Source organism: Melitaea cinxia, chromosome 11 (assembly GCF_905220565.1).
Source record: "Melitaea cinxia chromosome 11, ilMelCinx1.1, whole genome shotgun sequence".
NCBI classification, from domain to species: domain Eukaryota; kingdom Metazoa; phylum Arthropoda; class Insecta; order Lepidoptera; family Nymphalidae; genus Melitaea; species Melitaea cinxia.
Genome location: NC_059404.1, coordinates 13,572,955 through 13,687,542, shown reverse-complemented (window position 1 = coordinate 13,687,542; position 114,588 = coordinate 13,572,955). Strand labels below are relative to the sequence as shown.

The following is a 114,588-nucleotide window of genomic DNA, read 5'->3' as shown; positions in this document are numbered from 1 at the left end:
CCATCACAGCTTATAAACAGTTTGGTCACAGCTATAGCACTTCATACATATGAGTTAATGTAATATTCATAAATACGATCGTAAAATTTATTATTACGATCACTTTAATTTGATCATTGAACGTGATATTTCATAATTAATTTTGTGGTATAGTAATTATTACTTATCAGGTTTCATATTATAAAATGTGAAATGATTTTCAAATTTAGTCATCATATATATATTATGTATGTCGTCAAGTCTTTTTTATACATATAGGATTCTCTAGAATTGTTATAAGCGTATTCTCAAATACGATTGATTACAAAAATCGTCAGAATTTTACTGAAATTAGTAGAATGTGGTGTGAAAAAAATGTAGTAATTAAACTATAATACGTTTTTCCTTAACACCACAGTATGTATTAACATATCCGTTTTAAATAGAAATAATCATTGAAACATATATACGTGAATACCTAAAATGTCTATTTTTTACCTTGTTTTGACCTTAATATAGTAAAAGCATTTTCTAAGAAAATTTACCACAGTAATGTATATTTTTTACACCATCAGAAAATAGAGATTTCAAGGAACAAAAAGCTTACCAACTTTTTAAAAAAAACTGAGATTTTGACGCGAGAATTTTTTGATTGAAAATGAGGGTACTTTTTCGATATTGTGGTCAAAATAGGGTTAAAAAAATAAATATTTTAAATCAAAAAATTACACTGTGTTTGGGACACAAAAAGGTAAGTTTTCACCAAATTTTGTGAGAGATTTCGTGATCCTAGCACCTACAACTTCTCCATCGAATTTTTATAGAAAAAAAGTTTAGCCGGAAATCGAGATAAACCGTTTTTCACCCTTGACCCTCCCCCACCACTTCCCGACCTAAGATCGCCTGTAATTTATTTTTCCGTTGTATTCTCTTTCTTTTATAATGGGTTTCATCTTACTATATTTTTTTTTTTCACTTTTTACCATTTTCAGAGGTGCTTTCACTGGTCTATGTGGGTACAAGATTTGCATAGGTATTTTATTTTTTATTTTTATCTGCTTTTGGTTCACCTGATGGTAAGCGATTACTAATAATAATAATCTATAATAATAATATATATAAAAGCGAAAGGTCACTCACTCATCACGAAATCTCCGAAACTATAACACCTACAAACTTGAAATTTGGCAGGTAGACTCCTTATAGGACGTAGACATCCGCTAAGAACGGATTTTACGAAACTCGACCTCTAAGGGGGTAAAACGGGGGTGGGAAGTTTGTATGAAAGTCCTATGTTTTTGAAGTAAGAGATCTGAAATTTAAAATGTATGCTCTATAGATGGTAAGAAAGTGTTCAAATAATGTATCTTTAGAAATCAACCCCTTTTTGGGTTTGAAACGGGGGATGGTACGTTGACTCACTGATCACGAAATCTCCGAAACTATAACACCTACAAACTTGAAATTTGACAGGAAGGCTCCTTATAGGGCGTAGAGATCCGATAAGAACGGATTTTACGAAACTCGACCCCTAAGGGTGTAAAACGGGAGGTCGGAAGTTTGTATGAAAGTCCTATGTTTTAGGAGTAAAAGAAATTTAAAATGTATGCTCTATAGATAGCGAGAAGGTGTCCAAATAATGCATCGTAATCTATATATATAAAAGAGAAAGGTCACTGACTCACTCATCACGAGAACTTAATAACCGCTGGATGGTCCATCCATCCAGGATGGACAAAGATGAGGCAGGAAGGTAGATTATAGTTAGTTGACGTCCGCTAAGAACGGATTTTGCGATATTCCACCGCTAAGAGGGTTTAATTAGGGTTGATAGTTTGTATGAAACATATACAGCCTAAAAATAAATCTAAAAATGTGGTGTATAGAGGTTTTATAAAAATAACTATTAAATTATACTAAATTGTGCCTTTTAAAAAGTTACTCAGCTTGATAAGCATTTCAAGTGACTGAAATAAAAAAATAATTTGCGTTAAACATCTTAATAGTAATGCATATCTTCATAACCACACGGACGTAGTCGCAGGCGACAGTTAGTGTATTATAAAATAAAGTCCCCAAAAGTATATGTGAAAGATTCCTTCAAAATCTACTGAACGGATTTTCATGCGATTTCACCAATGGAGAGAGGGCTTGGAGAAAAAGGTTTACGGAACGGCTAAGCCGATTTCGATAATAGTTTCACTGGAAGTTTGCCGGGAAAACTTTGTGACACACTGATTTCTACGCGGGCGAAGCCGCGGGCACAGCTAGTAATAAATATTTATTTATACTACTATAGCTTATAGACGTCTGCAAAAGCATCGCAAGCACGTTGCCAAACCCCATCCCCTACTCTGCCCAGAAGCTCTGGTCACCTTACTCACCAACAGGAAAAGAACACTATTCGAAAACAGTGTTATTTAGCTGTGATCTTCTGTAAGGTCGAGGCACTATCCCAGTCGGGTTGCTCCATATTTTGAGTGGGATTATTCCTGTTGCGCCTTCGGTTAAAATCATAAAATTAAATAAAAAAATCGTACGTAATATATTTATTTCTAATAACTAAGCTAGGAATGAAACAATGAATCACGAGAACTCGAAAAGAAAAAAAAAACAATTCACGATGCAATAAAGTAAAATAGTGTTTAGGTCATCCTACTAATATTATAAACGCGAAAGTTTGTATGTACAAGTATGGATGAATGGATGTTTGTTCCTCTTTCACGCAAAAACTACCAAATGGATTTTAATGAAAGCTAACAATAATATAGCTTATACATTAGAATAACACATAGGCTATAATTTTTAAAGATAGTGTGTGAATTGTCTAAAATATAAATAATATAAAACAAATATAAATTTATAAATACAAATATATGCTGTGTGGTTACTGCAGTAAGAATATAGTCACTCTCTCTCTTCACGTGTGTGTCGTAAGAAGCGACTAAGGGATAACACAGTTCCACTACCACCTTGGAACTTAAAAAGCCGACCGATGGCGGGTTGATCATCCAACGCTGGCGTTGAAATACACAGGCTGAAGACGGGCAGCAGCGTCTTTGGTGCGACAAAGCCAGCTATGCGGGCACCAACCTGTCTGCCCAGCGTGGTGACTATGGGCAACACACAGAGTTCACGCCATTTTTGGCGCGAACTTGTGGAGGCGTAAGTCCAGCTGTGGACTGCGATAGGCTGAAGTGATGATGATAATGGTGATATTACTTACTTTAGTTAATTTGAAAGCTCAACATTTACTATTTTAAAATTGTTAATATTACTCAACCAGTATGAACTTGTGAAATCAAATTTGCCTTCAATTCAAGGACACGTGGACGACCAGAATAGAAAAAACGTGACAAGAGATGACTATACAATAATTGATCTTCTGCGTGACTGGCTCGACGGAGTGGTTGTCGCTCATTTCTTCAACAGTAGTTAGTTACCGAGGTCGAACGACTGAACACCGTTATTTGACTTTTTTAGAGACTATGTTTCACAATGTGTCTACGCGAATAAGTCACGGACGATTAATGACACGAAACCCAAAGTAGTACTATCAACTAAATTAAATTGAAACATCCAGCAAATGTCTAATGCGAGACCAATACCTCAAGTTAAGTTAAGAGGTAACTCATTGTCGGTTCTTAATTACATATAAAAGTAATTGAAAACGGAACTTTGCTGGCCAGTGAAGCCGCAGTAACTTTCTAGACAGACGATTTTTATATTTTGGTCATGTGGTTGCGAAATACAACGTAAATTAGCAAAACGAACCGCGCGCTTATTCAATATAGTAAGCCTGTCATAAATATATTAAAGTATTTTTCTTATTAAATGTTTTAAATGTGATCATATATGTTTGGCCATGATTGTAAAACAATTAAATTACGTCCAACATCCAGTAAATTCAACCAGAAAATTCAATTTTAAAACTAAATTGATAGTAATGTAAATAGTTAAAACACAATCAATTAATGCGCATAATTTATAAAGTTTCGTTTAGCCGATGTTCAACGATCCTCATTATGAATTTATTGAATTGTAAATTATTATGATAATATTTTCATTTTAACGCCATGAGAGTTTAACAGATCAATCTATGTTTTAACATTATAGTTTTATTTTTGATCTTTTCAACTTTTAAGTGTTATTATCGTTATATTGATAAAAATAAATTCTTTAATTAAACAATAAAAGAAAATGTCATCATTTAAAAAAGGTGAATGTTATGTAGCCTATAACCTTCCTATAATATAATCTTAATTATATTTATATAACCATATACCCTTATAGTATATATATAACTTTTCTATAATATAACCTTAATTATATTTATATACAATAATAATTAAACAATAAAAGAAAATGTCATCATTTAAATACAAAATAATTGTGTTTGCAGGCAAACGAAGAAAAACCGACTTCAATTATATCGACAAGTAATACAACGTAGGTAGACAAAAAAAAAGTCAAGTAAATACGCATTATCAAAGATTACTCCAAAAGTTGTAATTGGATCTCGATGAAATTTAAATGTGACCACATGATAAACATCGGCTTTCGATTAAAATAAAATCATAAAAATCGGTACACCAAGTGAAAAGTTTTGCGGATTTTCGAGAGTTTCCCTTGATTTCTCTGAGATCTCATCATCAAATCCTGGTTTCCTTATCATGGTACCAAACTAGGAATATCTCCTTTCCAACAAAAAAAAAAAAAACAATTATCGAAATCGGTCCATAAACGACGGAGTTATCCCTGAACATACATTAAAAAAAAAAACATATACGGTCGAATTGAGTAACCTCCTCCTTTTTTGAAGTCGGTTAAAAAGGTAAACGTGAATGTTATGTAGCCTATAAACTTCCTATAATATAACCTTAATTATTAGAATATAAAATTCCTCGGAAAATTGACTATCTAACATATAAAGAGTTTTACTATTCGAACCAGTAGTTCTTGAGATTTGATTAAAAAAATTGAAGATCCAAACGCTTCAGCTTTATAATATTAGTATAGATCATTATGTTCAAATTGAATAATTTTATATGTAGGTGTTTACCTACATATAAAATGATATATGATAATAATTAATGTCTGATCTTGATATACCTTTTTCGCTGTTAAAATGCATCATACACAAAATAAATTTTTGAACGCACGCATAAATATTTGACAACCAATATATGTATATACATATATTTGTCAATCCTTTTTCATTACTGACATTATTTTAAATTTTTGAAATCTAAAGTACGCCTAGAACTCTATAACAATAGTTTGTTAAACATTAAATACATATTTACAATTCAACACTTAAGAACTAAATATTTACAGATAGTTTTGGTACAAATCATGTCTGCGTGGAATGGTCACAAGAATGCTGGCAGCATTTCCCCGTTGAATCGTTATGCCGATTCTCTGGGCAAAAAATGCACCAGCCCTCTTGTCACCAGTGGAGGCAATAAGCTGCTTCTCCAAGGTCCAGGTGTTTCGAATGTAAACGGCACAAAGATGTAATTTGGAATTAGTGAATATTATGGATATATCTTATCGATTCGGAACCTTTATTTAAATACAGAGATTAAGGGATGAATTTACCGTATCGACGGGATGAACATTAAATTTTTGACGGTTACGAAACCCATGGACATTTTGTATTTTTTTTTTCTTTTATTTTTCTTCTCAATTTTCCAATGTTTTTAACAATTATTTTGCTATTCGAGGCGGAGAAAAATACCACAAATAGAAAACTACGAAAATCGGTCCAAGCATTTTACGACTTATGAACAAAGTCGACTTTGTTTTATATATTAAGATTACAGACGTTGTCTTCTTGATTTTTAAGTAGGTTTTACGGTGTCTGTAACCTGAATCAACAAAGATAAATCACGCAGACAAAAGTCGACATATGATATTATAGTATAAAATAAAGCCTGAAAAAACAGACAAAAAGGGTCATCTTTAGTGAATCAAATAACACAGTCGAAATTATACATAGTAGAATTACGGTAGTTGTTAACAGGTAATAAGACAGGGTGAACGTAGCCTGTCTTAGTTTATTTACATATACATATTTTCTTATTTTATATAGGTACTTTAGCGGTAGGTGTTAAAACTGACCAACTCTCAACGAAATGTAATTAGCATAATTTGATCACATAACTTTTTAATCACCCATCACAAAACAATCATTGAACGTGATGTTTAATAATTAATTAATTTGGTGGTAAATTAATTATTACTTCTCAAGTTTTATATCATAACATGTGAAATATGTTTCAATTTTAATTTTTATTTGTGTAAATCTCAAAGTTTTTTTTTATACAAATAGTATTTACTAAGATTATTGTAAATTATTTTTTACATATAGAATCAATTTCAAGCTTAATCGATTGATCCGAAGCGTCATCTGAACTTTGACAAGTCAAATAAATCGTATGATATAATCGTAATATATCTCCGAAACGGCTTGACCGATTCTCATGAAATTTTGTGTGCATATCGGGTAAGTCTGAGAATCGAACAGCATCTATTTTTCATCCCCCTAAATGTTAAGGGTAGTCCACCCCTAATTTTTTTTAATTTTTAGATAAATTTTTTATTTTTTATTTTATTATGATTTGGTGTTGAAAAATACATACAACCCTAATATTATTACCCCCCTATTTTCACCCTTCTGCCACTAACCCAAGCAAGCAAGCGGCAATACAACTTTTGCCGAGTCAGCTAGTATATATATACGAGTATATGAGTATATACATACATTTTTATGACTTGTCTGTTGTTTATTCATTATATACTTTAATTAATTATTATCAGTATTATATATATACTCCTCGCACTTAACGATCGCCACTTTCTCCTGTGTTAAACATCGGCTAACCATCTTATTAGAGAGATTATTTGCCGAACCACAGTGTAGGAGCATTGTAAATCAAACATCAGCCTACATCAGATGAATTCAGAAGTGGTTTCTAATTAGTGAAACTATGAAAATAAACATGTAAACAATATAAAATCAAAATATAAAATAAGTTTTTTCAAGAAGACTTTAAAAGCACTTTCGAATCACCGTTTTACAAATATATATTATATCTGTTTTTAATAAATTAATCATGGTTAAAGTGAAACTACCGCCGATTCTGAGAGACCCGACCACATTCCACCGACTATATATATATGAGTATATGTGTATATGTGAATGTATGTAAGTGTGTATGCATATGTATGTATATTATATCTATGTATAATTTTATATTCTATTGTAATGTGTTCCTTCCTAACCACTTTTCTATGCGCCGTTCTATACCCAAAGGTTGTCTGGAAGAAATCGCTCTTTTAGCGATAAGACCGCCTTTGTACATCGTCCTCTAATTATACTACTTAAGTTTGTATCTTTTAATGGTGTGCAATAAAGAATATTATGATTATTATTATTATTTTGAATATAGATTCTGCAGAGAATAATCGGAAAGAGACTCCGCAGTAACTCTTTAAAAACAAACTGTGTTTTTTTAAAAATTTTGTAATATCTTTTAGGAAATACAGCGAACTAAGGCCATCCCTCAAATCATCCCTAAACATCTTTACCATCAATGTAATCTTGAACCGAATACTATGTTTTATTTATTAATTTCAACATGTAACGTTACGGTAGGTAAAATACATTTATAAAAATCTAATAATAAAAGTCAAACCGAAAATTTTCTCGACGATGAAGACGAATGAAGCATCCGTAAAGGAAATTAACAATTATCGATCTCTTCAAATTTGATTGCAAAGATTGGAAGTAAACATTTTCATAAGAATAAAAATAGTAATTTATGTAATTTATAATAAATATGTATAATATAAACACATCTTAGGATTTATTAAGCATTGTACATTTATATCGCGGTAAAATTAAGCCCTATGTAGATTAACACTGATGGTTGAGGGAACTAATACTAATGAAGGTAAAGCCACGGAAATTGTGTAGTAAAGTAATCTACTGAACAAAGTATTGTAATTTTGTTACTTATAACTTATTTATATAAGGTTTCATTTAATTAATTGAATGATTCATTCTTTCAGGACTTTGCTATTCCAGTAGGAATTACGGTCAAGTGCTTCAGACGCGACTCCACTCTCCGCTTCTGGCAAATATTTTTATAGACTTATGTTTGTCCCACTCTGCTTGACATTTTATTCCACTTCGAAGTCATTGAGCTGATGAGCGTGATGGATTCGATTACTAATTATTTGTAGAGTCGATAATAAGTACGGTTATTTACAGTCTGTGTCTGTGGTTGATGGTAAGGCACTACTGCTTATTGTAATTAAATTTTGTGAATACTTCTTACAAATATTTGTCAAACAATGAACAATTCTGCAATGTGTACAGAGTGAAATTGTAGTTGCACTAATTTTTTGTAAGTAGGTCACGCCGTAATATGGATTTTTTTTTATGTAAATTTATATATAAATATTAATATATTCAACAATTTTATTGTTCGTATACCTTCGCTGTTTTATTAGCTGAGAATGAAATTTGGGAACTATTCGATTCGATTCGATTCGATTTCGATCGGTACTAGTAAATGTAAAATTCATTTTTATCGATATATAGGTATCCGTATACTAACTCCATAGCAAACGAAAAAAAAAAACTACTTCAATAACATCGACAAGTAATACAATGTAAATAGACGAAAAAATTAACAAATGCACTAGTCGTCACTACGATTTTCGAGAATTCCCCTCGATTTCTCTGGGATCCCATCAGCAGATCCTGATTTCCTTATCATGGTATCTCATAGGATATCTCCTTTCCAAAAAAAAAAAAAGAATTATCGAAATCGGTTCATAAAAGACGAATTTATCCCCTAACATACATAAAAAAATATAATTCGAATTATTCGTCGAATTGAGTAATCTCCTCCTTTTTTGAAGTCGGTTAAAAAATAAAATGACTATAGCCATAAATTTAATTTACTCAAAATATGTGTATATATTTTTTGTTTTATCATGTTCTCTTCCTTTTAATCTACATTTAATAGAATAAGAAAGTAGTTTAAACGCATATATCTGTTTCAAAAGTAACGAGATTTGATACATCTAAAACTGTGCAGCGTCTTTAAAATTAAAAATTGAATTCAAAATGGAACATTTACAATTTTCAATACAATTATAATTATTTTAAACATTTGTTCAACAAATAAGTCAGCGGTAAAATACAATGAGTGAGTGATATATGCTGTTGCGGACTTTTTTGTAGGTCTAATTAAGATAAACATTTCTCTTCTACATTATGTACGTGTAAACTCTACAGTTTTTGCAGCGCACGCCAGAATAGCTTGCAGATGGCAGATTTTTTTCCGACTTACTTGACAATTATCGTTGTATTTTGGACAATTCACACACTATCTTTAAATATTCTATATCTATATTATTGTTAGCTTTCATTAAAATCCATTCGGTAGTTTTTGCGTGAAAGAGGAACAAATATCCATACATCCATACATAAACTTTTGCGTTTATAATATTAATAGGATTCATATCACCCGGTGTTAATTGAATCATATGCCGTCACGCTGCGCTGTCCAATAACACGGCGTGTCACGCTGTCCGTAATAGTCGTTATCTGACGGCGACTGATGATTAATTCTATATCGATATATTAAATTCGAGAGGACGTGTTATATTTAGAAAATATGCGGCAAAAACTTGACTTATATGATATATAAATGGACCTTTGTGGAATGGAACTCATTTATCTCCAATATTCAATAAAAACTTTTTAATTAAAATTAAATTGTTTAATGTAATGTACTACAGTAATATTAACATTTTTGGTTTCAAAACATAAATATAAATTCATAACTAACAATGTGAATATAAATGCATTAAGCTGCGCGTTTTTGATTTCCGTTCATGTCACGTTACTTCGGTTAAATTTTACGTCGTTTGACGTGACAATTTACAAGCTCGTTTTGACAGCGAATGATTACAGTTGTTAACGGAAAAATGTAACGAAATATGAAATTCAATGCAAGTGTATTGGATTTGTTTCTATTAAAATAGTAATTTCCATTATTTTCAGAGACAGCGGTAATGAATTTTTCTTCGTTTTTCTTACAATTATTCTATGGAAATGTCAAGTCGTGGTAATCTTGATATGCGCGAGGGGCGGGAGAGAGTTCAAGTAGTCATAAACACATATTTTAAATATAATTGTGTTTCACTACTATCCACCTCCGCCGTAATATGCCCTTCTTTTCTTTCCAAAGTCTTCAAAAGCCTTCTCCTTACCTTCGGTCCCGTTTCAAATTGCTTCCTATCCCCACATGCTCTAGGCGGTCTTATATAACAACCATGGTCGAAGTTCCTAGGCATAACACTAACTTCCGATAAAATTATTTTTAATGTACGCGCTGCTAACCTTTAGAATAATCACCCTAAATTCATTCAAGAAAGCTCATCGCTGTCCACTCTTAACAACAATAAAAAAAAATTTGCTGGTTTTCAAAATCACTAGAAGAGTAGCAGTACTACATTATTTTTTTTTTTATAATTATATGGACTAGCGCTTGACTGTGATGTCACCTGATGATAAGTGAAGATGCAGCCTGAGATGGTGCGCGCTTGCCTAGAAGATTGATAATCACTCTTGATTTAAAGATACCCAAGTATAGTATAGTAGCATTCCAAATTTTTGCGGTGAGTATTAGGAACGAGTGCGAGATCGTGGGATTTCAACCACGTAGTATATATACGAGTTGAATACTATATTATTTAAATCGTAGTGTAATCAAGTGGATATTTAGATTTTATATAATCAAGATTCCGTTTCCAATATATCACATAGATTTAAGCGTATGACTGTTAGTATATTAGCTATAGTATGTTATTAAACACAATATGTTAAGCTAGTCGAACTCTGCTTTTATCACGAACATCTGATAACAATTGTCAATCGCAAATTTCACGAGAGAGGATTGAGATTGCGAATCAAATAGGAAATGCTATCGTTCCAATCATCATTCAACATGAATATACTCAGAAATATTTATAACGTACTAGCTTTTACCCGCAGCTTCGCTTGCATTGATTTTTTTTAAATAAAAAGTATCCTTCAAATACTTCCAAGAATATCTTTCAAAAAAAAAACATATAATAATTTATTATATTAATACATTTTTTATTCATAATTCTGCGGTGATTAGAAAACAGTAATTGACAATTTCGATTCACCTGTTCAAAGATACCGGCTCTATCACATGAAAAAAAAAACAGTTTATCTATACATACAGATGGTTAAGTTTCCTCAAACGATATCCTCGGGACTATGGAATCCAATCAAATGTAGTCCACCTAATCCAACTTCCGCTGGCTTACTCATTACGGAAGTGATCTGGGTATTTATTTAAGGCTAAAACGAATATCCTTAAATTCTTATTTAGTAAGACTTTATTGAAATGTGGAAAGTATATTCTTATAAAATATATATTTTGTAAAAATGTAATAAAGTAAGTAAGCAAAGTCTGTAGACAAAAAATGTTAACTTGGAGTAAAAACGTGAAAGACAACTTATAGGTTACACGTATTACAATAATTTAACACGTTTAGAGTTCAAAAATTTTGTTTAAAAAAGTTGAACATAAAAATCAAAAATATACGCATTGTTATAATTTATAGCAAGATAATTTAATTATAATAGCTACTACCGACTAGTAGTGCTTTCTGCTCCGCGTGTTGCGGGTTCGATTCCCGCCCGAGTCTGGGTGTAATATTTGTATTTATATATTTATGTATTATTTCTAGGTATATTTAAAAAAATAGTTATAACAGTTGGCTGTTACTTTGTAACAATCATTTATGTGGTTACCATAGGAATAGACGACCGTGTGTGTATGTCATAAGATATTTATATATTTATTTATTTTAATTATAAATTATGTTTACATTATTAAGCCAAGTAAAAGAAATTGTCTGTGTAAAGGAAAATGTATTTAAAAATTTCTCTCATCTTCTAATTATGAAATGTTACTGTAAACAAATCAAGAATAATTTATATTATGTACCTATTTCACGGATGACATCAAATATTTACAACGCAAACAATCCTCAGCGAAACTCTGTAGAAAATGTTTTAGTAACGAAATGTAGAGAAGGCAATCTAAGTAGTAACGTTCAAAGTTGTATAATTGTAACAATTGTGGAAATAAGATTTTATACAAGACTAGGCGTCTTTTGCTATTTCACGCGCGTTTTTTTTTTTGGAATATTTTCCATTAGTCATGTTTAGTGAAAGTTGATTATAAATTATACGAAACAATATACATTTCAGCCTGTAACACTCATGGGTAGGTATAAGGCTATTTCTTCTATCTAGGAGAAGTATCAGAGCTTAATCCACCACGGTGCTCCACTGCGGGTTGGCGTATATATTCCCTACTACGAGTAACGATCAATAATAATAATAATAATATTAGTTTTCTTTATTGTACATCATTAAAAGATACAAACAAAAGTAGTAATAAAGGAAGTATACGATTAGAGGAAGATGTACAAAGGCGGTCTTATCGCTAAAGGAGCGATTTCTTCCAGACCACCTTTGGGTATAGGACAGGGCATAGAAAAGCGGTCAAGATCAGGTGTTCTACGAAACGTAATGATAAGGAGTGACCTGAAAAAAGTTACAACATAAATAAGTCATTTAATTAATTTAAAATTTACTATAATTATCATTTTCGTATTTATTTAGGGTTTTTTAAAAGTCTGTAATGTTTTTAGACATACAGATGTACCATGTTATCTCATCAAAACAACAAGGGCTTGACTATATAAATAAATTTAATGAAGCACGTACACACGTTTTTCCGTTCCTAACGTAAACAACTCAATGGTGAGCAATTTATCAAAATAAAATGTCACCGTGTCAGTTGGCTATAATCCACAAAACAAGCACTAAGTTGCTTATGTTAGAAATAAACGAGTGTCTGTATTAGTTAAAAAAATAAAAATGCTTGCGTTTTAAGTTAGAGACTTTGAATCGTTTACTCTGTATTAATTAAAACGTGCTGTGTGGCTACGGCACCAAAGAATATAGCCACCCCCTCTCTTCCCGTGGGTGTCGTAACAGGCGACTAAGGGATAACAAGGTTCCAATACCACCTTGGAACTTAAGAAGCCGACCGATGGCGGAATAACCATCTAACCGCTGGCTTTAAAACACAGGCCGAAGACGGGCAGCAGCGTCTTCGGTGCGACAAACCAGCACTGCGGTCACCAACCCGCCTGCCCAGTGCGGTGACTATGTGCAACACACCTGAGTTCACGCATTTTTGGCGCGAACTTGTGGATGCCTATGTCCAGCAGTGGACTGCAATAGGCTGAAATGATGAATTAAAACGTAGACGAGGTAGTGTAGGTATGTGCTTGTGTCGTCTTGCCTTACAACGGCATATTAATGTCGCCTGAAACTACGTAGCGAGTTTCATTAAGTCATCGTTGTGTTACTCGATTATACTTGACTGTTAGCGAACGTGTTTACATTTTGATAGCTTTACTTTTACAAAAATAATTATCAATTTAAAATTTTAATTTGTAAAATGACGATTCGAAAGTGCCCTTGGGGCCTATTTGAATAAAGTTATTTTTGATTTTGATGCAGCATCTAAATATAAAATGTATTATTATACATCAGTATTTACTGTATAATAATTCTTATATAGTAAGTAATATATAGTAAATACTGATATAAAAGTAATAATCCTTATACGACATCTACAAATCTAAAACATAAATGTAAAAAGATAAGAGAATTCGTATTTGTCCGCCGCTGTCAGACATCTACGCTTTACATTTTTAGTTGCGAAATAGAAAATGGAAAATTGCAAATATTTCAAACAAATCCTATAGTAAGCTATTATCTATTACTCGTTTTTTACTTAAAACTGAAATAAAATGGAATTAGGATTTCTGTATAAAGCACTAGATAAAATAAAATAGATATCGTTTTTGATTCAACCTGTAATATCCAATTGTTAGGCATAGGCTTCTTTCCCCATGTAGAAGGATCGGAGCTTAGTTCACTAGGCTGCTCTACTGCAGGTTGGCGTATATATTCCTTACTATGTGTAACGATCGCTATGAAGTGTAGGTGATAACAACTGGACCGACAACTTGCCGTGCTCTCCGAGGCACGGTGGGGAGGCTCACAAGGATAGATAACCAGACCGTAAATAAATATTTGTATAAATGCAAATATCCATTCTGAGCGGGTGTCGAACCTGCGACTGCGAGTGTTAGTAGTTATATTTCTTCGAAAAAAAATATATAACGATAGTTGAATATTTCAAAAGAAATTTTGAGATCAGAGTCCGAGTGTATTCCTTGTCGAACCGTCCTGTCTCACTTCAGCCTAATACAGTCCACTGCTGGACATAGGCCTCCACAAGTTCGCGCCAAAAATGGAGTGAACTCGTGTGTTTTGCCCATAGTCACCACGCTAGGCAGGCGGGTTGATGACCGCAGGGCTGGCTTTGTCGCACCGAAGACGCTGTTGCCCGTCTTCGGCCTGTGTATTTCAAAGCCAGAAGTTGGATGGTTATCCCGCCATCTGTCGGCTTTTTAAGCTCCAAGGTGGTAGTGGAACTATGTTATCCCAAGTCGACTCTTACGGCACCCACGGGAAGAGAGGGAGTGGCTATATTCTTAATGCCGTAACCACACACTGTGAACTGTGAACTACTTTAACGCAAAAAGAAATATTTTTACCTACGTATATTTACAACTTATTCTACGACCAACCGGAGTCTGGGTGATTATTGTGGTGAAGTGATTACGAAATTTCCAATTAATTTCCTCCAACAGTCGAGAGATCGGTTTCGGCTTGTAACGTATATTTGGTTGGTACACATACATATTTCTAATCTAGGTGTTAACGTTGTGGGTTTTCTGCTTGTGCCTAGAAGAGTATGTATAGATGGCTCTGGTTGTTGTCACAAACTGCTAGCAACTTTGTAAAATTACCTGCAACGTGTACTAAGGTGTTTTAAATATATTGTGCTCTAGTATAAAGTTATTTTCTCACTTTTATAAATAACGATTGTAGTTAACGAAAATTAGCATATTTTAAATAGGTCTGGTAAGTTACAATAACTAAAGCCACTTTGTTGTGTAATACTGTTTTATAATAACTTTTTGAAGATATTCCTTTCCCAAATAAAGTATATTTCATATACGGATACATTTGTTATAAATAAAAGATAAAATAGCAGCGCAGAAAGTCTGAAATGGAATTCGTCGGAAAAATATTTCCGCCTTCTTCCACCATTCCACGCGGACATCGGGACATGTTGGCGCAGCTGTTACTGTCACAGCCCGTTGTGTACATGTTTTTATGTTTCATTTCCTGGTCTGGACTTTTTTACTTACATTCCAGACACCTGAAACAGGATTTTACCCTATTGGCTTCCGTTAAGTGTGGCTCCCAGTTATTAAAATTAAAAAATAAAAACAAATGTTTACGACTTTAGCTACTGCTATGAACTACTATGAAACTATAAAATATGCTGGTATAGTCCATAAGAACAGTATCAAGGTGACCTTGAACCTTGTACGTCGACGTGGGTGAAACTACGTACATCTTCTAGTCTAGTATCACAAAAGGATTCTTGGAGGAAAGATCGTTCTTGACAATATCAAAGCGAACTTTTATTAAATTTGCTTTTACCGAAAGTTTCGCTAAATGTCAAATGTCAAAAACAGAGCTATGTTTAGTATATCGCGTTCAGGTACGTGTAAGTTCACCGATACAAAATGTAGCGAGAGCTAATATTTTTTTCATATTTTACCCAAGCATGCTCATTACTCAATGATGAAACTAAAATGCTTATAATTTTTACTAAATTGATAGCCAATATAGCAAAAATAATTAACCTTCAAGAATTAAGTATTGCTATATCTAAAGCGACTCAAACTTAACGGTCCCCAGTAGAATTTTCTCTTGTGTCTGGAAACATCCACAATTCTTGTGTATTGTGATTGTGATACACGTGTACATTAGTACAGTAGATACACGTGTACTAATGTACACGTGTATCACAATCACATCACCCCGACAGCGAAAAACATCTGAATAACTGATACAAATAATTGTAGTGAGCGGGGTTCGCACCCATGACGGCCAGGGCATTAGCCAGTGCTGCGAACGCTGCACCAACGCGATGTCTAAAACCGACAACATACTCGTATTTTGAGGCTAAGTATACCACAAAAAATCGTCCAGGATTTCGATACAAATAACCATTAAAATATGTATTGAATTTAAAACAATGTTAGCTAAAAGAACCTTAATCACCTATCCTTTAATTATTAACCAACATAAAGCACTTGAATCCCATGACAGTCTTAAGCTTAAAATATTTATCAATATTAGACGAGACATGTATCTATGCCTATATTAAAATAAAAATATGTAAGTGTTTATCAATCTAGATACGCGTGATTTCTTTAAGTCTATCAATTTAACCATTGGCAACAAATCTATCAGTAACTCTTACGGTTTGAAAGCCATCAAACAAAATGAACGAATCATTGAATGAAGTATTTATGATGTTGAGTTAACTTCCTCTTCATAGCAAACATTAAATGTTATGTTTTCGATCTGGATATTGTTTTGTAAACGTTAAATCTTTCAACTCCGTTTGCTATTACGAATACCTAATAATGAATAATTACGATAACAACGGGAAAATTATTACTAAATAATGTTTTACCTATTTACCAAATGTAGGTCATGCTATGTGAAAACATAAAACGAAAAATAATATTTTGTGGAATATGTTTGAGCAAGATAAACAAATTAGTTAATTATTATTTCACTAGCCTAAGTAGCCCGTTGGTGCAATTTGTAGCCATACTTTCTGTTTCGCGGGTTGTGAGTTCGGTTCTCACCTGAGTCTGGGTGAGCCTGAGTATGTATATTTATCCAAAAAATAGCTATAATAGTCGGCTGTTACAATTAACACAAGCATTAAGTTGCTCAACATAGGAACAGAGGCCGTGTGTGTATGTTATAAGTAAAAAAAAAAGATTTCAGAAAAGCACGTAAGAATCCTCGAAACCACAATAATTATTTAATTCATTTTATATTTTAACACTGTTATTTAATTAGGGATATTAATTTTTGGCAATCATATAAATGTTATATATTTTTATTAAGCTTATTATTATTAAACTAATTTTTAGTTTCCTTGTAGTCGTAGCATGAAGTTAAACTTTAGGAAGCTCTGGAAGTTTATACTACTCCTCGAAGAAGGACTGAAAGAAGTTGAAACCTCATATTTAGATTAAATTACAAAATCTTATATACGGAGTTATAATTTGAACAATGACTGCTTTTGAAATTTTTTCAAGAAATTGGAAGAATTAAACATTGATTGAAGTCATTTTATTAGTAACGACCAAGGCAAGACGCAGTAGTCACAAATGTCACACAGCCATGGATGTTGAGCTAGTAATAGTGAATACTATAGACCCTTAAAACTAATTTTATTGCAAGTTTTACAAATATTTACAGGCGTTCGGGTTCTGGTTCTAGTGTCCAGGATTTCATAGTACGAGTTGAACATTGCTTGTTAGGGCTTTCTTAATTTTTATATGTATTTTAAATTAAATATAATTAAATAAATTAAATATATTTTTATGATTTAAAAAATTTAATCGCAAAACTGATGACTGAGTAGATGTCCTAATTATTTCAATGTTCTCTTATTAAATACGAGAGTAAAGGTAAACTAGAATAAAACTCTTAAATACATTTAAATTTTAATACGAATGTAATCAATTTAATTTGTATTTAAGTAATAATTATATTAATTAAAATTAGACTCAACTAACTATATTATAGTAACTCACCGGGCATTGAAACTTTCATACACAATCACATAACACTACACACATTTATTACGTATCCTGTATAAATATACATATAATTATTTACAACGTCATATTCTTTTTGTTTTTCGTTTCGTTATTTACAAAGTTCGTGAGAGTAGAGACTTACGGAAGCTGGAACGTGCGCTCCCTCTCAGATCTGAATCGAGACTGATGAGTGATGTAAATATACTAGATAAGCATAGTGCTTTTAACTTTTTTCTATTTTTTTATGTCGACGACAAAAGCCTTAATGGTAAGTTCTTTGCGTAGATACTAAGGTATCGTTCCGTTATTATTTGTTTTTCAAAAAAATTGTAATTTCAGGAATTTTTAATACGAGAGACCTAAGGCATTTGCCTGTACTAATATAACAACAAGTTTAGAAAGTTGGTTATTAAAATGCGCTCCTTTAAGGATTGTTGGCTTACTTTTGCTGTTATTACTTTGCCTGGGTAATAAGTGTCAAATCCAAAATATAAGGGAGAAGAAATGACGAGGTTATAACCACAAGTAAAGCTGCACGAATGTTTAGTATAAAACGTCTGATCATTTGAAATAATAAAACTACTATTATATACATATACCTACTATTAGTTCCATTATTACGAGTATAATTGTAGTGAAAAAGTAACGATCACTTATAATTAAACTACACGTATGAAGTAATATTTCAAGTTCTATAATTACGTATGTAACTGGCGTATTTTTTTACGACGAAAATATTTCTAATTAATGAAATTGACGCTCATCAATCGGTTTTTTTCGAGTGAGCTATAAATGAGCGTGGAAAATCTCGTCGTAAAATCTTTAGAGATCTTCACTCCATGAAAGTGCCTATTTGATGTGTCTTTGACGTTGACCTTGACGTACATTACAGACAGAGTACTTATGAAACTATTTAAGTATGTAGTACGTTTTGTACGTTTACACATAAATCACTATGATTCCAACAGTAAGACTGATGATATTAATACTGAAGGTTAGTGTTGATAGTGCTATTTCCATTTACTTTATTAAAAAAGGCATGCTCACTTAGCTGAAACGACGAAGATCGAGCTCCATTTTTTTCCTGATAATATATCGATTTTTTCTTCCATTTTCTTTCACTTCAATCTTGTCTTTAAAAACAAACGATTTGGCGATTGATTTTCGTTTACGTAGATGTGTTGACAACGAGCCCGGTTTAAAAAACAAGTCTGTACATATATGAAATCATTAGAAAAATGATTCATAATAAAATTAATTTAGGGTTTTGATTACACAAGAAACAAAAATATATTATAGCGTTTGTGGAAAATTACAAGGGTCAATTAGGGGATTAGTTTATACTCGTAGTACCAAAATAACGTAAAAATGGCTGTAGTAGACCTCAGGCAAAATGTTTAACAAGGGAGAGTTCTAGGTAATCTGTTCGAAGGCAAGCTTGACTATTTAACAAATTTACACGTGCTATCGAAAAATTGTGCTGTGTGGCTACGGCACTAAAGAATTTAGTTCCACAACCACCTTGGAACTTAAGAAGCCGACCGATGGTGGGATAACCATCCAACTGCTGGGTTTGAAATACACAGGCCGAAGACGGGCAGCAGCGTATTCGGTGCGACAAAGCCAGTACTGCGGTCACCAACCCGCCTGCCCAGCGTGGTGACTATGGGCAAAACACATGAGTTCACGTTATTTTTGGCGTAAACTTGTGGAGGCCTATGTCCAGCAGTGGACTGTATAGGCTGTAATGATTATGATGATGATGACGATGATCGAAAATTTGACATACGTCGTCATTCTGGAGTGGTGGTGCGAGAATTTGCCTTAACGTCAACGATTGCAGGTTTAACGCCTACTAGGGAACAAATAATTGGATTTATTATATTATTATATTATAACTAAAACAACGTTTTCGGATTCTATTGCCGTTTATTAAGTTTTTTAAATGCCCGACGTTTCGGATACTTTACAGCAACCATGATGACGAGAGGACTTCATTATATTATTTGCCGATAAAATCGTTCTTCGGAGAGCATGTTATGAAAAAAAAAAACACAAAACCCACACACACACACACACACACACACAAACACACACACACACACAAACACACACACACACACAAACTCATTCGCACACATACATACACACGCCAACACGATACGTGCCAACACGCCAACACGCCACCTCACCAAATTACTAACACGAATATCTACCGTTAGTCACGGGAAGACTTCATTATATTATTTGCCGATAAAATCGTTCTTCGGAGAGCATGTTACAAAACACACAAAACACACAAACACACACATACATACTCACGTCAACACGCCAACCAGCCAACATGCCAACACGCCAAAACGCCAAGAAGCCAACAAGCCAACTCACCAACGCGCCAACACGCCAACATGCCAACACGCCAACACGCCAATACGCCAACACGCCAACACTCCAATACGCCAACAAGCCAACACACCAACACGCCAACTCACCAACTCACCAACACGCCAACACGCCAACACGCCAACAAGCCAACACACCAACACGCCAACTCACCAACACGCCAACACGCCAACACTCCAACACGCCAACACTCCAACACGCCAACAAGCCAACACACCAACTCACTAACACGCCAACACGCCAACCAGCCAACACGCCAACAAGCCAACTCACCAACGCGTCAACACGCCAACAAGCCAACCAGCCAACACGCCAACACGCCAACACGCCAACACGCTAACACGCTAACACGCCAACACGCCAATACGCCAACACGCCGATACGCCAATACGCCAACACGCCATCACGCCAATACGCCAACCAGCCAACAAGCCAAATCACTAACACGCCAAAACGTCAACCAGCCAACACGCCAACACGCCGACACGCTAACAAGCCAACTCACCAACACGCCAACACGCCAATACGCCAACACGCCAACAAGCCAACTCACCAACACGCCAACACGCCAACACGCCAACAAGCCAACACACCAACACGCCAACACGCCAACACGCCAACACGCCAACACGCCAACACGCCAACACGCCAACACGCCAATACACCAATACGCCAATACGCCAACACGCCATCACGCCAATACGCCAACCAGCCAACAAGCCAACTCACTAACACGCCAACAGGCCAACCAGCCAACACGCTAACACGCCGACACGCTAACAAGCCAACTCACCAACACGCCAATACGCCAATACGCCAACACGCCAATAAGCCAACTCACCAACACGCCAACACGCCAAACAGCCAACACTTCAACACGCCAACACGCCAACCAGCCAACAAGCCAACTCACCAATACGCCTACCAGCCAACACACCAACACGCCAACACGCCAACACGCCAACACGCCAACATGCCAATAAGTCAACTCACCAACCCACCAACACGCCAACAAGCCAACTCACCAACACGCCAACACGCCAACCAGCCAACACGCCAACACGCCAACACGCCAACACGCCAACACGCCAACACGCCAACACGCCAACACGCCAACACGCCAACACGCCAACACGCCAACACGCCACACGCCAACACGCCAACACGCCAACTCACACGAATAACCACCGTTTGATGAACGAACCGATATTTAGAATTCACGCTAAATCTATCTACATCTGTACGTGTAGGTAGGTAACCAAAAGGTTATATTGTTTGTAACTGGTTAGTTTTGATATGGAAATAGCTAAAATATATTAAGCGTGCAGTTGCAACGTCGGTCAGTTGTCGTATTTTTCTAACTACGAATGCTGCGGAGCTGACTCTACCATTCAAGGATGACAAATGGGAAGTCCACTGAAGTTTTGAGTCCAAATGTATCCCTAAGAAAACTGTAGTATCATTGACAATAAGCCTCTCGTTATTTATTATAAAATAATAATTTGGATGCTTAACATTAGGTAACGAAAACACAACGCACTTGGTTTTTTGGCGTTTAAAACCAAGTTGTTTATTTTAAAACAATCTTGAATTCGCGACAAAGAAGTGTTCACATCATTATAATTCTATTTCATGCTCCTCACCACCTATGCCCTGTATATTTTGATGAATTATATTTATGCAACAGGGCTTAGGTTTTGTCTGTTTAGTTTAAATTTGCATTTTTTATATCAATCGAGATATCATTTAAATTAGAATTTGTTTTACAATTATTATAATTAAATAAATGATTTATATTATATGTTAATAAGTCTGCTATTTGCTTTTTACATTTTAATGACAAGTATATTACATTATTTGTTAATTTAAATCTAGGGTTGAATTTATTTATATCAAACATTGTGAGGTTACTATGCCAACGAGCCAGGTTATACAAATATAAATTTAATGTGTATATGTAATTATTCTGTTCATCTGTCAATGCATATGAATATGGTAAAGTACTTACTATGAATTTACATTTTTTTGTTTTGTATCTGTATTATATTTTCCATATCTTTTATTAAGTCAGATTTTTTTATTGCCAAACTGTCACCGTGCAATAAAATAACAACAGAATTTGCATCTAGTTCTATTGATTTTTTTTTTTAAATTTGATATTCATAGCTGGCACCAGGTGAACAGAAATTCAATACATTGTTATATTTATTATATATTTATATTGTTATTAAGCAAGGAGCCAAAACTTTGACCTATCTTATCTGACACCATTACTATTTTATTATAGTTTGTTTCCAAAATATTATTTAGCATCCTTATGCCAGTGTCACACCGAGGTTGCAAGTAATTCTTACTCGTAGGTTGGTTAATTTTTGTATTACTGGACCTTAAAGACCCTTTTCTATTGCTGTTATGACAATTCGTTGGTGAGATCTTATTATTATTATTTGTGATTACTTTCATTGAATCACTTCTGGATGACATACATTCCCGAGTTAGTTGTTTAGAAGACTCATACATATTGTTACGAACACACAAAGAAACTAGCGCCATCTAGCGGCAACCATTGAAACCACACAAAGACAGCGAGAGCACGAAACTACTCAATACTAGATGGCGTTAGAGGAACTACTGTGGAACTGTATAGAAGTATAGTCTCGAAAACCGACTTGGGACATCGTTAGTGCTTGAACCTAGTGCTTTGTGTTGGACCTAGTGCTACTGAATAAAGTCTCCAAAAGAGTCAGCAGGTCTTTCTCTCCAAATCCTTCGAACCCTAACACGTAACAACTGGTGTCGGAAGTGAGATTTGGAGATGCCATTTACTCCGAGAGAAGAATTCAAGGGCACAACGAGCTGCGGAGGCCACACCCACTGGGGACCAAGCTCCGCCCACCGTGGGGCAAGCCCCGCCCACTGACCACACCTATCATGCCCCGCCCACTGACCACGCCCCCAGGTCCCGCCTACTCGAACTCAGGCCCCGTCCACTCGGACGCAGGCCCCGCCCACTCGGGCTCAGTCCTCGCCTACTTAGGCTCAGGCCCCGCCAACTTTGCCTCAAGCCCCGCCCACTGGATCCGCCCACCTTACCACGCCCACCAGCGACACTGTAGCTTCTACAGACTCTCAAGTGGCTCTTCAATTAGGAAGTTTAATTAAATTAATGAAGCTGCAAAGGGCCGAAATTCGTGCTTTGCAAGAATCACAAGAGCAAACAAGTTTCAAATTGCAAGAATCACATGAGCAACAAAAGGCTGAAATTCGTGGTGCTTTGCAAGAATTACAAGAGCAAACAAGTTTCAAATTGCAAGAATCACAAGAGCAACAAAAGGCTGAAATTCGTGGTGCTTTGCAAGAATTACAAGAACAAACAAGTTTCAAATTGCAAGAATTACAAGAGCAACAAAAAGAGCTCCAAGAAAAAACGCTTTGGGCTGTAAAAGATGTTAGTGACGCGGTGACTAAGCTTCGAAAAGATGTCGACGTAGTGGAAGAACGAGTTACCGGGTTAGGATTGGATCTTGAAAATGTTAAAACCGGCCTCACTGAACTACAGAAGAGAGTAGTACGGTTTGAAACCATAGGAATTGCGATGTCTGGTGGAACTACCGGAGTGACGCAAGGACCAAAAGTGAAAGTGCCTCCATACGACGGCACTACTTCGTGGAACGCTTATCGTCGACAATTCCAGACTGTTGCTACTGCCAACGGATGGACGGAAGAATAATGCCTGACCGCTCTCACTGTTGCGCTCAGAGGGCAAGCTTTGTCGGTTCTGGAAGCACTGCCACATACAGGAAATGGGTTCCAAGACTTGACGGAGGTACTTGAATCCCGATACGGGGATCGACATCTGGAGCACGTTTTCCGTGCCAAACTGCGTGACAGAGTTCAACGCCCAGGAGAAGGACAACAACAAGGGGCGTTGGAAATCGAAAAACTCGTCAGGAAGTCATACCCAGGAGCCGCCACCAAGATGGTAAACACGAATATTGTTCAAGCATTTGTCGACGGAATCAAAGACCTGGAGGTCAGAGCTGCAGTGAGGCTTCGTCACCATACTTCGATAAAGGAAGCATTGGCGGATGCTTTAGAGGTCGAGGCTGTTCGCCATGACATACGGCAGACCCATAAGATCCGCGAGGTCTCTGAGGAAGTCAAGGAGGTTAAGGCTCCTACGAAGAAAAGTTCTGGAGTTATGTGCTACAAGTGCGGCGAGAGGGGCCACCTTCAGCTCAACTGTCCGCAGAAGAAGACCCAGATAGCAAGGATGAAAAGGATCGAGGAACAAATAGAGGAGCTCAAGAAGCAAGGGGCTTCGCCCCCTGCCCAGGATCAGGAGTATGACTTCAAAACGAAACACCGCAGCGGAAAGATGCATGGGAATGCCGACGCACTCTCACGAAGGCAGTGTTCGGAAGTCTGCAAACTTGTGTTAAGCAGGAATGTATTGAAGTAACATTAAAGCTAACAAAAACAAGTCCTTTGGGTGTCTGGGAGAATGATGCTATGAGGGAAGCTCAAGAAAGAGATGACGACCTTCGGCACATCATCACATGGAAGAAACCGGGTTGACGTAAAACCAATCTGAAGTGAGGTTGCACCCACTGGCGCTGTCACTAAGACGTACTGGGCTCAATGGGACAGTCTGATACTTCAAAACGGAACACTCTACCGGAAATGGGAGAAGACTAACGGCAGAGAGTTCCATCTTCAGATAATTGTCCCAAGAACGTATTATGTAGCACACAAACATATATATATACGTATATATATACACACATACATACATACAAACAATCAAATTCAGAGATATGCGCTAAAGATACGTGTTAGATGTATTACCTCATTAAGTAAACTACCTGAGTACTTAACTTATTATAGTTTTATAATTATTTAACTCTAAATATAAGCCTTTCACATAAAATATTTGCATATCACTATATCAGAATATCGATTCTAGAGAAAAAAGTGCCAATATTAGGACTCAGTAGTGAAAAACAAGTGTATTTTTTTTTGAAATGTTATTTCAAAGCGTTTGATCAAGGATTTAAAGCTGAATTTGAATGAAAAAAAAAATATGAATTGTATTTGAGCAGACGAATTTATGTCGACAAAATCCTAGATGCTATGCTCGTAGAAAATAAACAGATATTATTCATTCAGAGCTTTGTTTAGTTTTCTGAAAATCGAAGTTTATTTTATTATGTCCGTTTTATGATCGCCCTTTTCATTATGTATAACAACAGTCAATAAATTAAAAAAAAAAAAAAAAAATCAATTTTATGAAACAATTTTTTTATGTTGATTTAGTTCTTTGAGTTAACAAATGAATCTAATATTTACAATATAAATAAAATAGCATTGTATTATTCCCAGAAAATCTGAGTGTGAATGTGAGTTCCATAGTTTTGGATGCAAGTAGACCATCATATTTTGCCGGTTTTAATTTTTTTTTAAACCCAATGACACCGACAAACGTATTAATCACAAATAACAAGATAAACAGCTTTAAATGCCTATTTTTATTGATAATGTAAGAAAAAATAAATAAATTATACATTTATTTACAGTAATTATCATTATATTATTTTACAGTAATTTTCGTAATATGTTTTTATTTTTATGAAAGTATCAAATGCGGTTTATCACACTACAACAACAGGCGTTTGACGCGTGTGAGCGAAGGATACTGCTGCGCAGAATTTGGCGTGGATCTTACCTCTAAGAGCGCTGGCGCTCGAATAATTTACTGGGTTTGATGCGTGGTATTATATACTATCTTTTTATTTGTAATACAAAAGGTATTAAAAATAATTAAATATATTAATTATTGTTTTATGTTCACAAATGATGTAACTTTACTTTGGTATAAATAGTTCCTTAAAATTTCTTTGTTTTCTAAGAAAAATATCGCTTTTAATATTGTAGCTATTTGAAAAATATTTGTAAATATAAAATTTTATTACGGTAAATGGAGATACAAATGGAAAAAAAAAACTGTATTATGTATTAACAAAAGCATATTCCACATATTACCATATTTTTTTATACAGTTTTAAGGTAGAGGTTATAGAAAAATAGGACTTCAAAGTATACATTTCGACCGTTTACCCAGGGAGGCGGCTGATGAAAAGGTTAATAATTTTGTACACAAAATATAAATCATAATTCTGATCCATTATCTAACTACAACAAAGGCTACTATGCAAATTCTATATTTCAAAAATATAAATGACATTATTGCATCCAATACAGAGATTAACGACGTCAAAATATTACAATTTCGTGGATTGTTACCGATTTTTGTGAAATGGCTCTTAAAGGCCTTTAAATTTGAATATTTTATATATTTGAAGGACGCTGTATAAAAGGCTCGCTACGTGATTCTTTTTTATATTAAGATAGTTTAAACTTTCTTTTAACATATTTCATTATTATATTTAATACTAACTTACATATTTTTTCTAAATCTCTTGTGCATTAGTTTGAAAGGCGATCCTTGTCTTGTCAAGAACTTTGTGTTGCATATACAAGCTTATCCCAAGGGAAAAGGTCAAATGACGTAGTGGTTATTCAAGGGTAAGCAGATACGTATAAAAAACAAAATACACCGAAACAACTAGCTGTTCACCGTAATTTTACTCGCATTTCTTTCTATACTTACTGTTGACACCTAATTACTATTAGTCATTGAGCTATAAAAATATATGTTCAATATAAAAATATCTACTGTCTAAACTCAAATTCATAATATAATCAATTCAGATCATTTTTGCTATTATACATATATAATCAAATTCATATGATGATGCGTTGACGCAGCGGTCAATACAAATTTTTGTTGGTTGTACAAATATTTATTTTCGGTCTAGTTGTTAATCCTTGTGGTTCTCCCAATCTAGCCTCAGAGAACACGCTAGGCTGTCAGTCCCGGTTGTTATTACGTACACCTGATAGCGAACTTTACTCATAGTATGTTGACGCGTTAGCGCAGCGGTCAGAGCACTGGCTGTTGCGCTTGCGGTCGCGGGTTCGATTCCCGCTCACGACAGACATTTGTATTGGCCTTATAAATGTTTGTCGTGGTCTGGGCGTTTGTGCTTGTGTATTGTGTGTGTTTCCGGACCCCCGACACAGGAGAAAATCCTACTGGGGGCCGTTGAGTGTAAAGCGTTTATTAATTATTATTTATTATTATTATAATTCGACAGTTCTCGGTTAGGTGAAACTCTTTATACAAGAAACACAACACAAACGAAAACGCCTAAATTACAACATATCTCTGTATGACCTATACAAACATTATCCATTAGCCATATCCCAGGATCGAACACATGACCACTAACGCAACAGCCACAATTTTTTTAAAATAAAGATAGGCTAGTTAACAAATTAACAAATATAAAATAAATTAACTAAAGTTTTATAAAATTATCGTATATTTGACGGTTTTCAATTCCAAAGGAAAGCTTACATGATTATTAATTGATAGCTCGAGGGTACGTTTTCGCTCGGAATGTGATCTTCGTCGAGATCTCATATGGTTATGAAATCTCATAAAATTGGTCTTAAAAGATCTACGAGATTGTACCCGACTCGCTTCCCTCAGACATGGCTATATTGCCTTTTGATTGCTCTGTAAGTACACCATAATAATGTTTCATAAATCGATTAATGGTTTGACCAGAAAAAATGGTACTAAAGCGTTTACTTTAATCATTTTAAAAACAAATTGTCTCTGAGATATCTTTCTGCATGATCTTATGTTTTTCTGTGACTATTTATTTATTTATTTATTATTTCTTTAACAATTTTTTATACGTACAAGATTATACACAATATATTTGTCATGGAGGCTCACGAATAATGGTGTGCTTATTCCTGTAAGAGATTTCTTCCAGCACACCCAAAAAGGAACGGTTACAGACAGAAATTAAAGTAGGTAGACGTACACACACGCACACGCGCGTATACTCATACAAAAAATATATATAGCTGACACAAAATAATATTATATAAATATAAATATATCATACCCACATAGTTAAAATTATGATAAGGAAAGATAATGCTCTATGATATGACTATTAATAGACAATGTTTTCCAGGTATAGCCTTATCGTTATTTTGAAAAAAAAGATTGGGATAGGGTATTAGCGTACATTATACTTACGAGTAGTAGGTACTATTATCATTTTCTAACTGTAACCTAACCGTCAAATAAGTTAATAATTGTAAAGAAAATTTAGCCATGCTAGTCCAGATTTTATTTGACCATAACTTGAATTGAATTTGACTTTTTGTTTAAGATTACATAGTAATGTACCAATAGAAATCACGATTTAATAGTACTTTGAAGCCTACTTAAAAAAGAACATTTCGTATTTAGTTATATCTATTAATCCATCTTGATATGTCTTTAATGATGGACTGAGTTTGTTACTATTCCAGAAATAGAAATGTATTCAGGATAAACTTGTTTCTTTTCTAGTCTATGTGTCATATTTTCCGCAATATATTCTGTTATTTGATAAGAAGTCCTCATAGTGACCCTTTCTTGATGACATCACATCAAAATTCCTAATAACTTTTAAGTAGACAGACGGAAATTCGTTCCTCTTACCAAAAGTGCGGTTAACCAACGTCCAACCCTTATTATCGAGGCGAAAAAATGTATAATACCGTCGTCCTGTATTTATGTAAGCCCTTTTTTTATTACAAGCTTGAAAATGGTTGATTGCTATCTCATTTATATAGAAATGAAATTAAGTCGAGGTAATAATGTAAGGGAAATTTTTCGGATTTTTTAATATCAACCGAAATTACTCGAGCGTTCTTATAACATTTTTTATTTTGTACTAAAATATCTGAACTTCGTACTGCCATAATTTTTTCGTGTATGTATAGATTTTTTATTTTCTGTTATACAAATTTTATCCTAACGAAAACAAAATATATTAATAAAATACCTCAACATTCCAACAAACAAAAATAGGCTTTATAGCTTCATTCATTCCATTAATACTTATAAAAATAAATGTATTATAAAAACTAGCTGTGCCCGCGACTTCGTCCGCGTGGATTCTGGCGTCGGGTAGGGTCGACTGACCTCTCCTTTGCTATTCAATCTGTACATAAATGAACTTACCGGTGAGCTCAACAGCATTCATACCGGTTGTTATATCGACAACGTATGTGTCAATAATATTATAATAGTTACGCGGATGATATGGTGCTGCTGGGACCAACGGTGGGTGTCATTCGCAAGCTGTTGAATATTTGTGCATCATATACGCTGGAGCATGGACTTACATATAACAATAAAAAAAGCAAAATAGTTGTTTTCAAGGGTAAATCTAGCGTATACGTGTCAGTCTGTGTTTCTCCAATTACATTGTATGGTGTAGAGCTGCAGCGTGTGACCAGTTTTAGGTATCTAGGGCACATTATGACGGATAGTTTGTCTGATTATGAGGATCTGGAACGTGAGCGTAGGGCTCTGGCGGTCCGAGGCAATATGATAACCCGTAGATTCGCTTGATGCTCCGTTCCAGTAAAAATAACTTTGTCTAAGACATATTGCCAGTATTTGTACGCGAGCAGTCTATGGGTGAGCTATACTCGTCGGGCCGCCAGAGTCCTACGTGTTCAATATAATATCTTGGATGCTACTGCGGCTGCCTCCACATTGCTCCGCATTGCTTATTTTTGCCTAGGCCCATAAGGATGAATATCAAGCATTAATTCGTAAAAAGGTTGGGTCATTATTAAGACGGTTAAGAGTCAGCAGCAATGGCATCCTCGTGATGATTGCTTCACGCACGGATTGTCCGACCCAATACAAAATGATGTGTCCCATAATAGGTCAACAATAACTTTTGCTATAATATGATTTTAGTGACGTATATTGTACTATTTTATTTATTATGTTATGGTATTATTATTGTGCTGTGTGGCTACGGCACCAAAGTATATAGCCACCCCCTCTCTTCCCGTGGGTGTCGTAAGAGGCGACTAAGGGATAACAGAAGCCGACCGATGGCGGGATAACCATCTAACCGCTGGCTTTGAAACACACAGGCAGAAGACGGGCAGCAGCGTCTTAGGTGCGACAAAGCCAGCCCTGCGGTCACCAACCCGCCTGCCCAGCGTGGTGACTATGGGAAACATACATGAGTTCACGCATTTTTGGCGCGAACTTGTGGACGCCTGTGTCCAGCAGTGGACTGCAATAGGCTGGAATGATAGTATTTTTCTTTTCTTTTCTTTTTCCAATCGTGACATATTGTGACAATGAGATAATGTAATTAAATTGAATAAAAAAAAATTGATTGACAATATACCATTTATTTAATTTAATATTTATTTATTTATTTATTTATTTATTTTATAATTAATTAATTAATTTATTTATTTATTTATGTTTGTTACTTTGTTTTATCGTTAGCTTTTCTCTATATAATTATAAAATGTTGCTCATGGTGTAACTAGTCTGTGATGATAAATGAATGTCCCGACTAGAAAAAAGGTCAAGCTCAACCAGATCATGTATCTGAACCGGATCAGGATAGAATCAGTCTAGCAGAGAGTCCATTTCTGCACAGTGGAGCAGTCGTAAGTAATAGGAAATAGTTAATTAGTAGTTAATTATTAGAAGTTAATAAATACAATTTAATTATTAATAATAATTAGTTACTAAAATAAAAATAAATAACAATAATTAGAAATAATTAATATTTAAAGTAAAAACATAAAAAAATAATACATTGGAAAAAATAAACGGAAATAAATATCATAATAATTATGTTAAGTAACATTTATAATATCAATTCGCTTTTTTTTTTGCTAAACAATTTTTTCAAGAAAATACATTCGTGTTTTTAAAAGAACCAGACCGAACCGGCTGATCAGGATGAGATGAGATTTCCTGATCTGGACCCGATCAGGAAATCTCATCTTATCCTGATCAGGTCCAGACAAATCATCTGCGTTACATGCCTTATCTAGTCCTGATCAGGTATGCCTGGTCCGGTCCTTCTAAGGAAGACGAAAAAATTTCTACTCGGGGTAGGTATACTAGATCGTTCAATAAGTCCCGAGACTAACCTGGAAATGGCGCATATATTAAAAACTCTTTTGATTTTTAAAAAGTACTGGCTATCAATACAAGAATATGTGTCAAATTTTTAAAAATGGAACAATAAAATTATTGATTTTGAAACATTTAAGTGACGCTACGGTTGTAATTTCGGTACAATGGAAAAAAACGAGTTTCGCGTGTTGATAAAACATTGTTTTTTAATGGGAAAAAAATACCGTTGAAGCACAGCAATGGCTTATAAAATGTTATGCCGGATCAGCTCCCTCTAAAGCAACCATTTGTCGGTGGTATGCCGACTTCAAACGCGGTCGCATGGACACCAATGATGGGGAACGCTCAGGTCGTTCAAATGAAGCAGTGACTCAACAAAATATTAACCAAGTCCTCAAAATCGTATTGGAAGATCGGAAGGTAAAAGTGCGAGAGATAGCCGAGATAGTGAAGATTTCAGCTGGTAGTGTTTTCACTATTTTACATAAAAATTTGGCCATGAAAAAGCTTTTTTCTAAGTGGGTGCCGCGTTTGTTTACAACTAATCAAAAGGAACAACGTATCAATGATTCAGAGCGATGTTTGGCGCTGATGAATCATAATAAAAAGGATTTTTTACGTCGGTATGTAACAATGGATTAAACCTGGATATACCATTTCACTCCGGAATCCAATCGGCAGGCAGCGGAGTGGAGAGGGGCTGGTGAAAGCCGCCCGAAGCGTCCAAAGACTCAGAAATCGGCCGGTAAGGTTATGGCGTCTATATTTTGGGATGCGCATGGAATACTTTTCATCGACTACCTTGAAAAGGGGCAAAATATAAATAGTGACTATTACATGTGCTTATTGGAGCGATTGAAGTACGAAATTGCGGATAAACGGCCTCACATGAACAAAAAGAAAGTGGTGTTTCACCAGGACAACGCGCCTTGTCAAAAGTCCGTGAGAACGATGGCCAAAATTAACGAATTGGGCTTCGAATTGCTTCCTCATCCCCCTTATTCGCCAGACTTGGCCCCCAGCGATTACTGGCTGTTTGCAGACCTCAAAAAAATGCTTCAGGGTAAGAAATTTGACTCAAATAGTGAAGTTATCGCAGCAACGGAGGCTTATTTTGAAGCCAAAGACAAATCGTTCTACACACATGGGATAGAAAAGTTAGAAAAGCGTTGGAGGGACTGTATCGCTCTTGGAGGAGACTATGTTGATGAATAAAAATTAATTTTATAAAAAAAACCTTTTTTTAGTACTTAGTCTCGGGACTTATTGAACCACGGTTACTATATGGATGTGGATGAATGTTAGGTATATTTAATGTAATGTAATCTATATAATTCTCTGTTTGTGTTTGATTTATTTTGTTCTATTTTCTTTGTTTTACGTAAACTATTTTGTATGCTTTTCTTTGTATGGACCTTCGTCTGAAATAAACAAAAAAAAATAATAACTAGCTGTGTCCGCGACTTCGTACGCGTGAAATTTAACAAAAAAGTTATTATTCAGTTCGCAGAGTTATAAAATAAATAAATATCTGAAATAAAAGTCGTCTAAGTTATTCCTTATTACATCAGCTATCTGCCAGTGAAAGTCCCGTCAAAATCGGCTGAGTCGTTTCAGAGATTAGCCGGAACAAACAGACAGACAGGCAGACAGACAAAAATTGTAAAAAATATTATTTTGGTATATGTACATTTAGTAAAAAGCGGTTATTTCCTAATTACAAACAGACACTCTAATTTTATTTATTTGTGTAGATTTTGTTGCATTTTTAAAAGTACACGAAATTTCAAAATAAGTTGGATGGAACTCTAAGCTGAATGTTTGGCGGGTAATTTCCCTATCGCGGGATAATATCATCAACTGTATACATATAAGTTCGTATTGGCACAAATATCGTCTCCGAAATGGATTTGAACGCGATGTCGAAAAAATTTTAAAAAGTAACTTCCAAGACATCTTTTATCAAAACAACGAGTAAATATTTATTTATCATTATATGTTAGCTTCCAAATCCCTTACGGCAAGATATTTCTACGGTGAATTCGGCACGCGGCTGGCAATTTGTTTTAAATTGCGATCATCGAGACGCCTTTCATCCTTATAGGTATTTGGTATTCGATGGGTAATCGAAAGTTATTTCGGTTTCGTGTTATAATTTTTTTTTGTTTTTTTATGATTATTTTTATTATGACTTGTTTTCTTGGATTGATTGCAATTAGATAAGATATGTGTTTACAATTATGTGTATATGTATATTTGTTTAATAAACAACATAATTTTATTTATACAAAATATTATACATATTTACAATTCACAACTTAAGAACTAAATATTTACAGATAGTTTTGGTATAAATCATGTCCGTGTGGAATTGTGCCAAGAATGCTAAAATGCTTTGTTTAATTACATTATATTATTTTTTAAATTATTAAATTTATATTTCGATCATCTATACAAATGAATAAAATTGGAGTGTCTGTTTGTAATATTAAAATAACCGCTTTAACTAAATGCATATATATGTATACACGGTACATATACCAAAATAACATTTTTCACAATTTTTGTCTGTCTATCTAATTGTTCCGGCTAATCTTTGAAACGAACAATAACTTTTTTGTTTAATTCAACGCGGACTAAGTACCACAGCTAGTCTAGAAAATTTTTGACGTGTGAAACTAAAATAAGTGAAGTCAAGGTAAATAACTTGTCTCACTTTTATTAGTTAGAAGACATTAAAACTTAGTCACAAAATTAGTGGCTACTTTTACTGTATGTACTCGTACCTATTTTTCTTCTATGCTCTATACTAAAAATAAGTAATATAAAGTACAAATGTCAATTCCTTTTGAACGAAATTGACTAATATTTGCCTCGTTACCGGCACAAGCTGTGCAAACACGGGGCCGACTCGACTTGCATTATAAAGAGACTTATGCAGTTGTAGAATAGATTGCTATTGAAACAAGAAATGGCTCAATATGGCGATACCTGATAATGTAAAAGAATGGAACATGATATGTTCTTTATTTATCACAACTTAAGTGAGTTTTCCAGTCACTCTTTGGAAAATTATAGAATGTACACACAATTTATATTTATGAGACATATTTGAGTAAAATTATAGACATATGCAAACAATTGAATTAAATGTATGTAGTTTTTTTCTTTCTGTAAATTTCTCATTCTTGGTTCCGAACGTCACAAAAAGAACAACACTGTTTTAAATAAATTTGGATCATCAGTTCTGTTTCTGAATCATTAATTTTATATCTAGTGTATTTTGATATTCTTGGAGTCCATACTAATTTATCGTTATATTAAAATCATTAATACTGTAATATTTTCATCGTTATAATTTTGATAATGTCTTCAATTACAAAATCCGTTTTTTCTGCAGAGACATTTTTAATTTTACTGAAATTGCAGGCCTAATTGTACATAAAACCGGCAAAAAAAACAATTTAAGTCTCAATAAAATCTAATGAAAATTTTTATCTTGATACACAAATCGTCTTGGAATAGAATTAATACTATGACAGTTTCATTCTGCACAACCAATTTTCTCAGTATGGGATTGCGGTAAAATTCAGCGTTTTTATAAAATGACTATACATATATAAGCTACAAATACTTAAATAAAAGACAAACATAGAAATAAAATCAAAAGACAACGACTTTGAAAAACGAATTTAGATTCGTTTCAATCGTACTGAGTTCGTTATAAATATTTAAATTGCATTTTAAAATGTCTTACTTATCTTAAAACCAGATTTAAATGAAATGTAATAACGTTGAATCAAAAGAGAATAGTCAGTGTACAAACAATGAAACTTGAATATAATTGTTCGATGTCTCTAAATCGTTGAAAATTTAACAAAGTTATATTTTTATTAATAGACGCCTTCATTCATTGACTGCGTTCTGATTTATTAGCGGGATATTTGAGTTTTATTTCTCTTTTTATAATAATAAAATAAAACAATTGAAAGACAAATATATTAAAATTATACATACAATTAATTATTATAGATATATTTTAATAATTATAGATATAACATCAACTATATATCATTAGTCATGTATACTAATATTCTCGTGTAATACACGTACATACAGAGTGTTTGGTCCTTTGAATTTCTACCTCTATAACGAAAGGTAACCGTATATTATATTTTAAAGATCTCATTTAATAAACATAATAATGACATCATTAAATCAAAATTTACTAACAAGTAAAATACTACAGCCCCATTACTTAAAAGTATTTATTACTCAAATAACGCTTAAATGTAAAGTTACATGAAAATCTAGGCAAGGAAGTAATAAATTATTTTTCGTCAAATACTTATATATTCCCCTGCCTACCCAGCCTTGCAGTCACCAACCCACCTGCCCAGCGTGGTGACTATGGATAACACACATGAGTTCACACTATTTTCGGCGTGAACTTGTGGAGGCCTATGTCCAGCAGTGGGCTGTGATAGACTGAAATGATGATGATGATGATGATGACTTATATATTCATTAATTATTGTAGTAAAAATAACTAAGTACTTTTAGCAAAATTGTTAAATTAAAACATAAAAGTCAAGAAATTTTTCAATTAAGATAAGACATTTAGATCTACTCAAGATTAATGTTGTTTAATGGAAAAGTTTAAGTAGAATCCGGATTTATGAAGAGATTTCAACGTTATAAATCTCAAAAACAGTGATACATTTATCAGCTAATTTACATTAATACAGTAATAAATATAGCTTCTGAAAAATTAACTTCGTCTCATTGCTTTCAATAGTGACCACAGTACTTTCAGATGCATGGTTTGCCCAGAGTATCGGTATAGCTATTCAATGGGGAAATGTCAAATGACTTATACCGCAATTATCTATAAGTAATTGGTTCTCAATTTGTGAATTATAAATAACTAGCCGACCCGTGCCCACTTCGTTGGGCGTTGATTATTATTTTTGTGATGCAAATATATAGTAAAATGCCATCTCGCTCGCATTTCTCCGACTTGATTTACATATGCTATTATTTTACATTTAGCAGTTAAGAGAGCGCATCTAGGTCGACCAACTGGACGTAGACCACTGGGTCGCCCCAGGTACCGCTGGAGGGATATGGTTGAAGCAGACTTGAGTGAAATCCAAGCCGATAATTGGCGGGAAATCGCGCAAGATCGTGCAAAGTGGAGAAATCTTGTTTCGGAGGCCAAGACTCACTTCGGGTCACTGAGCCCGTTGAGTTAGTTAGTTATTATTTTTCATTGAAATTTTTCTTCAGTAACAATAAAATATAGCCTATATATAAAATATATATATAAAGAATTTTTATGATCGGATCAGTATTTGCGAAGATTACCTCCTACAAACATACAAAGTTAGAAACGTTTATCTCTTTATAATATTAGTATAGATGTATGTAACATTTTAAAATTTCGGAATAAATGTATGTTACAAATGTAACAACTTTTTGTTTTACAGTTCCATAGCCATGAAGATTTATAAAAAAATTATGCAACTGTCAATAGCATGACATTCGTAACGTGTGTTATAGACATGTATGTAGATATAGAGAGTTATAAGCGTAATGTTTAAAAGAAAGGACAAAAGAACTCAGAACAAACACCCTTCTTTACCCGTCCCTGGAACATCGAGAGACCCAGGTACCATTGGAACAAGTGAATATGACCCCAACGTACCTAGAGTATCATGGAGAAAACGCTGTTGCAACTATGTATATGACAGAGAAAGAAAATTATTCTGTGGCAGAACTTGTAAAAGCTGGTTGTACATTATTCTCTATTCCATTATGTATCTCGTCTTTTTGAGCACGTACACAATGATATTCCTCTTTGGTTCCTTATCAGTGATTAAAATTCTCGATGACTATCAAACTATTGACAAAGTTGAACTCCTAACTTACTCGACCAATGGTATTGGTCTAACAGCCACTCCGACCGCATTAAATAACTACCCAATTATTTGGTACAGGAACGATCCTAAAGATTACGCAAAATATGTGAATGAACTGGAAAATTTATTTAGTAAACGAAGAAAAAGAGAAACTAAGAATAGTACAAACTTGGGTTCATGTAGTTCATCACCATTTGGTTATGGAACCAGTCCTTGTATTGTCATAAGAATAAATAAACAGCTAAACTGGTCAGCGAAACCGTTAGAAGAAGATAAGGCACATAAAATAAACGCCCCATTAAAGGTAAAGAAATGGATAAAGATGGGTCAAAAGTTATGGTTATACTGTGAAGGGATACATTCCTATGATAAGGAACATTTGGGGATAATCACATACTATCCTGACCCTCCAGGATTTGACCCAAAGTTATTTCCTTTGAACGAGCATGCGGATTCCCCTTTGGTGGCTGTGCAAATTTCTAATTTCACAATAGGCATATCACTTGCCATTAAATGTAGCCTGTGGTACAATGAAGGAGTATCCACAATTGAATACATGTTGTATGTTACACCTAAGAAAATGAGAAATTTACGAGATATGTAGGAAATATATTTTTTTTAAATAAATGTTTATATTTGCTATTATTTTTTATAAACTAAATATTCACTTATGTAAACTTTGTAAATCAGCTTAATGATTACAGGTTGGGGTAAAAAAATTAAGAACAGTCACTTTAAAACCTAGAAATTTACTCGGGATCGGGTACAGCAGTAACCAACACGGGACACAAGACAAGTAACAAGTTATTGTTTACCCGTTGGAAGTAATATTATTTCTAAGTTTATTGTGTTATTAGGGTTCAAATGACAAGTTCCTTACTAACTTTAGCCCATTTTCGGAACTTATGTAGGAGAAATAAAATGATAATATAAAAAATTATAGTAAAATGAAATTAAAAAAAAAAAATATCCATAAGTCTACTTTTGTTAAAATAATGAATAATAAGGCATTTGATACATATTTTCTTTAATATACGTGTAAAACGTTGATCAATTACATTTGTTTGCTTAGGATGATATATTCATAGAAAAGTTAAATAGAAAGGTTTAAAACTAAAAGAAAATGTGCGCCAATATTTAATTTAATCTCGGTTTTAGTTCTCAAAACTTATTACGAGTATTACTTTTTCTAACTTATAAATTAGTTGTGTGTTGTGGGTCAGAGGATTTTGAATGATCTGTGAGGAAGATTTGAAGGACATTTCGTTAGCAAGGATTTTCTCAAACTGTTGTATGAACTCGTGTATTATGTGTATGTTTATGTATAGATATATTGCGTTTTTAAGGCAGTGCTTTAATAATCTATAAAAATAAATAAAATTGGAGTGTCTGTTTGTAATATTAAAATAAACGCTTTTTACTAAATGCATATGGACGTATACACGGTACATATACCAAATTAACATTTTTTAAAATTTTTGTCTCTCTGTCTGTCTGTTTGTTCCGGCTAATCTCTGAAACGGCTGAAAATAGCTGATGTGTATTAAGGCGTAGCTTAGGCTACTTTTATTTTAAAAATTTATTTATTTCATAACTCGACTGCGACACAGTTTTATACTAATGTAGTTATTATCGTTACAAATAGTTTTTGTTATGTACCAAATATTTGAAATAAATAAATATTATTATTATTATTATTATTACATTGCACATGTCAAATATTTATGTTGACCATACATAATTTGCTGTGCGGTTACGGCAGTAAAGAATGTAGCCACCCCCTCTTTTCCCGTGGGTGTCGTAAGAGATTAATAACAATAAGCTTAATAAAAATATATAACGTGTAAATATTTGCTAAAAATTAATATTTCTTATTAAATCACAGTATATACGTATATAACTGTGTGCTTTTAACTATAACTGCATTGTCGCTATTAAACAAGAACGTCGTTGAACTAAGCTTTAAACATAATAGTTTCGAGAGATCAAATGACCCCTATCGATTACATTGACCACAGACATAATCCCACAAGGGATTTCCCGGTAATCGGATTTTGTGAACAGAAGATATTTTAAATATGAATCTCGTGATATATCTGTTCTTTGTATTTTCTTGAATTTACAAAGACATTTTTGTATTTCTTGAGGAGATGAATCAAGAAATGTTTTAAGTGGCATAAAAATGATTATTTCAATTTATCTTTTGTTAATTTTAATAAGTTACTATTATTGTACCTTCACATCTACTATTATTACTAATGACTAAAGCATATAAGTCCGCTTTCAAGTGGTGCTATGTTCCTGTGGTGAGTAAAGAAGACAAATTCCCAGAGAGATCGGAGGATGATCGGAAGTAGAGTCGACAATGCGCTTGCAATGTTCCTCGTGATGCAGGCGTCCATGTAAACGCTTACCATCACGCGAACCGGAATCTTACCATCCTAGTAGATATATCGCTCATTTGCAACAAGGACGACATTTCTTAAAAAACATCATTTTACAGGAGAGCAATTTTATAGTTTCAAGTTAAAATTATACCTTAATTATTGATTTTTTATGTTACTTATTTAGACAAAAATGTAGTGTGGTTAGTATAGTTTTTTGTTAAAATATTTAATCTTACGTAGAAAGCGCACAAAACATACTGTGCTATTTTTTCCGCAGCAGGGTAATACTTATGTCGTTGTTGCTGATAAATATATAAATATTTTTGTAATATTTAGACTTATGACATTACACTCAAAAATAACTTTAAATTTGAGGTAAACTTAAAGTAATATTAACAAAATATGATATTGAAAAAACTTTATTAATATATTAATCAAAAGTGAACTACAACACAGTCATATTAAAATCTTTATAAAAAGAAACAGTGGTTATCATAAAATAAGTATTAACAATTATAATTAGAAATAATTCAAAACAACTATTAAAATACTGTTAGAATCATAATATTGCCCTAAACTCTACAAAGAATTGTAAAACCGGGCATAGAACTGTGGAATTAAGTTTTTATTTAATAAATCTAACAAATCTGCTTTTTTTCTGTCCGATATGCCTGGTTTACAATCATAAGCTTTCTTGACGTTTACGTCAATCCTTTTCTTCTTTCTGATAATTTCTGCTTTTTTAAATTCTTCTTCTCCGTAAGAGTTCTTGTAAAATAATATGCGTGGGTTATCCTTTTCAATCTTCAAAATTTTTATATTTCCAATCTTAACTGAATTTCCTTCTTCGTCCTTCGTCAAATTGACTCCCATTTGGGTGCATGCATCTTTCCAATCAACAAAATCTTCTGTGCACATCTCATTCACATGAAATGGTTCAGGGTTTTTTCTAGTCATTTTTATAGCACCGATAAAGGCTTCTGGTGTGTACATTGGTCCAGCTTTTAGCAGTTTTTTTACTTGTCTTTCTATTAGTGAATGAGCTGCATCACCCTCGTTTTGGGTATGCCCTTTTATAAGATATTTATGTGTAATCGTTTGGAGGTTAGGGAACTTTTGTAATGCGAATAAATATATTGCAATAATTGTCTTGTTTTTTTGCTGGCCTGCGCAATTGTCTGAGTAAAAGACAATGTCAAGACTTTTATCACTATTGAGTAACGAAATCTGTTCTAGATACTTGTATACGCAAGTTCCTAAGTCATTCACACCTCTATTAGCACTGGACTCGTCCCAAACAAAACATTCTACTTTGTTTGTTTTTAAATCGCAAATTGTAAAATTAAATACATTTAACTTACATTTATAATAAAAGACTGATACATCACCTTTGGGGCATTGAAATACAGCCTGAAGATCATAGACCGCTGTTACAATATTTTCATTTAATTTGTCTTTTGCCTTCTCTGCGCGACATAGTTCTTTTTCCTTCAGATGTTTATCATGTTCTTCTTTTAGGTTTTCTTTATTATCAGAGTTTTCAAAGGCAGCACACACATCACACATATCCTTTTTTGGGCTAAAAAAAGATATATTAAATTCTTGAGTAAATATTTTGTAAAAAAGGACATAATTGCCGAAAGGTAAATTTTTTTTTTGTTGAATTGCCACATAGTCTTTGTGAATGTCGGCTATATTTTTACTTCCATCTATGAAAACTCTGCTTGTATTGGATCTTGTATAGTGAGACTCGATTTTTGGTATCGCATCTATGTATTCACGAATGCCATTTTTGATTGCTTCGTCAACCCGCGGATGTTTGTCGTGTTTACCGCGCTTGTCATCAGCCAATAGACAATTTGCCACTTGATCTTCTTTTTCTAAAACGGTGCGAATTGGCCGGTCATTAATACCTAAGGTGTTCTTAAAGAATATTTTACAAACTCTCACTGATTTATCGGGTAACTTAAAATGAAATGCGTGATTCTTATTACGAGGTTTTCTTATTCCTCCTTCACGAATGTAACGATATTTTGGTGTAATGATTGACATACTCTTTGAAATGTATTCCCATTGTTTTTTGTTATCACCTAACGCCCAGTAGTTCTTAAATAATAACATCCTTTCATCTTCAGATAGTTTAGATTTACATTGTAAACGACATTTATCTCCGCACGGTTCTTTAATTTTTCTTTCTTCTTTTATTTTATTGCTAGCACTTTTATAAGCTTTACCAGTATTTCGCAGCATTTTGTTTACATTTCTCTTCCAATTTTCTTCATTCCTTTTGCGTTTTCTTCCTTTTTTTGCCTTCGGACTTGCAGGAGATGAAGCTTTGATACTATTTTCTATTGAAGTTGATGACAATGGGTTTACGCTATCGAAATTAGTTGCAGTGTAATTCTTATTTCTCTGTTCAACTAGCGACTCAGGACTACGCTGGTAAGGGAGAGGAGGGGGTTCAGAAAGAGTTATGAGTCTATCTGCCGTTGAAGTAGATGGTAATGGAGTTGAACACTCAATTGTCTCTATGAACTCAGCACGTTTCTGCTGAAAAAGTTGCTCAGGTGGAATATACATCGGATCTTTGACAGAATCATCACTATCTGCAAAATAAATGTAAACATAATAAGTATTTAATTTTAGATCTTCGTAAGCAAATGCAATTCACTACAGTAACATAACAAAACACTAACCTTCAATAAACGTTTCATCTGATGAGTCTGAATCAGCTGATGAATTTGAATTAGGTGACGAGCTGCAAGAAGAACTACTCTCATTAGGTAAACTTTTCACCTCGTATGATGTTTGGTTAGCTTTTTCATCGCCTGAAAAGTAATAGGTTAGTTTTATAATAGATACGCGAAGAACAAATATAATTACAAAAGAAACCAAAAGCACATACTGGTATCATTAGGCGTAACCTCTTCAATGGGTGAATTATTATGCTTGTCAATCAATGCCAAAATTCTTTTGCCTCTTGAGGTATGTGGAAACACCATTGTCGACTAAAAAATATGCAAGAAAAGTGCTATAAAATTAATACATAAATAAGAAAACGTGTCTCGAATTATCTTCTAAAACGTTTTATTACAAAATGTTGCTAAGTTTTACCATAAATAATGCAAATTATTTTAAATTGTAATGGCATAAGTGTAGATATATTTTTTTGAAATATTAATTAATTTTTTTCTTTGTTAACAAAAACGTCATAACTCGTTATAATACTCCAATGGTTGTTAATTTTCTCAGCGATATCGTCATAACACGAAATATGCGTATACTGAATTATTGAAATATAATCAGCACTAACGACTTATTTATACTAAACACATTATTCTTGTAAATTGTATTAAAATCATTTTCATTAACTTACCGGCAATAACGTTATTACGTAAAAAATGACGTTCTTCAAGAGCACAAGTACAACCTGCCGCTCGCACTGTTACAACACCACTAAAATAATGTCGATGTTGTCCCAAGTCGCCGAAACGAAAGGGACAATACTATAACGGCACAAACGCGAATATCTGCGCTCTCTGTCTTACTGGACAGCTTAGAGAAATGACGTTCTTACAGTAAATTGAGCGCATTTATTCCTACACAACTGTATTGTTAACTAAAAAATCATAAATTTTGAGAAATGTCTATCTTGTCGCAAATGAGCGATATAAAAATATGAAATAATAAATGATTATCCTTAGGTATCGTTTCTGCATAAATCATAAATTTCTCAACTTTTTTTTGTTACATTGTATGTATATTCGGATTTAATAAAGTTAGATGTTCAAGTGTAAATAAAAAACTAATATCGTATATTGCTAATACTATTGAGTGTTTGATGGTTTCAATACAATTCGTAGCCAGCGGGGCATCTCATTCAATTATAGCCTACTGAGAGCTTTGTTCTGTAATGGCAATGAAATGTTCCACAATTGACCTCGTAAGGTTTTTTGTTCTATGAAAAAATAGCGTTATATAGCATCAAATAGTTTTAGCTATCAACGTTAAAGAAAAATGTACTATTTTTAAATTTTAAAATGTGCCAAAAAAAATTTAGAAATTATATAATGAGTTCGCGGACATTAAAATTAATTTGAAGTTAAGAATTTAATATGCCTCTGACAAAGGAAACTTAAAAAGTAAAAAGTTTTGTAACGTTGCATTTTACTATTCTTAGCTTAGTAAAGTTTGTAATAATATGCTATAAAATATGCCGCTATGATTCACGTAATTATAGTAGTACAGATTAACTAGTATTATTAATCAATAAAGTCAGATGAGTGAGTCACGCAGTATCTATAAGATATAATTATACACTAAATTGTCAAACTGTCATTGAGTTGTAAGAGTGTGGAAATAGATTATTTCCTTTATAAAAATGAAAATAAAGTTTATGTTTACCATTAAAATATCGTTAAATACAACCCAATCGTTTTTAAAACCTTAATAAGTATAGACAAGTTTTTTATTTATTATTTAACATATAGTCTTTAAAACGCTTCAATAAGACTCATAAAAGTGACCACTGTACTTGTCCCAAAATGTTCCTTATTATTAACGAAAAACACAGGAGTTCTTCTTCATCGGCCTTGCCCATTATAATGGCATTGTGTTTTATGAGCAGAGGAAAACAACATCAACAAGATCGGTAGCAAAAACACATTTTGCTTATAAAGTTCGTTTGTAAACAAAGTTATTTTAACACATCACTGACACAGAAAAATTTACAAAAAAATGTTGTTTGAAAAAAAAATATTTTTAGTATTTTGCATAATTAAAGATACGGTATTTACGAAATACAACTTAGAAGATTGATTTAAAACATATCAAGCAGTCTGTAACGCACGTTCAACGACAAACGTTTTTATTAATATACCATCAAAAAATAAATAAATTAATAAACCGCGATAAAATCCGAAAAAGTTGTTTCATTATAATTATAAAAGATAATTAAAACACAGTGTACAACACCAAGCGAACATTGTACTACATTTTTAACCAACTTCCAAAAAGGATGAGGATCTCAACTCGATTGTATTTTTTTAATGTATTTTACTTGAGAACTTTTGACTGGGTGGACCGATTTCGATATTTTTTTTAAACGAAAGGCGTTGCGTATTATGTGGTTCCATTTAAATTTAATAGAGATCTGATGAGTACTTTTCAAATTATATCTAACAATGTGTATTATAATGAAACGAACTTTTCTGCATTATATCGCGGTTTATTATGTTTTTTAGGCTGAGTCCTTCCGTGACCATGGATGCTGTAAAGTATTCGAAACGTCGGGCATCTAAAAAACTTAGCAAGCGGCGATAAAATCCGAATAAGTTATTCCATTATAATGAGTAAAATTTGCGTAAACATAAGTGAACAAAATAATAATAAGTATTTACATAACTATTTTTTCATCGACCTACCGACCTACTTAAGTAGTAATCTTTGATAACGCGTAATTGCTTGACTATTTTTTCGTGTCCCTACGGTATACTACTTGTCGGTGTAATTAAAGTCGTTTTATTTTTTCATTTGCGAGCAAACATAATTATTTAGATATACATATATAGGAGTCAATAATTGACACAAAAAAATGTCCAATTTGATGCAGTCGTTTGGAAGTCACGGCGTAAAAGTTTTTGATGTTTTTATATATATACAAATTACTTCAAATTGTCATGATATTTTACATGTAAAGGTTATACTTTAATTGACGCGATATCGTGGCGATAAGTGCTATTAGTTCGGTGGAGAGTTAGCCTAATTCCACATTTTCTTCTAGCACATAATTTTCTACACGCAGAGTATAAAACATAAATGTACATTCCTTTATTAAATTGGACCATCAAGGTTAATTAGAAACAGTTTTACATATTTTGATATATACATTGTATTTTAATTGACGTGACTAACATTATGAAACAGTTCTCTTTACAATAATTAAGGAAATTAACAAAACATTGAAGGTAGATGTATATGTAGGTCGTTTTAATAATTAAAACTTTTATTTTTTTAAACAGCTAGGTTGGCAAACAAGCGTACGGCTTCCTGATGGTAAGCGATTACCGTAGCTTATAGATGCTTGCAACACCAGAAGCATCGCAAGCGCGTTGCTGACCCTACCCCCAAGTTCTTCAGGAGCTCTGGTCACCTTACTCAATACAGGAATACAACACTGCTTGAAAGCAGTATTATTTAGCTGTTTTCTTCTGTAAGATCAAGGTACTTCCCCAGCCGGGCTGCTTTAGATTTTGAGCAAGATATTTCCTGTACCTCAAATAATTTAACGGCTTATGACAATATATGTGTAGGTAAGTAATTTGTTGTTTTATGCGTTATTGCTTTAACTATATTATTTTCTATAATTAATGGATTTAATTTACTAATTTATACATTACCACAGATTATTAAATAGTTATGACATTACTAAAATAAAATAATGAGCAGAGTAGCGTGAAGAATTAAGCTTCAACCTTGGAGCAAAAGCTAGACAAGACTTGCCTAGTTGTGGGATGTTTACAGACTGATTCAGCTTAATTCGATTCAGGTATTTGTTGTAAAGCGCTGCTGTAACAGCTAAGCCTATTAAGCATATCATATCATTTTAAATTTTATTTTTAATTTTTATAGTGTTATTATTTATTTTTATAACAATTCATAAAAACACTTTTCATGATGACAAAACTTCGCAATATTTTTAAGTAAGAATCGAGTTCCGGAGACTGCTATAAAAATGTATGTGAATATCGTCTGAAAGCTGAATCTGTGAAAATTCTGTCACGATTAAATGTTAAACCTATATTTGCATGTTCTGGAATTCCCTCTACAAAGTATTCGGTTGGCTTTTTTATCCTTTTTTCTTCAATTACGGTAATAAAAAGTATATTAGGATTTCTTATTGCGTAAAAGATAATATTTAGATATCAACAAAATTTATGACTTTATTCCTTTGTTATATTTATGCGCGACCTCACATTTTTATATCCGTGGCAAATAATAAAGTATAAAGTTTTATTGTTGAAAAACAAGTTATGAAAGAGTTTTTAGGTAAAATGTTTTTGTGTTATGATTTATTATATCATTGTTTATATGTGATAATAATAGCCTATGTTTACTCATAATGAAACTGTAACAGGATCTAATTTTGTACATTGAAGATATTTTAAAATTAATTTAGAGGACTCCTATATTCAATACTTAAGATGTAACAATACTCTCTGTAAATAAAAGCGAATTGCTGAAATATAGAAGTATAACTCAAATCAAAAACAGCTTTATTCAGATAGAGCACTTTCAAATCGCCATTTTACAAACTTTAAAAATAAATTATTATTTTTGTAAAAGTAAAGCTACCACCGATTCGGAATGTAGATTCTGCAGAGAAGAATCGGCAAGAAACTCTTTTGAAAAATATTATATACAAAATGTGTTTTAGTACAAAATAATTATAATATTAGTTAATATAATTAAATTGGTTAATATATAAAATGTTGAAAAAATTGCATCAAATTTAGTAATTCTTTTTTTGTGTTTTTTGTTTTAGTACAAACTTTGCATAAAAGAAAATTAAACAAAAAAGTTTCCAGGGTAAATATGACAGCACGAAGTTCGCGGGCTCAGCCAGTTTTCTTTAATATTTTTTTTTCTTGTTTGATTGTTTGTGTTAACTAAAAGGATTTTTTTTTAATCGCCTATCTTTAAAATTCTGTTTGAAAAAAAAAATGAAGCGAATAAGTTTATCAAATATGGGTGAGATTAAAGGCAAATAGGGAAAAATAAAACAAATGTTAATATTGACGCTTACTGCGTTTATTCATACGCTAATAATTCAATAATTATTTTATTTCACACTATTTATAAAGTCATTTAAGTAGTGAAGACATTACAATTCTTGCTCTTAACCTTCCTAATACACATTACAATCCTTCCGTTAATATCCATCGATTATCTTCGTTATATACAACATTCACAGGCAATGAACAATTACATAGACATCATTTTTACTTTTTTTGATTGAATTTTTTTTACTCGACTTTTCAAAACAAATGGTATCTCAGAGTTCATACCTCATATACATGTAAATTCTCAACTAAAGTACTAGTAAATAAGAGTTATTAGGTACGAGTTTTCGGTAAAAGTTAATACAAACAATTTTTATTTTATTTTTATTTTTCTATTTGTTTTCGTAAAATGGAAACGATAATATCCAACAACATCGGTCGTAATTACTTGCTCATTTATGCTTAGACGGACAAAATTAATGGGCCTTTACTTTTTCTTTAATAAGGAAAACCGCCATCAATAGTATTCCCAAAACATTTGCCTTTCAGCCGTTTGTCTTTATGGTTTTCAAATGACATAAAATTTAATGATTTCGTAATTTTCGTACTAAGTCCTTAATAATTATAAATGCTCTTCAAAGATCAATTCAATCGAAAAAAGTAAAACCGTACCAGGAGTATTAAGAATAGAATTTAAGAATTAATATTTAATTACAGGATCATTATTAATTTTAATCTATTTATTGGCACTAACTAATTACTATCACATTTGGATGCAGCGGATGAAATAAAAAAAAGAAAAGAAAAATCAAGCAGTGATGTCAAAAATGCGAAATTTGATAAAATTAGAAAAAAATAAAATAAAAATAAACAATGATGTTGATACTTAGTAGATAGTTATACTTTAAAATTAAGACATGGCAGTAATAACGACGTAAATATTACTAAAATAATTAAAAAAGACGAGAAAATATTTGGAAAAATAATAATTTAAATCTGATCGTATTCGGCAATATTTTAAAAGTTAATTAGTTACTATAAGAAATTGCTGAATTTGCGAACAAAATAAATAATTAACAGTACGACTACAGCTATTAATATTTTTAAGATAAAGGTATACAATAAACAATAGAATAATATTAAAAAATTTACACTATTTTTGAACGATAAACTCGAACACAATATTTCTTATATTTATCGGACTGAGAGGCAGAGGAGCAAAAACATGATTTATTCCATTGAACGCTTTAAGGATTTCAACTGTTATCTAGCTGTCTAGATGTGATATGATGTTGATGTCTGTGGGAATGAATATTGAAAACTCTTGCTTTCGCTAAAATACATAGGTCAATCACCAATTGTTGTTCCTTGATGTTACGGTTGTTTAGTGGGTTGTTATATTTAAAGATTTTTTTCCAATTTATAAGTAAAATATACTATATTGGTTACTTACTCTAAAATATTGGAATAAAACATTTAAAGGACCGATAATTTTACGGTTTTTTTAAGTGACATTGGTAAATTAAATGTGCCCTCTGGCAGAACTGAAGGTGATAAAACCCAATAATTAAATTAAACCATTTACTGTTTCTATTATAAGCCCTTGTAATAACAGAAGGTCTTTTGCTACAGTGAATGTTTTCAAAATCTACCCTAGTTATTAATAAAAATGGCAATTCAGCAATCTCGTTTGGAATTGACATGCGATCAGAATCTACGTACTTACAAGCTGCATCTGCTATACTTTAGTAACCATTTTTATATTCTGCTATACAATTCCCGTAAAGATTAGCAATAATCGTCGAAGGCTTATCAAAAATAGAAGGATTAAAGATTAATATATATCACAAAATATATTCATTGTCACAACAAACGATAACATTCCGTTTTCAACACCACAATAATTGGGAATAAGTAAAACAATGTAAGAATATTTTTATCATTTCATGTTTCCACTCTTCATCATCAACAAAGAAAAATTAAGTTTTTTTGTAACGTATTAGTTTTTTCAATGATAATAGCTACAGTTATGTCGTGTAGCTCTTGTCATGTATATTTGTGTTGTTAATCGATAAGTAGTAGTAGTGATATAAAAACATTCACTAAAATCAACGAATTTTTCATTGTGGTGTTAAAAACAAAATTTAACATATAGGCCTGACACGATTCATTATGGACCACTGAAAAAGAGGTATACCATTTATTCACTCATTATATTATAAGTTTAATCAAGCTATTATCTAACATGCATCTGTCTATAGATAGAAATGCAATAAAACGCGACTGTCTAACAAGTGCACTAAAATATTAAAAAATTGAAATTGAATCAAACAACTAACTAATGGATAAAGTAAGTATTAATTTTTTTTATAGTTTCTCAGAAATGGTTACGAATATCGAACGCCACAAATTAAGCATTATAGTATTTTATATTGGAATACTAAAATTCAGTCAATATAATTCTAATTAATGACGTATATACATTACGAAGGTATATAATCTACTTATGTAGTAATATACAGTTATGTAATAAAATACTTTTCGAATTTAAACTATTTAACTTGATAGACTTTGAAATCGAAACAATGAAATTTAGAGGTCGTATATGAGAAAGCGATCTAATCGAAAATTCTCTAATTAAAAATTACTTTAAGATAATAAATTGTATAAGTAAAGTTTTATATAAATATATTACTAATAAGAACATTATAAGTCAAAGAACATTCGAAATAGATGAAATAGATTACGATGAAATTGAACGAAATGAAAAATGAGGTGAAAATGAAATTTACGATATCGACTATCCTAATACACAAACAGATATAAATAATATTTATCTTAATAATGGACGAACACATATCATTCGAGTGAATGCAGTCTCAGATGATATTATTAAAGTCATTGCTTTTGAATGCGTTTTGTATCGCATTAAGTGCACTTCACTCACAATGCTTATACAGATCCGATGTGTCGATTAGTAACAAACTAAAACGTACAACTGTGCCAATTTTGATGAGCCCCTTACCAAAGTAAACTAAAATATCGTTAAGATAGTTTAGGCTATTTAGGCAAATTCTGATGAACCACTGACTAAACTAAACAAAATTATCTATGTTACTTTATTCTTTCTAGAAGCTACTTTTTCTTAAAGACTGTTAGAATACTGTCATGCAAAACTTTATTCTAGTTAAAAAAGATGATGTGTCATAAGTGAACCTTAATTTTAGTTTAGTTAGTGATACCAGAATGTAAATAATATTTAATTTATATCAGAATTAATTTATTATACTTGTTTAAAGAAGTTTTTTTTTCTACAATTATATTTTGCGGCATTGCAAATAAAATCTTTGTTTTCTGAATATATGTTAGTTTCATAAAAAGAAATAAATTATCAAAAGTAACTGAATTTTAGTTTATATTGGTGCGTGACATCAGAACTGGCGACATTATCAAGTAGTTTACTATTTAATCACGCAAAATATATCCGAAGTTGCACTGCTAATACTTAAACACGTAATTCAAACCAAACTCAAACACAATAAATAACATCTTCGAATGGTAACTTTGTAGAAATAATCAATTGAGATCACACATCGCTTCTGATTTATCGATAAATCACATTTATTTTATAGGCTTCACTTGATTTACATTTTAAGCAATCGTAAAACGTCTTATTCCTCTATCCCAATCCACTATGTCTCAGATAATTTCCGAAATCACGGCACTAAAAAGGTTTTGGTATTTTTTATCGGAAACAGTAGGCCACTTTGCAGGTACTTTAAAATAGTTTTGACTAGGGTCGATAACCTTTTCAGGCTATTTCGTGTTGTAGACCATTTCCATAACTTTGTAGAATTCTTCGGATATACCAAGGACCCAAAATAAACCTCAAATGTAAAAGTATGTCAGGATCGTCATTGCTATAATTATGTAGAGATTTGGTGATCTGAGAAATCCCCGGCTCCAGGCACAGTCTAAGTCCTTTGCTATTACCTGTGGAACAGTTATCATTTTATTAAAAAGTCACTACGAAAATTGATTAAAAACTTTTAAGTAAAACGACTTCATTTTTTAGGCAATATCTATCTATAAGCATAAAAACAACGGCAAGAAAAAAGGGTTACGAAATTAATATTTTTATAGATCAAGATAAAATTATAATGAAAATTCAACTTATTCAGTTACGGCGTTGGACTTATTTTCAACATCACTTAAAAGTTAAAAGTGTCTAAATGTGTTATTAAATTTATACATACATCACTGAATGTCCGGTTGTAATGAGAAGGACATTTTGCAAAACGGACATCATCTCTCGTTGCGATACAATTTGACGGATCATCGCAAAGATACTGTCTTCTTTTTCTATCCCAAGCTTGTACCCACCTGAAAAGATATATTTATTTCAAATTTGAAAACAAACGGGATATTATTATTAATTGAGAATCCATCTTGTCTTTGGAACTTAAGTCTAGCCTGATTGTTTGATTGGTAGGTAAAAGTTAAATGTCTATTTTTATCCAGATCATTGTGGCCCAAAATGTAAATATTTTGCGACAGAAAACTTTTGGACAACTTTTCATTAAGTTCAAGTACGTAAAAGTTTTGTGAACACTGATTTCCTGAGAATTTTACAAATACGGTTATGGCTAATATCACTGAAAATTCCTAGATGTAACTAAGTATAACTATTTCTTACCCAATACGACAGTCACAATACAAAGGATTTTCGGCAACATAAATATCGTGTAGGAAAAGAGAGTTGGGGACGCCCGGCCATTCGTGTTTGCCTGGATTTGGTACTCTCGCGATTCTGTTGTTCCTGAGGTCTAGAGTCAGGTTCTTGATCCGTCCTGGTCTCCAGAATACTTCGCTTTCTATTTCTTCGATGCTTGTATTGTAGATTGTTAGTTTGAGTGTTTGTGATGTTACACCCTGAAAAAGATTGGTTCAATAAGTACACTTTTAAAGTCTCACTTATTGTAACTATCGATCTTACTGAAATGCTTACCAAAAGTGGTTACAATTTTATGCTTCTTAGACTATTTTAATGCCTTGTAAACAAGCTACTTTTGGAGACAAAAGTGTTACGAAAATATAATTTAAAATAATGCACAAATTATGGTTAAAAAATTTTAGCGGAACTTATACGATAAATTCTCACCTGTAGAATGTTCTGTGATAGGAATTTTAGTGCCCTTCCCGTTATAGTGATATTATTTAATTTGGAAGGCAAAAGTCCCTGCATTTCCTTGCTCAGATCGACTTGACCACTGTCTACTTGCAAAAAAAGATTTTCAAGAGCATCATTGTGTGTAAGAATTTTTGGAATATTGAAATCCCTAACATTCCCATTTACTGATAATTTGAGTGTTCGTAAACCATACATCTTACTGAAAGCTCCATGCTGTAAGATTTATGAGATTATTATAATTTAAAAAAAAAACACACGCACACGAACTATCAGGTTTATTCAAAACATTAGAACATTACCTCTAATATACTTAATTTTAGATGAGTGACGTCAAGATATTCAAGGCGTGGTGAAACTCCATACATACTAGTGTTCATAAGAGCTGATATAGGATTTCCAGATAAAGATAGCCAACGGAGATCACTTAACGAGTGAGTTGCCTATAAAAATATAATATAATAACAATAAATATTATAGGGTAATATTTGAAATTAGAATGTAAAATGTCATATTAAGAAATCAAAGTATATTTAGCAACTGAAGATAAAACATCGCATGCAGTAAATTGATCTTAAAGTATTATAAGGGCATAAGTCTAGTGTGCGTAAGAAATAATATTTGCTTACTACTGGCACATTAGTTAAATCATTGTAGGAAAGATCTAAAGATCGAAGACGCGTCAAATTTGCTGTTATGTCCGTAGGCACTGATGGAAGATTGTTGTAAGACAAATCCAGACTCTTTAGCTTCGGCATTGGCATTGATGGCACCTGAAATGTTTTTGTCATATATTAATCTGTTCAAGTGAACATATATCTTTTTAAATTTATTAATGATAAACCTCGTGTTTTTACACCTATATAATATCATTATATTCAGATTTAATATCATATAATTCAGAAAAAGAAGAATTCCATATATTTAATAAAATCCATAAATTAATTCTGAAATTCTGATGTTTTGCTCTTAAAATACTGAAAGCGTACCTACTTAAGATTTTGGAATACTTACAGAAGTTAGGCTGACATTTCTTAGCCCCAAATGCGATAATCTCCTTTCTAAGCCTTTAAAGATACTACTATCACGTTCACCGCTGTTGAACGGTGTGTTCATACTCAAATCCAACCAAAGCAACTTTGGCAAGGCCGTGAAAGAACCGCTTTCAACTCTAACCAAATGGTTGTCGGAAAGGTCCAACCAGGCAAGCGACTGAAATTATACAAAACATTACATACAACTCAAAAATATAGAAATATTTATAACAAAGTTAAGATGTGATAAACAAACTAGGATAATTAGTGCAAAGCTATGTAAATTATAATAAGCAATACAATCTACTATTCAAATGAAAAAAGTACCACACAAGAGCTGAGAAAGGAAATACGAAGTTTTTATAGTTTTCTAAGTAAAACTTGAGAGAAAAATATGCATTTTACATAGCATCAATAAATTAATTAAATTATCTACGAGTAAAAATTAATATTTACACATTACCAATGTAATACCTTGAGCTACAGAACTAGTCAGTAGTTATAGCGTTTGTAGTTTAAATAAGTTAAAAAATAAAGATATCAGTTTTTGAAAAAAAAGGCGAAGTAATTTGAACGCTAGATTTTTTGGAAGAAAAAGCTACTAAAAATTCATCTTATGGTAGCGACCACAAACGTAAATTTAATTTAATCTGGCAATTAAATAATAGATCTTAGAAAAGTTATATAGTTATTGACGAATTCGTCGTTAGACAAGTAAAAAGTAAAAAGTGATGTCATAATTTATGTTAATGTAATCATGTCGAAGAATTTAACTTTTTATTTAAAAACATTAAATACCAAACCTATTGATTAGATTTGATAGTTTATATCCATTTGAAAGACCGGCTTAACTTCATTAAATATTGACAAATTTTGCTGATAATAAAAAATAACGTTGTTCAAAGCATTAACGTTACTTGTCTGCAAACCAATTCATCGATAACACTATCTACCCCTGCTGCTGGGTTAGCTCGTAGTCCAAGGTATCACACGAGAGGCGTTACGCCGGGGGCTACCTTAAACAACACATTCTGCGGGTACTGTATCTTGCGGTGCAGCACGCGCGGGTGGTCGCGCCTAGCGGTGTGGTACATGTACTCCTCGCTGTAGTCGGGCTCCTCCAACCAGTACTCGCTCGGTTCGTGCTGGACATTACAACTTAGCGTCTACCACACTGGGGCAAAGGTCTTTAGCCCTAAACTTTGGCTAACAGTAACCATTTAATAAAGTCATTCTAATGTATTGAATAATGAGGGTTTTGTTTGCCAAATTAAAGCGAAATGATTATTAATCCAAGACTGTGTTGTTTTTCAATTTATTTCTGTTTGTTTTACCGATTAGTGTGAGTGATAATTATATTACATTTTATATCGATTCGATTCACAATAAATCAATTTAGAACTAAACTCTGGCTAACGCAAAACCATTTTACATCGTCACTCTTGTAACGTAATAACTAAGAGTTTTTGTCCGCCAAATTACAGTGAATTAGTTTAATGAAAAGACAATTTCGATTTTAAAATATTTCTGTGTAATAAGTTAATTAAATTTTTACAGTTTGAAGTGTTTTAATAATTTATTGCCATCAAATTACGAATTACTCTTAGCTCAAAGCCCTTTACACACTAGCTACGCCACTGACTGGCAACACGTAACTATCTATTGGTTAGTAAAGTTCACAAAGGAGTTAATTTTGATTCATATCCTCCAAGTGTTGAAAACTTATATTTACATAGTGCATAATTCAAATTACAGAAAATATACTATTTGTTAAATAAAATTAAAATTGAACCACTACAACATTTGTTATGTATGCTAAGAATTAACAAACAATGGATGTACGTTTTAATTCAGAAATATTTTGAAATGAATTATCAACATAGCATAAAAAATATAAAAGAAAAGAGGATATGGAACAAAAAATGTGGTTGTTCTAAGGTTAATGGTTCGAAACCATATCAAAAGATAGATCAAATCTCACAACAAGACAATATCACAATTGATACATACATACGTATATACATTACCTCAACTTTTACAATTGATCAAGCAGTTAGTATCAAACTAAGTAATGAGAGTTTTGTCTAAATAAATTTACTAGTACTTACTCTGAATCGTTGAACTAAGTCTGCGATGGCGACCGCGGGTATAGTGTTTCCACTCAGGTCAAGTTCGACGAGATTGATAGCTGCAGCTGGCGATAAACTGTTTGTTGGTATTCTTGATAGATCGTTATCTGATAAATCTAGCCTATAATTAAAAAAAAAATTGACATTAATATTTACTCTTTCGAGATTTAAATTTATGCAATGTAGCATTTTAAAATATATTTTTTAATATTGTTATTTGGAGTTTATCAAGGTAATATTCTATGATTAAAATTCTATTATATTTTTAATTGAGGATAAAAATCCTAAAATTAAAAAAAAGCTAAAATTAATACAACAACCAACATTTAAAATCGAACTACAGAAAAAGTTAGAATATTTCTAAAATCACATTACCCTAATGCCATGAAACAAAAAAAGACTGACAAGACAAACATCAAACCACCCAACCAACAAACGAACCTTTCCAAAGCGGGTGATATGATTAGGTTGTCGGCCAGGTTCTTGAGGTTGTTGTCGGAGAGGTCGACGGCGGTGAGCGCCTGCATATCGTGGAACACCTCCACCGGCAGCTCAACCAGGTGGTTATGGGACAGGTCTATTATCTGCACACACGTAAACATTTGTTATTTTTATTTTTACTTCTATTAATAATAATAATAAAAACTCTTTATTCTACACCAAGAGTGAGCAAAATTACAAAAAATAAAAACAGGAGATAAGCACAATAGGCGGCCTTATTGCTAATGAGTGATCTCTTCCAGGCAACCTTTGGGCAGAGGAAATGGTATATATGTAGATGGTTGGATGTGGTCAAAAAAAAAAACCCTTTATTCTATTACATGTACAGTTCTCGCAATCAAAAAAATAAAGTTTGACAAATAGTAGATGATTTTTATATTATATCATATATATAGTGATGATATTTTATATAGTGATGAACTTTAACTATAGGTGAAACTTAAGGTTCAGTAAGAAAGTTTTGCAAGCAATTATAGGCATATCGATATAAATAAATAAATAAATAAATAAATATCTACACAATACACACACGGTCGTCTGTTCCTAAAGTAAGCAACTTAATGCTTGTGTTATAGGTAACAGCCGACTGGTATATAGCTACATTTTTTTTTTCGATAAATATACTTATAAATAATACATATATAAATATATAAATAAATATTTATATTACACCCAGACTCGGGGTGGGAATCGAACCCACAACCCTCGGAGCAGAAAGCACGGTCACTACAAACTGCGCCAACGGGCTAGTCATATAGTGTATATAATTTATTAATTATACTAAATTTAGGCTCTTACTGTGTCTGTAAATCTATCCAATAAATATACGTCAAAATAATTTAAAGTAGATTTTTAAACGTGCAATGGTTGAGTTTATTTTATAGTACCGGGCAATGGATTAGATCTTGACAAAAACAACGACTCTTAACCCGAGCTCGATAAACTTACAAATCCTCTTTTTTTTTCAGATACAAGCATCTACGCGTGGTCAACAACAAGGTAATAAATAATACTAACAGTATGTGGTGAAATATTGTTATCATTATATAACTTCAAAAAATTATTACTATATTTACTAAATAGTAACCCACCAAATAAGACCCAAGTGGGTCTCTTATCCAGAGAAGAATTACAAAAAAACTTCACTATCATTCATTCATTTTTTTTAATTCTCTTAATTATTTATTTTTGGGTTCTTATATTTGAAATGCCTCTCTAACCTTTCTGTAATGTACCTCTTACCTGTAAGTTTTTCACTTTTTTAAAGCAATCATACTCCATGTGAAATATTTGATTGTGAGACAGATCCAAGTACTGCAGCATCAGCATCGAACCGAAAACTTCTCGCGTTACGTTTCTTATCATATTGTGGGAAAGATATAGCTCTGATATTGTCAAGTCGGCATGTCTGAAAGTGTAGATTTTTTATTATTATTTTTCTTTTAAAATACTATTAGATTCATATCAAAGTAATAACATAAAATTCGTTTTAGTGTTACTTGCAATAGTATCTTCAATTGAAAAAAAATCATAAGTAAATTACCTAAAATAATATGGTGCAATGTAGGAAATATTGTTGTGAGAGAAATCCAAAACTCGTATATTCACTGATACAGATCCAAGACCTAAAAAAAGTAATGTTTTTACATTCACAATTATTTTTAACAAAAATAAGAATAAAACTCATCACAACTAAATACAGCAAAACAGGACAAGAGACAAACAAAACCGAGACAAAATACATAAAAAAATGAATAACACAGAAATTCAAACTGAAAATCACCTCTTTCAATACGGAGAGGACTGGGATCTTCTGATACTAATCCTTTTAGCAAGTAAAGTTAAAAATTCATGCAAAGAAAAACATATTGTAAAAAAATATTGCGAAAAATATAAAAACGAAAAAAAAAGTGATAAGCTAAATATAGCAACATATTCAGAAAATATTAGTTAATAATGTAAAATATATTGATAAAAAATGCACTAAAAGAATTTATTAGAATAATAAAGAAATAAGAATAAAACAATAAGTATTAAGTAAGTAAACATATAATAGTTAATACAATAGATGTAATGTCTTCACTAAAGTAAGTAAATGTAAATAATTAATAAATAAATAGCGTTTAGAATATTTTGAAGTAAGCAGTGTTAAAAACAAAATAAAAAAAAAAAACAAATAAAAAATAAAACTTACTTTGCGCTTTAGGTGGTGGATAGAAGTTTGATGTAAAGAAACTTGGAGCATTCGAATCAGTCAGCGAAATTATTCTGTTGTATGATACATTTACTTTCAAAGCAGTAGCAGATCCCACTTGGTCGAATATTGAAAATTTAAAGGTTTCCATTTGGTTGAAGGATATATCTAACCTGTAAAAATAAAAAGCACGTTATTTTCCATATTTTTACGTCCCTTTAAAAAGTGTCACTCTCAAGAGTTAGTATTGAATCTCTTCAGTAAGGGAGTTTTCCATTTTTCTAAGATGAGTAGACTTTTAAACATGCTACTTCTAAATTTCTTTTTTTACACGTTTAGTTCGGTAATCAAGCCACCAACCCCCTCGATCGATCACCTCCAACTCCCTCGACTCACAGAATCTCTGGGGATTCTGGTAACCTTACTCACCATAGGAATATAACATAGTATTATTTAGCTGTGATCTCCTGTAAGGTCGAGGTACTTCCCCAGTCAGGGTGTCCTATTTTACGAGCAGAACATATCCCACTGTACCGTATCTTAACTTATACTCACTCTTTAAGTGCTGGTAAGTTTTGGAAAGCTTCCTCGCTTATTTCAGTAATAATGTTTCCCCTCAATTTGATTACTTTCAGATTATCTAAGCTTGTGAATGATCTTCTGTACACAGTTTCTATCAAATTGTCTTCGATGAGAATCTCCTGTATCTCTTTCAAATTGACAAATGTGTGTTGATCGATCCTTTGCATTTGATTCAACGACAAACATACGCTTTCTAGTTCTTTGTGGATATCACTCTGCAAATATTTCACTATCTTATAGTAATTTGCCGATAGCATATTTACGTAGGACAACTGACAATATTTTGAGAGTATTACTTTACCTGTAAAGTTCCTTTCGAAAATTGGTCAATCAAGTTGTCTTGTAAATTGAGCGTCTTCAATTTATACATAAAGTGGAATGAGGTGTCTGGTACGTTTTTCAACTTGTTGTTACTTAAATCCAAATGTTGCAACTCAATAAGAGCCTTTAACGGTTCAAATGGCAGTATTTTTACCGAATCTGCTAAACCATTGGCCATTTTTAGGCTTGTTAGGCTATGTAGCTGCAAATTAGTTTAAAATTAATTACGATTCATCGTAAATGGCCATAGAAGATACATTTCAAGAAATAACTTTACCTCAGCGAATGCAAAAGGATCAATGAAATCTATATTATTTTCAGATAGATCCAAAGTTTTTATCGTCCGAACGTGTTGAAACGCGCTTCCTTCGATTCGATTAATCGTGCTACCTATAATTCTCAATTCTTCCAAATCAACGCCGAAATCAAGAAAATCTTCAGCGATTACACTTCGCTTGATCAATTTGCTCACAGCTAAGTAACGAAGAGAACGCATCCTGGAATAGAAAACTATATTGCAGCAAATGCACACAAAGTTTGATTTGTATACAATTTGCCTATGCAAAAGCGTTGTGCAACTAAATCCAATGACCTTTTCATTTTTTATGGTACTCATTTACACAACCTAAAACTTTGCTTGTCTCATTCATGTTGGCGTTTAACGACATTTTTCCATCACCTTTAAATTAGTAAAAATATACTACAGACACAAATGAGAGTGACCGACCTAATGCTTGACAAAATAAAACAAACGACATCAGTGCAAGCATTTCGTGATTAAAGCTATATTCCACAAAGCCGACTACAGAATTACAATGATCAGCTAAAATGACGTTGTAGTAAAAACATGTTCATTTCCATCATATGAGTTCATGATACACCAAAGAAGTCGCAAACAAGTGAAACTAATAAGATATTAAATGCATTGACGAATCTTAATATAATAGTACACATACATGCGCATAAAATATTTGAAATGTAAATAAATAATACAACAAATGATGCACATTTGAACGAGATGAAAGAAGCGAAAAACTTGACGTTATTTAAATAAGGTAGTACAACAGACAAAGCCTCGGTATAAACACAAACATACCGGAACTTACTTGCTATCATAGCGGCAAGATTGTATGTCTGACTCGTTTCTGCAATCAAAATGTAATAGCAAAGACTCGTACGAAGCTAAATATGTAAAGCGTAATATAAAATCTGATACAAAATTGAAAATTACAATTGATAAAAAAACCTAGCCGAGCTAATACTGTATTTAAAAGTGATATCTTAAAAATCGAGGTAAAACGATTTGCATTTAATAGCTATGTCTAACCTACTATGTAACCAGACAGCAGAAAATAACGAAAAATATATCACAATACAGTAATCAAAAGCAATGGGAATTAAAAAAATATAAGTTAGGTAAAAAATAAGCAATTCTGAATTACTTCTCATTTAGTTTGGAAACTTAAAAACTACAATTTATCTTAAAATCTAATCTTAAAACACGAAAACTGAAGACAAAAATTAAAAAGATCGGCAGTAGAAAAGTATAGTGTACATGCAACTACGAAATCTTCGAAAATAATTGCATGCACTGAACTACACGGTATATTACAAAACATATCTAAAATTGCAAACAATAATAAACTGACACAGAAAAGTAGAACCTGAGTAAATTATAAGATGCTTAACAGGCGAGATTATTGATACGCGTAAGCGCGATTGTTAAGATTTTACATAAGTCTAAAAAAACAAATAATTGGATTTATCGTACACTTACAAACAAAAAAATAAACAGACCGATTTTAAAATTAAATTAAGACAAAAAAGTCGCTGATAGAATTGTTAGTATTTATTGAGTGTAACGGAAATATTTAAATATATTATCCAGTTTCTACTTTCATATGCCAGAATACTTACGAGAAAATAACAAACTAGATTAAAAAAAATTAGAACTTTAAAAAATATGTACCTATATGTATAAATAAAGTTATAATTATTGAATTTAACAGACATTGTTTACCATGTTTCAATGTTTTATCTGTGGATTATTAAGATAAATAATTTTAATATTAAAAATGTACTTAAATCGTAAAATAAGTTTTTAGGTTGTGTAAATAAATATATATTGTTAGTTAATTTTATATTAAATCATATTAATAGTAAAATAACTTTTTAATACAGTTGCTCAAAAAGTGGCGTATTGCAGGGACGTATAGCGTTCGGGATGCGGGCTATTACATACTCGTGCTTTTTTTTTACCTTTCCCGAACTCGTGCGTTCTCTTTCCCAACTGTCAAAATAATTTCTATTAAAAAGAAAAACCAACCATGAAGTTTTTACTAAAAAAATTCATAGAAGTTTTTATGATTCATGCAAATACGTATATTTCTAAAAAGAAGCTACTAATTTGTTTCAATATCACATTTAATGATTTGATTGAATGAGTTTGGTTAGGTTTCATTTCATTTCATCTCATTAAATTTCATTTTCATTTCATATCAATAAAAAACTTCTACTGAAGACTTGGCTGTATGGGCATAGTTCCCTTTGCTTACCAGAATGGGTGGCGAAAAAAAACTCTGCTTATATTCTACGGTTGGCGCCATTTTCCAGAAATTTTCTTTTTATAATTTTATTAAATTGCTTCATTTTTTCACAACTGTATTAAAATAATCGTTCAGTACACGTGTGGAACCGTCATTGCAACTTGTTCCGACTGTCAACCAGACCAGAGTCATTTGTCGGAACTCTTTGCAATGACAGCCCTTCCACACTTGTAATGAAATATACTATAAACTAACCTTCTGACATCTTGCAAGCTCATTTCAAGAGACGAAGAACCGCTAATGTCCAAATAGAACAATTTGTATTGGAAGTTGTTACCAGATGGCGTTGAGTATTCTGAAGGATTGTTCGTTGCTAGTAAATTTGTATCGACCTGTAATGAAATATCACATACAATAAAAAAAAAAAAAATTCCGTCTGTAAATAGTTTCAAATCAAAAAACAAAGCTGAGATATTGGAACAATATTATTTTAGAAGGTTGTTTACCGCCTATATGATTAGCACAAACAATGAAAAGAGTTCAAGTAAAAATCATTATATTTATAAATATATGTTTTATATATTCATAAGTTTATTTTTAGATTATTTTCATATTTTTACTGTAAAATTTAAATTCAAATAAAAAAATTAATACTACGTACTTTATTCTCTCTCAGATTCAAGAAACGCAACGAATCTAACTTGTTCAACATGAATTTCGATATCATGGTCAGATTGTTCTCAGACAGATCTAAGCTCTGCAGACAATTTTCAAGTCCAGCGAAGGATGCTGGAGACAGTTCCGTAACACCGCAGTCGCGAAGAGATAAAGTTTTTATCTTAGCGTTTCGGAATGCATCCTCCTGAAATCAGAAAATATGTATTCTTTAAATTTTATTGACGAGCCACATCTAAATAATCGTAAATAAATTTATCTTGGTATTTTTCTAACTTAATCTATACATCTATACAAATAAATAAAATTGGAGTGTCTGTTTATAATATTAAAATAACCGCTTTTTACTAAATGTATATGGATGTATACACGGTACATATACCAAAATAACATTTTTTACGATTTTTGTCTGTCTGTTTGTTTCGGCTAATCTCTAAATAAAAAAAAAAAACCGATTTTGACGGGACTTTCAAGGGCAGATAGGCGATGTAATAGACTACTTTTATTTTAGAAATTTATTTATTTTACAACTCTACGAACCGAACAATAACTTTATTTAATTTCAACGCGAACCAAGTCGCGGGCACAGCTAGATAGAACATACAGTCATACATACAATTCGATGCCGAAGAATGTATAAATTTTTTTAGAAAAATTTTGATGTGTCATTAAAAATAACATGTCATTAAAAATAGACGCCCTTCTGGGTCTTTTTACTGAAATTTTTTATCTATATTTTAACTTAAAACAATTTTTGATTGTTTAGCGAGGAATTAACTAAACATTTCTGATGGACAGAAAAATATTACTGATAACGCTGATATTTTTTAAGCAATATTGTATATAGTGCAAATAAATAGTTAAATATAAATAAAACTATGAATCTGTTACAAATAAAAAACTTGAGGATTAAAATTTACATTTTTATATTTAGTTTTGAAATAAATTATTTATACAAAAGCTACAAAACTATATCAACTCACCCTTATAGTAAAAATTGGGTTTCCATTAAGCGTTGTCGTATTTAGAATGTTAAAGTATTTGAATGAACCGGGCATCAGGATTTTTATGTTATTTTGATCCAATCTGAAAAATTCATTAATAAACTATTAAAAAGCAATAAAGGAAAGTATTAAAAGAATATTTAAAAAGGAATATCTTGAAGGAAATTGAATTACAAAGTTAACAGTTTATAACCAGTCAGATTAAAAAAAAAAAATACGCAAATCGTCATTATTAACAAATTTAAAAAAAAATAACACTAAAACTTACTTAAGATAGTCCAGAGATAGCTTCACGCCAGTCAGGTCATGAGCGGGTGGAACCTGCTTGATGAGATTTTTCGAAAGATCCAAGTATCGAAGCTGACGCAGTGGAGACAGCTCTTCGTAAGGAATCAGTGTGAGCTGATTATCTCCAAGGAGAAGCTAGAAAGTAAATAGATAATGATTTAGTTAGAAAACTTTTGTCTAAGGTAGAGCAGAGCAGGTAATATTTGCTCAAAGGAGCACGTACACGTATGGCTTACTTGATAATAAACGACTATAGATGACCATACCAGTAGTACCAAGTAACGCAAGCGCATCACCGACCCCAACCCTAATTTCCCACAAGAGTTTCGCTCACCTTACTCACCAAAGGAACACAACACTGCTAGAAAGCAGTATTAATTAGCTGTGATCGTCTGTAAGGTCGAGGTACTTCTCCAGTTGAGCTGCTTCAGATTTTAAGCAGGATATGCCCTGCTGTCATGCTGTGCCCTACCCCCGTAATTTTTTTATGTTTAAACGCTCTTTATATTTCCGCTTTCCTGTAATTTGCCCTCCATAGGATAGGATTAGAGATAGATATTTGAAATAAGCCTTGTATTTAGAACCTAATATGCAGTTTACAAGGTAAACACAACATTGTTAGTAATAATGCAGTCCATTAGTCTGTTATTCCGGTTGGTATTAGGCGCAATTTTATGTATAACTGATAGGACTTGAAAGAAGAAGAAGAAGTGTTTAAAGATTGACTTAAAAGTGTAACGTATTCTAAATTGCAAGGAGCATGATTTGTTATAAGCCTGTAAAATTGAGAAGAAGTTGAGAAGCAGGGTCCAAGCTTAATCCACCACGCTGTTCCACTGCGCTTTGGGAAATATACTCTGAATGTTATAATAACAATCGGAAACGGCAGATTTACGTGCACTACTAAGAGCGGTTGAGGTCTCCATAGGAATCAAAATCAGACAGGAAACAATTTTTTGTGGAAATTCAAATATCTAACCTGAGCGAGAATCGAACCCACGACCACTGCTTTATGAACCCTATACGCACCACTACACCAAAACGATTGCCGCGAATTTGTAAAAAGCATTGTTTTCCGAATTTACTAATTTCAAAGGAACTTGCTTTCTTTTGCTGAATATCAGCATGAATAGTCTAATAGTTGCATAAAGTCGACAAAAACAAAATTGTACATTTATTTCAGACCTTAAAACTCACCTTACTTAGTCTGCTCATACCATCTCTGAAGACTCCACTGTCGATTACAGATAAATGGTTTCCATGTAAATCTAATGTTTCAAGAACTAGTAGTCCGGAAAACGCATCAAGAGGAAGAGTGGATATTGAATTGTCAGCTAAGACTAATGTCTGCAATGAATTCTCTAAGCCCAGCCAATTGTCTCCCGTTATATCTGTTATTTCGTTTCCTGAAATAAAAACAACTTTTATTCGTCCACAGCATTGACTTAGATTTAAATATTTGATTAAGTGATCATGAAACCAAAAAGAATGTATTAATTAGAAACCCTGATAATAAAAAACGACATAATTGAAAGTAAATATTATGCTACAAATGCAAATGACTTAATTCCTCGAAACTTTGTCATTTTAATAAAACTCAAAATCTAATTAAGTACAACGCGAAATCGCCTTTATAGCTCTTAAAAGAAAACGAATGACTGGTTATTATATTTGTTAGGTTGTTGCCTGAGTTATTAATGTTGCTTGAATAATAAAAGCTCTCTCCTCGAGGAAAACCCCTAATGAAGCGTTGAAGATATAACTCGAAGTGGTATAAGTACTTTGAATATTTTACAATGAGAATTACGCATTATGTCTTGATGGTATTTAATATATTCAGCAAATTCAATTAATAATAGCATCATCATAATTTTCAGCGACATTAAACAAAAGGGGGCTTATTATATCTCTCTATAGAGCACATCACAATCTATACATAAACATATAAATGAAATTAAAGTGTCTATCTGCCATTTCAAAATAGCTGTGTTTTTTCAAGTTCATATAATTATTTACACAATAGTAACACAGAAACAAACGATTTTAAAATTTTAGTCTGTCTATCAGTCTGTCTGACTTTCACTAAACGATTGAGGAAGTTATGGAACAACAAATAGATTACTTTTTATCCCGGAATTCCCGCGGAATCGGGATTTATGCGGGAAAAACCGCATGTTTACCGCGCTCTAGTAGCGCGCGGATAGATATGAAATAAACAAACGCTTTCTATTAAAAACGACAATTTTTACAAACAAACCTCTATTGTCTAATCTCAAGATATACTAGTTCGAATTTAAAAATTATTTTTGTGTTGGATAGCCCATTTACCGAGTAAGCGTTTTTTCCTCAGATAAATGCGAGTGAAACCGCGTACACAGCTAGTATTCGATATTACTTATCAAAAATAAAAAATAAAATAAAATTATATGATCTTTACTACCTCAACAGATGTATTACGTATACACATACAATTAAAACTAACAATTTCATTTGACAAATATATTTACGCACATACGTGTACGGCGTCGAAATAATTACTTCACAAGTTTAATGGCACTTTCAAATAAAAGCGTCATAATGTAGACGCGAGTTAAACAAGCTATTAACAACATCAACAAAACAAGCAAGTAATTGATGCAAACAGTCCTTAGGGAAAATAAAGGAAACGTAGGAAATTTTAGCCGAAGTAAATCTTGGAACGATTGTTTGGAAAACTTCAATTAAAGATATCTAAATTATCGCTGAATATGAATGATTTATATTAAATATAAATTACATGTGATATTCATTGAATAACACAAAGCCACAAAAAATACAGTTTATAAATATTGACAATTAAGAAAATAATAATAAGAAAATTATAACTGACTTATTATGTGATAACTACAGTATACACAAAACCACGTACATAGTTACGATTGTATTCAAATCTTTTTATAGAATAATTACTACACTTTTTGATGGCGTATCTAGGTAGTATAAAATTGAAACAAGATTTAAAAGGAGACCTTTATAATCAAAAGTATGAAAAATACGGCTAAATTTTATGGAGAAAATTTTACGCGATGCCCGGACATACATACAAACAGGATACAGATGTACAGAATTCTAAGATACTAATTGTTTTAGGTTCAATTGTTCTTTCTGAGACACCTGTAATTCATTTTCCAAAATATCTCTCATATAGGTACATACATTAGCGACTTATGATTTCGTAATATGGAATAATGTAAATTATCTGAACATGTTATTTATAGAAATCATTAGTGTCGCTATTCTCATTGATCTAAATTTATCGAAGAGGCTGTTATAGCAAGATTTAATATTTCCTTATTAAATTCCTTCGAGCCACTGAGAGCCAGTTAACGTCTTAGTCGACTTTAACTACTTATGTATTTCCAGAACTAATATCAAATAACTGAATGGTAAATCTATTTATCGACGAATCTTAATATATATAAATCTCGTGTCACAATGTTTGTCCTCAATGGACTCCTAAACTAATTAACCGATTTTAATCAAATTTGCACACCGTATGCAGTTTGATCTAACTTGAAAGATAGGCTATATTTTATTTCGATATATACTCAAGTAAAAAAAAAATAAGGCGGTACGAAGTTCGCCAGGTCGGCTAGTTTATTATAACACACGATAAATAATAATATTAAATTAAATCAAAAATATGAAAGAAAATTTACCTGTTAAATCAAGGAGTCGCAATTTTTGAAGGTACCTCAGCGCTCGACTCGGCACAGAGGTAAGCCTGTCGTGTTTCAGCTCCAACTCCCAGAGAGTATTGTCTAGTCCATAAAATGCCTCATCTTGGATACTCTCTAGCGGATTCTGGTTTATAGCCAGCCTGTACATACCTGGAATTTATGATATTATACAATATTGTAATACGTTATTCCTTATACAATGTAGAACTTACATCTAATCAATATTTGTATTGTATTCGTATTTTATGTCTTGCGTTTCAGTATTGTAACATAGATTGAATTGTTTGAAAGTTACTTTGATCACTTTTGACTGTGGACTTTGGTTGTTCCGTAATTTTCTGTTTTGTATATAGTATCATTTTCTGTACAGATTAGAAATTTAATAATGATTAATTAATTTTGCTTCAAAATAAAACAGACCTATTTCAAGTATACTGTACTAGCAAACCGCTCCGGCTTCGCACGAGTGTAATGCTGATACTAAATATAAAATGTAACATAAATATTTGCAATGTAAGCGCAAAAAGAAGTGTTTATTTACGGCATCACATTAGAAACCTCTAAAACTATCAGTGTTCCTCTACTGTATTATGCATGTATTATACACATAAACCTTCTTCTGGAATCGAAATCTATTTATTATATTTCGAATTTATTAATATTTCGAATCTATTTACTAAACAAAACCGTGTCAAAATCCGTTGCGTAGTTTTAAAGAGCTAAGCGTACAGATAGAGGGAAGTGACTTTGTTTTAACTTTTGAGTTTTTAAAAATAATTATTTTAAGCTGTGCATTAAATGAGGACGTCAATGTTAAAACGTTACCTTAACGAAACACAAGTATATAACTACAACAATTTTTAGCGTAAATGATTTAATTAATTACGAGTATTGCATTGTTTACTTTAAAATTGTAAATAGGTGTATGCAGTTTATTTAGGACAAAATGTTTAAAGTTTCATGTAAAATGTCCGCACACAGGTCGATTCGATCTCTTAATTAACTGTCCAAACAGTTCAGGTGGCTCGCAAGTGACAATCTCGGTGCTCTAACTAAATTATTGTACTATTTTGAATAACATAACGAGGTATTTTGAGAGATATTCTAGAATCTAGAACTAATAACAGGCAGATATTTTCCACATATCCTTTAAATTTTGCTTAATTTGACATTAATCACTCACAGTTAAATGAAGTGCAATATTCCAATATTTAAAAAATAACAGATAATTTATTAGGTTGCGTATAATAGTTTTTTATTTTTATTTACTTTCAAATAATTTAATTTTGTCAAAATTTATATCAACATTAATACTAAAAAGTTTTGTGTTAACGACTACTCGTTACGTATTTTCGATATTATCATTCAGCAAATGCTTTCAATATTACTGAAATTCATTTCTATTTTATGACATTCGATGCAGAATCAAGTTTAGGCGCATCAGAAATCGGTATCGGAGACCTCGTTAGTGTCTCGTCCACTATTTTATATAGAAAAATATGAAGAGAATTATGGAATTGCTTTTTCCCTTAATATTTTTATCTTTTAAAAGAATATTAAAAACGCAGGAAAAACTTAAAAGAAGGTAAACAATTATAATATAATCGATTTGATTTAAAATTAAAAACCACGTTGTAGAAATTAAAATATCATTAAATAGTAATTAGTGTTTTAAAGAAGTACGGAAGAAAAAAGAAAGAAAAAAATTGAATAACTAAAAAGTAAAAGTAAAAAAAGTACAATTCCAAAATCGCGCATATTTAAGCTAATTTAATTAAATATCAATAAAATATTAAAAGAAAGTCAGTAAAAAAGACATAACAAGTATGTCAAACGTAAATCCGTATAAAATTAGTTTAATTGTGAGAATCCTTTTAAAGATGAAGTTGTACAATCTCCGTAATGGATCACGAAGCCTTTCATTATTCAGAGCGTCCACCGCGGTCCGCTAGTTATTCTCCTTTACTCATTTCCTATATAGACCAGATCCACAGGAGATTTGGTATTGAGAGATTTTTTCTTTCTTACTTACGACTTTATCAGGTTTAGCGTAAAATAAATTGAATTATAGGAAAGTATTATTACTATATATGTTTTTTGAGTCTTATTTTTTGCTTATTTTTTACTTCTTAATGTAGATTTGTTTTTTGTTACCTGCTTTTTTAAATCGATTTTTAAATAGGAGTTGAATTGATTTTATTTATTTTTATTAAAATTGTTTTAATAATCGGTCTTGATCGAATCATTTTATTACATAATTTGGAATATTAAAGAGAATATTTAGGTCAAAATATTTGTTTTTTTTTTTATGTCACTAGGTCGACAAATAAGAGTACGGCTCACCTGATGGTAAGCGATTACCGTAGCTTATAGACGCCTGCAACACCAGAAGCATCGCAAGCGCGTTGCCGACCCAATCCCCAATCCCCCCAGGAGCTCTGGTCACCTGGTCATATTTTCATTTACTTTTTATTTTAATGTATTCTTACCCGTCGCTTGAAAGAAATGTGGTTCAAGATCTCTGATCTTGTTTCCTGTGAGCTGAAGAGTAAACACTTTCGAACTGTTGACTGCGGCAGGTACCCTGAGTATGGGAACATGTTTGCAGGTGACTATCCCGAGGTCACCAGCTGGCTTCGAACAGGTACATAGTGCTTGAAATAGACACGGTGGGTGACCAGTGTCTACGTGTAACTGTAACAAAAACACAAGATATATTGTGTGGTTAAATGCCTTCGAAAAGTGCTTTTAGTGCTCGTTGACAAGTTCCAAAATTGGGCCTGATCAAATTGTTTATTACTAAAATTGGAAAACTTTTTAAACATTGTATATTGAGCCGTTAATGAATTAAACATTTCAATTACTTAAACTTTTCCTATAAAATTCATTGTAAAGAATAATAATTGTTTAGTTGATTGCAACCCTGAGATTGACGCCAGTGACGCAAGTAAATGTTGCCAGCGCCTTGGGCACTTTGTATAGTAATAAAAGTTTTGTATAAAATCGTCTTACAAATCGAAAGAAATCAAGATTTTCTATCTAGGACTCGGTTCCGTTGTTTGTTTGCTCCAATATAGGTTAGCGAGTATCTTAGAATTTATTTTGTAAAATAGAACTTTCTTCACAGTTCTTTTTTTATTCACACCAAAGCTTGTACAAACTCTTGTAAGACTCAAAGAATTCTCTGGGTTTAAAATTTGTTCTTCAATTGGTTCATTTATTTTTATAAAAAAAGTTTATTATTAGCATTACATTCTATATGGAGATAGTTTATTGAATATTATGTAACAGAACTGCTTTCAAATAGTTACTAACGATGGAGGAGTGATTGAAAAGGCAATAGTTTAATTATAATAGGCTTAGTGTGTCAACTGATAGAACCGCAAACGCACCTGACACCTTTCGCAAATTAGTTATCACTGAAATAATTAGTCAAACTTAGAACAAACAAAACACATCTTTCGAATCTATATTTCTGTTAAGTAGCTACGGTATTTTGGACGACTTATTTTGGTTCTAAACGTTTTGGACATTGTTGTGACTGTTGTAAAATTTGAAACGAAACGATATTTGTTTAAATCATCGTTATTGTTATTTTATTTGTATGTTTGTATAATTTTGACTATAAATTATTAATATTATAGATTAAATATTTTAAAATTCAATCGATAATTGTATAAATTAATAGATATTTATTTTAATTATTTATAATTTAATATTAGTAATATTGGTATTTTTTTCCACTTTTTGTCAGAAAATTGTTTTAAATTTATTTTATTTGAATATTTAAGCATTAAATGTAATTAGTAAATAGTATTTGCTTTTAAACGCCTTTGCATAGCGTCAATGTATTAAGGACTGTTAATATATGTATGTTCTCTAAGTAAACTCGCTAGCAAACCTAATAAATAATATGCGACAAGGTGAACTCGTGATTTTTGTTCGCGATTTCACATTCTGATTTTATCTTCTCTCAAGAGGATACTTTTAAAGTACAGAATTGGACATGTAACAGTTTTATTACACGTATAGATAAATAATTTATAAAATAAAGATCTTTAACATTCACACACGGTCGTCTATACCTAAGATAGGCAACTTAATGCCTGTGTTATAGGTAACAATCGATTGATATAGTCCCAAATTTTTGTTTTTGATACATAATACATAACATGTATTACACCTAGACTCGGCGAGGGGAGGGGGATTGTAACCTCTTGAATAATATTGTTAATAATTTAATATTTGCGCGTATAGTTAAATCGCCGTGAAATTAAGTAGGCAATTTGTATTAAATTAATTTTACAAACCAATGGATCTGGATGTACCGAAATAAGGTCGACCTCATTTATTTTCCAATAAAAATTTAATTAAAAATCACATTCATAAATTGAATTATACAATTACGCTTCAGCCTGTAATATTCCACTGCGGGGCATAGGCCTCATTCCCCATGTAAGAGAAGGATCAGAACTTAATCCACCACGCTGCTCCGATGCGGGTTGGCCGATATATTCCCTACTATGAGTAACGATCGCTATCAGATGTACATGATAACAACCGCGACCGACGGCTTAACGTACTCTCCGAGGCACAGTGGGGAGACTCACAAGGACTGCACAAACACCCAGACCAGGGCAAACATCTGGCAAATACAAATGTTTGTCATGTGCGGGAATCGAACCCGCAACCGCCAGCGCCACAGCCAAAAACCATTGCTGTGATCGTTGCGCTTTGTAGACTTTTGTATATTTCGCTAGCATTTCATATTGTATATTTTTGTTGAATATTGATAAGACGATTATTAGAAGTCCCTATACATAAAAGGGATCTTTTTTCCGTATAAGATGTTTTCATTTCATGATTTGAACGCTTTGTACAATGTGTGTTAAAGGAAAAGAAATATATTTATTTTATTAGTAGTCCAATACCTCTTTATAAAAACGTTTATGGTTTTAAATCCAATATACCTAATAATTATTATTGAAAAGTAGCCTCACGTTGGATAGAAAAATAAAAATAAAAATACTATTTTCACTTTAATTATAGAATCTAAGGGTTTGGTTTGAATTTTCAAGTTTAAAAAAATATATACAAAAACATGAAGATTTTTAAGTACATACTAAATCTTTTTTAATATATCTTCATCTTTCTAAGTGCGAGAAGTTTTATAAAGATTTTGTTAAAACTTAATAAAATACTCACTTCTAACGCCCTCGCTAAGGACGCCCATATCATTAACAGAAATGTCACAATGACGATGGTGTACCCAAACTTGACTATCGCCATCAAACTCTGAAACAAAAGATATATTAAGGTATAAAGTCTATGCTCAAACAATCTGCAAGATTCACGAGAAAATTTTTAGACAACTTTTTAAGTCGACGCCTGCTTTCATAGCTTAATATTTTAATTAATATGTATAATATTTAACTAGAGAATTGTTAAGCTACTTTGAGAAATGTATTGTAATTAATTATTTACAAATATGGTTATGATATTCAATCGCAATTACATCAATGAAGATAATTCAAATTATATTTTATTGAAGCTAATTGAAGAACACTTGTAAAGACGTCAATTATTCCTTTTATGCGAAATCGTTTTAAAAAATTGTTAATTTTTCATTTGGGATACAATTGGCAGGCTTAATTATGAAACAAATTTAGCCACGATTTAAGATAGCAGCGAAAAATTGATAAAAAATACTACTGCAATTGCTGGTACAAATCTTATTACTACTGCAATTGCTCCTACAAATTTTATAATTAATTTAGATCACTTTGTAAAAACAAGATATAGTTAGTAAAAATAGTTGCTTTAAATAATACACTTAAAGATTGTTATAGTACTTACATTGTACTTACTGCAAACATGTTAGGAAATTATCTTTTTACTAAAATGTGGAAGTCATCGCGCTTTATGATTAAGCGCTTAACCATAGTACATAGTTTTCAATAGTTTTGAGATTAAGACACATCCTATATATATATATATATATATATATATATATATATATATATATATATATATATATATATATATATATATCTATATAAAATATTTTTACGATGAAAGATATAAAAAAAGATTGAAAGAACACAAATATTTTTAACGTAAACGTTTTAAAAAAATTAAAATATTTTATTTAATTGTGCTTTAGCTCTATTGTCCACAGATGAATGCGAGTCGAAGCGGTAACGTCGCATTCGCAACACGCAATCAAACTTTAATTTATCGTTTCGTAGTGTCGTATACCGGGGACTATTAGCGCTTCGCCAGACTTCATAGTTGAATGAGATAATAACTAATTCCCGTGTGAATCTATGTATTTATATGTGTGAATTATACATCTCTATGTGTTTATTTTTTTTAAACAGTGAGAATTAAATACCTCCACTTGGAAAAAAAATATTTGTATTTTTTATTTTTAATCGCTGTAACGTATGCATTTTGTAAACTGTTTGTACTCACTGCATTGTGCGAATATTAATTTTTAAGCGTCTAAATAGCAACACTTAGAGGACAGCAAGCCTTATTCGTAGTGTTAGACATGTCTGTGAATTTCGTAACAGGAACCACCATACAAAAGTGATATTTAGCATTAAACGTAGTTTACTTTTATTTTTTATTACGTCTCCAAAATCTTTTATGCGCGAACTTGTGGAGGCCTATGTCCAGCAGTGGACTGCGATAGGCTGAAATGATGATGATGATAATGATGAATTCAGTTTTAGCTACTATATTATTTGACACAAAAAAGAAGGCAGTTATAACCTCCTAAAATTTAATGAACAGTATAAAGATTGATTTTGTACAAGAAAAATATATTATTTCAAGTCATTGTTCCAATGTAATAAATGAACGGTATAGCTGTATAAAGAATAAATGAAATATTTGCATATGAAAAGACAGCGTAATAAATTTTCATGTAAAGTGTTTGTTCAGCCCTTTCCTTGGAGTTTCGTTACCCGAAAGGTCGCTACAAATTGTCGAAGTAAAAAGTCAGCTTATGCTTTTCATTCTTATTCATGTTTGTAAAGATTAAAATTAATGCTTATTTTGTAAGAGTTTGACATATTTTATACACAATATTTCATTGGTTTTGAGTTTATATACGGTATAATGATTAGGATTTTATGAGTAACAATTGATTTGGTTAGATGCTTATTGCTTTTTTAACCGACTTCAAAAAGGAGGAGGTTATCAAATCGTTGTTTTTATATCTATGTAGACGTTGAGTTGCGGAAAACAGCCCGTGTTTATCAACATCTATGTACACCTAGATTTCTGATCCGATTTACGTGATCCTTTTTTTGTTCGATGTGGAATACTTGCCACATGGCTTTATAAAAATTTGATTCAGTTTATCACCCAGTAGTTTTCATTTAATGACCATTTTGGTTCACTTAGATAATGTAATTTTTTTCACAATACTTTGTGTACCTACAGCTTTATTAGGGAAATACAAAGAGAACTACTATAGTCTACTTGATTTAATCTAGAAAAATCATACTATAGTTTACAAAATAACTTATATAGATACTAAAAACTTAAAAAATAATATAATAAAGATTTAATGACATGACAAGACATTTTTTAAACATGTCATGTCTTGTGCAAACCTTAATATACTATATTATAATACTATTATTTGTATGCGCTTGTACTGATAGGATTGAAGTCGTTGCCAAGCCAAATGTAAAACTTGCCGTGATTTCGTCTAGAACAAAACAACGCAAGCATATTTAATTAAAATAATTTTTCGCTTATTAATTTAAGCTGTTTATAATATTAGGTTATATTTTGTTCAGGGCGTGATCGACGTCAATTTAACCTATCAGTAGGTACCACATATAAATAATAGTATTCATTGAAGGTAGTAAGTAGGTTTACATAAATAACGACCCGACTTAACCGACTTAACAAATTTTTATTTGTTAAGTCGGTTTTTAAACGTATTTTTTTAAATCAAATGATTTATATTAAAGACATTTTAAGCGACTGAAAAGAGGAGGACATTCTCAATTCGACTGCATTTTGCTTTGTATGTGCGTTACCTCATAACTTTTAACATATTTTCGAATTTAAATTTAGGGAAGATTTTGGAAGTAGTTTTTGATTTATCCTTAATAATGCGTTGTACTTGTTAGTGTAAATTAAAATCGGTTTTTTATTGTTTGGGAATAGACACTATTATTTTTAATCTATTAGGGTGTCAAAGAAAAAAACGGTCCATCTGATGGTAAGTGGTTTCCGTAGCTAATGGAAGCTTGTAACACCCGGAGCATCAAAAGCGCGTTCCCGACGCGATCGTCTTCTTGGACACCTAATAGTGATCGTCACAAAGGGTACGGAAGTGATCCACAAATCACACAGTAGAGCAGCGTGGTGCCTACCTTTTTTTCTGGGACACTTTACAGACTAATTCATTTATTCAATAATTTTTCAATCATAGAATTCTATATTCAGCTGAACGAAGTCACTGGCAATAGTTAGTAATTAAGGAGTTTCGAAGATTACAAAGAATATCGAGAAGATCGAGAATTACGAAGTTTCTTATCGGTTCTTCTCCGTAGGCTTTATATTCTGAATCGGTGGTAGCTTTACATTAAATTTAATTAATTCTGAAGTACGTTTAAAGTGTGCTTAATTAAAGTAATTTTTGATTTTTAAAATTGAACAATTTTTTAAGTTATACTTCTATTAGCGCGTTAGGGAAAAATGATCAGAGAGTAAATTTTTAGGAAACGCGCGCACACCGTCACTAAGAATCCGACACCCTGAAGTAAGCTAGTCAACGAAGGAGAAGTTAGCAACGTGAAGTTAGCTAGCCAATGAAGTATAACTTCTTACGTGCATACATACACACAAATGTTTTTTTTTATATTCTGATATATTTAATCAATTACTTATTTAAATTTTTATTTACACCCCGCAGAGAACAAAGAACATTGCAATCGTTGTTCGAATTTTAACAATCAACTAGTTTACTAGAGCGAATGTGGTATTTTACCAATTTAGGACCCTAAATCAAAGAAAATAAGATTGTTTTTATATTAAATAGGAAAAGCTATGTATTATTCTGTTCACGATCTGCTGACGGAATGCCGATGCTCCATTAGAAAGTAAAGTTTATATATTACCTGTATTATTTCATCTATTAAACATTTAAGAAATGTTTAACCGGTAGTTAATAGAGTCAAGCAGATAAGTTACGGATATAGGTAGTTTATCAGTAGGCAAATTATGTTGCCAAGGTTTTTTCTTTCTTTGTATTATGTAATACGTAGTCTTTTTTAGGATTCCGTACCTCAAAAGGAAAAAACGGAACCCTTATAGGATCGCTTTGTTGTACGTCTGTCTGTCAAGACCCCTTTTCTCGGGAATGCGTGGAGGTATCAAGCTAAAATTTATATCAAATACTTCGATCAACTGTCTCTTAGAGTTGTGAAAAAATCTAAATTCTAAGACAACGCAGTCAAAAGATACAGCCGTTTACTCCGCAAATTTTCGACTCTCGCGAAGGAATCCAAACCTACAGGGTACTTCTTGTGAACTCAGAATCTTGAAATTTGATACGAAGCAACATCTTATCAATGACTTAACACAGATAAAGAAAAATTGCGAAAAGTATATATTTTTAGTTACAATAATAAAAATATTTTTAATAATTATGATTGTACGGAACCCTCGGTGCGCGAGTCCGACTCACACTTGGCCGGTTTTTATTTTAAAAAGTATATTGTATCTTAAAACTTAAGTAACTTTATTTTAAATAAAAACAACATGTTTTATACCAAGATCAAATGCAGTATAAACGGAACTTTGTAACTGTATAACAAATGACAGTTTTTTTTGTACTTGCAGTGTATCTTACCGATTCTACTCCGCTTAATCTACATTTCGAACCGGTAGTAGCGTCACTTTTAGCTATAAATAATTAAATAAAACAACATAATTATAATGTGAAAGATGACATGTAACATAGTTTTCATTCGTAAACTTCAAAAGTGCTTTTGAAGCCACTCGAATAAAAATTATTTTCAATTGAGAGTGAATCTATCAATTTTATTCCCTATTATACAAGTATTTGCACTACCGAAAATTTTTTTGTAACTTTGTTTCCATAAATTAATATATATTCTTTATTGCACTTAAAAAAAAGAAACAGATAATAATCATATATACAAAGAAAGTTGGCAAGAGCGAACTTGTCTCTAGAAGAGATCTCTACCAGTCTACAGTCTAGGTGGTGAGAATTGCTGTTATCGCGGGGCACAGAGTGATTAATAATAATGATTCTAAATCTATAAACTTATTCAGAATTAATAATATAAAATACATGTATACTTGACTACATACAGATTTACACGAACATGTAAATACATACATGAAATACATACATACATAAATAAATACATACATTGAGAGTATATCCATTATGAGAGGTTCCTGAATTCGGAGAAAAATGATTTCTTAGCTCTTTTTTCTGAATTAAAGTAATGTGTGAGGTTAAATACAAAAATAGCCCTTAACTGATGAACAGTGAAAAAGCAATGCGCGTTTTATATCTACACAGAGTTGGTACTAAAATATATATATGTCGCAGACACTCATTAATTTAGAAAGAAAAAGGAAGTTTGGCGTGGCATCCTGAGGTTGGCATCACTGTCGCGCAGTGCGGTCGAGATTACAAGACGTCGACGCTTCGCGCGATTGAGAAGCAATTTGTGAAAATCACGAAGATGGCATTGGCGACGTAGTTTGTTTGCTCAATTATCCCACTGTTCGCCTAAATGTCTGGCGATAGTTAGAATAACGCTTTCTTCTATATATCGAAAATCTGTCTCATAGAAGTAGGTACTTATTTTAGCAACAAGATTTTTTTACATCTGTACTTAAACTACTTTTATTTTTGATATTTTTTTTTTATATAGCCTTGATGTTGCATTCAGTATACGTGGTTTCATTTAATGCTCTTCGCTTGTATCAATTATTATTGTCTTTTGGAACGAAGTTCCTTACGGCAGGCTTGACCTTTGGCTGGGCGACCGAACTGAAAAAAATGTGATACTAAAACCGTAAGAAAAATATATAACGGAAGTGACGTTATATCAGTCACAGTGCTGTACAATATGACGTTTGTAAAACTAAAATATTACTAGTAAACTTTTTTGTATAATTATTTATGTAATTTTATACTGTCGACAATAATAAATAAAGATACATGTTTTTTTTATTCCACTTAATAGTTTGAATTATTATTATTATTTCGTTTGATTTATTTTATTTTTTGGTATTTGTTATTTTCTAAAATACTAAATTTCCGAAATAATTTAATGTACTTAATTAAAAACCCATCAAAAAAATTAAAAAAAAAAAACCAAGAACTAGAAAATATATATAAAATTCAAATTTTTTTTTTCATATTGTGTTACTTCTATACTATTCGAAGGAACTTCGTTCCTACCTGGTGTTCCATGACACCACATAATATTTTAATTATTTTAGATTTTCATCGTTTAGTTACGTATTGTATTCATAGATAATATAAATGTTGTTGAGAGCACTAAGTTTTTAAATGTATTAATTATTAAGGTAGGAAACATACTCAAAACTTTAAGTATCCCGTCTGGGGAAGTACCTCGTTCTTACGGATAATCATAGCTAAATAATATTTACTCTCAACTTATGGCGTGTTCATGTGGTGATTAACGTAGCCAGAGCGCTTGGAAAGGGTCGAGGGTTGGGACAGTAACGCGTTTTAATTGTTGCTGGAGTTACAGGTTCTACTGGCTGCAGTTGGCTAAGTCCGCTTACCATCATAAACTTTTAGTATGTTTTAAACTGATTTTTTTTTATATTTGTCATTTTTTGTTATTACTGCTGATTGTTTATTTTTTTATTATTGTATAAACTTACCTTAACGGCTTTTTTTTTCTACGTCTTAAGGTTGACTGGTAGATAAAGCTGTATTGACTTAGCGTTTTTTGCGCAATGTTTTTTCAAGGTATGTAATAAAATTTTAAAATAAATGTAAAAGAACCTTATTCAGTATTTACTATTATGTATAAAGACTTGCAAGTACTGTGTGGCTACGGTACTAAATAATTTAGCCACCCCCTCTCTTCCCGTGGGTGTCGTAAGAGGCGACTAAGGGATAACACAGTTCCACTACCACATTGGAACCTAAAAAGCCGACCGGTGGCGGGATAACCATCCAACTGCTAGCTTTGAAATACACAGGCCGAAGACGGGCAGCAGCGTCTTCGGTGCGACAAAGCCAGCACTGCGGTCACCAACCCGCCTGCCCAGCGTGGTGACTATGGGCAAAACACATGAGTTCACGCTATTTTTGGCGTAAACTTATGGAGGCCTATGTCCAGCAGTGGACTGTGATAGGCTGTAATGATGATAAAGACTTGCATAAAACCGTTTATTGGTTGTTAAATATATTTATGTGGTTTCTTTTAAATACAGACTTAGGACATCAATAAAATTGTCCACCGCCTATAAATAATTTTTATTTTTGTTTTACGTTAGATCAGACGATCAATGATACATACATTTACAACATGTAATATAAATTATATGCCTCGGTTTAGTACCTATAGGGTTGAAATGGTAATGTAGCTTTAAGTATATTATCGTTTGAAGGTCAATACCGTTTAGCAATCGAATCGTTATTTCAGCGATAAAATCGCTTTTGAACATAATTTATGACAACGAGTTGGCGCAACGGTGACGCATGACAAACATTTGTATTTGCCATACAGGTGTTTGCCCTGGTCTGGGTGTTTGTGCAGTCCTTGTGGGGTCTCCCCACCGTGCCTCGGAGAGCACGTTAAGCCGCGATAGCGATCGTTACTCATAGTAGGAAATGTATCCGCCAACCGACACTGGGACCCACATGTGGAAAGAGGCCTATGCCCAGAAGTGGGATAGTACAGGCTTTAGTGATGCGAGATAATTTATAGCATAATTATGTTTATTTTTTAATGTACCTTTAATCTTTATGTAAATAAGGTAGGTCTAGATAGTACAATAAAAAATGTGCAGCAAATATATTAATTACATTTTTTGTTTCAAAATAAGTAACAATAAAATTAAAAAATATAATTATATTTTATATCAAATAAACTTAGTAAAACTTAATAAGATGTTATATGTAATCGCTCTAACAACATTTGAATTTTATATAACTTCTAGTGATTGCTTATCAATAAATCGATTTCAATTTGTCGGAGTAGCGGCCAATATTCCACTACACTTCCTCTTGAGGCACAAACAGAAATACGAACAAAATTGCTTTTAGAACTTTGAACCGATTTATGAAACGATCTAAACGAAATATTAACGTCGAAGGAATACGACGTTTATATATCACTACGATTTAACAAGAAACAACAAATAAATATTTATGTTTTTTTTTTTTTACAAAGTTAAACATCATCATCACATTCAGCCTATTGCAGTTCACTACTGGACATCCTGGTCTCCACAAGTCATGGTGCCCATAGTCACCACTCTGGGCAGGCGGGTTAGTGACCGCAGAGCTGGCTTTGTCGCACCGAAGACGCTGCTGCCCGTCTTCGTCCAAGGTGGTAAGTGGAACTGTGTTATCCCTTAGTCACCTTTTACGACACCCACTGGAAGAGAGGGGGTGGCTATATTCTTTACTGCCATAACCACAAAGCAAAAAAGTTAAACGTTCGAAGATATTCTCTCTCTCTCTTCTTATCTCTTTCTCTTATTGTAAAGTAGCTATTAATATTAGAAAAAAATATAAAAGGTATGTGATGGATCATCTTCAAGTTAAGTTGATGATATCATTAAAATATAGCTGTCATTAGTTATTAAAAATTGTATTTTTTTAAGTTATTAATTATTTATAATTTTTATATAGAATTTATACATTTGTTTCTTAGTTTTAATTTCAGAACCTAGCAAAAAGTAACAATTATTTTTGTGATTAAAACAACCTTAAATATCATTAAACATATAAAAAAAATGTTACGTTATAATCAAACAGAAATTATTTTACTTAATAGGAATAAACCCAAAGGAACATTTATAGTAATTAGTGTACATTACTCATATAAACGCCGAAAATTATAGTTGTATGTTTTAATGAAATGATAGTTAAGAAAGTACCGCAGGTTTCATTACACATTCCTAAACCGCGGAGTTGTGAATTTTAAACACAAATATCTTTATACCAAAACTTTACCTCGACATTCTAAGTATGTAATTGAATTGTATTTTCATTGTGTGAAGTTGAGGAAATGTGATTGTTATTCAGATTTTAAGTACGTGTACATGTTTATTTGTTTTTATTACAGTTCTCGTCACACGTGTAGTCTAGCTTTTATATCTCTAACTCGTCGTCGTCTGCTCCTAAGGTGTGCAACTTTATGCCTGTTTAATACGGACCTATCCTAGCTGACGGATAGGTATAGCTACATTTTTTGAAGTAAACCTTTGTTTACGCACGTTTGAGTTGCGGAAGAAGCTGGTGAATGCGTGACGAGAGCGTTACGAAAAGTGTGATCGCACGAGGCGAACGGAAGAATGGAGGTAATTTTATACTTAGATGGATCTCAAGAAGTTTTACTTCAGTCGTATGATGTGAATAGTGTGAAAGCATATTCTTTTTTTTATTAATTAATTATTTTACAACAAGACTCAGGGCGGGATTCGAACTTACAACTTGAAACAGAAAGCAAGATCGTATTCGGTAGTACATAGGGCTAGTAGTTATCTCAGTATGTATGAAACAGCTGAAGAATTTATTCGCGTATTATTTAAGCCCGTTAATCCCGGAAGTTACCCTTTTCAATCTGAGTAGGTATTTATCCTTTCGCCCCCTTTTTGTTTATTATATTTAGTATTTGTTTTTAAAACTCAAATAAAAGTTATCCCGATAACCTCTGATTGGGTCGTTATTTATTAAAAGTAATATACATCGCTACACGGCGTTAACAACTGTGGTCCGTGAAATCTAATAACTGAAGCGAAATATAATCTGTATACATATATGGTTATACGTATTCAAAAAATACATACGGCTTACGGTACACAGTAAAGTTCATAAGTATATGTCTATAAAGCAAATTCTTTTCCTATTTTTAAGCTTAAATCAGCATGGTAAGCTTCTCCAGCTTTCCTTCTTAAATAAATTATTAAATACTGATATATAAATAAAACTCTATTGCGTTATAGTAAGGTATAATTTGATTTATTAAATATAATATATAAAATAAAGACTCCACTTTGCCGAATAGAGACACGCCTGGGTCTTAGAGGCGTTAAACTTGACCAGCATCTATCTATCATACATATCAGCATAAATCTATCGCATTATAGTAAGTTTTGATTTGATTTATTAATTATAATATATGAAATAAACATTACAATTTATAACAGCTTAGATCATTCTTAGCATCATTTGGTTAAAATAAATGCCTTTCACATGGATATGAAATAATGCAGTTGTTAGTAGTACATGCACTTGAATTGACAAAAGGAGTTTGAGATATACATAATGTAGGTTGTATTGTATTGTAGACGAGATTTTCTATACTAACAGAGCTCGCGAAGTGTAATATTAAATTAATATATTTTTAACATAGATATACGTTAGTCAGTTCTTACAGTAGACAATTTCACGCTTGTGTTTTATGTAACAGTCAACCAATCTTATTTTAAACCAAACCTAGAACAGAAAGCAGGGTTAGTGTCAACTACGTTAACGAGCCAGTAGATTAAATATAATTAATTTTTAATAAAATATAATTATGTTTATGTTTAGATAAGGCAATATTTATAAAAAGAATATTTCATACCTTTTTAGGAACAATAGAACAGAAAAATTATGACTTTAAATTCAGACCAAACTTTAAATATTCATCACCTAGAAGTTGAAATATTGATATAATAAATAAGACACCTTATTACGAATTCTATGCGCAAAGTTTGAGCGAAGGACAAATATTAAGGTCTTATTATTATCATTAACAAAATAATCAAAATGTATCAACACATTAATAATTAACGTTATCGACCATACTCGATTCCATGCGTGAAAAATGAGTGTAATTTTTTTTTATAAAATTTTGAAAAGCGAAGTTTTTTAGAATATTTCTCTAAGTTAATCAATACTTTACTGATTAGGTGCTGTTCATGTTACTACGCTGCACGTATGTGAGTATGATTAAATTTTGCTTTATAATTTACTACAAACTTTGTTAAAACAAAGTCTACCCAGACACACACGCACACACACAATGTAAAGTATATTATATATTGTATATTATTATACTGCTTTACAAAGAAATGTTTCAATGTAATACAAAAGAACCATTTTAAGTTTCTGCATCTAAAATAAACGTTTATTGATTTTCTGGCAGGATATTTAAAACATATCACTGGGGAATAAATGGATACACGCTTACTGAAATAAATATATTTCGTTCCAAGGCTTTTTATCTTTACATTCAAATCTCAGTACTATCTACAGCCGGATCGGGTGGTCGCTTACGTAGAATTTTTTATAATAAAAATTTATTAGAATTTAAAAATAGCAATTCATGAATGTTTTCTATTTATTTTTTGATAGAAAATGTGTATAATTTATTTTGGTAATTTATTCTGCTGAGAATTATATAGGTAATATATATTTAGATTACTTTTGGAATATACAAACGTTTACTAATTGCTTCGTTAGGTTACCACTAACGGCTGGTTTCCAAAATAAACCTCTGATCTTGATAAGTAGAGATTTTGATTCTGGTTTTACATGCTAAAGTTCTATTTTAAATAATAAAAATATAGATAAATAGATAGATAATCTAAAATATACAAGAAGTATATTGTACTTCTAGATAATATAGATTTTCTAATGCTAAATTATAAATATTGGTATGAATATGACGTAGACGTAAATATTTGTAAATTAATCCTCAAATGTACTAAATGGATTTCTGACGGACAAAAGATAAACAAACATTTCTAACGTCATTCTTTGAGCAACTTGATTTGCAAAAGCATAAAAATATAATTTCACACAATAATTTACTATCTCAATATAATTTTAAATATAGTTATTATTATTATTATTTTAAATCAAAATCAAAAACAACTTTATTCAAATAGGCCCCATGAGCACCTTCGAATCGTCATTTTACAAATTAAAACTTTAAAAATGTTTATTATTTTTGTTAAAGTAAATCTACCATCTATTCTTAGCAAGAATGTTTTAAATTATCTAAGCTGAAAAATTCCAGGAGTGAAATGATAGGCTTAAGGATTTCGTATCCTTCCTTCCATTCTTGACTTAATCTCCTTTTTAAGATTTGTAACGTTAATAAGCGTTCTTTATAGATACTTCGTTCTTTTTAACTGAAACCTTTTCTTGCGTAGTTAATTTTTCATTTTATGGGCTTAGTGACGTAAATAAAAAAAAAGTTTTTACCTATATCAATATTTTTTATAATTCATTCAACAATTGTACAAAATTGTAGTACTTAGCGACCACGCTAGTTCACCCTGAGAACTTTCAGCTCCCTCTGGCGTCTCAATAAAACTACCAGTGTTTGATGTGAGGAATTAAACTTTAATGAATGATAACCAATATTCCACTAATAAAATCAGTAACGAACATAAACGCAATATTTGACTAAATAAATTTACACGGCACAAAGATAGCGCGATCTAACAGACAATCAACGCCATCTGTGTTTTGTTCCACAAAGCAATAATTAAACATACATTGAACATACCGCCCACCATAAGGACAGTGATGTCCTTATAGAGAGCCGCTAACCATGAGGACAGTGATGTCCTTGTAAAGAACCGCCCACCATGGGCACTTTAAATGTTACAACCAAATAATAGACAAAAACTTATAAAACTAATTACAGCAAATTAACAATATACTTAAATTTATTTTTCAATTGGCAAAATACATAGTTTTGATGTTGGCCTTTTTAATACAGTGTTCTTATTCGTCTTAATCGTGACTACCCGAACAACGTTGTCCAAACCTGGGTGAGTATCAATAATTCTACCATATAACCATTTGCAAGGAGGCAAACCATCCTCCTTTACTACTACAATATCACCAACGGCAGGTGATGAAGATGGAGTCGCCCATTTATATCTGTGTAGGAATTTGGTTAGATATTCCTGAGACCATTTTCGCCAAAAAGATTGAAGCATTCGCTGTGTATACTGCCACCTTCGAAGAGACGCTACTCCATCGTGCTCGTAATTATAGTCGGGTGGTGTAACCAAGGATTCGCCCACAAGAAAATGAGCTGGTGTCAGAACCTCAACATTCGGATCGTCAGTAACACCACAAAGTGGCCTAGAATTTAAACACGCCTCGATTTGTGCCAAGACTGTCGACATCTCTTCAAAAGTTAGAGTAGAATCGCCGATTACCCTTTTTAAGTGGAATTTGACGGACCTTACACCAGCTTCCCACAAACCGCCAAAATTAGGTGAATGGGGAGGGATAAAATGCCAGTTTGTTCCATTTATAGCCAATGATTCCGCTACCTCCTTAAATATTCCTGCAGCTTCAGAAGCGAACATTTTCTTTAGTTCTGCAGCTGCCCCCGTGAAACTAGTTCCATTGTCGCTCCAGATATCTTGGCAATGGCCTCTGCGAGCAACAAACCGTTTAAAAGCTTGTAAGAAAGCTTGAGCGGTGAGGTCGCTTACAACTTCTAAGTGTATGGCCCTTGTGGACATACAGACAAACAAACATATGTATCCTTTATAAGAGTGATGTCCCCGACCCTTAGAAGTTCTTAAGTGAATGGGACCCGCGTAATCCACTCCGCTGCGTTTGAACGGACGACATGGTGTGGATCTGGCTGTAGGAAGCTGTCCCATCATTTGATTTTTGGTGATAGCAGCATTTTTTACACAGGTTATGCAATTTCTTGTGGTAGCCTTTATTAGCTGTTTTGCCCCTAAAATCCAGTATTTGGATTGCAAAAAATTCAACATCAATTGATGTCCCCCATGTAATGTACATTTATGTGCGTTTTCAACAATTAGTTTCGACAAACTAGATGTCCGTGGCAACAGAATTGGGTGTTTTCTCTCCCTGCTTAAATTGGATTGCTCCAATCTGCCCCCAACTCGTAATAATTGTTTCTCATCGAGAAACGGATTTAAAGAAAAGAGTTTGCTTTTCCTACTTAAAGTTTTATTTTGATATATTGCAGACAATTCTTCCTTAAAGTATTCCTGTTGAACAAATCGAATGCACACCTCTAGCGCTGCGGCTAATTCTTCGCTCGAAAGGTAAGTGGTTTCAATATCTTTGGATCGTTTAGTCTTAGCAATGAAACGACGACAATAAGCTATAACTCGAGTCAATCTCGTAAGAGAAGAAAACCTCTCAATGAAAGGAGTGTTAACTACAGCACAATGTGTCTTTACTGCCTCTAAGTCAGTGCTGATATCCTTAGGTTTCGCATATTGTATTGTACCTTCAGTAAGAAATTCAGGTCCCTTTAACCACAATTCATTTTGTGTTAATTCAGAAGGTTGTAAACCTCTTGAGGCACAGTCTGCTGGATTCTGTTTAGATATTACATGTGCCCATTGATGTGAGTCTAACGAACATAAAATTTCGGAAACGCGGTTAGCGATGAACACTTTCCATCGACTGGGATGGCTGTTGAGCCACGCAAGAACGATTGTTGAATCAGTCCATGCATGCAGATTTGCCTTCGGAATATTCATGACCTTAGCTACTTCTAAAATCAATCTGGTAAGTAGAACGGCACCACATAATTCCAGCCTTGGTATAGACACCTGCTTGACTGGGGCTACCTTTGTTTTTGCTGCAATAAGTGAGCTGTGAATAAAACCGTTTGGATTAATTACACGAATGTAAATTACTGCTGCATAGGCCATCTTGGAGGCATCACAAAATCCATGCAATTCCACCGTGGTATTATTGGAAGTAGTACCCAACCATCTAGGTAAGCGAAATTCTGATAACCCTTTTAACTTATCACGGTAAGTGATCCATTCGTCCATTAAGTTTGTGGGCACTATCTCATCCCAAGTTAACCCGGCCAACCATAGCTTTTGAATCATTGCTTTTGCTAGTACAATGGTTGGCGCTATCCAACCCAACGGATCGTATAGACGTGCCACATCAGCTAATATTTTTCTTTTTGTTACAGGTTGCTGCATCTCTGGAAGATTCACCGAGTACACGAAGGAGTCACTGCTGCGGTCCCAGGTAATTCCTAATATTTTTAATACATTATCTAGTTTAAGATGTATTCCTTCTATTGTTTCTTCGTTACTATTTACCCCCTTTATGCTTTCTAACATTGTATTGCTATTGCTTGACCATTTATGTAATTTAAAACCACCCTTGCTCAGCATAGCATTCATCTCGTTGTATAACTTAAGCCCTTGCTCTACAGATTCGCATCCACTCAACAGATCGTCAACGTAAAAATCATTTAACGTCACCTTTGCTGCTAAAGGGTAATTGATGCCTTCATCGATTGCAACTTGCTGAAGTGCTTTTATTGCAAGATATGGTGCAGAAGCCGTGCCAAATGTAACAGTAAGAAGTCTGAAAATTCTGTCTTCACCTGATTTATTATCCTTCCAGATTATACGCTGAAAATCAACGTGCTCTCTTGCTACATTGACCATCCGGTACATCTTCTCAATGTCAGCTACTAGGCAAATAGGATGTATCCTCCAACGCATCAAAATGTGCCGTAGATCTGGTTGAAGACTTGGGCCTATCAACAAGCAATCATTTAATGAAACCTCATTTTTCCCCTTTGCAGATGCATCAAATACAACCCTTAGCTTCGTGGTATCCTTATCATCTCGCACTACTGCGTGATGAGGTAAGTAAACTGCATTTGACACATTTTCTTCCGATATAGGTACTGGTTCCATATGACCATGATGTAAGTACTCTTCCATTACTGCTTCATATTTATTACAAAATTCTAAATTTGATTTTAATCTTAATTTTAATTTCTGCCATCTTTTTTCAGCTATATCCCGAGAAGAACTACGTTTACAATCTGGGTCATCTGTTTTAAAGGGTAAGTGAACTACATATCTACCGTCTTCATTCCTTTTAGTAGTACTATAAAATAGTTTTTCGCAAATTAGTTCCTCGTCTGACATTGTTTGGTGCTTTGTTAATTCCAAGTCCGACTCCAATTCCCAAAAACGTTTGAGCATATCATTCTCGTCCGTCCGACAGTGAAAAGTTTTATATTCATTTAATTTGATATCTCTATCTGCTGCCTTTATCTCACCAGACACAATCCATCCAAAAGATGTACATTGCGCTACTGGTGAACCCTGAGGACCCCTTTTAATACCTTCCCGAATTACCTTGCCGTAAACCTCAGCACCCAATAAAATATCAATTTTATTAGGTGTGCGATAATTCGGATCTGCCAACTCTATCTCAAGAGTTTCGAGCCATTCCAATATATCTAGCTTCCTACTTGGTAGAAGACTAGTGATTGTTTTTAAAACATAAGCCTTCACATTGATGTCATAAGATGGGTCAACCAAGGATTTGAGATTTATTAACACCATTGTTTTTGGAGATAATTTATTATCACCTCCTAGCACCGATACATGTTCTGTTATGGGTATTTTCCTTAATCCTAGGTACTGAACAGTTGCTTCTGTAACAAACGATGCCTGTGATCCTTGATCCAACAACGCTCTAATAATAACATGTTCTCCAGTCTTCGACGCGGCCTTGACTAACGCAGTAGCCAACAATACTTGACTACGAGCTTGTTCTGTAGAAAATAATGTGGCTAATGGAGTCGAATTTCCCGCTACGTGTACGGGTGTTTCAACTTTCGAACACGATGAAGTAACCTCTCTAGGCGGCAGTGTATTACTATTCTTTGTACTGACGGGGTTTGTCTCAGCAGTACCTTTATTACTTGGATGCAATAGGGAATGGTGTTGCCTTTTGCATATGCGACATGTTTTTAAGTTTCGACAAAATTTTGCTGAATGGTTCCCTCCCAAGCAATTGAAACATAAGTTATTGTTATGGACAAAATTGCGTCGAGCTTCTACAGTTTCTCGAGAAAAAAGAGTACAATTTATAATACTATGATTATTATCCTTACAAAATGCACACTGATTTTTAAATGAAGAAGCATGAAAAGTCTTAAGCGTATTTACTTTAGAAGTATTATTACTGTTATTTTGGACATTAATATTTCGATTTACAGGTGTTGTTTTTGAGTCTAAAAACTCTAAAGCACGATAACGGTTGGTTAGAAATTCTGTAAATTGTTTAAATGTAGGTAATTCATCAGAAGTGTTGTTATTAGTTACAGAGAATTCCCACTGCTTTCTGGACTCCGGATCGAGTTTCAAGGTAAGTATGTGAATAATAATGATATCCCAGGTACTTACGTCTATGCCTAAGTTAGTCAGTGAACTCAAACAATCATTTGTAGTATCAATTAAATTTTTTAAACCATAAGACGATTCACATGTAATGTTTTTTTGACTTAATAAACGTTTTAGAATAAAGTGCGACAAGTATTTTTTGTTATTATATCTAGAATTACGTAAAGACCAACATCTCTCATAATTTGAATCCGCTATGGGTATTTGTCTCAGAAGCTGTTCGGCTTCACCGGACAAATATCCTTTCAGATAGTGCATCTTCTGAACATTATCTAATTGACTATTGGAATGGACAAGTGAAACAAAAAGATCTCTAAAAGTAGTCCATTCTGAATACTGACCGCTAAATGTTGGAATAACTATTCGCGGCAATTTTATATTAAAACTAGGAACATTTACATTAGAATTATCCTTACTTAGTACCTTGTAAAGATGAAAAAGCAAGTTTTAAGATAGTTTTGTATTCAAGATATAAATTTTCAATGTTTCCTATGATATCCTCATTGAAATATGGTTCGGTTAACCCTTTGGACATATTAATGATATTAGTGTGATTCTCATTAATTTGAGACCAAAACCCATCCAAAACCTCCATTCTAGTTTCAAGATATTGTTTAGTTATACGATCTTTAGGCGACTTTTTATAGTTATTTAAAGCCTTCGACATTCGATCATAAAGATTCATCTGAACTTTGATTAAATTCTCCATTTTAAGTTGATTTACTGTAATAAACTAAACGAACAATATCCCACTGAGACCCTTATGAAGTTTAAATGCACAGAACAAATTAAAAATGTCCAAACACACTAAGTTAATGACTAAAAATTTTACAAGTGTTTTAACAATTAGAATATTTAACAAAATCGGGCATAGGTTCCCCGTCTCAACCACATTTATGACTTAAACTAATTACACTAAGTTCTATTCTACTGTAAATTTACTAAGTTAAATTTCTCTTATAAATAAAGTTCAAATTTACCATAACAATTTTAAACTAACGATTGTCTTTTCAAATCTTCAAAGTTGTAGCACTAATGAATTTAAGGTTTAATTTAGCTTGAAAGTTTTAAATAATTGAAATTTTAAATCACTCACAGTTTTTCTGATGATAACTTCAATGGACTGTATACTTTACGCGTCACGCGGCTTCGTCCCTCGTTCCACTTCCTTCCTTTTCACCTCTCCTCTCCTGACAGGCGCGATCTCCAAGCGCCGTCCGCTGTAGCCAGTTGCAATCCCATGCAACTCGCTGCTGCTGATGATGACCAGTTGCACAAGCGATCCACTTGTCCGGTCATCCGATATGGAAAAAAGGCACAACACTGTCGTGTGCTAGACCGACTAATTCCTCAACATCCGTCTCGAAGAACCATGTACAAGACTGTAGTACTTAGCGACCACGCTAGTTCACCCTGAGAACTTTCAGCTCCCTCTGGCGTCTCAATAAAACTACCAGTGTTTGATGTGAGGAATTAAACTTTAATGAATGATAACCAATATTCCACTAATAAAATCAGTAACGAACATAAACGCAATATTTGACTAAATAAATTTACACGGCACAAAGATAGCGCGATCTAACAGACAATCAACGCCATCTGTGTTTTGTTCCACAAAGCAATAATTAAACATACATTGAACAACAATTTTATTTTTGTGATGAAGAAAATGATATTCGAGTTTTTCTACAATTTTGTTCTAGGAATTTAAACTTGTTTAATCTCTATCTCGTCTTACCTACACGTGAAGCAGACTGTCTGGATCATTATCATGAAGACCTGATAACGATCCTTACTCTCATCAGAGTGGTGGAGTAGTTTAAAGCGTTCTCGAAACGGGTGGATTAATCTGCTCTCTTCTCTAATTCAGGAAAGTTTCCCATTACCCAAATACTTTGGACTATTAATGTGATTTTAGACTAACATGGTTACTTCTATTACTAAAACTATTCATAAGCGGGATATTTACCGATATTTTTGTTTACCGATACTACCGATATTTTAAATTCCGAAACTTTGTCTCGTGAACAAGACATTCGCAGTTAATGTCGAAATATCGAGCTTCGCAAAATAAAAATAAAAAGCATGGTATATATCCCGTTTATGAATAGAATTAATATGGCGTATGTAATGTCTAAATTGTTTATCTGTAGGATGATAAATGGATATCGTATCGACTTGACCTTTTTTTAAAAGATGAAAGTTCTTGTGGATACTATATTACTTAAATCGGGAATTCTTGATGAATTTCTGAATGTCGTATTGTTTTCCTACTGAAATGGCAGATACTTTATTTTGCTCTTTAATTGGATTCATCTAGCACTGAGGTTGTTGTATGTCATCAAAATGTTAACAGATTCTATAAAAAGAAGAATAATTAACCCGCCTCATACATCCATTACTTCATTTACCTACACACATTATTTCGTTTATAATTAAACAACGTATGCCTGCTGATACACAATTATTTTAGTAACGGTACTTTACCTTTTTCATAATTTATATTCATATCAAAAATTCAACGTTCGTTTCTTTGCAATTCTTACCTTTAGCATATCTAATAGCTCTTGGGTACTAAAGTTATTAGTGAATTTATTATTTATAGAACGCAAATAATAGTATAGGTAACATTGTTCATCATTATTAGGCAAAGGTATTTGATTTATTATACACAAATCGTTTTTGTTTTTGAACAAATATATACTTACGAAATAATAAATAATAAGTTCTACTTATGCAAATTAATAGTTTAAGTTCTTTAGGAACAATTTGTTTAAGAATCAAAAATAAATTCGTAATTAAATACAATTATTCTCATTTTAAAAATGGAAAAAGTTACCCTCATCGTGAGAGAGTTAAAGTTCAAAATAGGCCGAACCAGTCGAATTTAGGGTTAAATGTTGCATTGAAAAGTACGTACATAAAATACAAATGTACGTAAGTAAAGACATACATGTGTTGGCACGTAATTGAATTCAGCAATTGTTAAATTCACACGTTTTAATAGGAATTTATATTGATTGTTAAGGTTTATTGTAGGACAAGGCTATGACTAAAATGTGTCTACGTATTTTGTACCTCTTCTCATAAAAAAATTAATAATTTTAACTATGGGTCACTATTTCAATATAATGTAATTCATGCAGTATGACATGCGTTTGTAGTTGCGTTAGTTTATACCTCCAATATTTCGCCTAACTATTGTAATGTAGTAATTGTAAGATTGGTATTTGTAGTAATTATTCCGTTTTAACTATGTTTGATATAATTATGTTTAGTTCATAGTTCAAACCTAATTAGGTCTAATTAAGAACTTTATTTAAATAATTTAACATTTAGTTAAATGCATCAATATTTTGAGATAGATAAATATAGATGGATATTTGAAATAATATTTTGAGCGTTATAACGATTAGTTTTGTATTCTTTATGGTTATACTATAAGTAATGTATTGATGTCACATTTTTGAAAATATTATGACATCATCAGCATTTATTATATCAAACGTTTAATTGATTTTAACTTCCTAAGAAAAATCTGATAATGACATCTTGTTAGATCTTTTACTATTAAAATTTAATTAAAGATTCTTAACAATTTTAATGACACGTCATTAAAGAAGTTACAATAATCTAAGAATCAAGTTAATTACATTATAATCTGAGAATCATTTATCAGAATCATTGATTACTTTGTACAAAAGAATAAGGTACGACTATTTACATCGTTATATTTTGTTCCTTATAAAAGCCTTTGTTAATATTTTTACGAAAATATTATAAATATGAACAGTGTTTGTTTATTTGAACGATTTAAATAAGGCTATTTACCAGTCGATCCTACTAAAAAATATGTTTACGTAAGAAAGCCTTGTTTGTTGAGGAAAGTCAAACGATACGCATTTAATAAGAGCGGCGTAAGTAAAATTATTAAGCGTGGGTAAAACTGTATTCAATTATTTTATTTTTTGTAATATATAAAACATTCATACACAGATTCTAATGAGATATATTAAGATGTTTTAAGAGCCGTATAATGTAATAGAATGGAAAGACTGTTGAATCTTTTTTAAGTTTAATTAAAACACATTTGGCAAGCGCTGGCGCAACGATCACAGCACTGATTTGTGGCTGTTGCGCTGGCGGTTGCGGGTTCGATCCCCACACATGACAAACTTTTGTAGTGGCCATACAGATGTTTGCCGTAGTCTGGGTGTTTGTGCAGTCTTTGGGGGTTTCCCCACCGTGCCTCAGAGAACACTTTAAGCCGTCGATCCCGGTTGTTATCATGTACACCTAATGACGATCGTTACTCCTAGAAATATTGGAGCCTAATCCAACACGCTGCTCCAATGCTCCAATGCGGAACGGTTAGCGGATATATTCATTTCTATGAGTAACTATCGCTATCATGTGTATATGATAACAATCGGTACAGCCTAACGTGCTCTCCGAGGAACAGGGGAGATCCACAAGGACTAACAATCAGACCGGAAATAAATATTTGTATAAACGCAAATATTCACTCCGAGCAGGAATCGAACCCGCGTCCGTCATTGTTTAGGCGCCGCCGACACGGTACACACTGCTACTACGCGGCTACAGGTGCGCGGCGCACGACACCAGAGCGGTCATCAACAAACAAGCTACGGCTTAAATAAAACAAACAAATATTCAATCAACTAATCCTAACTATATAAAAATATTTATATGATTATATATTTTTATTTGCTTCGAACTACAACCAAAACGAATAAATATTTAATAATTTAAAGCTTTCAAGTCGTTATCACGTAATGAACTCACCATGACTGCGGCTGTAAGTGCTCTACCCCATAAAACAGCATTCGGCTCAGTCGGTCAGCATCCTGCAAAGATGAAAATGTTGAATGTAGGACGAATAACTATTATTGTGTTTCAAATTATTTGGATTTTTGTATTGAATTTTTCTTTCATAAATGCCGTTGACCTCATCTTTATATGCGGTTGTATGTGTGCTTATATTTGTAATAATATACATATAGCTTCGATTTCCGTAAGTGTTTCATTGCAGTAAATAGGGCAAAGTCATTAAAAATAAAATTTGATATTTGAACGCGAATGAAGTCCAACGTGCATTTCTTGTAAAAAAAAAAACACTTTTCAACTGTATCTCGTGATACACACACACACGCATTTACTTTACATACTATATACATACAAGCCTGACACAATTAGCAATACGTATCAAAATTATTTGAAAATTTCGTTCTTTTACGGATTTTTTTAAATAAATAATCTCTTTACATCTAAGGCTTTCTAGTAAATATTATTTAAAAATTTAACAAAATGTCAATTAAAAAAAATTCAATTTAACAAATTTAATAGCAATTTATATAAATTTACTTGTAAAAAATAATGTTATTATAATCTATTTTTAACCGACTTCAAAAAAGGGGGAGGTTACTCAATTCGACCGTATATATATATATTTTATGTATGTTCGGGGATAACTTCGTCGTTTATAAACCGATTTAGATAATTCTTTTTTTGTTGGAAAGGACATATCTCTGGTGTGGTATCATGATGAGGAAACCAGGATCTGATGATAAGAGAAATCGAGGGAACTCGAAAATCCGCATAACTTTTTACTGGGTGTACAGGTTTTGATAATATTTAATTTATTCGAAAGCCGACGTTAATTATGTAGTCACATTTAAATTTCATCGAGATCTGATTACAACTTTTGGAGTATTCTTTGATAATGCATATTTACTTGACAAATTTTTCGTCTACCTACGTTGTATTACTTGTCGATATAATTGAAGTCGGTTTTTTTCGTTTGCCTGCAAACACAATTATTATATTCACTCTTTAAAAAGTAAAAGTATTGTGAATTCCTGTACGTATAAAGGGGGAAAGATCTCAATTCAACTCCTTTTTTATGTGAGTTACGTCATAACTTTTTACTGGATATACCATTATGATGATTCCTGTCGAAAGAAACCTCGTCGTGTGGTCCCATTTAAATTTGGTCGAGATCTGATGAGCACTTTTTATTTCATTTTTAACCCTCCGTTGATCGCGTGGGGTCTTTTAAAGCCCAGGTGTTACAGAAATGTAAAATGTTAACATTTAAAACCATTTCAGCGATTCAATATTTTGGATACCCTCCTAATTTGGATTATACTTGCTGCGTATACCCATCAACTTCAGTTCGTGCGTAAGTGCCGTGAAATATAAACGTGTTTTGTGCGTACGGGTTTTGAAAGACCCCACGCGACTAATCGCGTAAGTAAAATTTAATTGATTTTTTTAGTTTAGATTTCATTTGTAACATATTTTAATGTATTTTTTTTATTATTTTAAATTTAATTAACTGGTAAAATGGACGAAGAACAACAACGTCATATATCAAGCTGGTTACATGATGAAAATAACGATGTTTACGGTGGTAGTAATGATGAAGATGGTGAAGGCGGTATATATCCGGGTAAAAGGAGTAAGCATAACACTGATTCTGAGCAGAAATGTGAAGATGAATCTACAGAATAACATGAGGTATCTCGGGACGAACTGCTTGAGAATTGGGAGTCTTTGCGTGAGCATCGTCAGGTTCTGGAATCGTTGGACGAACAGCATGTGTTTTTGGAATCGAATAAACAACACATAGATTTGAAAAGTTCGTATAGAGATGATAATGAAGAGCCATTGATAAATATATCGTCACAAAAGTTTTTCATCGTCAAAAAGAGGGAGAGAAAGGGGACCTACAAAATAAGTTGCATATTGATTAATAAATTGCAGTGACATAAAAAAAATTGAGGATGACACCTTTGCATTCATTGTCCAAGATCATCAGATCGAAAATTCAAATCTGTTTGCCATTATTGTAAGGGTAACATATGCCTAACACGCATTAAAACGGTATACACCGACTGTGTCCAAAAAGATAATCGGTAAAAAAATGACTGACTTCAATTGCTAAAAGTTTATGTTTTTTTTGTTGGTGTTTTCCAAATTTTACGTAACTGTCTTTGTTATTTTAGTGTTATTGTATATAGATTTATTAAAAGGAGAAGTTCCTGCATTTAGTTACATTAAAACTTTTTTTTTGTGATTGTGATCTCAAGGAGAGAAATTTAGGTTCCTACTTTTAGATTGTAAGTTGAAAGCAGAAATAAAAGAATATTTTTACGTAACTCGTTGTAGTTATATTGTAATTAGGTTAATTACCAATAATTTGCTAAGATAGTTAAGAAAATTTAATTAGATAGTTGTTTTTTAGCCTGTTTTTTTTTTTGAGGCCTTGAGAGACCCCACGTGACCAACCGCGTAAACAAAAAATGCGCGACTAACCGAGGTTAATAATGCGTTGACATTTTTAATAATAAATTGACTATTTATTCGACTACGCGTTGACTACTAAATTGACTATTTATTCGACTATCTCCGTTGTTACTTGTCGATGTAATTGAAGTCAGTTTTTTTTCTTCTGGGAGCAAACACAATTATGAATAATAAGCATGTGTTTAATATTTTAATAAATCTCGGTAAGCTGACTTTAAAAGGAAATCTTTCATAAATTTACAAACTAAATTTAAGACATAAATTAAAATTTCCTCGGGAGGTGAGGTAATATTGTTCTACAAAGTATGTTGTGTTACATACACTTTATGCACGTAAAGTTTATTTTAAAGCCTTTTTCTATTAGTAGAATCTGTAAAAATATATTACTCAATTTATATATAACTTAATTAGCAGTCGAATAAGCTGTGTGGCTTCGGCAGTAGAGAATATAGCCACCCCCTCTCTTCCTGTGGGTGTCGTAAGAGGCGACAAAGGGATAACACAGTTCCGCTACCATCTTGGAACTTAAAAAGCCGACCGGTGGCGGGATAACCATTCAACTCCTGGCTTTGAAATACACAGGCCGAGGACGGGCAGCAGCGTCTTCGGTGGGACAAAGCCAGCCCTGCGGTCACCAACCCGCCTGTCTAGTGTGGTGAATATAGGCAACACACATGAGTTCGTTTCTCTTACGACACCCACGTGAAGAGAGGGGGTGGCTATATTCTTTGATGCCGTAGCCACATAGCATGTTTATTAATTAATAATAATTAATTATAAATAATATAAAGGGTGGTCCCACGCGTTTATTTGTGGAAAAAATAAAATATTGAAAATCGAACCAGCGAACAGAAAATAGATTACAGATTGGTCACAAAGACAAATCTGTGACGTATTATTTCTTTTTTCGAAGAAATTACTATAACTGAAATGTATTCACTCTTCTTTTCTCCTCATTAATCAAGTATGTTATAAACAAAATGATACATCATAAATCAAATATAAATATCTCCAACTGTTTACAGAACAGTCAACTATATCCGCTGTTTACGAGATGAACTGAAACGGTAATACGTACCAACACTGAATATAAATAACGTAAACAAGATACCCTTTCGTAGAAAATTAGGACTTAGTAATCAAATTGTAATAAGGCTTACAATTTATTATAGTTACGTTATTAACTCTCGCACTAAAAACTCTAGAAGAATACTTATCGACTACAGGTCTAGGTTAGGTTCGGCGGTCTCCTTCTGCGAAGAGGTAATGACGCAGAAGGAGGCCGCGGAGCGGGCCAGGGAGAATGACGTCGCCGCTGACCCACTCCGGCGCAGACGTATGGGGGCAAGGAGGAGACGGTTTGCCCACTTCCTCCCCTCTCGTAATAGTGGGGTCGCTGGCCGATAGTCGGGGGACTTCGGCCGGCCGGACGACACGACCTCACACGTCTGAGGGGTGGCATTGTTGTGAGCGAGGCCACCCCACCATTGTGCCGGGGCCCGGAGGCTTTGTCCAGGTCTACCGCCGGGGCGAGGTGGCGAATGCTAGCGCGACCCCATCTCGCCCCACCCAGGCGGACGACTGCTCATACGTGGTGGATTTTTAGTTAGTAGGAGTCTGACATAACCCTCTAGCGCCCCCGCGCCGAAGGGTATCCATGATGGATTTTCCTCACGTAAAAAAACAGGATTATAACTAAGGTAGGGCATAGCAGGATATATCACGCTCAAATCTGAAGCAGATCGACTGTGGAAGTAACTCGAGTAGGATCGGTGACGCGATTGCGATGCTTCTGATGTTGCAATGTTCTATAAGGTACGGAGACGCATACCATCAGGTGACCAGTACGCTTGTTTGCCGACCTTGTTGTATGAAAAAGGGTTTCATAATTATATCACTGTAGCACAAAACGTATTCCAGTAACGTAAAACAAAAAAAAAAAAAAAGAATTTAGTATTATAATTTTAAGAAATATGAGAGATTTGACATGTTTTCTGTTAAATTAAATAAATGCTGGTTGACATTAAAAAGTAAAAGTAAACCTTCCTACTTGTAAATCTACTATAAAAACCCTTGTTTTGTTCAATAGACGGTAAGCTTAGAATCAACTTTCGTTGTGTTATTTCATCTACCGACGTCGCAAATCTCATTAAAGTGATATTTCTATATGTATTTTCTTTTCTATAATAAAATTTTTTTATGCTGAAATTGAAGCTAAGCGGACAAGAAACATTTGTAGTTTCATTTGTTGCTATAAATTTTCAATAAAATAGGAAATTATAAATTAATTTACATACTATGAAACAAATCCAGCTTTAAATAAGTTACAGATCGTTGTAATCGGTTAAATACAAACATTTTAAAGAACAGCTGTGGTGTAATGGTGCAATTGCCATGTCGGCGTCCACACGCTGGCGATTTGCGGGTTTGACTCCTGCTCGGGATGGATATCTCTATTTACAAAATATTTCTTTCCGGTTTTGCTGTCAGTCATTGTGGGTCTGTCCACTGTACCTCGGAGAGCACGTAATCTGTCGTTCCCGGTATCATAAATACCTGATAGCGATCGTTACTCATAGTAGGTAAAATATCCGCTAACCCACAGTAATCAAAAACGTTGCTCAGGTTTTTGATTACGCTCCAACCCTTCTCCTACATGGAGAAAGAGGCCTATGCCTATTAGTGGGGCAATTAGAGGCTGAATCGTTATCGTCGAAATATTTTTGTTACTACATGAAGTCACTAAGGTGTGACAGTCAATCGTGTCCAGGTCGTCTACGTCTGCATCGTCGCCAAAATATCGGGAGTTTTAAAATGATAATAATCCGTCCGTCCTGTAAAACCGAAAGTGTTAAAGCGACTGTGAAAGTCTAAACTTAGTCAAAGTCAGCCATATAGAGTGTACCATCTTCTCTCGTAATAAAAAACTTCTTATATTTAAAATTTTATTTTGAATTTCGAATATTTTTCGATTTGCAAACAGAACGAATCGTTTTATAAATATAGCGACCGGGCTTATAAGACATAATTTTCATTCATTCCCATACGGATTTTATTAAACCATTTAAAACACTAATGATTCCAACATATTGACTAAATGGAAAAAACGTACGTATTTATTAAACAAACTATCGTTTAAATTATTTCAATGGTTTTGCTAATGAATAACGTGATTGGCTTTTAAATGAAAGCGCTTTATAGGATGCTAAAGATATTAAATGAAATGAAAAAAAAAGAAACTTTATATATCAGGTCACTTAAAAGTGACAAAGTTGTAAAGTAATGGCAGAAATTGTGTTTCAACCTAAATTTATTATTGTTTTTTTTTTAAATATTCTGTTTGTTTTATTTGTGAAAAAAATAGTTTTTGTTCATCAAATAATTTACTCAATGGATATTTTGGGTCTAAACAATGTACAAAACAACTCTAAAATATATCTATATTTAAAAAAAAACTTCAATTTTTCACAAGCTCTAAATTTGTTTGAGTCGTTCTTATAAGACTCCAACCATGTAACATATGCAAATAGTAATAGTCTCAAGACACGTACTGTGTAAATGTTTAAAAGGTTTTTTAAAAGTATAAAGATTTGTTCAATACTCACGATTCAACAAATTTCTCTTTCCTCGAAATAGATTAGCAAACTTTTAACTTCCTTTAATTGTAATGTATAGAAATGCATAAAATGACAATAAAATTTGTATTCTTTAAAATATTAAGCACTTACGTTAATAAATATTAAGCACTTTGAATTTGACGCACAATTATAAAAGTAATGAGATAAAAATTTTATAAGGCCTAAGGTCACCATATTATAAGTAATTAAATTGATAACATCGAACTTGTGTGATCTCTATATACTATTGAAAACATGCATTTGTAAGTATAATATATTTTATTTTAAATTATCAAGAAATCATGGAAAAGAAAACTTTAAAAAGTAATCCCAATGTTTTTTAAGGCAGTGATATCGTTTTAGTTAAAACCTAATTTAAATATCTCGGAATACATCCTTAACTAAACTAAAAATAAAAACATCATATACGGACATAAAGTTGTATGAAAAATATTTAAAAACTGGGTCAACGACTTCTCTCGAATACGGTACCGTTATATCAATTTTTCATTTGCCTAATCTGTACCTCGTATTTGAAAACGTGTAATTCAGCAATGCGGCTAAATGATGAAAATATGATGATAAAAAAATATTTTTTTACAATCGAATGCTTTTTTTTATTCCGTTTAATGTTTTAAATATTGAGTACAGATAAAAATACGTTAATAAAATCATTAACAACTTAAAAATATGTTTGAAAATCGAATGAAAAAAAATATATTTTCTGTATTCTTTTTTAATTACTGAGGACAGATAATAAATAATTACGTTAAAAATCATTAACAACTTTAAAATGTTTTCCAAATCGAATATTATTTTATTTCAAAATTGCGTTTTCTGTATTGATAATAAAAACTGGATGAAGACATAAAAAACAGACTAAGCAATAATTATGTTAATAATTACACTTCAAAATTGTTTTTGAAAATGGAACTTTACTTATTTCGTTCTATACTGTTTTGATTAAGTACTTAATTTTGGGGTCTACAAATTTTATCAACACTAAAATCAGAGCAGCCCACAATCGTTTTTTAAACTTTAATATTATAATACTTTAATATATGTAACTTTTTTCAAAGTGGCTTTGCCAGTCATCTCAGAGCGCACGCCAGTTGCTAAAAGAGAGTCGCCGTAGACGGATACGTCTTGGAGGACATCATGTAACTTTTAACTTAAACAGCAATATGCTATGCATGCTTACTAAAATGCAAAGAAACAAATATTAAATCATTTAACTTAACAACATACCAAAAAAAACTAAAATTCAGTTGACGAAGTACCAGAAATGTCGATTTACTCGGAGATGAGCTCATATACGAGCAGAAAACAACACAATGTATCATAAGTAAGGAGAAAGAATCGTCCTCATACACATGAGTAATTGTTGTAATTGTTGATTCACCCTCTTATACTTCATGGCCGTCTTGAATCGCGACGCCGCGCCTGTTTGAAGTTCTAGACGTGTTCGGAAATTATTTTATTGGGGCGTGATGTCGTGTCAAGGTTGTTACAGCTTGTAAATATTCCGCTGCTGGGAATGCGCTGCTTTTTTAGTAATGGTAAAGTATATATGAAACGTAAAAATAGTTAAGGTAAGATAAGGAGTACTTACATAACATTATTACTTTTTCAATTTGTCACAATTTAATCTGTATTAATAAAATTGAATCGAAGAAATGTACGTACGCGCGTAACTTTCAGACATTTGCACCAAACTGAATAATTCTTTTTTGTTTTTCTTGTTTGCTTAAACGCGCTAAACTTCTGGTTCGAATATTAAATATAAACACAAAAACAAATTTTGTTTTTGTGTGTTTATAGCGCATTTCCTGAACTTATAGTATTTTAGTATCTTTTTGTTTTTTTTCAAATTAATCTGGGTAAATCCGTTATCTGGGTATTCCGATTTCTTTTTAATGATAGTAGCCAAGCAGAGGCCTATGCCGAGCAGTGGGATATTACAGACTGAATAATAGTCCAAGCGTAAGCAGATGATTTTCCTGACTAAAGGTAATGGCCTAATCACCCTGTTACTGTTACAACACAGATTCAACAAATGCAGATGCCAGCTTCAGGGGATGGAGCGTAGAAGGAGATAAGGACAAGGAAAGGTGGGGAGGGTTATAGTTTTCCACCTCTCATTCACCATTCGTAACAATTATTGTAGTCACATAAAATTATTTATTACCTTTACTATAAAATGGGATGTGGGTTTTAGATTTATGTGTTCCTATTCTAATTATTATATGAGTAACGCGTGTATGTTCTTGAACATTTTTCGTTTGTTTTGAAAAATCCTAGTGTACTAAGAAACATTTTAATTTTATATTAGCGCAAACTGAAACCAAATTACTTATTAATTAATTAATTAAAGAGAAAGTTATTGGTTATTAATTTATTAATAACTTACTTGTTTCATTTTCCAAGAGAAATAAATTTATTAAACCATCATATTAGAATTTAGTTCTAAATTTTTGTCACTGAAATATTATATAAATGATCAATCGTTTTAATTTCAACAATTTGTAGTTTGATATGTAAGATAACTCTTATATATGATTTTTTCATGTTTATGTTTTGTCTCAGATTGCATAAGGTTAAAAACTCGATTCGACGAACTCGATAGACAATTTGATTTGAATAGCCTTACGGCCATTTTCAATAGTCTCTGGTTTTCTCTACTAGCGTTTGGTTTTTGACACAATTTATGGACTTTATGTCAAAATTGTACATCTAGGAGGCAAATTCAGAGATAGATAAATTATTAAAACTGTCACTATTTCTCCTTCTAGAAAACCATCTAACCGATCTAAGAATATATTTGTCTTTTTTCTTTTGTATAGGCAACAGTCTTACACGCATATTTGCTTGTATTTTGTATCTGTAATTTGACAACACGAATGAATTATGAAGCACACATCTGCGCGACGATAAAAGCCTTTTATTGATTTCGTAGATCGGCATCAAAGACGTTTTAGGGAGCATGGAAGTTTCTTAAGGAGAGATCGTAAACTTTATTATTAAGAAGAAAAACATTATTCAGTCATAATACTCATACACGCACAAAACATAATAATACATTATGTAACGGATAAATAAGAATAAACATGTTTCGAAATGGGAACAGCGTACAATGTGTCACGTTGCATACGACTCAGAATTAATGACTACAACTGATTTTTTTTAAGTGTTTTGTAGTTAATGTTGAAATATTTATTGTATCTTTAATATATAAAACAAGCAAAAGCTAGCTTTACAAGGGCTAGCGAGATTATTTTAACTTAGTAACAACAATTTAGAAGCATTTTTAAGGAATGTTTTCAGCCATTTTTTTTTTTCGATAGTCAATAGTAAATCTGATTGCATCGTGTTTTTTTTGTGATATTACGCGTATACTCCGTGTCACTAATATTTTTGTTATTTTTTTCGTCTTTCGTCTGTTGGAAGTCCTTATAATAAATAAATAAGTAGCGATATGTATTATTATCAAGACGTACTTTCATCGAATACTAAAGGTTTTAGAAGATAATCTTCAACAAAAGAGAATTTTAGTCTTCAAGTACAATGTACAGAAAGAAATTCCAAAGATAAATGGAAACTATTTAGAAACAGTATCAACCCGTAGGACTCTTTAAACCCATGAAATTGCTTTTCAGGCCCTTAACTGCTTTTATATAGTTCTTTTCAGCTATAAAATAGTTTTTCTACAAGATTTGATTTCGTGTTATGAGCATTTTTAGTTCTTTTCTATTTTATGATGCAATTTTTTTTAGGGTTTTCAATTGCGTAGGTAATATATTGATTTAAGAAGGCTTAGGCGACCTATCTGTAATTGGATATTTTTGTTTTTAGTTGCACTTCTTATATACTCTATGAGACTATATATATAACGAGCTGGTTATTACGCAGATTCCAATCGACTAAAAAGTGGAAGACGAGGGAATCACAGCTCATTGAAGTACTGTGTTGAGATTTGTTTTTTGCTAATGTCTTTTTTCTGTGCCGTCGAAGACTTTTATAAAGAGGAATTTGAATAAGATTATAACATATATATGATAAAATATTTGAAGAAATGGAAAAAAGAAGTTGTATTTTAGTTCATATTTATTCTAATTACATACGTAAAATAAATTTATGGGTTTACCTTTGTTAACCTTATTTTCCTTTACTTCAAAATACAAGGTGAGTTACAGGTTATTTTTTTAGGATAGCCGTTCTCGAGAAAATTCGTAGATATTTTTGAACGTAAAATCGTCAAATACAGATTCGTGACCCCTTTAAATAATTACTCTGCAAAATTAATTAAAGGCGGAATTAATTGGAATGATTCTCTTTTTATCAGTAGGTTGCTTTATTTATTAATATACAAAAAGAGTGTTTAATTTAAAACCTAATATAAACCTGTCATTCTAAAATTTTAAAAATAATTTTATAAATAAAATAAATAAATTAATAAACGCTTCACACTCAACGGCCCCCAGTAGGATTTTATCCTGTGTTGGGGGTCCGGGAACACACAATACAAAAGTACAAACGTCCAGACCACGACAAATGTCTATATGGCCAATACAAATATCTGTCGCGAGCGGGGATCGACCCCACGACCGCCAGCGCAACAGTCAGTACTGAGACCGCTGCGCCATCGCGTCGTCAAATTAAAATTCAATTAATTCAAACGTCGTCAAATTAAAAGTCAATTAATCCAAAAACGCCTTGCACTGAACGTTAAGAGAGTTAACCGATAATTTGTTAGGGTAACCAGAAACATACAACTACGAACAGCAATTCCCAGAAGATTATAAACCTATTCAGTGTCTATAAAAATAATTGTCACGTACAAAAAAAAAAAATGATAATGAACTTTTCTTTGAAAAAATAAAACCATTAAATGTTGATGACTTATGAAAATATAGTCATGGGTGATGTTAACTAGAATAGTCAAAACAGCTGCAAATGTTGTGTAGGTTACTCTACTTATATTTTACTCCTGGGCTCTACAATTTACGGATTGATTTTTGCAATATATTGTTGGAACACATTAAAAACAATAATATTATAAATTAAGCCCCCAATGTCATAACAATAAACGTGGTAAGTTGCCAACGCGTAGTGGAACATTTTGAATAAAACTCGCATCAGCTTTCTTTTTTTTTACATTGGGCAAATTACCCACGGTTAAACGTTTACAAGCTTTTTAATACAATGCTACAATCTATATTCTGTAAATTATAGATATGGAACTTACAAATACAGTTGACATTTAGAAGTCATTTTACATTCATAGTATAAAATGTTTAGTTTCGAAATCCCTAAAAAGCTACGTAACGTTACTTTATAAACCTACCTTACTTCACTCAATAACGGTTGGCTATTATGAAAGTTCAGAGAAAGTCATTAGTTCTAATGAATTAATTAAATTTCACTAGTGGCGACCTTGATAGGTAACAGGTAACAAAGGTGTTCTTCACATAAATCGTATATTACAAAATGTATTTTGTTGTACTACTTAAGCAGTGATGTTTCGCACTTTCAACTGTCAATCCTTTGTATCATGGAAATATTAATTTAGAATATTGTATATAATTGTGATTATTGATCATATAACATACAAAATCGGTATTTTTAATAGTAATATATGTCATTATATTTCTATTAAAATTTTTAGCTAAATTATAAGTCCTAAAAAGAAAAAGAAGACCCATAACAGCTAAACCGTTCGCGATCTTCATAACTCGATCAATAACTTATAAAATTACTTAAAAATAAGTTTTTTTAAGAAATGACTACTGCTACTATTACCTCTACTATAAATGTCTTTTACAATATCTATAAATCTATTAAATAAAATTCTCGTGTCGCGGTGTTTGTAGTTAAACTCCTCCGAAACGGCTTGACCTTTTCTCATGAAATTTTGTGTGCATATTAGGTAAGGTTTGAGAATCGAACAACATCTATTCTTCATCCCCCTAAATGTTAAGAGTAGTCCACCCCTAATTTTTTTTAATTTTTAGATAAATTATTAATTTTTTATTTTATTATGATTTGGCGTTGAAAAATACATACAACCTAACTTTTCAGCCTTCTACCACAAACCCCTATTTTTAAATAGCGTTTAGCGGCAAGACAACATTTGCCGAGTCAGCTAGTATATACATATAATTTACATAACCTTCAAGTGAAATCTTACAACTGATAATTAACAGAACGACCCAATTTCCTTGTGCGCTCGAATCCGGATTAAAACGGAAACTAGGCTGGCTTCCTTGCCATAGGGCCTTCGGAACTGTTCGGATTTTTATTATCTGTAAATCCATAAACTAATAAGCAAAGTCAACATATTCAAGGCTAGAGATAAACCTCGAACTTCGGTGGTGCGACAGCGAATTATTTTTTAATACTCTTTAAAAATTAATAATCTCTTTATATTTGGAAAATGAAAAATATTTATAATTTTAACGTTTTGTCTTAATTATTGATCTGAATGAAATTCATTTCATAAAAAAACGAGCGAGCTTTAGACCACACGAAGAAGTAAAACTTACGAAACGTAACTCTCTCGCTCTTTCTTTCTATCTTCCTTAACTTAATCTCCCTCTGAACTTCCGTTCGCCTCGTCCGATCACACTTTTCGTAACGCTCTAGTCACGCATTCACCAGCTTACTTCTCAAGTCAAGCGTGCATAAAGAAGTTCTACTGCAATAAACGAAACCATAATAAACATCACGAAGAAGAAACGACAAATAAAAACGTAAAATCGAAATTGATATCTCTTTATATTACTGACTAAACTTTTTCATTAAACCACATCAGATCATATTAGATAAAAAAAAAAAAAAGAAATGTGAAAAACGAAAACGTAACACAACTTTATTTATGAAAGATGGACATATAATGAAATTCAGTCACAAAAGGAAAATAAAACTTCCTACTTTTTGTGACAATTCAACTGTCAAAATTCCTTAAGCAAAACATCAAACAGGCGAAAGTGTACCTTAATGCAGATAGTAAAGTGGCGACAGTTGCTTAGCTATACTATCATATTTTGAATCGTAACAAAAATAAATTAACCGGCAGTTAGTGGAGTAAACATGCTTTACCCTTATAACCGTGACCTCTTTCAAGGTCTAACACTTACGATTCTTTTAATAAATGCTTTTTCAATTTATTTTTCTTAGTTTTATTTTTTTATTTTTGTCACATAAATATTTTGATTACGCGGAAAATTATTTAGCAAAAGTGTTTAGCTTTTGATGTTTCTTATTCAAAATAAAGTGTTAGTTATTTTATTTTTAAAATGTAGAGAAAAGTCACAAACAAAATATGACACAACACGTAAAGAGAAAAACATACAAACGTAGACAACAAATACCTATCTATTTTTGTCTATTGATGACCTATATTTAAAAAATATACATCACAACTGACTCCAACGTAGTCCCTCCTGTATATTGTGCTAACTTGATTCAATTGCGTCTAAAATATTGTAATTTAATATTTTTATTGTACGTTATAATAGATTTTTGCTAGTTATGATAAAAATTAACAGGAACCCAAGCCTTTTATAATTAAATTATATTTTCAGATAATTTAATATTTTATTTTTTTACAGTAAACATTATTATACCATTACTGAAATAAATATTACTTTGTAAGTAAATCGTGTGAGAGAGATCCTTAACGATAACACCGTTTTATTGTTCATACAATTTGAAAACGTTTCATGTTGCCTTTGTAGTCTTTGTGATACACAATAAAGAACAATTTAATATAAAGGAACAAAATAAAAATATATAAATATCTGAAAGGCTCATACAATGTTTAACAAACAGATGAGAACTCTACAAAACAGATGGAAAAGTGAGTATTGATTTATAGTGACATCATTATAGTATTGACGCGTTGGCGCAGCGGTCACAGCACTGGTTTGTGGCTGTTGCGCTGGCAGTTGCGGGTTCTATCCCCACACATGATAAACATTTGACGACGTGTTAGCGCAGCGGTCATAGCACTGGCTGTTGTGATGGCGGTCGCGGGTTCGATTCCCGCTCACGACAGACATTTGTATCGACCATATAGATGTTAGTCGTGGCCTGGGCGTTATGTTTGTGTATTGTATGTGTTTCCGGAACCCCAACACAATAACAATAAAAATAATATCATATAACATACACACAATGTCGTCTGTTCCTATGGTAAGCAACTTAATGCTTGTGTTACAGGTAACCGCCGACTGTTATAATTTTTTTTTACATACATAGAAATAATACATATATAAATATATAAATACAAATATTACACCCAGACTCAGGCAGAAATCGAACCTGCAACAGGCGGAACAGAATGCAGGGCAACTACAAACTGCGCCAACGGGCTAGAGACAGGAGCAAATTCTACAGGGCGTAGGAGAAAATTCTACTGGAGGATCTGTTGAGTGTGAAGCGTTTATTAATTTTATTATTAATATTAATTTACTTGTATTGGCCAAGCAGATATTTGTCGTGGTCTGGGTGTTTGTGCAGTCCTTGTGGGTCTCCCCACCGTGCCTCAGAAAGAACGTCAACCTCAGAAAGAACGTCAACCTCAGTAAGCCGTCAGTGCCGGTTGTTATCATGTACACCTGATGGCTATCGTTACTCATAATAGGGAATATCTGCCAACCCGCATTAGAGCAGCGTGGTGGATTAAGCTCTGATCCTTCTCCTATATGGGTAGAGAGGCCTATGCCCAGCAGTGGCATATTACTACATTACAGGCTGAAGTATGATACACATTACATATTACAGGCTGAAGTATGATAAAATGTAAAGATGATATTTATACATATAATAAAATCCCAACGAGCTATGTCTCTACTATTCTTATCCCTATAAAAGATAATAAAAGTATTAGGTATCTATGTAAGAACGACCGCTAAAATAAATGAACATATTTTGTGTCTGGGTATGTATATGCTTGACCTCGTAAGCAAAAACTATTTTATATAAATGGGTAAGATTCTACAGCTATTAGATTAAGATTTTTATTTAAGATACGGAAACATTCAAGATAATGTTGAGTCGAATTTTCTTAGTCAAAGTTATAATATAGTTCTTTTTTCAAAAATTGTGCATCGTAGAATTTTACCCAGAACGTCGGAGTACCTAGTTTAAAATTATATTATAGACAATATTTTTGTATATAAATAAATTACAAAAAAAAAAAAAAATTCAATATTATAGATTTTTTTTTTTCAGGCAAAATGTACCGTTGTAGCATCTTTATGACACAACACACCATCACAAATTTTAATATAAAGCATTTTTAGTAATATTACTAAAATTTCAACCTGGTACTTTATCAAATGTATTTTATAATAAGGCTGGCTGAGTATGGGGAGAATTTAATAAAATCCCGCCACACTCCCCTTTAACTTAAGCACCTGGTCTTATAACGAAGCCAATTTTATAAGGCCTCCTTTTAATATCCTTCAGGCAAAGTGCTTAATAAATACTAAAAGATTTTGCGTCAACGACGTACAAATTTTTTTAATGTAAATTAACTTATGCTATTTTTAACTACAGAATAAACGACTATTACAGTATTAAGAGATGAGGCGAAATTTAAACAAGCATTATTACAGTTTATATTTAAATTGGTATATATTTTTTAAGACATGTAATAAGACAAAATAAGGCACGTTTACGATCTACGTAAGATTGCCGGTGTAGGCTGGATGAAGAATGCGGAAAACCGGGATGTCTAGTGCGACTTGGGGAGGCCTATCTCCAGCAGTGGACTGTAATAGGCTGAACTGACTGACTGACTGAAAGCATGTTAACTGTGACAAGGTATCAAGGTAAGGTAAAGTAATAATATGATAAAACTTCAGTTTTTTTTTTACTTATTCAAACTTCATATTCAATTTAATAATTTTAATCGTCATGTTGATATTATAATAATTACTACGTATATAAGTGTTACTACTTACAGCGGTCTATTTAAATTAAAGCAGAAAATACACATTTCGTAAACAATATCAAAACGTCAAGTATACATTACATAATATCATTTAAATATATTAAAAATTGAAAATATTTACGAGAAATATGTACGAGACATCATTACTTTTATGAAAAAGCTCTAAATTATGCTACATTTATGCAAATACTTACAAAAGTACTCAGGAATACTGTGCAGTTATTAACAATCCTTAATTAGACGACGGGAAATGAATTAAAGTCCAAACGAATAAATTTCAGCGATCTTATATAGGTACTTGCTTATTATTTTCAAACATTTGAAATGAGTTTTCATATTTTTTACACCGTTGTCTGTTCATTTTCTACTTTTTTACTGTTACATTAACCATTTCTTTATTTCGCTTCAGACGATATTTTCTTAACTTTATATCAGGTGGGGAATTAAATTGTTTAATTTCATTTTCATTCATGTTATGTATTAGGTTTACATTACGATTATTACGCCGATTATATTCATAATCTAAGTTGTCTTGTACATAATATAACTTGTTTTGTCTTAAATCACTTTTCGGCGATCACTTTGTTTTCAATTATTTTAATCACTGTCATCATGTGAGTCATTTCAATCACTTTACTTATTTTTTACAATTCTTGTGATATTACGATATGAATATCTGATGAAGTTGTTATATTGTTATATTTTATAAATTAACTATTTTTACGAACTATTTTACGAACATATTAACTATTTTACGAACATATTAACTATTTTACGAACATACAGTCACATTACAACTTGTTTCGTCATCTTAAATTTTAAATTATGTGGTTTCTATTAAAATACAACACTTAATAAATATTTTTGTTAAGCTTAGTAAAAAGTGTAGGTATTTATTATACAGATTTCTGTAATATTAAATAGAGACACTTAAAAATAACCAAGGACTGTAACCGCTTAGTATTTCATATTGTCCCTACAATCGATAACAGTGGTTAGACGTTTATTTGAAAATTTGCCAATATTATATATAACACAATTATGGGTCGTAACCCGTTGCCGTTCACAAGCACGATTTGCACGAAAGTTTCAAGTCAAGCGCATGCTGAAACAGACAAAAAAAGTTTTCTGTTGTGTGGCTCAATTTGGCTGACTAAGAACTAAGTAGATAATGCGCATGCAAGCAAATGTATGATATATAAAATAATATCTTTTATTGCTATTGCACATTTTTTTACAGTTATTGATATGCTTTAGTTAGCAACGGTGGACTTATCTCTAGAACAGATTTCTTACAGCCAATCTGTGATAGTGAGAATTAAAGAGCAGGCCAAGGAAGTGCAGTAACGTAAATAATATACAGATACTTGAAAATAAACAGCTAATTAAATATAATTTATAAAATTTTAAAAATGTATGGATATAGCTACGTATACGATAAGAAGCCAGACATAATGCAAATTTTGTACAATGTCCGAAATGTGGTTGGTTATTGACATCGTAATGATGCTACTGTGACATCACCAAAAGCTGGTGAACTTATAGATTAAACGTCGGCACTCAGCTTAGCCACGACTTCTGATAAAAAAATCGAAATTTATTTAAATAATATAATAGTTCATATTGACCAGTTGAACCAAGCCATTCGGACAGGCTTCCTAATTTACTACGAATTAATTGATCAAGGATCGTGGATTACTAATCGAGATGAGTCACTATTTTTTAACGCTTAATAGTACATATGTACGAGGTGTTATGTAGTTTTAATAACGGAATTTTCGAGCGGTTAACAAGCAAAGCGTTCAAGTTTTACTGTCAATCATTCTCTTTTCAAGCCAATTAGCTAATAATTGCGATGTCACTGATCAATCACATGTTTTTGCTTCTTTCCAGCGTAAGTTCAACTTTGTTGTGATGCGTGTATGGTATTTCCGTGCAGTGTCGTGTCGCGTCGGTTATATAAGACTAATAAATATTAAATATAATTAGGTTATAGATTTTGAAGGGTTTCTACTCTAGAATTTATATTACAAGGTCTTTATTGATCTGGAAATCGATTGTTAAAAATGTATTGTATATTTTTGTGTTATAATATTGAAATTTTAATTATTATAAAAATAGTATCAGCGCTTTTTCTTATACAAGATTTGCTACGATTATTGGTCAAAAAAAACTCAGATACATTTGATTGATTTCCTGAGCCCGTTGGCGAGTTTATAGTGACTTCTTTTGCCCAGGGGCTGTCTGTTCGATTCCCGCCTCGAATCTGAGTGTAATGTATGTATCTATTTTATTTTTAATTATTATTTATATGCACATATGATTATTAAAAAAAATTGTAACTATTATCAGTCGGTTTTTATCTACTCGTATCATATATATCTTATATATCGTACATGCTTTACTCCGTACTTAAAAATCCCCGGGCCCCAGAGTATCTAAGAGAAAAGTTCATAGTACGTAAATCTGACAAGGCACTGCGTTCGAATGAAGTAACTACGCTGCAAATACCTATTCATCATACTGCATTCTACAATTGTTCCAATTGTTTGAATGCCTTGCCAAATAGTATTAGGGAGGCTAAAACTCTTACTACTTTTAAGAAGTTAATTAAATATATTTACTTGCATTGTTAGAGCTAAACTCTACTAGAAAATTTAGTTATCTGTTAATGTGCTGTAAACAATTATTCAATTTTATATTTATGATAAACCATTACCTATTTAATTAATAATGTAATATGTATATATTTATTTGTGTATTTATTATTACGATAAAACATAATGTAATGGGTATGTATTTATTTATTTAATTATTATATTATTAGATAGTAGGATTCATTTTTTTTTTTGCCTTTTTGATGCCCCTACTCTGTTTTGCGATAAGACCGTCTTTGTTCATATTATTATTTTGTAAGTTTTTATTTCTTTAAGATACCTATGTACTTTAACTTTTATGCACGATAAAGTATATTTCTTCTTCTTCTTCTTCTTCATGCATTAAGTTGCTTACTTTAGGAACATGTATATCGGGATTTTCGAAATGACAGTGGCGGTAAGTCCCGTATAAGTAAAAGCGTTGATAGTAGCCATCAAAGCCTAAAACTTGTATTGTCATCCTTACAAAACCATTCCTAGAAAACGTACAAATTTTAATTAAAAGCAATTTATAATAAATCCTACAAAGATCTCACAAACCTACAAATTCTCGTGTCGCGATGTTTGTAGTTAAACTCCTCCGAAACGGCTTGACCGATTCTCATGAAATTTTGTGTGCATATTGGGTAGGTCTGAGAATCGAACAACATCTATTTTTCACCCCCCTAAATGTTAAGGGTAGTCAACACCTAATTTTTTTTTAATTTTTAGATAAATTATTTATTCGACGGGTCCTGGAGTGGAGACCGCGTCTTGGCAAACGCAGTGTGGGACATCCTCCGGGCCGTTGGTCCGACGATCTACATAAGATTGCCGGTGTAGGCTGGATGAGGATTGCGGAAGACCGGCATGTGTGGCGTGAACTTGGGGAGGCCTATGTCCAGCAGTGGACTGCAATAGGCTGAG

At 32.5% G+C, this 114,588-nt stretch overlaps 3 protein-coding genes and 2 long non-coding RNA genes across 5 annotated transcripts; 3 read left to right on the top strand and 2 right to left on the bottom strand.

Annotated features, from left to right (window-relative positions):
• The first annotated feature begins 36,988 nt into the window (after positions 1 to 36,988).
• LOC123657630 (sodium/potassium-transporting ATPase subunit beta-2-like) lies at positions 36,989 to 37,918 on the top strand. The gene has a single exon (XM_045593151.1). It carries the CDS (start codon positions 36,989 to 36,991, stop codon positions 37,916 to 37,918), a length of 930 nt encoding a protein of 309 aa, XP_045449107.1.
• A 2,362-nt stretch (positions 37,919 to 40,280) lies between these two features.
• On the bottom strand, positions 40,281 to 43,301 carry LOC123657628. The gene is made up of 4 exons (XM_045593150.1): positions 43,078 to 43,301; positions 42,607 to 42,709; positions 42,398 to 42,529; positions 40,281 to 42,307 (listed from the first exon to the last, which is right to left on the bottom strand). The coding sequence occupies exons 2-4, from the start codon at positions 42,701 to 42,703 to the stop codon at positions 40,281 to 40,283; spliced, it is 2,256 nt and encodes a 751-aa protein (XP_045449106.1). The 5' UTR covers positions 42,704 to 42,709; positions 43,078 to 43,301.
• A 7,778-nt stretch (positions 43,302 to 51,079) lies between these two features.
• On the bottom strand, positions 51,080 to 94,991 carry LOC123657851 (chaoptin). Its single transcript, XM_045593353.1, has 25 exons — positions 94,928 to 94,991; positions 72,869 to 72,958; positions 70,153 to 70,357; positions 67,643 to 67,813; positions 65,142 to 65,350; positions 63,925 to 64,079; positions 63,636 to 63,738; positions 62,639 to 62,839; positions 62,233 to 62,369; positions 59,709 to 59,928; positions 59,412 to 59,633; positions 59,084 to 59,325; positions 58,529 to 58,701; positions 57,878 to 57,959; positions 57,577 to 57,742; positions 56,275 to 56,417; positions 55,813 to 55,954; positions 54,721 to 54,849; positions 53,685 to 53,882; positions 53,300 to 53,443; positions 52,973 to 53,113; positions 52,644 to 52,886; positions 52,179 to 52,414; positions 51,739 to 51,865; positions 51,080 to 51,475 (listed from the first exon to the last, which is right to left on the bottom strand). The coding sequence occupies exons 1-25, from the start codon at positions 94,928 to 94,930 to the stop codon at positions 51,371 to 51,373; spliced, it is 3,987 nt and encodes a 1,328-aa protein (XP_045449309.1). The 5' UTR covers positions 94,931 to 94,991; the 3' UTR covers positions 51,080 to 51,370.
• On the top strand, positions 52,302 to 66,130 carry LOC123657853. The gene is made up of 3 exons (XR_006743783.1): positions 52,302 to 52,313; positions 56,177 to 56,181; positions 66,044 to 66,130. It is a non-coding gene; the product is annotated as an uncharacterized LOC123657853 (long non-coding RNA).
• Positions 88,504 to 90,247, top strand: LOC123657854. The gene is made up of 3 exons (XR_006743784.1): positions 88,504 to 88,566; positions 88,720 to 88,770; positions 90,040 to 90,247. It is a non-coding gene; the product is annotated as an uncharacterized LOC123657854 (long non-coding RNA).
• Positions 94,992 to 114,588: the final 19,597 nt, after the last annotated feature.

Excerpts from the sequence above, each read along its gene's own strand:
- LOC123657630 (XM_045593151.1), top strand. The coding sequence starts at position 36,989 with ATGTTTAAAAGAAAGGACAAAAGAACTCAGAACAAACACCCTTCTTTA.
- LOC123657628 (XM_045593150.1), bottom strand. The coding sequence starts at position 42,703 with ATGGTGTTTCCACATACCTCAAGAGGCAAAAGAATTTTGGCATTGATT. Across the intron at positions 42,530-42,606 it reads GGTTACGCCTAATGATACCA|GCGATGAAAAAGCTAACCAA; the intron begins GTATGTGCTTTT and ends ATTACTTTTCAG. Across the intron at positions 42,308-42,397 it reads AGATGAAACGTTTATTGAAG|ATAGTGATGATTCTGTCAAA; the intron begins GTTAGTGTTTTG and ends TTTATTTTGCAG.
- LOC123657851 (XM_045593353.1), bottom strand. Across the intron at positions 62,840-63,635 it reads ACCCAATTTTTACTATAAGG|GAGGATGCATTCCGAAACGC; the intron begins GTGAGTTGATAT and ends TTCTGATTTCAG. Across the intron at positions 52,415-52,643 it reads TATCACAGAACATTCTACAG|GGTGTAACATCACAAACACT; the intron begins GTGAGAATTTAT and ends AATCTTTTTCAG.